The sequence below is a fragment of the Magnolia sinica genome, chromosome 3 (genome assembly GCF_029962835.1).
Source record: "Magnolia sinica isolate HGM2019 chromosome 3, MsV1, whole genome shotgun sequence".
Taxonomy (NCBI): domain Eukaryota; kingdom Viridiplantae; phylum Streptophyta; class Magnoliopsida; order Magnoliales; family Magnoliaceae; genus Magnolia; species Magnolia sinica.
In genome coordinates, this window is record NC_080575.1 from 14658993 (window position 1) to 14803171 (window position 144179).

The 144179-nt window shown below is 40.3% G+C and overlaps 4 protein-coding genes across 8 annotated transcripts; 2 read left to right on the forward strand and 2 right to left on the reverse strand.

Annotated features, from left to right (window-relative positions):
* Positions 1-23806: 23806 nt before the first annotated feature.
* LOC131239579 (UDP-glycosyltransferase 92A1-like) lies at positions 23807-25473 on the forward strand. The gene has a single exon (XM_058237348.1). It carries the CDS (start codon positions 23893-23895, stop codon positions 25333-25335), a length of 1443 nt encoding a protein of 480 aa, XP_058093331.1. The 5' UTR covers positions 23807-23892; the 3' UTR covers positions 25336-25473.
* An 18631-nt stretch (positions 25474-44104) lies between these two features.
* Positions 44105-94204, reverse strand: LOC131239581 (2-methoxy-6-polyprenyl-1,4-benzoquinol methylase, mitochondrial). 5 transcript variants are annotated; one of them, XM_058237353.1, is made up of 9 exons: positions 94113-94204; positions 69846-70014; positions 69157-69283; positions 68994-69055; positions 67446-67604; positions 67224-67368; positions 54813-54884; positions 49725-49833; positions 44105-44514 (listed from the first exon to the last, which is right to left on the reverse strand). In XM_058237353.1, exons 2-9 carry the CDS (start codon positions 69940-69942, stop codon positions 44413-44415), a joined length of 873 nt encoding a protein of 290 aa, XP_058093336.1. In that variant the 5' UTR covers positions 69943-70014; positions 94113-94204; the 3' UTR covers positions 44105-44412. The 5 variants fall into 5 exon arrangements, with proteins under 5 accessions (XP_058093336.1, XP_058093333.1, XP_058093335.1 ...); XM_058237350.1 differs by lacking the exon at positions 94113-94204 and adding an exon at positions 80333-80399 and having other exon boundaries at positions 69846-70010; XM_058237352.1 differs by lacking the exon at positions 94113-94204 and adding an exon at positions 80362-80395.
* LOC131239580 (transcription termination factor MTERF9, chloroplastic) lies at positions 78567-80399 on the reverse strand. Its single transcript, XM_058237349.1, has 2 exons — positions 80362-80399; positions 78567-80187 (listed from the first exon to the last, which is right to left on the reverse strand). Exon 2 carries the CDS (start codon positions 79863-79865, stop codon positions 78711-78713), a length of 1155 nt encoding a protein of 384 aa, XP_058093332.1. The 5' UTR covers positions 79866-80187; positions 80362-80399; the 3' UTR covers positions 78567-78710.
* A 42232-nt stretch (positions 94205-136436) lies between the features above and the next one.
* Positions 136437-137570, forward strand: LOC131239582 (uncharacterized). The gene is made up of 2 exons (XM_058237356.1): positions 136437-136670; positions 137120-137570. The coding sequence occupies exons 1-2, from the start codon at positions 136473-136475 to the stop codon at positions 137372-137374; spliced, it is 453 nt and encodes a 150-aa protein (XP_058093339.1). The 5' UTR covers positions 136437-136472; the 3' UTR covers positions 137375-137570.
* The last annotated feature ends 6609 nt before the right edge of the window (positions 137571-144179 follow it).

Genomic DNA, 144179 nt, shown 5'->3' on the forward strand with positions numbered 1-144179 from the left:
AAAATCGCTGGATAAAAGGTGGGGTCCACAGTCGTAAATTTCTCAATGCAGATTGCCTACTGGAAACGGATTGGCTATTGGGACGCGGATTGCGTCCAACCCCCGCCCGGACGGTAATCTGTCCGGGTAGGGCTCCATGGGGCCCACTGTGATGTAGGTGTTTTATCCACGCCGTTAACCATTTTCTTAAATAATTTTAAAATATTATCCTAAAAGTGAGGCAAGTACATGTCTTAAGTGGACCACAAAGTGGGGATTGAATGTCCGCCATTAAAAACTTTTTGGGAGTTCGGATCAAGCTGATATTTGTGTTTTCACTTCATCCAAGTCTACATGATCTTATTAATAGGTTGGATGGTAAAAAAAACATCACGGTGGCCCTTAGAAAGGTTTCAACGGTGGTGTCATTATCACGGCAGCTTCCGTTGGTGTGGTTCACTGGAGCTATGGACCTGTTTCATTTTTAAGATGATATATTGAAATGATCTAAGAAAGCAATGAATGGCATGGATAAGAGACTTACATCACTGTGGGTCCCATAGAGCTATATACAAACAGATTACCATCCGGGTAGGGTAGGACGCAATCCGCGTCCTTGGCTATTGACCCTGCCACTAGCCAATGGCTAGTGGTCGGGGCTTTATGGGCCACCATAATGTATGTGTTTCATCCATGTCGTCCGCCACGCATTCTTACTGATCATTTTTGGCATGAGACCAAAAATGAGGTTGATCCAAACCTCAAGTGGACTGCACAGTGTTGATTAAACGGCCACCATTATAAACTTCTTGGGGGCCACAAAGTTTTGGGTCAAGTCAGTATATATTTTCTCTTCGTCGAAGTCCGCATGACATAATCAACATGAAAAATAACCATTACAGTGGGTTCTAATAGGTTTTTAATGGTGGACATTCAATTACTACTGTTTCCCATGGTGTGGTACAACTAAGATTTAGATGCAACTCGTTTTTGGAATCAAGCCCTAAAATTATCTTTCAAAATGGATGGACGGTTTGGATAAAACATAAACATCATGGTGGGGTCCACATAAACCAACCACTAGCCACCTCGCTGGTGGCAGCGTCATGTCAGGGAGGGAGGTGGTTACTGGACAGTAGGGCTGAAAGTCGGGGGTTGGTTTGTGCTCAACCCTAACCCAACCCAAGATTCCTACTCAACCCTAACCCAACCCCAGTTTGGGAATTCTCAACCCAAGTGGGCTTGGTCAGGTTGATCAGGTGAATACATGCTAATATTTTTGTTATTACGTTAGTGTATTGTGTTTACAGTACACATCTTATTTTTTATAGCTACGATTTTATTTATTATATATATAGTTATTTATTGTAAAAAAAATGCTATGTTTTTAAACAAACAAGTTAAAATATAGGACAACTATTCATTTAAAAGTTGTGTTGTGTAGCATGCAAACCATTTGGGAGAGAGAAATATAGGGTATCTTGTTACCTTAGAGTTATAAAAATGACGTGGATCAATGAAACCCGACGACATTGGAATTTCATGTGCCTTCAACATAGACAATCAACACTCAATTATAATTTATAACTAACTTATATATCGATAGGTTCGAAATGGTTCGGGCAAACTTGAGACCTCAGCCCGAGCTCAACTCAAGTTTTATGAGGTTTGTGTTTGTATAGCCCAAGCCCAAGATTGAACCCGATACATCCTACCCGAGCCCAACCCAATATCCGATTGATCATGGGTCGGTCAGGTTGAACCCGCCCAACTTTTAGCCCTTCTAGACAGTGCTCTATGAGCGTGCGCCCCCCCCCCCCCCCCAAAGATATATGTGTTTTATCCACACCGTTCATCTACCTTTTCATATAATTTTTGGGCTCATGTCGTATTCAAATCTCAAGTGGATCACACTATAAGAAAACAATGGTAATTGATCGCCCACCATTAGGGGTGTACATCGAGTCGAACCTAGTCGAGCTGGCCTCAGCTCGACTCAGCTCAGCCACTAGCTGACCTCAGCCTGAACTCGGCTTGGCTCGGTCCTCGAGCTTAACTGGCCAACTCGGCTCGTTTCAGTCAATAGCTCGGGCCAGTTCGAGCCGAGTTCACAATTGTAGCATTTTCACAAACACTTGGACTGCACCTTCAAAATCTTATTGTATTTGAGACAGCAACAATGCTTTTACAGGTATTTTATCAAACACCTTCTAAGCAACATAAAAATCAAGAAAAAAAGGGTTTGGTTTCATATACATACCTTCCTTGCCGCCAGCCACACTTCTTTGACTCATTTCATCAAACACTTGGTGAGCAACATCAATATCAAAGTAACCGAGTCACTGAGCTGGTTCGATCTGAGTTCGATTCGAGCTGGGTTCGATCCAGCTCGACTTGGCTCGAACTCAGCTTCAAACCGAGTCGAATCAAGCTTTTTCTAGTGGAGCTAAGCGAGCTAATCGAGCTAGCTCGGTTCATGTACACCCCTACCCACTAGAGCTGGGCATTTCATACCCGAACCGGTGGATCAGACCCGATCTGACCCGATTTGAACAGAACCGATGGTCAGGATCGGTCAGGATCAGTCAGGATGATCCAGATTCGAATTTTTTTCAGGTCGAATCTGGATAGGCCCTGTTCCGAACCGACCCGATCCGGAATCCGATCCGATTGGATCCGATTCGGACTGACTTGATCCGAACCGTCTATATTTGAAATGGGTTTTGAAACAGGTTTCAGCTATTTACCTTTGTAGTGGTATGCAAGAAGCTTTTGCTTTCAACCATGTGATTAACTTGGGTGTGAAATGGAAGAACCGATCGTAGAGAAGCAGACGGAAACTGTCTCTGTGAACTTGTGTGGGTTAGAAAATGAGAGGGAGACAAGAGATAGTTCACCCATCAAACGATCATGGTTGCTGCACGTGGCATACAAAGGGGAGGAGGCCAGAAGAACAACTCAAATGTCGCACGTGTGACAGAGAAGCGAAGTAAGCAAAGAGTACCTGCTCAAGCTATTGCATCCTACCCTTGCCCGTCTCCGCCCCGAACGGGCAGTTTTGTGGGTGGGCCGACCATTATGTATCTGTTTATCCAAGCCGTCCATCCCTTTTCTCTTGTAATTTTAAGGCATGGATACAAAAATGAGGCAGATCCTACGATTAAGCTGACCACGACAAATAATAAGCTCGGTTGCATTAAACACATGAGGCATTAAATGACAGTTGCACTAAGCGCAAGAGTAATCTTTGGTGTGGTCCACTTAAGCGTTGAATGTGCCTCGTTTTTGCATTTAGGCCTTAAAATGATAACAGAAAAGGGATGGACGGCTTGGATAAACGGATGCATCATGATGGGCCCACCCGCAGATCTGCCTGTTCGTGCCAGAGATGGGCGGGGGTAGGACGCAATCCATGTCCCGAATCCATGCATTAAATGAGGGAACGGATTGGCTACACCCCTACACCAGCCCCATAGCTGGTGGTCGGTGCTATGTGGGACCCACCATGATGTTTGTGTTTCATCCATTCTGTTCATCCATTTTTACATATCATTTTAGGCTTTTGCACCAAAAATTAAAGGGATATAAATCTCATATTGACCACACCACATGAAAACAATAGTGATTGGATATCCACCATTAAAATCCTCCTAAGGCACACTATACTTTTTATTTGACATCCAATCTGTTGATTAGGTCATACAGGCCTAGATGAAGGGAAAAAATAAAAATCAGCCTGATCCAAAGCTTTTATGGCCCCCAAAATGTTTTTACTGGTCAACGTCATTCAACACTGTTTCCTGTAATGTGGTCCACCTGAGATTGGGATATAACTCATTTGTTGTCTCATATTGTAAAATTATCTTAAAAAATATATGTATGGCATGGATGAAACACACACATCATGGTGGGGCCCACAGAGCACCGACCACCAGCCATTGGCGGGTGTCGGGGGGAGTAGCTAATCCGTTTCCATTAAACGACGTACAGGTGAATTCTCATTATGAGATCTCTTCTGCAATTCCACCCGCCGTTTCTCTCTCCCCAACATCAGCCCTTTTTAGTTTTTACATTGCTTTTGAGAAAGGATTTCATCCTCTGGTAGTGTGATGGATGATGATATGCAGGCGCTTAAAAATTACTTAAATATTATATACGTGGCATACTATAAATCAAATTAAACCGTCCAAATTATGTCTCATATCTTAGATGCATTATGAACCAATAACTGTACTTATTTGATTACCTGACTTTTAGATTGGTTGGAATTTTATTGGACAATTAAAAATGAAAATATCCAATGGTTTTATTTTAAGAAGCAAGTGTCCATGAATCAGAGGTTATGATTGTTCAGCCAATCTTACTTTTGACATGTAACTTAGAAAAATTCGAGTCAATAGATGCCACGTGTACCATTTTCCAAGTGCATGCGTATCAAGTGTCATATGCAGCCAGAGCATTTCAAATAACTCTCATCTCTTTTTTCTTTTTCTTTTTTATTCTTTTCAAATGGTTATTCTCTTCCTTTTTCAGAATTGAGAGAATCTGAAAAAATCTTCAGAGATATGTATTCCCTTTTCTATTCGAAATTTATATTCTTTTGTAATGGAATTTTGCATTTCCTATTTTCAATTCCATCTCTGTTTACTGCTTTCAACTGTATCTCTGCATTTTCTCTTTCGTTGTAGAACTCTTTCTTCTTGGATTTGCAATATCCTTAGTAGTTTTTTTTTTTTTTTTTTCCTGCTTTTGTGAATTGAAATTCCAAATATTTTGTAGATTTCTAGAGGTTTCTGGAATTGTCGGTCATACGAGGAGAAAAATGACCTTTTCTTTTTAATTGGAGGATATAAACATTACTCCCAACCAGATGGAAAGATCAGATCTTGCACAAGTGTTATCAGTTGGCACATGTGATTCATGTGGAACAAAAAAAAAAAAAAACATATTGAAAATTCTCTGGTTTTTCTTTTTCAAACTTCTGGTTTGGAGTTAAGAAACCTTTTCTTCACGCATTGATCGCTTGTTACTTCTTTTGTCAATTTTCTCTTGAAATCTAGGTTAATCCGAACAATGCTCAATCTGATCCGACTCGGTTTTCCTGCCCGAGTCGGACTCGGATCGGATCAGGCCATGTATATTCCGGACCTATTCGAGTCAGGCGACCTGGACTCGGTCCCGGATCGGAACGAGTTCGGGTTAGCCCATCGAGATTTCAGATAGGATCGAGTTAGACCCAATCCGATCCGACTCGGTCCGATGCCCAGCTCTACTACCCACCAATAAAAACTTCCCAAAGCCATTGTTTTTTTGTTATCCAACCTGTTGATTAGGTTACACGGATTTGGATGAAGAGAAAACACAAATATCATATTCATCAAAAACTTTTGTGGTTCCTAAAAAGTTTTTAACGGTCGGCACTAAATCATCACTGTTTCTTTGACTGCGGTCCACATGAGATTTTGATCATCCTTATTTTTACTCTCATGCCCTAAAATGATACGAAAAAGTGGATGGATGGAGTGGATAAAACACATACATCATAGCGGGTCCCACAGAGTACCGTCCATGCGCAATAAGTGTCTGTGCCGGTCACTTGACACCAATGGGCCCACTTCTATGATACGATACTTCTATTCTTGTAGGAATTGAGGTTGGGTCCTCAGTCCGTACTAGTGGAGCCCACGCTTTAACGATCAGACGGTTGATCTGGTGGGTCCCACTAAAAACCCATTTCAGGGCCATGATCCGAAAAATGAAGTAGATTCAAATCTCAGGTGACCATAATACAGGAAACAGTGGTAATCAGCCATTGAAAACTTCTCCTGAGCCACAAAAGTTTTAGATCAAGCTGATATTTGTGTGGTCTCTTCATCAAGGTCTTTGTGACCTTATCAACGGGTTGGATGGCAAATAAACATTCCGGTGGCCCCCATGAGGTTTTTAATGATGGGATTCAATCACTACTGTTTCCTAATGGTCCACCAAAGATTTAGATCTACTTCATTTTTTGAATCATGCCCTAAAATGAGCTTTCAAAAATGATGTACGGTATAAATGTAAGGCCCATACATCACAGTGGGCCCCATATACTTCATTCAGTGGGCCCTGTTGTGGACAGTGAACGGACCCAATCTCAAAATCATTCTATCCATTCGATTGGTGGATTCTTTCATTGACCATTAACCGGCGGTAGAAAGCAGGCACATAAATGAACGATCTAGATCATCCGTGATGGCCTACCAGTACAGTATATTCTTGATCGAAGGGGTAGTTTGGATGCTGGAAAGCCAATTCAAAATTGGCATTTTGATGTCCTCATATTTTATTTTCTTTTTTCTTTTTAAAACACACCCACGTCACAGACATTCACACGCTTCTTTTTAAAAATCCCCCACCGGCCCTCACACTACATGGACACTCGGGGTTGAAATAAAGTCCAATCAGTGGGCCGAGGTTAGACCGGGCTAACCTAAGGGGCCGGTTTGGAGGGATTTGCGGGGTTTAAATCTCCTAATTGTTTGACACCATAAAGTAACTGGCGGTTTCAAATCCCTTAAACGGGGGGCTTGAAATTCATGAAAGCTTGGATTACATTTAAATTTTTTTCAAGAGTTGCATGTGTAACATGTGTGTCGCTAGATTATTAATCTATTGGACACATGACCCATTAATGATATCCCAAAATAATTAAATTATCAATTGCATCACTATAATTACTTTAATACAATGATCAGTGGCATCAAAACATTGTCCATGTAAATCAACGGTTAAAATTTGTTAATTAGTCATTCAGATGTGATCTTGTGCTTATAGCCATCCCAAACTTGGAATTTTATGGTTTTTGGACAAAGTATATATTTCAGCAGGCTTATTACAACTATTGTGTCAAATATTACATACGTTCACTTATTAGAGATATTAAAGTTGATTTAGTAATTAAATTCAAACATCATTAAATATACTATACTATGCATAGTTGCTTTCGAATTAAGGTTGATTATGAATCCAGGGTACCAAACACAGTAAAGAGGATTTCAAATCTAGGGAGTCTCAAATCCAGGGGATTCAGAATCCAGAGGGTTCCAAATCCATGCTCCCAAACGCGCCCTAAGGCTTAACTCGACCTGCATACCTAACCTGAGCTCATGACAGGACAAAATGGACAGGGCCGAGCCTAGCCCTGTAAGTTAGTAATTGGTTCAGCTTGAGCCTAACCTAAGCATGAACCTATTACAACAATCAGAAATTAAAATGGTCATTTAGAAGCTTAATTGCTACTAATAGTCATCTAAAAAATATTAATTGTTATTAATAGTCATAAAAGAGTTTGTCTGATTAGTCATAAATGCATGTAGTCAAATTTTAAAAAATAATAATTATTTACTTTTGCATTTGAAACAAACAAGTCCCTTGTTATGTGATGCAGGTGTGTGCTATGTGGCAGAAGCTTGTGGGCCCTACAATGATGTATATGTTTCATCCATGCCGTTCATTAATTTTGTTAGGTCATTTTTAGGCATGATCCCAAATTGATGGCAGATCAAAAGCTTAAGTGGTCCACAATGAGAATAATGACATCTACTATTGAACCCACTGTTTTTTTGTGTAGTCCACTTGAGCTTTCGACCTACCTCCTTTTGAACTCATACACTAACATGAATTGAAAAAATTATATGAGCCGTGTAGATATAACATATGCATTATGATGGGGCCTAAAAATTTTGACTCAGGAGGATGTCGAAATTTAGAGGCGAAAATTCCACCCATTGATGTGGGTGGGATTAGATAAGTCCTGCACATTATAGTCAAAGGTGGCATTGTGGTTGGTGAGCAGAGCCATGCTAAGGACAATGCCATCCTATCGAAACTTTTTAGGTAAACCAAACAGGCCTTAAAATTGTGGTTCAACGTATCACCCGGGTCTTGTCTATATTGGTGTAAGACAGGAACATCAAATCATCTCTCTCCTTAAAATTGTGGTCCAACATATCACCCGAGTCTTGTCTATAGTGGTGAAACACGGGAACATCAAATCATCTCTCTCTCTCTCTCTCTCCATCATAGCTGTCGTCTCATTGGGCTCACTGCAACAAAGAGAATAATGAACTAGTGCTCACGAAGAACACGTTCGTGTCCCTTGTGTTGTTAGAAAGTCTTCACCGCCTACGACCAGTCGTAGGGATTGCTTGACCGGTCGTAGGGGTCATCTCGACCGGTCGTAGTCCGCTCGACTCAAAGTCCAGGGAGCTCTATTCTTTGGTGTCCGGGATTCACGATCAGTCGCAGGGATTGCTCGACCGGTCGTAGGGGTCCTACGACCAATCATGGCCATCCTACGACTAGTCGTAATTACGCAGATTCGTTTCCGAATATGTGCGGATTGCGGATTTGAGTCCTTTCGCAACAAGGATGCGGAAGAGAGTTTCCTAAAACTATAAATAAGGGTCCCTAGGGCTATTTTAAAGGATGAAAAAGCTTTCTAAAGGGTTCTAGGGTTATCAAAGGGTGTAACAAGGGTGATATTCGAGGTTGTTCGAATCGGGTAAGTCCTTTCTCTTGTAATTTCTATTTCATAGTGGATTTCTGTCATTTTGTGTTGTGGTTTTTTCCCGCAAGAGTTTTCCACGTTAAAACTTTGTGTTCTTTTGTGATTGCTTAGTGCCATTGTATTGCTATCCTAAATCTAGATCTGTGTGGTTCCGCAACATAAATCCCCAACAAGTGGTATCAGAGCAATTGTTGAGGCACAGATCTGAATCTGCAGAATTAGTAATAATGAAAAATGACAAGTTTGATATTGAGAAGTACTCAGGCAAAAATAATTTTGAGTTATGGAAAGTTAAGATGATTAGCCTGTTAACCAAGTAAGGCGAGATTAAGACTCTTGAGGAGTGGAAATCTACCATGAAAGATGATGAATGAGAAAACCTTGATAGCAATGCTTTAGCCTCTATCCGTTTATGTCTCACGGATGAGGTTCTCTATAATGTTTTGAGGGAGAAAACTGCGGCTGGTTTGTGGGCGAAGTTAGAGAACATCTATGCAAAGAAGTCCTCTAAAAATCACCTACACTTGAAGCTACAGTGTTATTCCTTCAAGATGACAGAGGGTGGAGATCTAGAAGCCCATATCAGCAACTTTAATAAATTGATGTGCAAATTGCTGGATATGGAGGAAGCGGTCAAAGACGAGGAACAGGTATGTATATTGTTGAATTCTCTTCCTGCATCATAATAGTCTTTCAGGGACATGATGTGCACAACAAATAAAACCCTAAGTGTTGACACAGTAATCTCAGCCCTTCAAGGGAAGACTATGAGAAAGTTAAACGGTGACATGGGGGCATCTTCCGACGTACTGATTACGAGGGGCAGAGATTCTGAGCGAGGTACAAGGTCCTCAAGACCTAGATCCAAATCCAAGGGCAAGGGCAAAGGAAAATTAAAGTGTTAGAATTGTGGGTTGTCTACACATGAAGAAGGATTGTAGAAATCCTAAAACGAAGAAAGAAAATTCAACGACTTCTTCCAAGGAGGCCAATGTGGTCACATCTGATGAAGAATCAAGTGGTGGTGACGTTCTATCTGTTCCCATGATTGGTCACTTACACGACAATCATAAAGATGAGTGGATACTTGACACAGGAGCATCTTATCACATGACTCCTCATCGGAGTTGGTTTACCATTTACAAGGAATGTGATGGTGGACAGGTTTTTATGGGCAATGACAATGCCTGTAATGTTGTGGCTATTGGCACGGTGAGCATCAAGATGTTTGATGGGATGGAGCGTACCTTGACTGACGTCAGGCACGTTCCTAATATGAAGAAAAGTCTGATTTCTCTTGGTGCACTCGAGGCTATAGGGTACAAGTTCACTGGTATTGATGGTATCCTTAAAGTTTCAAAAGGGGCACTCGTGGTTATGAGAGCGCAAAGGCATGGAAACCTTTACAGGTTGATTGGGGGCACTTCGGCAGGTGGAACAGCAACAGCTATTGCAGATTGCACGTCTCTACGTATGTGGCATGCTCGTTTAGGCCACATGAGCGAGCGGAGCATGAAGGTACTTTCTGATCAGTGTTTGATTCCAGTTTTTAAAAATTCTGATTTAGATATATACAAGCATCGTATATATGGCAAACAATCTAGACTGTCTTTTAAATCTGGAAAACATGTTTGTAAGGGAGTGCTTGATTATGTGCACTCTGACGTATGGGGGCCATCGCCAGAAGTTTTCATTGGGGGGTCGTCATGGTTTGTTTCATTCATTGATGACTACTCCAGGAAAGTTTGGGTTTACTTCATGAAACGTAAATCCAAAGTTTTCACCATATTCAAGCAATGGAAGGCAATAGTGGAAAAATAGTCAGGGCGAAAAATAAAGATTTTAAGGACTGACAATGGTGGAGAATTTACTTCCACTGAGTTTAATGATTATTGCAATGATGAAGAGATCATCAAGCACAACACAGTGCGCCACATGCCCGAGCAAAATGGTGTGGTTGAGTGAATGAATCGAACTTTCCTGGAGAGGGCTAGATGCATGTTAAGTAAGGCTACGTTGGACAAGGACCTATGGACTGAGGCCGTTAACATGGCTTGCTATTTGGTGAACCGGTCTCCTTCAACGACAATTGAATGTAAAATCCCAGAGGAAGTATGGAGTGGTCAGAAAATCAAGTGATCAGAAAATCGACTACTCAGGTCTACGCATATTTGGTTGTAAAGCTTACTCTCATGTACCGTCAGTTGAGAGAAATAAGCTAGACCATAGAGCCAAAAAGTATATATTTGTTGGCTATGGCATTGGTATGAAAGGTTATAGGTTATTCGACAAGGTCACACGCAAGGTCATCACTAGCCGTGACATCAGATTCGATGAAAGCTCTTTATTTTGCAAGAATGATCAAAAGGAGTAAGAAGAACTAGAAATGGTGATTGTAAACGTCCAGATTGATACAGATGATACACAGGTAGAGACAGATGTGAAGACAGAGGTACAGGGTCAGGTGGAGCAGCCACCTGTGAGAAGGAATCCACCGCGTGATCGTAGGTTACTGGCAAGATATAAGGACGACTCTAATATTACATATGCCCTCATTACAGATGAGGGGGACCCGTCTACTATTCAGAAGGCTCTTGATGAGCCTGATGCAGAAAAGTGGAAGGCGTCTATGGATGATGAGATGGACTCGTTGCACAAAAATCACACATGGGAGCTGGTGGAGCTTCTTGTGGGCCGAAAAGCGATCGGATGCAAGTGGTTATTCAAAAGGAAACAGGATAGATACAAAGCAAGGTTGGTAGCGAAGGGTTATGCTTAGAGAGAAGGAATCGACTTCACAGAGATATTCGCGCCGGTGGTTAAGCAGGTATCTATCAGATTCGTGTTGGCACTGGTTGCCCAATACGATCTCGAGCTAGAACAGATGGATGTGAAGACTGCATTCCTGCATGAGGAATTGGAAGAGCAGATCTACATGAAGCAACCAGAGGACTACGAACTTAAATGGGTAGAGAAAAAGGTTTAAAGGTTAATGAGGTCGTTGTATGGCCTGAAACAGTCGCCTAGGCAGTGATATAAAAATTTGATTCTTTCATAGTGAGTCAGAAATTTACTCGGAGTGAATACGATCACTGTGTCTATTACAAGACACTGAGTGATGAAAAATTTATCATCCTAGTACTTTATATTGATGATATGTTGATCGCCTATCATGATATGTCTGAAATCAACATACTGAAGACTCAGTTATCAGGGACATTCAAGATGAAAGATCTGGGGGCTGCAAAGAGGGTTCTCGGCATAGATATTCATAGAGACAGGAAGAGGAGCAGGCTTTGATTATCACAGGCAGAATACCTTGAAAAGGTATTGATCAAGTATAGGATAAATGAGGCAAAGTCAGTAAGCGTTCCCCACGCAGCTCACTTCAAGCTTTCCTCAGAACAATGTCCTAAATCTAATGAGGAAAGCAGGTTATGTCTCATGTGCCCTATTCGAATGCGGTTGACAGTTTAATGTATGTCATGGTCTGTACGAGACCGGATATTTCACAGGCAGTTGGTGCTGTGAGCAAATACATGTCAAACCCGGGCAAGTAACATTAGGAGGCGGTGAAATGGCTACTTCGATACATTCGAGGTACAAAAGACTACGTCTTAACTTTTGAGAAAACAGGGACAAAGTTGGTAGGGTATGTGGATTCTGACTATGCAGGCAGTATAGATTCTAGGAAGTCTACTTCAGGATACTCATTTGTACTATCGGGTGGAGCAATCAGTTGGATGTCGAAGCTTCAGTCCGTGGTGGCTCTTTCCACGACCGAAGCAGAATATATGGCAATGACGGAAGCATTTAAAGAAAGTGTTTGGCTCAGAGGTATGATAAATCAATTGAGACTTCAGCAGGAGGCTGTGTCGGTTAACTGTGACAGCGAGAGCACTATCAATTTGGCTAAAAATTCTGTTTATCACTCATGTACTAAACACATTGATGTTCGTCACCACTTTATCCGACAGGTGCTCGAGGAAGGAGGCGTCACATTGGAAAAGATTCACACCAGCGTGAATCCAGTAGACATGCTCACCAAGGTCGTTCCTACAGAGAAGTTCAAGTTCTGTGCAACTTCTCTAGGCTTGGCATTGGCGTAAAAGAAGGACAGAGTATGCACGAGAAGAGTTGATTGAAGCTATGATGCGATGAAGAGATAAGAGGAGAGGTCAAGGTGCTACACGATTAAAAGTTGAAGACTTGGTGGAGATTGTTGTCAGAAAGTCTTCACCGCCTATGACCGGTCGTAGGGATTGCTCGACCGGTCGTAGGGGTCGTCTCGACCGGTCGTAACTCGCTCGACTCAAAGTCCAGGGAGCTCTCTTCTTTGGTGTCCGGGATTCACGACCAGTCGTAGGGATTGCTCGACCGGTCGTAGAGGTCCTACAACCAGTCGTGGCTATCCTACGACTAGTCGTAATTACACAGATTCGTTTTCGAATTTGTGTGGATTGGGGATTTGAGTCCTTTCACAACAAAGATGCGGAAGGGAGTTTCCTAAAACTATAAATAAGGGTCCCTAGGGCTATTCTAAGGATGAAAAGGCTTTCTAAAGGGTTCTAGGGTTATCAAAGGGTGTAACAAGGGTGAGATTCGAGGTTGTTTGGATTGGATAAGTCCTTTCTCTTGTAATTTCTATTTCATAGTGGATTTCTGTCGCTTTGTGCCGTGGTTTTTTTCCGCAAGGATTTTCCACATTAAAACTTTATGTTCTTCTGTGATTGCTTAGTGCCATTGTATTGCTATCCTAGATCTAGATCTGTGTGGTTCCGCAGCACAAATCCCCAACACCTTGATTATTTTGGACGTTATCTATCCACTGGTGGGACCCACCTTAGATTCATAGGGAATCGACGGCATAGTTGTAATCCCACCATTCTTATATGGGCCATCGCAATGATAAGAACGATGGTGGTTGAAGATAGAAATCATTGCTAAAATGGCATTAGTGAAAACAAAGGACGCATCTATCCGTTGGCTACATGATTTATCACTGTTGGATTGTGGGCCCCACCGAAGTCTTGTCTTTTCATCCCACCTACTTAAATGGTACTTATAGTCAAAGGTGGCACTGTGGTTGGTGAGGAGAGCCATGCTAATGTGACGTAGGCAAGAATTCTAAGAGTAAGATTATCAACAGAAAATCTGAGTTTTGTCTCGTGATCATGGCCCACAGGCGTGGTTTTTCATGTCATTAGCAATTTTCAAGATCAATGGCTAAACTTGCATTTGATTGCACCAAATATTAAGAATTTTTTTGATATTTGGTGCAACCAATCGTACCCTACACCATTGCTAAAAGTCATCATCATAGAATCTAGATCCGACATTAATGTTTTTAGGAGAAGCTTGACCTACAAATCAATGTGTGGGGCCTACTGTGATGCTTGAATGACATCGAATCTCTCTACCATGCGTGCTGCCCCTTATTCTCCTAGAATCTCAAGAGATCTACAACATGTAAAATCATGCTTAATTAAACCCACTAAAATCATGTGATATGGCCACTAGAGTTTTGGAATAGCCCTTTTTTTTTATTTTTTTCTTTTTTTCTTTTTTTCTTTTTCGGCTGTTTATTTATCCTTGTTGGATGCATCTTTAAAATGGATTTGATGGCATATAGAAAACATGTTGGACTCACATAATTTAGATGATTTTTTTAATGGTGGCCGTAAGGTTTGCTTTGGATTAGCTTATGAGGAAAAACTACTTAGGAGCCATTGAACCACTATGTCTAGGGGACTTAACATTTTGTGGAAGGGGCTAGAACTATTATAAAGCCAAAAAAGTTGACACATAACAGAAGCAAAAATTTAAATAAATAAATAAATCAAATCAAATTACATGAACTTCTATACATATAGAGCTAATAAAATCATAAAGACTCATCTCCGACGAAAGTCAAAAGAAGAGATTCGGCATGACACCTTTACTCATTCTATTCGCAATCGTTACAACCTTTTCATCTTAGAGTTCCTACTCTGTGTTAATGGAGTTTTTTTTTTTGGGGTGTGAAACTCTGTAAAACTTCCTAAAATATTTTATATTTATAAACTTATATTAATTATTAACCTTTTTTTCTTTTTTTTCCCCTCATAAGGAGATCTCTTTAGTTCAATCCTTGTGGAATGCTTAAACGGCAAGCAACGCTCGCGATATATTTGACTCATTTAAAACTTTAGCTAAGTTACAATACGGTAAAGCTAAGGTTATTTTCATGAATGGTTGGGATAAAAAGAAATCAAGTTAGAAAGTTTGATTTAAGAGTCTAGTATGCACTGTATCTTTTAACATCCATAATTTTGTGATCAACTATCATTTTGCATATATAATATGTTCTTGAAAAGTGATTAATGAATTCTATGTATCCTCGCAATCTGGATAGGTAGGGCCACGCTAATGAGCATGCAAATACCTACACCAAGAGTATACGAAAGACAAAGGGGCCATAGTAGTGGTCGGGGACCCTCCGAAGCTTAAGTCAAGTAAATGGACTTGTAATGAAGACAGAACTTTAACTAGGGTTTCTTGTGCTTACCTCCTTCAATAGTTGTGAGTGTATTTATAGGATGTATCATTTGGCTTTCGAGATGACGCATCTTGATGAAACATGCTGAATCCTCATAACCTGGTGGGATACGCTATATATGCCAAGAGGCTCTTATTTGAATGAGGATCTACCTCCTAAGATATCGTTGAGATAACCTTGGCTAGCCTGATCTTCGGGCGTGGTCTTGCGAGACATTTCCTCTCTTGACACGGGGCAGGATTCTCTCCGAAGATCCCGCTTCCTAGGCCGACCTCCATCAGGTTAGCTCTGCAAGTGAGTCATGCATCTAAGCTCTATCCTTGGGCCTCAGATCGGTGTTGGTCCTTCGAGGTCAGCTATTCTCACAATTGATGCGTTGATAGCTTAAGGAGTCCGTTTGGATAACTTTTAGTTAATGTTATCTTAAGATTCCCTATTTATGGTTGACCATACATCTTATATAACCGGTCATTTCGATTTTCCCATAACACTAACAATTAAATAGGCCATTTGAGAATGGCTAATAGCTATTTGAATTGAAATTAAATAATTATAAAAATAAATATTAATTGTTAAAATAAATTGTCTAATAAAAATAATCATTGAGCATTTCAAAGAATATAAATTTAAAAAAAAAAAAGAAGGAACTTTTTAAATATAGGGTTGAAAACTATAAATAGGCCTTGGCTTTATATCGAGCCCTACCCTAGTCCAATTAATAAATGGGCTTTACTTTTAGGCCCGAGCCAAACCTTGGGGCATATATGCCAACCCAAATCTAGCCCGAGCAAGCTGAATGGCCAACCTACTTAGACCAAAATTAATGTAATCAAATAACCCAAGCATTTATGAGAAAAAGAGGCATATAGAAGAGAAGTATAGCCATCCAAATTTACTTGATAAGTAAACAATCCTGATGTCTTTATATATGGGATGTTTAACTTGCCAATTGTTTACTACCGCCACTAGGACCTAGCTAGGGGCTCTATGGGGCCTCACCATGATGTATGTGTTTTATCCACATGATCCTTCCATTTTTACAAATTATTTTAGGGCACGAGCCAAAAGAAGAGGCAAATCAAAGGCTCAAGTGGACCACACCCAAGAAGCAGTGGTGACAATGATGCCCACCATTGAAACCTTCCTAAGGTCCACTGTGATGTTTATGAGCCATCCAACCTATTCATAAGGTCCCATAGACCTGGATGAAGGGAAAATATAAATATCAACTTCATTCAAAACTTCCAAAGCCCCGGAGAAATTTTCAAGAATGGGCATTTAATCCACACTGCTTTCAGTGGTGTGGTTCACTTGAGCCTTCAACCTTCCTCCTTTTTGGCTCATGCCCTAGAATGATGTCAAAATAGACAGACGATGTTGATAAAATCATATATCATGGTGGGCTCCACAGAGCCCTATCAGGACCTTCCATCTCTAGCTAAGTCCTAAACTTATCATAAAGGGGCCAATTTTATAAAGGATGGTCAAAATATTTGGCAATTCAACTAGACTCATTCAGTCCTGAACCGAGTCATGACTCACCCAGTTAGGGCTAAATTGGCCTTAACTCAGTCAGGAGTGACTCATGGTATTAAACTAGACTGTGATTGAGTGAGAGTGAATCATACCATAGATAGGATATGGTTAATGGAAAACAGAGCTTGGGTGATCTTACACCAGCAACTGGTGACCTCAAATGGGCCGTGACAAATGAGGTTAGTAGACAATTGATGTTAACCATCGATTGCCTTTGTTTCTTGTGGTATGGTCCACTTGTGATTTGAATCTGCTTCATTTTTGGGGTCATGCCCTAAAACGAGCTTTCAAAACATATGAATGGCGTGGATGTACCACAGTCAGCCCCATAATCAGGTTAGAGCATGGGATTAACATCTGTAATGCCCCGAAAATCGGTACCTGAGTACAAAGACTCCGATCGCGAGTTCTCGGATGTTAACTTAATGAGAATGCACGTATGTCCTCATTCATATTCAAATTCATTCCACACACAGATAATTAGAGTAGCGCAATTCGAATTAGCGGATCCAAAGCGAGGTAGAGATAACAATAGATTCAGAAATATAGGGCTAAGAGTTAAAAGTATAGTTCCAATTGTGATGATCGCCCAAAATGGGATTATACAAATCACAATCCACAATATACATACCTAATACGATCAAAGTGTAAAACCTTCAGTTTACACCCAATTCTCCAAAATATAATGACGCTGGCATAACCCGATAAGAGCCTACCTGTCTGAGGTCTCACTTACCTGCATCAATGATACACCTGGTTGGTTTTTTAAAACACCGTCCCAGGTGGGAGTGAGTAACTAACTTAGTGGTTCCATTAGTTCTAAGTTACATATGTTATCGACACAATCAGCGCAGTTAATGATAAACAAGAAATCAAACAATTCCTAAATACTCTTGCTAAATATGCATATGAAGATATGATATGATGCATGCCTTTCCAAACAACACTCCCTCACACGCGACTCCGACCACCTATTTCGCAAATGACAACACTTCCTCATCACGCGACAACCACGCCTGTTCGCCACATTCTAAGCTAATGCAATGCGGTGAATGATAATGTTAGCCGAGTAATTATTAAGTCTAATTCATCCAATATATTGGCAAAACTAGGATACCAACGTTATATCACGAGTCATTATCCGGATCACGTGTCTCGTTGCCGCACATAGCAACTTCTTACCAGTGTCCCTTGATCCAAATTTAGGTGTCACCCATTTATCATACAAATCAACAATTTTAAATGTACGATATGATAAATAAATGTATGAGGATCAACCCGGTATGAATCGTCACCCAATACCGGGTAAGATCACTCAGTTCCGAGGTGCAAGCTTGTCACATAAAACCAAAACATATAAAGAAAAAGGGCTCATCACCCAATTCCATTCACGCCCATGTCGTTTAAATGATACTATAGCACGCAAACATCGGCCGGGTAATTTGATGGGGGTCATTCAAACAATGGTTTATTACCTTCATCAGTGCTCACTGGTCACTATGGGGAGGCTCGTCACCCCAGCATGGGCCGACAGCTCGGACACAGTATCCCATACTGCCATACCCGGCTCATGAGTCTTAGTGGGATCGTATCGCACTAACAGTTATGAATGGACACATTCATTGGGAACGGGGTATCCTAAATTTTATTTAGTCGTGTCATACATTGTGAACATATATGATCAGTCGGCTAGTAGACTAATTTGATTGACCTGGGAGAACCACGACTCAACCGGCATTGAGTGCAAGCATCCCATGTAGTACAGCTACTGTCGGTTGTCCGTATCCAACCCGGGTCTATCAAACAAGCCTAGGGTGGCTGCCCTAACTTGGGCTTCCCTTTTAGTTCAGGCGGTTAGCCAACTGACCCAACATCGTAACAATCCTAAGTATCGCTATGGACTAACATTATATCACATAATTATAGTATAAATTTTACTACGCAACCACTTACGCATTTCATCAAATACATGAGCATCCATATGGTATTACATTCACTAAAGAATTAAATCAAACATGTGGGCATGTATAAAGTAATGCAATCACTTAGGCAATAAATCAAGCATGTGAACATTGACAAATCAACACATTCTACCACTTAGACATTTCATCGAACACTTGAGCATCCATATCCAACCAATAACGTATAATACAATTAAACATGAAATATGAACATGCTAGCTATTATAAATCATTCACCACAACAAATCATTAATTGAGACCGTCAAGGGTCGATAAATGGAAACCTAGGCATAATGGTCCGCACCTTATGACGTTTCGCCCAATTCACGGTGTTCATAAGGTTTGGGTGTTGGGAAAAAATCGTCAAGAACCTAAGTAAGCATGCAAGCTTGTAAGAATTGGAAGGAATTAAACATAAGACCTAAACCTACAAACATAACTCAATACTTACCTTCAATCGTTACTGAATTGACACAATTGGAGGACAATGTTGCTATAAAGGAGATGAGAGGGTGAATGTGTACAAACCCTCGTGCTTCCAAGCTCTCCCTCGCTCTTTCTCCTCTTTTCTCCTCTTTCTCTTCCCCCTTTCTCCTTTTTTCTCTTGTTGAAATTCATATGGAAGGATGGGGTGCCCAAATAAAGCCCTTATATAGTTCCAGATTTGGTGTAAATGGCCCCAAGAGCTAAGTTTTTACTAAACTAGCCCTATAGGATGATCTTTCTAACCTCTAGGGCCCACTATGAGGCGTACATATTGATATACACTGTAGGATAGTTAGTCTTAATGATAATATACGTATGGATATGATCGGCCCGCCATTTGGATGCGCCGATCGACAGATATGATTAGAAGTCTGTTCGATGGTCACCGATGGTCGATCGGGGCCGCGGTTATACGGATATGAGTAGGGAAATATCTTTACTCTACTTGTAATGTTTGGTCGTAAACCGACGGTCCGAATTTCTCAACTTTGCATAAGAGTGGACGACCCAATTCACTTAAGTTTCAGCTTCTTCCTTTAGGGTATTTATACTTCTCATGCACTTATCCCTTAGCTCAAGTTGAGCGGTTCTGGATACTACTCAGATCTGACTCCCACGATAGACATCAAGCCCAGTAAGACGGACATTATTATATAGTTTTGGAACTAGTTGCTCACTAACGAGCAATTTAGAGCTTGTTCGGAAAATTGGGACATTTCTGGAATGAATTAGGTATTGATATTTCTCGTGGGCAATTATTAGGATTTGGATTAACTATGTTCATAGTATGACCTATTTATAATTAGTAAAAGTGGAGATTTGGTCATAATTACTCTAAACTGTCGGTTTTATGCTAAAAGAGTAATTTGATTGATTTGGTTTATTAATTAAGATCTGACCCCTACTTGTCTCGGCTTTGGGTAGATCTTTATTTATTTACGGTTGTCTTGATTAGCCAGTGATAGGTCGGCTAGATTTGAGCCCTATGTGAACCAGTCCCGAGGTTAAACTCGATACTTAAGTGATCGGGCTAGATTTGTTAGCTTCTTATAGTTGATTAGTTAGATTAGTGTAGTTCTTTATTGGTACCACTTGCGTATAGGCTAACATCAAGTGTTAATAGTTAGTAAGTGACAATATAAGTTAAGTATAATAAAAAATTTCAAGGTTTTTTTTGAAAATCCAAAATAATGAAAATCCAAGACGTTACAACATCATTACTATACAACGATGGCATATATGAAAATATAGTAATAGAAAAAATTCTTTTCTCACGAAAAACACAATATTAAGTGAAGCTTGCATTTGGTGGACCATGAAATGGTAATCAATAAACTAGATTTCACAACTAATGCCAGTCCCTTGTCGAATGTCACGGATTAAAAAATATGGATATGGATACATTGCATGGATAAAACACATGCATCAATGTGGGGCCCACATGTATAGTGGATTTTGAAACCAGATGTTCGCTTTATGCAATCCACCTCCAAAACACCGGACGGTGGTATCATGCTTTAAGGACTTAGTCCAAGCGGCGGTTCTATGTGCCCAAGTGACACATGTGTTCTATCCATGCCGTTCATCCATTTTCTAATATCATTTTAAGCTATTAGCCCAAAAAATGAGGGAGATCCAAGGCTCAAGTGGACCACACCAAAGGAAGCAGTTGTAATGGTGATGCCAACCATTGAAACCTTTAAAGTTCTCAGGTCCACCGTAATCTCTAATTGCGATCCAACCTATTTACAAAGGTCATGTAGACTTGGACGAAGGCAAAACACAAATATTAACTTGATCAAAACTTTTAAAGCTTATAATAAGTTTTTAATGGTGAGCATTCAATCTCCATCCTGTGGTCCACTTAAGCTTTGTATCTGACTCTTGTTAGGCTTGTGACCTAAAATAATTTGTAAAAATGGATGGACAACATTGATAAAGCACATTTGTCAAGACCCTGCCTGGTTCCAGAAGCCGGGTCTTTCCTGGCATGAGGCAATCCACGTTCCAAAGCCAGGAAGTGGATTGGCTGGTGTACCACCCCCACCCACCTGGCTGGTGTGTTGGCATCATTGTGGTGGCATAATAAGAATCATGAGGTATGAATTATATTCAAACTGTCCGTCCACTTGGTGAGCTCATTATAAGGCTTGAGCCTAAAATTAAGACATACAAAAATTCAGTGAACCATACTGTAAAAAGCAGTGAGAGATTGACCGTCTATCATTGAAAGACTTTTGAGGTCACAGAAATTTTAGATCAATATGGTATTTGTTTTTCCTTTTCATCCATGTATGTGTGACCTTATATACAGATTGGATGGAAAATAAACATTATGATGGGCCCTATGAATTTATTAATGGTGAGAATCAAGTGGACTACACATATATTTTCTATCCAATCTATTCGTAACGTCACACAGATACGGATGAAAAGGAAAAACAAATATCAAGGTGATCCAAAACTTCTACAACCCCATCAAGGTTTTATCGGTATCTCCCATTGCTTTTTGCAGTGTAGTCCATTTGATCTTTGGGTCTTTCTTATTTTTAAGCTGAAGTCTTACAATTGACTCGCCAATGGACAGATGTTTTGGATATATAACATACGCCTCGTGATAGGACCACAGTAGTACTGCATGAAATGCTGGATCCGGTTTCAGCAAAGGATATCTTTAGTCCAGTCAGGGAAGCTGATGGGCTGATGTACCACACACCACCGATCTGGCTGGTGTGTTGATTTCATCAAATTATGTGGGTCCCATCATTAGGTATGAGTAATATACAAAACATCGATCCACTTGGTGAGGTCTTATTAAGGCTTGAACCGAAAAATAAGATAAATCCAAAAATCAAGTGGACCACACTGTAAAAAGAAGTGGGGTTTGAACACTTGTCATGGAAATCTTTTTAAGGTCACAAAAAATTTTAGATCAATATAATGCTTGTTTTTTCTCTTCATCCAAGGTATGTGTGACCTTATGAACTGGTTTGCCAATGTTTTAACGGTAAGAATTATTATCCTCTGTGATTTACTTGAACTTTAGAAATTACTAATTTTTGGGATGAAGATCTAAAATGATCTAGCCAAATGGTTGAAAGGTGTGTATATGATTAATACATCATCGTGGGTTCATGTAACTTTGATCTCCTTTAAACCGTTCGTACAACTTGAGATAGATCAGCGTCGGCGCTGGCCTTTCGGTACATGGCAATGCGCTTCCCAAAATATCATTTAAGTACTTCGATTATAGTACACCAGCAGAGGAAGATGGATGATACACGGGTCATGTACCTATTAAATGATTGGCAATTTATGGATGGCTAAAAATGAAAAAATCCACTGGTCCCATTTACAAGAAAACAAGTGTCGCACTAATTCCATTTGTTCAACGAATCTGATTTTTTAGTAGAAAGTTGGGCAATTAGTCGGTTTAATTCGAGCTAATATTTTCCAAGTGTATGATAGGTAAGTGCCCGCGTATCGAGTATCGGACGCAGCCAGAGTATCAAGTAACTCCGTGATTGCATGGGAAGCCGACCGTCCGTCGCACGTGAGATTCCCTTGGCACGACGGGCCAAAGCTCTATTAGACCCACCGTATTGTATGTGTTTTATCTAAATCTCTTATCCGTTTTTTCAACTCATTATAAAAAATGAGTCTAAATCTAAAACCTAAGTAGACCACACCACACAAAACAGTGAGGATTGAGTGAGGATTGAATGCTCACCGTTGAAAACTTCTTAAAGCCATAAAAGTTTCGGATCAAGCCTATATTTGGATGGCAAACAAAACAAACAATGGGCCTTATAAAGTTTTCAACAGTGGGTGTTCAATTCCCACTATTTTCTTTGCTATGGTCCAATTAGGCTTTGGATCTGTATCATTTTTGTGATCATACCTTAGAAATGAGCTGAAAAAAAAAAAAAAAGAATGGATAGGATGAATAAAACAAATATATCATGGTGGCTCCTTAGAGCTTGGCCACGTGGTGCCACTGTGCCACTCGTGTGATCGTATTAGGTGTTACCCGGTTAACACGTAAGTGTTGTTTTACCCTTACCGCGTGGGGCCTACCTTGATGAATATATTATATATCCTTTTTTTAATTTTTTTTATTTTTTTTTTGGACCAGTATAAGGACGTGATACCAGAAAAATAATAATAATAATAATAATCTAAATATCATGTGAACCATGTTATTGAAAAGGTTAATGACTATTAAAAAAAATTTGTGCGCCACGGAAGCTTTGCATCAAACTAATCTTTGTATTTTCTGTCTGTTTGACTTTATCAACAGGTTGGATGGAAAATAAACATAACGATGGGTCCTAAGAATGTTTTAATGGTGACCATTCAATCACCATTGTTTCCTATGGTGTGATTCACTTAAAGTTTGAATCTCCTTAATTTTTGGGCAAAAGTCCTAAATTGATCTGAAAAAACTGATGGACGGCGTAGATATACGGCAAATAATCAACCTGGCCTACGGTAAGGGTAACACATAATTCCATCGGGCGAGCTTGGTGTGTGAGTACATGAACATGGCCAACCTCACTGTATATGTTGTATATCCATGCCATCCATCCATTTTTTCATATCATTTTAAAGCATGGGTCAATAAATGAAGCACATCAAAATCTAAAGTCAACCACACCATAGGCAACAATGGTAATTAAACACCCACCGTTAAAAACTCCTCAAGGGCCCGCCGTAACGTTTATAAGCCATCCAACCTATTGTTATATCACACAGCACTCGCATTCTTCCATCCCAAAACACACACCGACTCTCCCTTTCTCATTCTTCCCAGCCCACACACACTCTCTCTGTGTGTGAAAATGAACGGAAGAGATCGCATAATCCTCTTCCCCTTCATGGCCCAGGGCCACCTCATCCCCTTCCTGGCGCTCGCTACACATCTAGAGCACCGAACTGGCTACACCATCACCATCGTAAACACCCCACTCAACATCAAAACCTTAAAATCATCTCTCCCTCCAACAACCACCATCCATCTCGTGTCCCTCCCTTTCAACGGCTCAGATCACAGTCTCCCTCCAAACTCAGAAAGCACAGATGCATTACCACACCACCTCCTCCCCCGCCTCTACCATTCCTCCCAAACTCTCCAACCCTCCTTCGAAAACCTCATCTCAACCCTCACTAACCAAGACGGCCACCCTCCTCTCTGCATCATCTCAGACATGTTCTTAGGATGGACGGTCCAGATCGCAAACAGACTCGGCATCTTCCATTCCATCTTCATCACCGGTGGGGCCCACGGTGCCTCAATCGATTTCACTCTCTATCTCGACCCCAATTCCCAACCCGACTCGGCAGAGTTTCAACTCCCGGGTTTTCCCGACTCGTTCCGAGTCCACCGATCCCAGCTCAAAATCGCCGACGACAGTTCCGATTCCGACTCGATGTTCCGATTCATCCATTTACAGTTCAATCTCTGCTTAAGCTCTGATGGGTTTTTGTTCAATACCGTCGAGGAGATGGAAAAGATCGGATTGGAGTATTTCAGAAAGAAAACGAATCGACCTGTTTGGGCGATTGGGCTTTTGAAGAACGAAGGCATTGCTAGAAAGGCAATCGACGTTTCTGCGGGTAGATGCATTTCATGGTTGGATTTCCACCGTCCGAATTCCGTTCTGTACGTATCGTTCGGCTCTCAGAACACCATCTCTGTTTCCCAGATGATGGAGCTGGCGATGGGCTTGGAATCGAGCGGAACGAAATTCATTTGGGTCGTCCGGGCTCCGCACGGATTCGACGTAGATGGAGAATTCAGGACGGAAGAATGGCTGCCGGAGGGGTTTGAGGAGAGGATTACGGAGAGAAAGCAGGGGATGTTGGTGAAGAGATGGGCGCCTCAGCTGGAGATTCTATCGCATGGATCGACGGGTGGGTTTCTCAGTCACTGTGGGTGGAATTCAACGGTGGAGAGCTTGAGAAGAGGCGTGCCGGTGATTGGGTGGCCGATGTCGGCAGAGCAGTTTTACAATGCGAAGATGATGGAGGAGTTGGGAGTTTGTGTTGTTGGGAGGGGTGAAGGTATGGAGATTGGAAGGAGTGAGGTGGTGAGGGTGATAGAGATGGTGATGGGAGGGAAGGAGAAAGGAGAAGAGATGAAGAGAAAAGGGTTGAAAGTGAAGGAGATGATAGAGGAAGCTGTTAGAGAAGATGGAGGATCCTTGGGGTCTTCTGTAAAAGCTCTTGGTGACTTTGTGATGGCTGCTGTGTCTTCGAAGAAGATGATTGGTGGAGATTTTTGACGAGAAATGATATTGAACGTTGATTTCAATGGTCCAGATTACCTCACATCTATCTGATGGAATCATGTGTAGCCCGTTTTAAGGATTTTTTTCATAGCTTTTAAAAATTAAAAATAAAATAAAATTTAAAGATACTTTATATAAGCTGATTGCACCCGGGTAGCTGATTACAACTGGGTTAGCTTGTTAGTACAGACACCCATGTCAGTACACACACTCCACGTTAGCCACCCCCGCTAGGGATCGATACCAACACCTCAAGTGTTGAAACGAGGCATCTGCACTCAGTCTGCCAGTTGAGGTACGGATCTGGGTGTACTTATCTTGGATTGTACTTAACGCAATAAATAAGTATTTTGAGAAACAATTATATATAGGAAATGGTACTATGAGGTAAGCTGTGTGGGCTGCACCGTGACGTGTGTCGATCATCAACACCATGTATTCATGGTCCCTTTTAGATTATGGGATATCCCAAAAATCAGTCGTATATGAAACTCAGGTGGGCCATACCATCTAAAACCATGTGAAACCTTACCTAAAACATATAAAAGCACTTGGTGCGGGCCACTTGAGTTTTGTATGTAGCTGAAACTTGTTACGACCCCTCATCCAAGTGAAACCATCCATAAAACATATGAATGCTCACACACAACTAGTTGAGCAGTCAAATTGGTCCATCTAGCTGTTTATTAAGTAACAAAATTATTTCTCTTTAATCATATATAATTCCTCTGGTAAAAGGCTACGTGACATCAAATTTGATATAGGTACAGTAGGAATAAGTATCATCGATTTAGCCCGTTCATCAAATAGGGCCCATTTATTAAATTTTATTGGAAAAAAGTTAGTAAATAATCCTCATCACTAAAACTATACATATGAGTTAAATCGGGACAGTTGAAATGGATTTCTAATAACTTAGTTTTCTTATAGAAAAATATTTTACTATTAATCTAAAAAAATAAAAAAAATCATGTTCTTCACACGCTTATGAGCAATCTCACTTGATTAATGGATTGGATTTTTTACTTGTACAGTGCATCACAAGAATACACCGCATGTGCACAATTTCTTTAATTATCCATGAAAACAAGTCTTTTATTCTTTCTTTCTTCTTTACTTAATGTTATAATATATATGTGTGTGTGTGTGTGTGTGTGTGTGTGTGTGTGTGTGTTACATCCACACCATCCATTTATTTTTCCAAGGTCTTTTTAGGGGATGAACTAAAAAATAAGACAGATTCAAATCTCAAGTGAACCACACTATATAAATCAGTGGGGATTCAATGCCTGCCATTGAAAATTTCTTAGGGACCATGGAAGTTTTGGATCAAGATGATGTTTGTGTTTTCCCTTCATCCATGTCTATGTGACATTATGAACAGGTTGGATGGAAAATAAACATCATAGTGGGCCCTAGGAATGTTTTAATGGTGAACATTCAATGTCCATTGTTTCTTGTGGTGTGGTCCACTTGAGATTCAGATCTACCTCATTTTTTTGGAATTTGTACTAAAATGATCCTAAAAAACCAACGGATAGCGTGGATATACAACACATACATCATAATGAGCCCATAGCTAGGGAAACACAATAGTGTTACTTGGGGTAATACTTAATCCGCAACAATTTTCTCGAAGGAACAATAGTTTGAGCATACACCCACCTTCATTTTTTGAAGGGGCCCACCATGATGTGTTCAGAGATCCACTCCGATCATTAGATGTATAATCCCTTATTGGACTCAGAAGCAAAAAAAAATTAAAAATTAAAAAATAAATTAAAATCATGCTAATTTATGATTAAGTGGGCCATATAAATTGAAACAGTTGGGAAAGATGTCTACCCTTGATTTTTATAGGGCCCATCTTGATTAGAATATAAAATCCAATCCAACCATTAGCTACCACACCAAATATTAGGCCTTGAACAAAAAAAAAAGAAGCCCATAAGTGAAGTGGGCTACCAAAGGAAAGAGTTTGAAGGGAGAGCTTTCTATCTACGCTTTTTTAATTACGTGGTTCACGTGAGCTAGGGATGGGGCTGGTATTTTTGCATTAGGTCTAACATGAAGTGACTCACCTAATGGTTGGGTAGATTTCATATTAACATTATTAGTGGTGCCCACCCAAGCAAGCAAATCCAATTTGTTAATTAAAATAACTTTCACATGAAAAAGTTTGGTAGCATTAACTACCCATTAAATGAAGAGAAAAGGGAGGAATATTTATAAAGAAAATGGGATTAATAAAGAAGTTGTACACATGTGATATATTCTCTTGATGCACCACATTTCTTAGAAATCCGGTTCATTTATTAGGTAGGGTCCATTGTAAGCATGTGAAGGAAAAAATATTATTTTTTCATGATCAATAGTATGATATCATCTACAAGAGAAGTGAACTGTTATAACTCTATTCCAATAATACAGATTCAAGTTACATATGTGACTCTAGTGGTGATAAGAATTTACTAATTTTTAGTATATAAAATTTCATTAGTGGGCCCTATTTAATGAATGAATTGGATCTATAACACATAATTCTCATCATATTTATGTAAGACTCAATGTCACATATCCTCACATATGATGCATTACATGGGGATAAAAAGAGAAATCTTTGACATTTAATGCACAGCTAGTTGGACCAATTTAAGTGGTCCAACTAGTTGTGTGTGAGCATTTCTCATATATATATATATATATATATATATATATATATATATATATATATATATATATCTTAGATTCTCATGCTTCAATCTTATTTAATCTACTTTAATATTCACCGTCCATCACGGGGCCAACCTTGTAATGTAGATTGGTTATTATGTCATGGATATTCCTTGGCCTTACCTTAATTCTCATCATAATGAATGAATGAATCGTTGATTGTGAATCCTTCAATGGGGTCATCCACCTAGTGAGGCCCACCTTTGATGTGGGTTGTCCAGCATGCGCAGACTAACTTGGATGTGGGTCATTCATCATGTGGGACCCAATTTAAAAGTGAGGCATCTAGTGGTTAGGGTTGGCCTTGAATGTTGGTCATTCATTATTAGGGGTTGACCTTCTATGTGAATTGTCCATGTGTAAGCCCCTCCTTATATAGGTCATCCATTGTGGGGGCACACCATTAATGTTATTATCCATCATGTGAAGCATGCCTTTTATGTTGGCCCCACCTTTGATGTGTACCACTGATCATGCGAGGGCCACCTTAGATATGGGTCATTCATCATTAGGGGGTAACCCATGATGTGAACCTACTTTGACTTGGGTCATCTATCCTCTAAGGTCCACCGTCAATGTCGAATTTCAATCTTATGATGCCCATAATAGATGTGGACCGCCCATCTTATGGGCCCATCCATCTTACAAAGCTCACCTTGGATGTAAACCAAGTGATCATTAGGAGTTTGACCTTTGATGTGAACCACCCATTTCATGGTGCCCATCCTGATGCGGGTCATCCATCATGTGGACCTACCATCAATGCTAAAGGTTCATCACGTACACTACACCTTTGATGTGGATCATCCGTCATGCAAAGGCTACCTTTGATGTGAACTCTCTTATACCATGGTTTTAAAAATAAAAAAAAACAAAAAGTTAAAAATAAAAATTCTTTTTACTTGTGGTTGTAAGTAATTTTAAGATACTACTTTTAAATGAGTGTCTATTGAAGTAATTAATTTTAAAAGATATATTTCTTTACGGCCTTAAAAAATAATAATAATAATAATAATAAATCAATAAATAATAAAAATAAACCATGCGGTGGCATATGACTTGATTTACGTAATCACCGCAATCTTGATGCCGGTACTTGTCGTTTGCATATCACATGTTTTGACGTATTCATATCAACTGTCAAAAGAGCCCTCACCTCTCTAGAGGCAGAAAGCCGATTGCTTCCGACATATCTGCGTGGGGATCATTATTATGTATCTGTTTATCCGCACCGTCCATCTCATTTCTAAGATCATTTTATTATATGAGCCCAAAAATGAGATAAATTATCTGCACCATCCATCCCATTTCTAAGATCATTTTATGGTATGAGCCCAAAAATTAGATAAATCCAACGCGCTAGTGAACCACACCAAATAGTAAACTTGGGTGGCATTAAATGCAAGAGTCATATTTGGTGTGGTCCACTATAGCGTTGGATCTGCCTATTTTTGAACCTATAACTTAACATGATATGAGGAAATGGATGGACGGCCTGGATAAACAGTATCACAGTGGCTTCCACATAGATATACCCGTGCCCGAGGCTGTGTAGGGCCCACAGGAACGTCAGGGTAGGAATCTAAAAATCAGGCATATGTGAGCCATACCACGTGAAACGGTAGGGATTGTACGCCTTGGGTTGACAGAAGTTTTGTATGAGGAGGATATGTGTTCCTACCATTTATTTGAGTGGTAATAACAATATAAACGGTTTGGATGCAATATCAACATCATGGTCAGCTCCAGAAAGGTTTCAACGGTGGATGTTTTCATTCCCACTGTTTTGTTTGTGGTGGCCCACCAGAGTTTTGGATCTTCCTGATTTTTAGAATCCCAACCTATTGTGATATTTAAAAACAGATGGACAGAATAGATTTGTCACGGACATTTCTGTGGGACCCACACAGCCCGGACAGAGTGCCTTTTCACCGGGTGACACCAAGCATTTTGGACCAATTGACTTTTTCGAACTTGGGAAAGAGTAGCCGTGAATTGTAATTAGTTTTACATTAACACGTCACCAACAGGACAATGAAGACTAGCCAGTTCCCACCCACCTCAAATGTCCTTTACTCCCACCCATTTTCCGACGAATTTGCACGTGCGATATGTTTATGCAGTGTAGGGCCCATTTTTATGTATGTATGTGCCATCCAATCCGTTCATTAAGCGTGCTCGCCCATGTTAGCTCTATATTCCACGATCCAGCCTCATCCCTGACTTAGACTAACCACACAAAAGGAAACAATGGTAAACGTTGAGAAAGAAGACAGAAGTGTACACAGTATGGAATTTTCCAAATGGATTGTGCTTCCACAGTGTTTTTTAAAAAAATTTATATATATATATATATATATATATATATATATGTGTGTGTGTGTGTGTGTGTGAGAGAGAGAGAGAGAGAGAGAGTAATGCTCACACACACCTAGTTGGACATTGCATTTTCGTCCAACTAGCCATGCATTTAATGAAAGCAATCCCACTTAATTAATGAAAGTTAATGCTTCCACCACATGCTAATCCCTCTTAATTACCTTAGGTGTTACTTGTAACAGGGGTGACTCCTTGAGCATGGGGCCCACCTTAAAGCATATATTGTATATCCATACCGTCCATTATTTTTTCACAGATCATTTTAGTGCATGATTTTAAAAATGAAGTAGATCCAAATATCAAGTGAACCACATTATAGGAAACAGTGGACGTTAAATGCCCACCATTAAAAGCTCCTAAGGCCCACTGTTATGTTTATTTGCCATCTAACCTATTGATAAGGTAACACAAATCTATATGAAGGCAAAACTCAAATATCAGCACAGGTAGGGTGGACCCCACGGCCAGGGAACACCAAGTTCCTTGTTACACGGGTTATACGCTAATCCTTTTCCTACTCAGATTGCGTAAAAACTAACATGTGTGGTTACATTCCCTGGAAACTTTTAAGTTCAACTAGTTGGACTAAACGTTATACCCATCATATGATAACTTAGAAAGTATGATGTTTATATCAAGTCCAGCCCTTTCAAAATTTTTGGCCCCATAATTTGGATCGTATTTTTAAATGATCATTAATATCTACACATCAAATGCCTCACACCCTTTAAAATAGTATTCAAACAGTGATAAATAGAAAATAAGTTCTGGCCCCATATTTGTGTTATCCTTTCATCCAGGTCTGTGTGACCTAATGAGCAGGGTGGATGGAAAATAAACATTATAGCTAGTAGGCCATATGAAGTTCTCAATGGTAAGTATTCAATCACCATTATTTCTTGCGGTGTAGTCCACTTGGGATTTTGATCTATCTCGATTTTGGGCACAAGCTCTACTACTGCCGTGATGTTTATATATCATCTATACTGTTTATGAGGTCCTTCCAACTTACGATGAATTGAAAATATAGAAATGTTAACCTAATCAAGTACTTCTATAGCCTTGTGAATGTTTCACTGTAAACATCCAATCCTTACCTTTTCTTATGTGACCCACTTGAGTTTTGGAGCTAACTCATCTTTTATTCATGTTCTAACTTATCTTAAAAAAATTGATAAAGGGCTTAGATTTATTACAAACATCATAGAAGGCCCACCTAGCTTTTGGAGGCAATTCCCAATTTCCAATAGAAAAGGAAAGAGATTATTAAATAAGGAGAGAGAAGCTATTAAATGAAGGGCCGGGGAAGAGGGAGGTTTGTTTTCAAATAAAATAGATAAGTGGACTTGTCATACATGTGCAATGTATTTATATGATAAACCACATGTGTAAGAAATCTGGTCCGTTAGTCAAGTAGGTTACTTTGTAAGTATGTAAATAATATAAAATGTTATTTTTTTGTAATCAATAGTAGGGTATTCTTTTACAAGAAATATGAGATGTTAGAAATTCATTCCATTTGTCCAAATTCAATTGACATGTGTGGATCTAATGATGGGATTTATTTATTAATTTTTTAAACATAAAATTTAATTAGTGAACTTTATTTGATGAACAAATTGGATCTATGACACATATTCTCATCATACTAATGTAATATTAGATGTCACATGTACATGTGAATAAAGAGAAGTATTTTTCATATTTAATTCACCGCTAACCAATTTGAATAGTCCAACTAGTTGTGTGTAAGCATTTCTCTTATATATATATATATATATATATATATATATATATATATATATATATATGGGAAAAGGTTCTATGCAGTCGAGCTCATGGGAACTTCCTATGAGGTCGAGCTGTGTAGGCCCCGCTGTGATGCATGTCTACCATCTACGCCATCAGTTAGATACACCATTCCATGGTGGGCTTGGGGCTTAAAAATCAGTCATATACAAAACTCAGGTGGGCCATACCATCTAAAATTATGTGAAGACATGCCTAAAACATATAAAAGCACTTGGTGGGGCCCACTTGAAATTTAGATGCATCTAAAACTTGGTCTGACCCCTCATCCAAGTGGGACACACATAATGGATGGGCTGAATTTGTGAACCACATCTCGATGGGCCCAAATTATGAATGTTTTAATGGAGGGTAACCCCTCTCAACTTTTGTATTTGGTGTGGCCCACACAAGTCGCGGATTGACTTGATTTTTAAGTCCCAGGCCCACAATGGAATGGTGCATTTGACTGATGGGGTAGATGGTCGACACTCATCACGATGGGGCCCACACAGCTAGACCTCGTGGGAAGTTCCCATGAGCTCGACGGCATAGAACATTTTCCTTATAGAGCTTGCTGTGGAGATAGGTCTCCGGTTAGTGAATCGAATGTCTCACCTGGTGATTCCAGATGCATTCAAGTCCGGTAACCATAGCCATTCAATGGGATCCGAAATACCAAGGAAGGTACTTGATCATATATATATATATATATATATATATATATATATATATATATATATATATATATATATATATATATATATATATATATGGATTGATTTGATTTTTAAGCCTGTGTCCCACCATGGAATAGTGCATTTGACTGATGGTATTGATGTTCGACACACATCACGGTGAGGCCCACACAGCTATATATATATATATATATATAGAGAGAGAGAGAGAGAGAGAGAGAGAGAGAGTCATGCTCCCCTGCGCACCTACGCACGTGCGCACCTTTGCACACGTGCCATGGGTGTCTAGTCTGAACGGTCCATGTGATGCGGAATCCCATAAAACCCCATGTGAAAAATTTTCACCCCGATCTAAAATTCCAGTGGGCCATAGCAAAGAGAAATACAAATCAGGGGAGGAAGTTGTTTTCATTTTTCATGGCCCATCAAAGTTTTAGATCAAAGTAAAACTTGGGCCTGGGGGGTTTCACGAAGTGCTACTTCACATGAACGGTTTAGATTTTGGATCCACATCACGTATGATGGGTTCTAAAAAAAGTTCATACGTAGTACTTACGAACTGGTTCGCAGGTGAGCGTTTCCGTGTGTCTATATATATATATATATATATATATATTAAATCATAGATTCTCATCCTTCATTCTTGTTCACTCCACCCTTAATATTCATCGTCCATCATGGGCCAACCTTTTTTATGTCGATCATTTATTATGTTGGACACACCTTGGCCTTACCTTAATTGTGAACCGTTGATTGTGTGGGGCTGCCTTCAATGGGGTCATCCACCTAGTGAGGTCTGCCTTTGATGTGAGTTGTCCATCCTGCATGGACTAACTTGGACATGGGTCATTGATCATGTGAGACCCAATTTCAAAGTGAGGCATATATTAGGTTGGGTCGGTCAGGAATGTGAGTCATTCATCATTAGGGGATGACCTTTGATGTGAATTGACCTCGTGTGGGCCTGACCTTTTATGGGCCATCTATTATAGGGCACACCATCAGTGTTATTATCCATTTTGCAAGGCCCACCCTCAATATGCACTGCTCATCATGTGGAGCACGCCTTTTATGTTGGCCCCACCATTAATGTGGATCGTTCATCATGTCAGGGCCACCTTGGATGTGGGTCATTCATCATTAGGGGCTGACCTATGATGTGAACCTACTTTCATGTGGGTCATCCATCATCTGAGGCCTACCTTCAATGTTCAATTTCAATCTTATGGAGCTCATATTTGATGTGAACTGTCCATCTTACACGCCTGCCTTCAGTGTGGGTCATCCATCAAACAGACCTCACCATGGATGTAGGCCAGTTCATCACTAGGAGTTTGACCTTTGATATATAAACCACCCATTTCGTGGTGCCCACCTTGATGTGGGTCATCCATCTTGTGGACCCACCATCAATGTTGATTGTTCATCACATTCAACCCACCTTTGATGTGGACCGTCTATCATAGAAGGCTACCTTTGATACAAACTCTGTCATATGATAGTAAAAAAAAAAAAGAAGTTAAAAATAAAAATTCTTTTTACTCGTGATTATAAGTAATTTTAAGATCCTAAGTTACGTATAAACGAGTGTTTATTAAAGTAATTAACTTTAAAAGATAATTTTTTTTACTGTCATTAAAATAAATAAATAAAAGTCATGCGTTGGCATCGAAATCAGGTATGTGAATAGCATATTACTAGATTTACGTAGTCACCACAATCTTGATGCCGGTATTTGTCGTTTGTATACCACATGTTTTGACGAGGTCATATCAACCGTCATAACATCCCTCAATTCTCCAGAGGCAGAAAGCCCGTTACCTCTGACCATATCTGCGTGGGGTCCATCATGATGTATCTGTTTATCCACATCATCCATCCCATTTCTAAGATCGTTTTATGGTATGGGCCCAAAAATGAGACAGATCCAATGCTCGAGTAAACCACGCCAAATAGTAAGCTTGAATTGCATTAAATGCAAGAGTCACATCTGGTGTGGTCCACTAGAGCGTTGGATCTGCCTATTTTTGGACCTACAACTTCACATGATATAAGGAAAGGGATGGACGGTCTGGATAAACAGATACATCACAGTGGGCCCCACATAGAAATACTTGTGCCCGAGGCTGTGTAGGGCCCACAGGATCGTCAGGATAGGAATCTAAAAATTCGGCATATGTGAGCCATACTACATGAAACGGTGGGGATCGCACATTTTGGGTTCACAGAAGTTTTGTATTAGGAGGATATTTGTTCCCACCGTTTATTTGAGTGGTAATAACCATATAAACGGTTTGGATGCCATATAAACATCATAGTCAGCTCCAGAAAGGTTTCAACGGTGGATGTTTCCATTCCCACTGTTTTGTTTGTGGTGGCCCAAGAAGGTATTGGATATTCTGATTTTTAGAATTCCATTCTATTGTGATATTTAAAAACAGATGGACAGAATAGATTTGTCACAGACATTTATGTGGGACCCACACAGCCAGGACAGAGTGCATTTTCATCATGTGATATCAAGCATTTTGGACCAATTGACTTTTTCGCACTTGACAAAGACTAGCCGTGAGTTCTTAGTTTTAAGTTAACACGTCACCAACAGGACAATGAAGACCTGCCACTCACCGCAAATGTCCTTTACTCCCGACCATTTTCCCACGAATATGCACGTGTGGTATGTTTATGCAGTGTAGGGCCCATTGTGATGTATGTGTGTGCCATCCAATCTGTTCATTAAGCTTGCCCACCAATTTTAGCCCTACATGCCAAGATCCAGTCCCATCCCTGACTTAGGAAAACCACAGAAAAGGAAACAATGGGGAACGTTGACGAAGAAGACAAAAGGGTACACAGTATGGAAGTTTCCGAAGGGTTCCAGTGGTTTTTTTTTTTTTTTTTTTTTTAAAAAAAAAAAAAAAAATTTAGGGACGCGGATTACTTACGACATTGCTAATAATGAGGTGGCTATTGGACGGTGCTATGAAGGCCCATAATGGCGCATGTGTTGTATCCCTGCCTTCCGGGTATTATTTTCATATCACTCCAAGGCATGAGAAAAAAATAAAGCACATGGATATCTTAAGCGGACTACACCAAAAGAAAATAGTGGTTATTGAATGCCCTGGAAAAAAGGACCGACCAATTAGAAAAGCTTGACATCCCGTCAAGAAGAGAGACAACATACCTGGATGAAAGGGATCCAACTGCTTGACTAAGGAGATAGTTTGGCATAACCCAGCTTGGCACGCCCAGGTTGGCAAGCCTCAGGTCGACGCATCCCTAGGTCGATATACTTTAAGTCAGCTCGAACTGCCTCCTATCGAGATCCGACCTCGCTCGCCCAAGATCCTAGCCGAAGATGTAGGAAGCCTATTGCAATACAGATTCGCTCGATATCTCAGCCGAGAATTTAGGGTGGTCAATACGACTCCTAATAGGCTTGTAATCTTACCACAAGATAACCTACTAAATAAGGAAACCTCTCCTACGCCACCACCTCTCCTAAACTATAAATAGTAGCACCTCTAATGGTGAAAGGTACACGCAATCTCTACCTTAAAACCCCGTGCTCGAATAGACCCAAATTTCCTATCTGACTTAAACATCGGAGGGTCCCCTGCAGTAGCTGGGGTCTCCTTTGTTCATCCCTTGTGTAGGTAAACGAAGGTCCATGGAAGGCTAATCAGATTTCTGCATCAACACCCACCATTAAAAACTTTCTAAGGCCCGCTATAATGTTTATTTTCCATCCAACTTATTGATTAGGTACCATGGACTCGATGAAGTGAAGGCATAAATATCAGCTTCATCCAAAACTTTTGTGGCTCCTAATAAGTTTTTAATACAGTATGTTCAATCATTACTGTTGCCTATCGTATGGTCCACATGAGGTTTGAATCTACTTACTTTTTTTTTGCTCATGCCCTAAATTAATTTAGAAAAATGAATGTATAACTTAAATAAAACATATATTATGGCGGGGGCCATAGAGCATGGACCAAAAAAGTGAATATGGAAGTTTTAGGCATGATTTTACATAGCTCAACTTTGGATTTCACATATAAGTCATGAGAAAGCCCACATAGCCTTTTCTATTTAACTAAAAGATTGGGCGACAGCTCGTCTAAGTGCCTAAAAAATGAGTAATTCAGTTAGAGGATATAACTTATGGTAATTACATTTGTTCAAACATGTGACCATTCCCCGTTCCAAAATATCCGAGAGAATCGAATAGATTTCTTTTTTAAATGGGCACATCTAATGTAGATGATGGTAGAGCATACGGAGGGAGTTTAATGTGGATAGTGGCACATGCAACATTTGTAACCATGGTCTTAAAACCTATGAAGCTCCGTGTGATGGTAGCATACTTAGCATTCATAGCTATGACTTTAAAATTATGCCAACTCAATACAATAGTCAAACCCACAGCCTTCATGAAAGGACCTAATGTTCTCAACTAGAGGTGTACACAAGTCGAACCGAGTCGAGCTGGGCATAGCTCGACTCAGCTCGGCCACTTGTTGACCCTAGCTTAAACTCGACTCGGCCACTTGCTGACCCTAGCTCAAACTCGGCTCAAATCGGTCCTCGAGCCTGACTGGCCGGCTTGGCTTGGTTTGATTAGCAACTCGGACCAGTTCAAGCCGAGTTCGAGCAAAGATTGAGTTGAGTTAGCCTGTGCAGCATTTTCACAAACACACGGACTACACATTCAAAATCTCACTGTACGTAAAACAAGAAAAAAAAGAGGTATTTATTTCACATACATACCTTCCTTGCCACCAGCCACACTTCGTTGAGTCATTTCAACATCATTTCATCAAACACTTGGTGAGCAACATCAATATCAAAGTAATCGAGTCACCAAACTAGTTCAATTCGAGTTGGGTTCGATCCGAGTGGAGTCGAGCTCGGGCAAGCTCAAACTCGGTTTGAAATTTTTTCGAGCTAAAAAAATCGGCTCGACTCGGCTCGAACTCAATTTCGAACCGAGTTGAATCGAGCTTTTTCAAGTCGAGTCCAGCGAGCTAACCGAGCTACTCAGTTTATGTACAACCCTATTCTCAACCAACAAGCTATGCGCCATGTGACTAGAATTACCATTTTATAATATTTATGGATCTTAACTATTTTAGGTATACTTAATAATTTAAAGTTATAATTATTAATTATATTATCAAGTGAGGTCATTTCTTTGAATCAACTCGATTAAGATGAATATTGAGTTGAGTCGAGGTTTCATGTTTTTAATCTAATCTTAATAGCATATGTTGACATTAACATATACCCTCATGTGGGTATTTGAAGATTGATGATGAAATATGTGTAGGTGTTGATTGCTTGATTGCATCGAATTATAGATAAGTTATTTAAATAAATAAATAAATAAAAATAAAAAGTGATTGGTATGTCTTTATCCACTTGACAAGCTGGATGTCTATAGAGTAGGGACAAGTCGTTTAACCTTTTCTATAGAGATAAGAAGTCCTAAGATCGTGGTATGTTGGACTAAATTATCTACAATTTTCAAAATTCTTAGGTATAAATAGATCTAATAAATCAAATATTAGATGCACCTTGTTTAGGCATAAACTTTACTTGAATCCACATAGCCCCTAAGTTAAGACTCGAGCCATTGTTTGGTAGCCCTCTAATCAACCTTTCTTTTATCTTTCTTCAAAAATTAAGATTTTACCAGATAATGCCTCTACCAACCAAAATGTAGGGAAGTGCTTTGTGAGCAATGAAATTACCATAATGTCAATCGTACACTTTTTACTTTACATAAATGGTAAAGTGAAGCTCCCGTGATATTTATATGATATCCAACTAGTCAAATAGACGCAATCTGCGGTGATGTTCAAAAGAGCAAAAAAATTGTTTGATCTAAACATAAGGTAAGAACAAACATATTTATATGATATCCAACTAGTCAAATAGACGCAATCTGCGGTGATGTTCAAAAGAGCAAAAAAATTGTTTGATCTAAACAGAAGGTAAAAACAAACACACACACACATGTCACTTAAAAACATTAAAATGCAACCCATTTTGTGATTGTATCATAGGGGGCGTTTGGCACATGGTATTAGATGGGATTAGGTGGGATGGAATTGCATTTGGTCCCTTGCCAATTGCACTCAATCTTTGGGAAGAATGGAAAAGGTTAGAATTAGATTAGATGGAATTGCATTGGGTGTCGTGCCAATTCCACTCAATGTTAGCAAGTTGTGTAGGTCCCACCATGATGTGTGGGCTATACCCACACCGTCCATCAATTTTTTGAGATCATTTTAGAGCATGGGCCAAAAAATCAGGTAGATCTAAAGCTCAAGTGGACCCCACCATAGAAAGCAACGGGGATTGAATACCTACCATTGAAAACTTCTTTGGGGCCACATAAGTTTTGGATCTGCCTCATTTTTAAGCTCATGCCATAAAATGAGTTTACAAAACAGATGAATGGTTTGGATATAACACATACATGTTATTCTCAATAGTTTCAAATGATGATGGGTATATCCATTCAATGTACCACCATATTACAAACATAGCATGGAATTAAGCTTATCCCATGGCAACGGGGACAATACCTGCCATATGTAATAATTATGTTTTTTTAATCCCATCCCACCTAATCCTTCCCAATACCATGCGCCAAAGGTTTTTTGTTAGTGTGATTATTATGGTTGGATGCAATGTTTAATATGCTGGTTATCTTACACAAGCCACATGGGATCCAAAATTTCACTCTATTACTTTTTAAAGAAAAACAAATACAAGAGTACTTTGATAACTTCCCTTCTCAAAAAGCACTACCTGTGGGGGAATTATTTAGTAAATTTAAGATTTATGAAAAAAATTCTCATAAAAATTCTTACACATTTTACTATTTTTATTTTTTTTTTATTTTGGTTTATTTTTGTTTTTGTTTATTTTTTTTTCTAATTTCTTATGAAAAAGTTATACCATATATGAACATAGGCATTAGATGGTAAATACTCTTGTGCTAAAAAAAATTCAAATGAAGTTTATTTTACTTAAATTGAAGCATCCCAACCGCAAAATTCATTTTAACACAAAATTCAGATAGATCATTCTTTTTTTTACACACGCACTCACACCGCAGTGGGGTTTCACCACAATGGGTACTCAAACCCATGACCTCGTGTTGAAACTCTTGTGAGTCTACCATCGAGGCAAGATTAAGGACCCCTCGTATTGATCTTATGATCCTTGATCTCGTCACCATTGACATTGTTTGTGGACTTTAGACCATCAACTATTTACTTTGTAATCATCCGTTAATCAGTGAGTTAATATATTAGTTTTGTATGAGCTTGTCTAGTGTCCATGTAGAGTTTGGGACACCATGTGGACGGTTTAAATTGAGCCATGTGTATTCAAAGTTATAATTCCAAGTGCACGTGCATGTAGGAGTTGTGGGACCCATTTCTACATCCATTCCCATAGTTGATATCTGATGGGGCGGTTATGAGTAGTCAATGGTTCAATTTCACCGAACAAATATCTTCACCATACATGGCCAATTATACTCTTACAATTATTCGGAGGGTTAAAATTTTAAACAATCTATAAATGGTATAAAAGAATTACAAAGAAAGTAGTAAGTGAAGCTAAACTTAAGATTGCGGTGATCTTTACAATAAATTGGGGACAAGAGCTGTCTACAAACTCGCAAAAATAAGAAAAATGAAGGGTTAAAATTTTAAACAATCTATAAATGGTTTTTTTTAAAAAATTATGAAGAAAGTAGGAAGTGAAGCTAAACTTAAGATTGCGGTGATCTTTACAATAAATTGGGGACGAGCTGTCTTCAAACTTGGCAAAATAAGAAAAATGAAGGGTAGGAGATTAGATAATATTAGATGTGCAATGAGATCAATGAAAGGTAGAGATGTTATTTTCAAAACTTGTTGAATGACAACCACTCTTGGAGCATAGGATTAATAAAAACCATAAACTCAAATGACGTTAGATATTATAGATATCTACGTAGGATTAGGACATCTGAAGTAAAAGAATGTTTGAGAAAGATGAAAACGAGACAGGATGATATACCAATATAGATGTAGAAGTCTATGGAAGATACTGGATTACTTTGGTTGAGAAAATTATTCAGTATGATTGTAAAATTGAAAAAGAAGAAGAAAAAAAAAGCCAAATAAATGGAGAAAAAAATATTGTGATACTTGTATAAGAATAAAAGAGATGTATAGAGTTGAACTAACTATAATAGGAATTAAAAAGAGATATATAGAGCTGAATTAACTTTAGTAGGAATTAAATTTAGGAGCTATACTATGAAACTTTGGGAGATGACGATTAAGCAAAGACTATGGCATGAGATGAATGTTTTGGAAAATCAGTTTGGTTTTATGCCTGAAAAGTCTACCCCTAAAGCTATCTACCTACTTGAACATTGATGGTGAAATATAGGGAGAGGGGGAAGGATCTCTACATGGTCTTTGTTGACTTATGGAAAGCATACAATAGGGTCCTCAAAGAGTCAATTTGATGAAAATGAGCTTCAAGATGGTATATTGACATAATTAAGGATATTTATAAGGGAACAATAATAAAAACAAGAACCACTAATGAAAAGACAAGTGAGTTCCCAATTTTTTTAAGCTTATACTGGGGGCATAAACACGGTTCATAAAGGGGTTCTTCAAAATATAAAGGATTTAAAATAGGTCAAATTTAAATGGTGTATATGAAGTGCAATGAGACTACCTTTTATGTTGATTATGGACAAGTTAACGAGCATTTGCAACAAGAGATCCCATGGTGTATGGTGTTTAGAGATGACATAGTTTTGATTGTCAAGATGTGGGAGGGCGTAAACATAGTTTATAAGGGGGTGCTTTAAAAAATAAAAGATTCAATAAAATAGGTCAAACTTAAGCATGGTATATGGAGTGCAATCTGCTTATACCTTTTTTGTTGATTATGGACAAATTAATGAGCATTTTCAAGAAGAGATCCCATGGTTTAGTGTTTGGAGACGACATATTTTTCATTGTCAAGATGTGGGAGGGTGTAAACGCAAAGTTTACGAAAGGGTGATTCAGAATATAAAGGATTTAAAATAGGTCAGCTTTTATAAACAAATATGTATATGGAATGCAATTTTATAACAATTGAAGTGAAAATGAAGATTTAGTTAAGATTGTAGACCAAGAAGTTTTCTAAAATGACCACTTTTGATACCTTGGATCAATAATTTATACGAGTGGAGAGAGAGATGGATGTCGCCCATAAAATTACATAGGTGGAAGATGTGGAAATGTGCCTTTAGAGTTTTAGGTGATCTTCGTATATAGGAGATATAAAACCAGCCACACTTTTATGGCATAGAATGTTCAAGTTAAGTAACAACATATTAACTTAAATGAAAATATTGTAATGAATGAGTGGCAAAACCAGGATAAAATTAGAAATGAATGAATTCGAGAAAACTAACACCAATGGCCAATAGGTTATAAGATTAAGTAGACAAAAATGATTTGATTACATGCAACAGAGACCAAGAGCCACATCGATTACAAGTGAATTGGTACAAGTCAAAGGCTCTAAAGTACAAAGAAAGGCCCAAAAGAACATAGAAAAAGATAGTACAAAAAGACTCAATGACCTATAGTCCAATTGAAGTTATGGCCTGCAACACAATTAAATGGTATTACAAGATTCATAAGCCAAAGGCTTTGCTGGGCCCACTGGACGACTTTGCAGGTCCCCGCAAGTACCTCGCTCTCACATTCTACCTTTCTTCACACAACTTACACAACGGCATCGTATTAGGGAGCCAGTGCAACAAAGGATTTGCTAGGCCCACTAGACAACTTTGTGGGTATACACAAGTACCCCACTGTCACATTCTGCCTTGTCGGGCCCACCAGATGACTTTGCGGGTTCATGCAAGTACCCCGCTCTCACATTCTGCCCTGCTTCACATAACTTGCACAATGGAGTCATATTAGGGGAGCCTGTGCAATGAAGGCATTCAAGGAACCCAGACACCCCGCTCTCACACTCTGCCTTTCTTCACACAGCATAACACAATAGCATTATATTAGGGAGCCAGTGCAACAAAGGCTTTGTCAGGAACCCGAATACCCCGCTCTCACACGCTACCTTTCTTCACGTCGCTTACCCAATGGCATCATATTAGGGAGCCCATGCAACATAGGCTTTGTGGGGCCTACCAAACTGACTTCGTGACACCCACTCCAAACATCTATTGTGCAGGTTCATGTTACAAAATCAAACCAAAGAAAAGGCAGATCTAAAACAGCAGTGGGCTGCAACACCGGAAAAGGGATGGGTCAGCCATGCATTCTAGGTGCCTGCCTCTCTCTCTCTCTCTCTCTCTCTCTCTCTCTCTCTCTCTCTCTCTCTCTGCATATAGCCGTGCCCTTTTCCTTCCTTTCTCATGGGTGAGGTTCGTCCTTGTAATCTAATTGTTGTTGCAGTGGCTACCACAGATTGGACCATTTGAGTTACATGTACGAAATCATTTTATAACATCCACCCGTATGGACCGTCACACTCTAGCACCTGTATGGACTGTTACACTACCATAGATAAGACGCCGCCACCATGAATGTGCCTTGGCACAATCAGGCAGTAAATTATCAAATGTGCCACCCTATACAAGATCAAATCAATTTAACTGTGGCCAACCCAATTAGCAGACCAGCCTGATTTTTGGTGCCAGATTATTTCATGGTCGGCCCACCAAATGGACACTTCAATGTCTGACATATTCACCAGGTTGGCACGTGCACTACGTGTAGAGGAATGCAGAACCATGGATAGGGTGAAGCTAGCAAATATCAAATATTAGAAGGCATGGAGATTGCAGTAATTCGCCTTTGATTGCCCCCGAAATTTCATCTACACATGAAAGAAAAATCAGATTTTGATAAACCTTGACAGCCCTTTTCCAGCGATCAATTACAAATCAAAATGGTAAGACTCATCTTTGAATGCATTTCCCAATACATAAAAGTGCGAAGTCCCGGCCCCTAAATCAGTTTGAACACTCCTAACCTCTGATTCTTGGACATTTGTTTGTTGAAATCAGACCATTGGATATTTTTACTTAGCCATCCAAAAAATGTCCACCAATTAAGTAACCGTAAAAATTCTGGTTTGGATTGTAAAATTTGGACAGTTTAATTTGACTAAGTAATTTCTAAGTGGTGCAAGAATACCAAAGTATTTATCACGCATATACCACAATCTGAAAACTCACCCAGTCAACCTGGTTGAGACTTAATTGGATTTTGAATAAATTCAATGAGAATCTTGTTTTTTTAAGGAAGAAGAAGAGCAGAAAATTGATATTTAGAAAGAGATGGGTCTTGCCTTGGGCTAGAACATCAGCTTCAACAAGGATAATGGCCCCTTCTCAAGGTTGAGAGAGGATTGCATTTCTCACCTAAAGTTTCAGTCCAGAATGGATGGCGACTACTCCACCCACGAGATTTTCATATTCAACCTTCTGAAATCCAGCATCTGCAATCAGTCTTGCAAATGCATCCTGTGTGAATAAAAGCCAAAAGAGCAAAGAAGAGATTAAAGACATCGAAAGAGAAACATAGACCCGGATCCATAAATTCTGAAAGGATACAAAACAGGGGAATGATCACATCTGTTTGAACTGTCTCGGGCATTTGAGATGAATAAGAGCAAACGATTAGAAGCACACCCTTATGTCAGGTTTAGATCCCGAAATCCTGTACGATCCATAGATCAGGTGGGCCACACCAAATGGAGCAATGTTGGGACACCCCAGATAGACACTTCCGGATGGAATGTGGGGTGCACTGTGTTGTGTACATGACTCCAACCCATTCATCAGGTAAGCCCTGCCAGGATGAAGAGAGGCCAAACGGCTAGCCATTCCAACATTCAGGTGGGCCACAACAAGTGAATATATAAGTTTTAAACGTGCTGTTGCCTGTGGTGTGTCCCACCTGGGCTTTGGGTTGAGTATGATTCTTGGGATATACAATGTGCATGAGGGTCCTCTCTGGGTCCATGATTTGGATTCCGCATACACATCGGGTGGGCCCCACATTTCTCAGGGTGTGTGGTGATTGCCATTCGTTCAAATGCATGTGATCGTTCTCTGTAAAAGTTATGTAATCAATGACCAAACTTTTCTTTTAGGAGCTATTTGGAGCTGTCAAGGAAAATATACTGTGATATAAACACCTGCTGACATCCAAAATGATTACAACCAAGTCGGCTTGAGCAACTTTAGGGATGAGGTGCTACCATCATCATCATCATCATCATCATCATCTATATATATATATATATATATATATATATATATGGGAAATGGTACTATGAGGTTGACCTCATAGGAACTTCCCATGAGGTCGAGCTGTGTGGGCCCCACCGTGATGTGTGTCGAACATCAACACCGTGCATTTGATGGGTCCTCTTTAGGTTATGGGACATCCCAAAAATTAGTCGAATATGGAACTCAGGTCGGCCATACCATCTAAAACCATGTGAAGACATGCCTAAAACATATAAAAGCACTTGGTGGTGCCCACTTGAGTTTTTGATGCAGCTGAAACTTGGTTTGGCCCCTCATCCAAGTGGGACACACACAATGGATGGGCTGGATTTGTGAACCACATCTCAGTGGGCCCAATAAATGATTATGAATATTTTAATGGTGTGGCCCACCAAAGTCATGGATTGACTTGATTTTTAAGCCTATGGCCCACCATGGAATGGTGCATCTGGCTGATGGGATAGATGTTCGACACAGATCACGATAGGGGCCACACAGCTTGACCTCATAGTACCACTTCCACACACACACGAATCCTGTTCCACCATGGCCCATGACAGCAGTTCTTGTAAATCACAATAGATAAAAACAACCTAGATGGACCCTAATTAATGTCAAAAGGACAGTCATGTCCTGAAACTTCCAAACAGGTCCTGAACCTTAGTTTCAGAAGGATAATCAGGACTTTAGGGTTGTATATCACCATACTGACAAACATAGTACACTCGTGTTTGGTGCCTCAAGGTAGGGAATTTCGAAAACTCACTCCTTGTAATGAACCCTTCATATCTATTCTACAGATATTGCTATAAATAAAGAGCTTTTATAAAATGCCACCCATATTGTGGCATATTTAGAGGGACCCACCCTCTTTAGTGAGGGTCGCATGAAACTTATGGAATATCTAAAGGGAACCACCCTCTTTAGCTAGGATCACACAAAACCTATGGCATATTTAGAGGAACCGCCCTCTTTAGTTAATATGAAACCACCCACATTGTATGGTGCTGCTTTATTTCACCACTATCATCCAAATTTACTAATGCCTATCCATTCCATCTTTTAAAAAGACAAAAATGCCCCAATGCACAAAAGTAATTATAATGCCCCCGAATCCCGGACCGGGACGATGAATGCATTGACCTAAACCATCGAAACTATGATCCAGATCATCCAGATTGTCGACTCTATGATCAAGAACAACTGAGCATCAATACTCTGATCCTAAACATCTAGGCCGTAAAAACAATGATCGAAACCTTCCAGACTGTCGATATGATGATCCAGACCACCCGAATTGTTGATACTGTGACCCATAAAATTAATATTAAGATCCGGACCATCCTGACCGTTGTTGTGATAGATACAGATCGTCCTGACCATTGGTATCATGACCCTGACCATCCAGAATGCTCCTATTACTATACAGACCATGAAGACCATCAATACTATGATTGAGACCATCTGGACTGCTAACAATATGGATGGTTTGGATAATTGCATCAAAAAATTTGAATTTCTAGATTGTAATATCAATATGATGATCCAGACCACCTGAATTGTTGATACTGAAATCCATACAATTGATATTAAGATCTGGACCATCCTGACCATCATTATGATTCAGATCATTCTGACCATTGGTATCATGGTCCTGACCATCCAGAATGCTGCTATTTTACTACCCAGACCATGAAGATGATCGATACTATGTTTCAGACTATCTAGACCACCAAAAATATGGATGGTTCAGATAATAGCATAAAAATTTTGGATGTTCTAGATTGTAATATCAATGGTCTGGGTAGTCTAGATCATAGTATCCATAGCTATAATGGTCTGGATCATAATATCGGTAATATAGATCATCTAGATCATGACATCCTGTTTGGATGGTCTAGATCATAAATTATCAATGGTATAAATGGTTTGGATCATAGTATTGAAGAGTTGGATGGTCCAAATCATAATGTCAACGTTAGCCTAGATCATATTATATACAATATGAATGCTGTACATCATAATATCCACAATTTGTATGGTCAAGATCAAAATATTGACAGTCTAGATTGTTTGGATCATATTAAGTCTAGATGGCCAGGGTCATATATCGACGATCCAGATGGTCTTGATCATACAATCCACAATCTAGATGGACTAGATCATATTATCAATGGTATGATGGTTTGGTGCATAATATCGGTAGTTTGGATGGTCTAGATCATAATATCAATGAGCTCAATGGTCCAAATCATCATACTGACAGTGTAGAGGGTATAGATCATAATATCAATGGCCTGGATGGTTTGGATCATCATATCGATGGTATATATGGTTTGGATCATAATGACGACAATCTGGATGGTATGGATCGTATTATCGACAATTTGGATGTTCTGGATAATAATATCTACCGCTTGGAGAATCTAGATCGCAATAACCAGTCTTCATGGTCTGGATCATCATATCGACGGTCTGAATGGTCGAGATATACTTATCTCGAGAGTTTAAGATAGTTTGGTTGGATCGTCTTAATCATAATATCAAGCGTCTGGATCCTCTAGATCATAATATTGATGATCTCAGTGTCTGGCTCAAAATATTTGACAGTTTGGATGGTCTAGATTATAATATCGACAGCCTAGATACTCTATCATATTATTGAATGTTTGGATGGTCTATACCACAATATCGACAGCCTAGATGCTCTGTACCATAATATCCACAATCTGAATGGTCTAGATCATAGTTTTGACAGTCCATATCATTAGTTTAGCTGGTCTAGATGGTCATGATGATAATATCGACAGTGTCGATGTTCCAGATCATAATATCTACAATCTGGATGGCCTATATCATAATAGTGACAGTCTAATGGTTTGGATCATAATATTGACGGTCCAGATTGCCTAGAGTATAATATCAACGTGTGGATAATAAAGTTGACGATTTGGATGGATTGAATCATAATATAAGTCTGTTGCTTTGGATGGTATTATCGACGGTTTGGATGTTCTGAACCATAGTATAGCAGTCTAGATGGTCTAGATCATAATATCCATAGTCTAGGTTGATGGACTACATGACCAAGTATGTAGAATGGCCTGGAGGCGCATTTTGTAATTTTCAATGTCTACGGGGACGTTTTAATCATTTTTGTGAAGAGAGGCTCTTTTGTAATTTAATAGGAAAGTGGATGGACATTAGTAAATTTGGATGGAAACTAGTGAAATAAATGGACACCCTAAAATGTGGGTGGTTTCTCGTAATCAAAACTAGATGGTTCCCTCTTGAGTATGACATTAGAGAAGAAAACAATGATGGACGGTGGAGATTTGTCTTTGAATATGAAGAAATTCCTATTCAGGGTGGCCCATCAAGAAGCAGGCTGAGGCCTAACTATCAGTCCTGCAGGTTGAGCTAAGCAAGGCCATCTTATATATCTGGTTTTTTACACAACTGTCACTCTAAACTAATCGACTCAATGTGTTTATCTGAATATAATTTCAAAAGGAGAGCTTGTTTAATATTTCAGAATGCCAAACCTGAATATAAATGTGGAATGGTCATTTTTTTAAAACCCTAATAATGTGAAATGGGTCATGCTTAGGACTATTAAGCACAAATTGTCTATGATATGGGCTGGGGATAGTAGGTTCAGGCCTTTTGACCTGCCAAGGCCTGCTTGTCCATGGCCCTAGTTCTGATTTCAGATTGGGCAGGCTCTTGTTAGATGTTAGTGGCATGTGGGTGGGCTTGTGTCCGCTACTATAATACATACAAACTAATCAATCTATGCATCTATTGTGTGTGGACATGTGTCTGCTCCAATAATACATACAAAATGATCAATCTAGGCAAGCAATAAGGGTCTGTTTGGAACTTGGGGTCAGGTAGTATAGAATTGAATTTGGTCTAATAAATTCCATCCAGCGTTTGGAAACAATAGGAATGATTGGATTAATCTAGGTATCATATCATCCTGTCCCAAGAGGAGATACTGCAGGATTTTTGGTGGATTTTGAAATCCACTACATATGTAGGCCCCACATTGATGCATGTGTTCTAACTATGCCGTCCATCCATATGCGCCCTTTACACGTGACAATTGAGTTGCATATGCATACAGGCAACTGGCATCAATTGTGACATCCGGTCCATTGATTATGATTCCATGGTCCACCAAATGCAGGTTTCACTTAATACAGTGTTTTTCTCAAATGAAGAATTTGATCCCAAATGTGGGATTGGACAGTCAAAATACCATGGTATTTCCAGACATAATAATTATGTTATAATGGTGTTAATTCTACCCAATGCAATTCAAAACCATTTAATCCTGCATTCCAAACAGGCCCTAAGTATGTTTCCTCCATGGGCATGTTTGTAGCATGTGCACATGTGTGCAAGTGAAGTGGATGGAAGATTTCGGAATAGACCTGGGATGGGAACCTGCGAATGCTCTCGACCAGGTACTGGTAAGAGTCCCGATCGCCTGCAACTATCTCCCCTATAGCTGGAATTACTGAGAATGAGTAGTAGTCATACCTGTTCCAGACAAAAGCACCATGCTAGGATTACAGCTGTAGTAGTCAATAGATAAAAACCACGGCTCACCATTTAACGTGGACACAACCTCAAGGCAATATCATACACTCTTGGAACGTGAACATGAGATATATAAATGTTATGCAAGTAACTGGGTTTTGCTAATGTCCTCACCTTCATGGGGACATTAACATCCCAAAACCTTTTTAATGACAAGTGAGACACAATCATCAATTTGAACCATTCACTTTGCATACAACGAGGGACAAGCCATGGTGCAAAAATCTCACCTATCGGACGATCCTAATCATCTCTGATCAATAGCATGGAAAATAGTCAATCAAGATTAAGCAGATAACCAAAATAGGTCTAATCATCATCTTGAATCATCTACCCGATAGATCCCACTTTGTATTTCTTTTCCTTATGATTCCGAAGTAGCACTTTGCTTTGATGATTATAGATGATTATAACCATGTGATCTATGGCTCGTAAGAAACAGACGATTGTAAACAATTGGCTTCATTCATAGTGTTAGGATCATCTGATCAGCATGATTCTTGCACCATGGATTGGTCCCAGTGGCACTATTGAATGAACAGTCCCAATTGATGATAGGGCACCCCATGTATCATTAAGACGGTTTGGGGAGGTTTCTAACGTCCCAATGAAGGTGCGGAAATTCGCAAAACCTTAAGTAAATAAGACAAGTACACAATAACTAAATAAACAATATAGGAGATACAAGAAATCAAGAGAAAAGATACATGCAGGTTTTTCCCAATTGTCCAACGTCGCAAAGCTCAGGACCACAATTTCTCCTACTAAAAGGTCAATACGTTGCTCAGCCAGGAAACTGCTTGAGCAGGATGGAACTTGAAACCAGGACTCCATTTTTAATACTGGTAACCGATGCACACACACAAAGGAGGATGCTATAGTAATTGGAAGGGGAGATTGATTCGGTCGATGTCATAGCCAATGGCTATGAAAATTTTCCTACGCCCCTGACAGGATATCGATGTATTTTTGTGCTTATAATTGCAATCTAGACCTCCAGCATGAGTTGCAAATGGGCTGCCTTAGCCATCATGGTGTCTGTTGCTCTGCATAAGCACAAGGATAGCAGCATTTAGAGTTGGACACAAACTGAGCTAGCTCGGTTTACTCGCTCGGCTCGGATAAGCTCGACTCGGCTCGACTTGAAAGCTGGTTCGGGCCAAGCTGAGCTGATTTTTTGAGCTCGAAAGAATTTCAAGCTGAGCTCGAGCTGGCCCCAGTTCAACTCAACTCGGCTCCAAGCTTGGCCTGAACTTGACTCGGCTCAGCTCAGCTTGACTTATAACTTTAATTATATATGACTCGGCTCAGCCTGGCTTGAGTTATAACTTTAAAATTATATATATATAGGAAAACGCTCACCTGCGAACTGGTTCGTACGTACTACATACGAACTTTTTTGAGAACCCATCATACGTGATGTGGATCCAAAATCTGAACCGTTCATGTGAAGCAGCACCTCGTGAAACCCCCCGGGACCAAGTTTTATTTTGATCTAAAAGTTTGATGGGCCATGAAAAATAAAAACAGTTTCCTCCCTTGATTTGCATTTCTCTTTGCTATGGCCCACCAAAATTTTAGATCAGGGTGAAAATTTATCGCAGGGGGTTTCATGGGATTCCGCATCACATGGACCGTTCAGATTAGACACCCATGACACGTGTGCAAAAGTGCGCACGTGCGTAGGTGCGCAGGGGAGCATGACTCTATATATATATATATATATAAAGAGTCCGCCCATATAAAAACTAAAAAGAAAATGCTCGACTTGAAAGCTTAAACTCGAACTCGGCTCAAGCTGACCCGAGCTACTGACCGAACCAAGACGAGCCAAGCCGAACTCGAGCTGGTATAGGCTGCTGGCCGAACTGAGCCGAAATGTGCCAGGCTTGACTCAGTTCAGCTCGTGTACAGCTCTAGCAGCATTGATCAATCGTATGCTGCAAAATAAGTTCTGCAACCCAGTTCGACACATCGCATTCACATCTTTCTTTCCTCTTTGGATTCCAGCAAGTATGATATTGTGGGTTTCGTGTTCCTGGTCATACCTGCACTGCTTGGTTATATTTACTCACATTGTTTGAATTCAGCTCCCGTAAGTAGGTATATTTGCAAACAGATTTTTGGATGCTGTTGATGGCATAGTTCAAACCCCAAAACTCAAGTCAAATCGACATTTCATCCAGGATGGGTCAACTCAAAGACTTTACTTGGGTTTTTTTGTTTTTTTTTTTGAGGTAACGACAATTTATTAAAAGGCGCACAAAATACGCGAAAGAATACAACTACTTGACTCAGTATTTAATAATTACAAATTAAAAATATTACACATACTAACAGATACCTAAAATAGTTCAGAATTAGTGTAAGTAATAGAAAATAGGAAAACTGTCACCAAATTATTAGTTGTAGTAGTTAAGAGCAATGTTGTCAAATCGCATAGAATCGCATAGCCATCAGCCTGGGCCCATAATCACATAGGTGATCGCTCAGGCTGCTAGCTTCTTCTTCTTCTTTTTGAATTTTTTTTTTTTTTTAAGGGGAAAATTCATTTAAAAATCTAAAAAATTAAGAAAAACTATGTCTAATTACTATGATGATTGGATTGGATTTTTTTACCTATTTCAATGTAGTTTGACTATTAGACCATCTAAAGTTAATGAAAAATGAAAAAAAAAATAAATAAATAAATATGAAAATATGAAAAAAATAATAATAATAAAATGAAAAAATGGTAAAAATTCTAAAAAATTAAGAAAAACTATGTCTAATTGCTATAAGTGATTGGATTGGATTTTTTTTTAAATCTATTTCATTGTAGTTTGACTACTAGACCATCTAATGTTAAGTATATAACAAAACAAATTTAAACAATTAACAAGTTACACTAAGAAAGAGGGAATTTAGAGAGAGGGAGGAAGTATGCCATTGCATAACTGAATGCGATGGCATAAACATATAAGTCATCACATAGTTATGGCACACAAAAGTCTGCCATCGCATACTCCCCAAATAGCATATGCTATCATGGCAGGCATATGCAATATGCATGGTCCACATATGCGATCACATAATCGAATATGCAATCGCATATGACAACAATGGTTAGCTTCTCCCCCTAGTTGATGGTCGTGGGTTCGGTTCTCTACCTCCTTTGTAAAAATTTTATTAATACAATAACACCGATTGGGTTTGAGTCACCCCGAGTCGCGTCGAGTCAAATGAGTGGTCAAGTTGACTTGTCGAGTCTTCCCAAGTCATGATCGAGTCAGACCAAGGGCCTAGTTTCCAGGGGATTTGGCCTGAAATCTCACCTTGTCGAGTTGACGCAACCAAGTTTTGAGTCGAGTCTGCGAGTTTTAGAACTATGGTTGATGGGAAGCAAGCAAAGCTGACAAATATTCACAGATGTGATACACTTGGCTTTTGGAAGCACTGTGCCAAGTGGAGACTGGAGAGAGCACTCTATGGTTCTAGGTTATTTTGGCATCTAACATTTGATCATGTGATCTGAGTATAATTGTTCACAAATATACTCATTCTTCCGGAAATAAATGGACCCACAGAAGGTCTCATGATGATTTTTGTGCACCATTTTTTAAGATATGTTTTGTACTGAATGGTGGATACAGAATCTTAGTGTCTATCCATCCCATTATTGAATTGGATACCATGGAATCCTATAAGCCCAGTTTATGAAGTTGTATTGTTTTTAAGGACTATTAGAACTGTTATCCAACCATAGGACCAATGTTGTCAAATGGCATAAGCGATCACATGCAGCCCAAGTGGGCAGTGCGCATATGCAATCGCATAGCCCTCAAAACTTTTTTTTCTTGGGGGGGGGGGGGGGGGGTTGAGGATCTAGGGAAAATGAAAGAAAGAAGAAGAAGAAGAAGAAGAAATAATTATGTAAAAATACTACAAGTGTAGGAAATTGTCTTTTATAGTTTTATTAACAATTTCATTTAAAAATAAAAAAATAAAAAAATTTAACGTCTATTAGACTATTAGACTATAACAAGTTAACTAACAAATATACAAATGAATGCATAGACTAAAAATGTGAAGGAAAAAAAAAAAACCAGCACAGTTAGGAGAGAATGAGAGTATTAGAGTGAAAGAAAGAGTAAGAGATGGTAAGAGAGTTAAGAGAGAGAGAATATTAGAGAGAAAGAGAGGTAATGGAAATTAAGAGAGAGAGAGAGAGGAAAATGGGGGGTGGAAGTGCCTATTTATAAGAAAAAAGGGAGAGAAGGAACAAAATAAAAAAAAGTTTGAACGGTCAGGTTATGCCCAACAGTACAAAAACCACATGCCACTGTAGCATATGTGATTCATGGTCTCCAAATGGCATATGTGATTGCACAGTCGCTTATGCGATCTCGCATATGACCACTTGCGGGACACACCATTTACAATGTGTTTCAGGTTGAGAAAAAGAAGCATATTACTGACATTAGCAATGATTTTCCCTTTTGGTGCACTACGCAGAGTTCTTGCCTGGTCTTTCATTTCTCCATCTGATGTTATCCAAACTCCACAACATTTGCTTGTAGTTGGAATCTGATTTGCATTTGGATTCCTTGTGGAAAGGACGATTCTAGCTCACTTACGCAATCGCCTAACAGGCTTGAAAACTGGAATGGGTATCTCACTGTTGTATTTTCCTCTTGCCATAGCATATCAACTCACTCCTAGCATCAACGGCAGGACGCTTTTTTTGTCCAAGTCACAGAAGCTCAACTTCAAATGGCTCATGGAACTTCTGCTTATTGTTTTAGAGAAATTTTACATGTGTGAGATGATTCCAGAATTTCAAAAGGATTCAGATGAACAAAAGAAAGCAAATATACATTTCATATAATAAACATGCAATTGTTGTTATATGCATCCAAGGATAAGCCATGACTACTCACAACTGTTTAACGACAGGGAGCTCCACATGACTCAGCTCAAGGCAAAGGAATCTTCCACCCCGTTTTAGTACCCTGTAGTAGACAGGAAAATATCAACCATGTTCAATAATAAAACACTGCAGTCTAGTAAATACGAACACATGATAAAGCATAGCCTATTTGCAGTTGAAGAATTAAAAAGGAGACAACTTTTTTCTAGATAAGAACAGAATTTTTTTATTTTTTTATTTTATTTTTTTTTAAGTCTGAGGAGTTTCATCTCGATTGATTAGTGGATCAAAAAATTACTTATTCTGCCACTTTCCATCACATGCCCTTGAGTAAGCCAAGGGAGATGCAACCCATCCACGTACATGGTTTATAAGGAGGAAACTAAGGTTTCAAAGAGACCGCTTATGGTACCCTACCATCCTACAATGTTCCATATGTCTTACTATATTGGAATCTTGCGACCTTGCCTTGTCCTGTGCATCTATATCTTATTCAATCCTTCTACTATTATATGGCCATCCACCAAAGACCCAATACCCATGCAAATCAAGTGGTGGACCCCCATATTTGGACCATTAGATTATCATCAACTACAATCAAAACCTTTTTAATAGTTAAACAAAAATTTAATGGTTGGAAACACTTGTTAAGCCTTTTAAAACCTTTTGAGTGTTGGCCACACAATGACCTCGTAAAGCAAACCAAAGAACGTATAATCAAGACCTTGAACCCTCACTCATCCTCAAGTCCAAGGATTAATCAAATCCATTGCATCCTCAAGTTGATCATAATCCACACATGATGAGCCTCCTGGTCTCGAGGCTTCACCTTGATCCACCAATGCAAGTGCCCAATAGGTCCGACACTAGGAGCTTGTATCCATGGCACACTCTCACTGTTATGTGGCACATCGAGTCATTATCATGCCCCATGGTGAAGACCTCTCATCCTGACTAGTGGTCAATCTCGTCACACAAGATGGTCACATCCATCATCAAAATAATGACAACAAACACGGGTTTGTCCTACAACCAGCTAGCTGTTCATGGTACAACAGGCTACTGAAATTCATGGAACACAACCCCCCCTTGGTCAATGACCGTTGTGTCCAGTCTCAAGTTCCCAAGGACGTCCAAAGGAATCCTTCTCCTTTAACTCACATTCATGCGTGCTTTAAGGCACCTCCACATTAACTGTGGCATGGCAATTTGTCCATGGTGTGCCGTAAAGGTAACAGTGGCAACCGTTACACGTTACGGGGTCATAACGGCCGTAACAATCATTATGGAAAAAAAAAAATAACCCGTAATTGCCGTTAACAGCATGTTACATCCCCTATAAAGGCCATAATAACCTTGTAATGGTCTATTATGGGGCATATACATGTTTTTCATACTTTTTAATCAACATTACGGGGCAGATATAGGTTTTTCGGGGTTTTTTCAATTTTATTTTATTTTTATTTTTTTAAAAAAAAAAAAGAGAGATTGTAACGACCGTTACAGGGCCGTAACAGCCGTTATGCCTCATATCATAAAGGTAACGATGGTGGCTGTTACAGCCACCATTACCATTACGGAACACCTTGAATTTGTCAATCTAGTTCCAATGACCATCATGATCTATGGCTAAGATCATCGCTATCACATCCGCATCACCAATGGAAAAAGCTCACATTGGTTTTCTAGGGCACAATTCAAACACTTAAGCCGGGTCAAGGTCAACCTAAACCCTGCCCACAAAGCAGCACATAGACTGAGACCTGCCCGGCTCGTGATGGGCCAAAATTGACAATTGTGAGCTAGCCCAAGATGTTTATGTCAAGCCGAGCACAAGGCCTTCTTAGATACAATATTACCTCTTCTATAATTTTAGATAGAGTTCTGGAAACTAGCTTATGCGCCTACATAAGTTTTGCACCATTTAAACATGGTGGTGACTTGTTAACCATGCACATGGCATAGCTGTACATCAATTCGAACCACTCAAATCGCTGATCCAACCATTGGATAGAGCATAACAAAAAAAAAAATATAGTGAGAAGATAAAATTGAAGTTCTGATTTTTAGTTTGAATTTGGACCGCCACTATTTACTTTTAACCATTAATTTGATAGCATTAATTTAATGGTTTGGATTCCTTGATAAGTGCCATTTTAGAGATATGCTCCATCAACAATGAGACCCACAATTAGGATGTCCTAAGAATTGTACACTACTGCCACATGTGACGAGGATGAGTCTCCATAATTTCAAAATGGTGCAAAACTAACATAAATGTAGAGCGGGGCATGTCCGACCCGATCCGACCAGATTCGAACCAAACCGACAGCTTAGATCGGTGCGGATCGAGTAGGGTCATTCAGATCCAACCGTTTTTCGGATTGTGGTCAATCCGAACCGAATGAATCTGATCCGGAGTGTAAATCAATACTTCTGCTTTTTCCTGTGGTATGGCCCACTTGAGCTTTGGATATGCATCAATTTTGGGTTCAACCACTAAAATGATCTCGAAAAACGAATGAACGGCGTGGATAAACCACATGCATTCACGGTGGGTCCCAACAGAGTTTACTCAGTACGATAAGGGCCACTGAGTTACGTGTTGTGCATGTCAACACAGTTACACAGGCAACGGCTATAGCTGTTGTACCCACTAAGTTACGTGCACAACACGTCAACACAGTTACACAAGCAACAGTTGTAGCTGCTGTACCCACTGAGTTACGTGCACAGCACGTCAACACGGGTAGGCGGGTAGCTACTGACAGGTTGAGTAGCAAGAGTCCCTACTATAGAGACGTCACCAAGTTCCATGGGCTCCACCGTGATGTATGTTTTGTGTCCACACCTTCCATCCATTTGGAGAGAGCATTTCAGGGTAATATCCAAAGAATGAATTAAATCCAAAGCTCCAGTGGACCCCATCATAGAAAGCAGTGGGGACAGTGATGCCCACCATTAAAAACTTAAGGCCACGAAAGTTTTAGATCAACCTGATATTTGTGTTTTCCCTTATTTGTCTTTTTTAACTTTCGAACTGGTTGGATTTCAAATAAACATTACGATGGGCCTTAGGATAGTTTCAACGGTGGGAATCACTCTCCCCAATGTTTTTTGTGGTGGGGTCCACTACAGCTTTTTATCTGCATCATTCTTTGGCTCATGCCCTAAAATGATATCTCAAAATGGATGGACAGTGTGGATACAACACATACATCGTAGTGGGGCCCACAAAACTTGGTGACGTCACTTCAGTAGCCCACTCTCAACTTGTCATTATCTAATCCGACGGGGGACAGGCAACAGCTAGCAGCTTAGTAGATACATGTCGTGCAAAGACGAGTGGAGACACCCCTCGAGCTCCGAATTGTACGAACGGCTCAAATAAGATAAAAATTACATGGGCCCCACAATGACGTATTTATTATATCCATGCCGTTTATCCATTTTTCGTGATCATTTTAAAGCATTTGAAAAAAAAATAAAAATGAATCATATCTAAAGCTCAAATGGACCACACCAAAAATAGCAACGAGGATAATGATTTTCAACATTAAAAAATTCGATTCGAATCGTACCCAACCCGATCCAACTCAGTTTTCCTAACCGAGTCAGACTTAGTTCGGGTCAGGTCAACCGTGCATCAGATTGGTTCGAGTCAGATGTCCCGGACTCAGTCCCGGATTGGATCAAGTTCGGGTCAGCCCACGTAGATTTCGGACCGAATTGAGTTGGACCCAATCTGATCCGACTCAGTCCGATGCCCAGCTCTACATAAATGTAAGGAGATTGGTAATTAATCACTATTCTATTACTATTTCCATTGTGTTCTCTATCAAGCATGCTCATTTCAACAAACCAGCATCCTATTTTCAATGTAAGAGTTACGAGAGATGATCGAGGCTACCTACACCATGAGAGATCTCAATGAGGCCATGAAGAAAATATAAGAGATGTGAGAGGTGAATGCCTACTTAGTCCAAGGAGATCACTGTCTAACTCGTCCAGATTCCAGGCACGTGCTGGGAAGGTGACTTGGGTGGATGGAAGAGGGGAGATTCAAGAGGAAGATCGTCTGATGTTTCAAGAGGTCATGGACGTCGGAAGGAGGTGCAAGAGATGATCTATATTGCCAAAGCAATTGGGGGAGAGGATGGGTGGAGGGTGATGAGCTGCATGCAGTGGAGGTGAAAGGTTAGTTGTTGGATTGTGGTGGGTTGGATGAAAGCACATTCAGCCTCAAGCCTCTTCGAGATCAGAGGTCCAAGTATCCCTTTGGCAATAGACAATTATCGATCAACCGTTGATCGTCGAGGCCCATCTTCAACGATGGTCTAATGGTGCATCTTCAAAGGTGGAAAAGATCAATCACTATTCGGATGGGAGAAGGCCTGGCATTGGATTTAGGAAATTCCTTCGAACTCTGGTTCTCGAAAATATTCGCAATCCTAGGTTCATGTATCGAAGAGACTCTGATGGTGGATTCAACTACAGAGGATGGGGCGGAGGTTAGGGGAGCAAGAGTCTTCCTCAAGAGGAAGAAAAGGATCATGGTGTCGGAGATGATTTCCTTTGCCGTTGGGGAGGAGAGGGTGATTGACAAAGTGGAGTCACTAGATCAGGAAAGCAGTAGCAGGGGGCAATAGAGGAGACGGGAGTGGCCGAAGTTCTAGTCACGGCTAGGGAGAAGGTGCTATGGTGGATATGGGAGCTCAATTCTCATACTCTTGCAAAGTACTGAGTGAGTGAAGGTAGGGGCACATGCCAACCTATGAGCGTCTCTCGTAAGGCAGTTGGCCTGCAAAAGATGGGGCTTCTGACCCGTGGACGAGATGATGGGCCGGTATTAATGGTGGTGTCAAGGGGCAACATAGACAACAATGAGACTGGTCCAAGAGGTTGTCAGGTTCAGATTCGATAGTGGGATTTTGGTGTCGGTTCGGGTGGCTAATTAGGAGGATCAAATGGCAAACAAAGAGGCTCGGAGGACGTGGTGCTTCATGTACCAAAGCTAGGGGGATGTAGCGGCTTAAGGACCACTACAAGAGGTTAGGTGTATGGCTAGCAGTTCTGACAGTGCTATCAATGGCTCAGATTGCCTGACGGTCGACACTTTTATTGATGACGTCAGCTTAGGAATTATGACGGCCGGCGGTGTCGGCACCTCGAGTCAGGAGCAAGAGGCCACCTGTCCAGCTAACGTCAGCATAACGATTTTGCCTTTTCCCTCAGTGGTGGAGAATGCGGCACCTAATATGATATACATGGACAATGAGGATTGTCAGCATGCTTCGAAGGAGAATCATGCGAGCTTTATGCTTGCACCGGTTCACGTGGATCTATTATTAGTGTTCCCATGTGCAAGACAACCAACCCAGCCTCGTCCCTTATTCCCGTTTCTTGTTCTTTAAAGAATTCCCTCCCGACTCCTTTGTTCTTATCTTCCTAATGCAGGACAATTAACCACTTACTCTAAAAGCTCAAACTGATAAAGCATGGCGAATTAATCCCTTAATCTCATAGCCCAGGCCCCAAATCCATGGGTTCCACCTCACACAAGCCACCCGCCTCACACAGGCCCCAAATCCATGGGTTTTACGGGCCGCCCACCCCAAGTGTGCCTTTGCATCCCACAAGCCACCCCACTTGAGCCTGATGTGAAAATGCCCCCGCATTACTTCCTCTCTAGAGGCTAATGGTTCTCCACAACAAAGTGCTGAGGGGAAGCTTTGACTTGGGCAGGATGGTGACGACGATAGCCTTCAAAGAAGAGTGCTAAAGGAGAATGACAAGGGGTCTCGCGCCCTGGTCAATGTTCAGCGGGTAGAGGATCCAGATCTATATGTTGAGTTTACAATAGAGGTTCTCAAAGATGAATAACGTCAAGAGGAGTTGATCGAGGTGATCCTGGATGTCAAGCTGCTTTCAAGTGGCTACCCGTGAAAATAGGGAGCTCATGCACTCCCCAACCAGGCGGAAGCTTTTCATTCTTTGGCGGACAATTTGGTCGCAATTCAAGCACCAATAGTGAAAGGGCGGAATTGATTAAAGGTGGTAATGCATCTAGTGGGAAAATTGGTGGGAGTCTCGTTCGGTGAGAAACTTGAAGATTACTAAGCTCTATTCCAATTCGTGAAAGTGCGGGGTACTTAACTCTCTCCATCAGTGACTCCAAGGAAAACACAAAAGTCTCCAAGAGGACACAGGGAGCTAGTGAGCTTGACTTCATATGCTAACTACAAAAATGATGATCCGGTAGATTGGCTAGGGAAAGCGAGTGGAAGATCAGTGCCCAAATGAGGATTCTAAGCTAGAATGAGGGGGGTCAGGGATGCCAACAAAAGAGGGAATAGGTTAAAGATACCAGTCAAATATGGAAGGTTCATCTTCTATCACTCCAGGAAACAAAGATGCAGGTTATCGACAATAGGCTAATGGACTCTTTTATGTGGTATTTCTAAAGACTACGTGCCCTTGAACTCATTCGGTTTGGCTGGAGTATTGGTGGTGGCCTGGGATACCAAGGCTTGGTCAAAAGAGGACTGGTGGGGGGTTCCTTTTCAATCTCAATGGTTTTGCGAGATGTTATTGATGAATTTCATTCGTGCTTCTTAGTGGTCCATGGTCCTTATATTATTTTTTGAAAGACGATCTATGGTCCGAATTTGGCAACAAGCAGGCAAGAATTTTGGTCTAAGCTTTCTTCAATCACGAGGTTCAACCTACCTAGGTGTATAGGCAGTCATTTTGATGTTATTAGATTTTTGTTTGAAAATTTTGGTAGAGGGGGTATCACCCAAAGCATGTGGGATTTTTCTGATTGGATGTCTACAAGAATTAATTGATCTTCCAATGACTAATAGGGAGTTTGCATGGACTAATGGTCGGGATCGCCCAATCTTATACATATTAGAACACTTCTTGATATCTGTTAACTGAAAGGCGAAATTCTCGATGGTATCTTCCGACTGGACTCCAGAGAACAACCTCTGCTTATTCCTCAATCCGATTGGATGTTGTAGTGGAGAGTCGGGGCCTAAAACATTTTAGGTTCGAGCTTGCATGGTTGGAAGCGGCGGGATTCTCGAATCAAATCTTGGAGTGGTTGAGATCTTTTGAGATGAAGGGACACGTTGCTTTCAAATTGGGATAGAAATTAAAACTAATTAAAGGCAACATTATGGGTTGGAAAAGGGAAGTGTTGTGTAGTAGGGAAAATGAGTTAGGGGACATTCTCTCGAAGATTGATTCTTTGGACTTAAAGGTGAAAGACCTAGAGCTTTCAGAAGATGAAAACTCGTTAGGATTAAGTTAGCACAAGATTATTCAAACCGACTAAAGGAGGGAGAGATTAAATGAAAATTAAAGTTCTATAACAACTTGGCCTAAGGAGGGGGACACAAATACGAAATTTTTCTATACCATTGCAAGTATGCAGGCGAGAAATAACAAGACCAGAAGTGTAATGGTGGATGGTAGAAGAGTTGAAGAGAAAGATCGGGTGTGCTCTGAAGCGGTCAATTATTATAAATCCCTTCTTTCTTATGATGGGTGGGAGAGACTCTAGACGACTTAGAATTTAAGTGTCTTTATTATATTGAGGCGGTCTTGTTGGAGAAGTTTTTGAAGGATGAAATAAATATGGCAATGGGTTCAATGGGGAGGGATAAGGTGCCAAGCTCGAATGGCTTCCCAATGGCCTTCTATCAAGACTTTTGAGAGTTGGTGAAGAGTGATGAGATTGAATTTATGGTGGAATTTCAAGAGGTGTAGACTATTGACAAAGCTAGGAGCTTCTTTCATCACTATCATCTCGAAGGTGTTTGGAGTGGAAAGTTTGAAGGCTTGTAGGCCGAGTAGCCTAGTTAGGGGGGGCACCCAAGATTCTTGCAAAAAGCATTGATGCTCAGGTTTAGTTCGGTCTTAGGCTCGGCCATATCCCAAAATCAAGGCGCCTTTATTGGAAGCAAGCACCTATTGTATAGTGCCTTGATAGCTCACAAGTGTATTGATTCCCGATACAAGGAAGGTGTAAAAGCATTAGCGTGAAAGCTAGACAACAAAAAGGCGTGTGATTACATTAATTGAAAAAAAATTGGATTATTTGATGGGCCGAATAGGTTACAGGGTGAAATGGAGGGGTTGGATGGGAGAGTGTATCTAGTTAGCCAAATCTTCACTTTTGGTCAACAGTTCCTCCAAAGGATTCTTCAACTCGTCAAGGGATATACATGAGAGGGACACTCTTTCTCCCCTTTTGTTTGTCGTCGTGGTGGAGGCTTTAGGTAGAATGCTAGCTGGAGGCCATGAGGCGGGCATCATTTACAGATTCAAGCTGAGTGTGATAAAGTGCTCCCATCTCCCAACTTCAGTTTGCTGATCATACTGTGCAATTCTATGAAGCAAGTGAATCTATGGTGAACAAGCTTTGAATGATCATTCTAATTTTAGAAGTGGTCTTGGGTTTAAAGATAAATATTGTTAAAAGTGAAAAGTTGGGGTGCATATGAAGGAGGAAGTCGAGCGGAATGCATCGATCTTCGGATGTCGGGTAGAGGTTTTCCCACTACCTATCTTGGGCTACCACTTTGTATTAGGAACCCGGTTCAACACTTGTTGGATATAGTAGTGGAGAAGTTTAAAAGGAAGCTTGCTAACTGGGAATTACAGTACCTTTCTTTGGGTGGTCATATCACCCTTACTGAAGCAGCATTGTCAAATCTCTCATTATGCTTCACATCCTTATTCAAGTGCCCAAAATCAATCTTGGAGAGGTTGGAAATGACGAAGCATAATTTCTTATGATGGGGAGCGGACGATAAAAAGAAGTTCCACTTTGTAGGGCTGAAGAGAGTTTTGTAGGCTATATGAGGAGGGAGGGGTTAGTATAAGGGACTTGGAAAAGATGAATTTAGCTATTTTGGGAAAATGGTTGTGGGTTTTCAAGATGGAGGAAGATGCTCATCGTCGTACAACTATAGCAGAAAAATACGGGTGACGAGAAGGGGGATGGGGGATGAAAGATTGTTCTCTCTATAGAGCCGCATAGATTTGGAAAAGGATATTTAAGATCAAGCATATAATTAGCACAAGATTGGCTTTGCTATCAAAATATGGAGACGGAATTTGCTTCTCGAAAGATGTATGGATTGGAGAATTCCCACTCTAATTTGTGTTTCCTAGGTTGGCCCCACCTTTCCTCGAGGAGGAATATCATGATATCCAGCTACTTCTCCTTCATTGGCAATAATGCGATTTGGTCTCCTCCATGCCATAGAAACTTGACGGAGGAAGAGGCAGAGGAATTTGTGAGGCTACTTGGGCGTCTTAATCATTGTTTGTCGATAAGGGAGGAAGGGGACAAAATGATTTGGCTAAAGGATAAATCTAGTCTTTTTTCAGTTTGATATTTCTATGATCTATTATAGCACTTGGAAGATGATAATTCAAGAGTGGTCACAGCTAAGGTGTGGCACTACGAAGCTCCCCTGAAATTTGTGGCTTTCATATGGCTAGTTGATAGAGGAAGTGTTCTCACTATAGACAACCTCCAAAGATGATCAATGATGTTGCCTAATATATGCATGATGTGTATGGTGGAAGCCAAAACGGTAGATCATCTCTTCATTCATTGGAATCATTGCTCCCTTGCTAGGCAAGTGTATGGTAGACTTTTCAGAATATTTAGCATGTCTTGGGTGATGCCTGGATCAGTGGGGGACCTATTCTTGATTTTGCATAGGGTGGGGCTAGGAAGAAATTTTAGTATTTTACAGTATGTAGAGATCGGTTCTTCTAGCCTCCTTATGGGCTATTTGGGGGAAAGAAACGGAAGATGCTTCCTTAATGAATCCCTCAAAGCAAAGGAGGTCTTCTTGAAGGTCATATCTCATTGCTTGAGTGGGTTTCTTGTATTAAATTTGTGGAAGATTGTAATATTTCTTTTTTTTTCTTCGTTTGTAATTTTTGTGTCATCTCAGCACTTCTTTAATAAAATCTCTTTTTACTCTTCAAAAAAAAAAAAAAAATCAACAGTGTATGTTGTCAGCTAGGGCTATCAGCGGGCCAAGTTCATGAGGTCGACGTTTGCCCGTGCCTAACCCACAAAGCAGAACCTAGGGCTAAGCCCTACCTGTGACCAAGGTGTTCCAAAACGGTAATGGTGGCCGTAACAGCCACCACTATTACCGTTATGATATGGGCAGCCCTTTTTTATTTTTTGAAAAAACTGTTACGGGACCGTTGCAGGCTGTTTTTTCTATAACAGCCGTTACGGCCGTTTCAACCCCATAACGCGTAACGATTATGACCGTTACCATTACGTAACCGATTTTGAATACCTCGCCTATGACAGGCCAAAATAGATAGGCTCGAGCCAAGCCTAAGATGTTTATGTTGGCCCTAGCACAAGCCCTTCTAAGATGTAAACTTTCATCTTCTCTAATTTTAGAGTTTTGGAAACTAGTCTATACTCCTATGTTAATTTTGCACCATTCAAAACATGGTGGTGGCTCTTCAACCATGCATATGGCATAGTTGTACAACAATCCAAAACCGTTCAAATCGTTGACCCAACTATAGATGGAGCATAATTGAAAAGTTGTAATGAGAATATAAAACTAACAATCTGATTTTCCCTTCGAATTTGGACCATCCACTATCTTACTTTTAATCATCCATTTTATATCCATTAATCTAATGGTTAGGATTCCTCAATAAGTGTAATTTTAGAGATATGTTCCATTGACAATGAGACCCACAATTTGGATGGTCTTGATAGTTTTACATCACTGCCACTGTGCCTCATGTGAGAAGGACGAATTCCCACTATTTTCAAAATGGTGCAAAACTAACATAGGACTCCGGCCCTTATCAACATTAACCTATCTGGAAAGGAGATTAGCGATTAATCTCAAAAAGATGGTGACTCAATGAGATCAATGGGCCCCTCATGTGAGGTGGCAGCACACATCTTAGAGATCCGAGCAAAAGCACACATGTAATAGATCCAGATCAATCATCAGGTAGTACCAAAATTTAGGGAAGAGCACCCATCAAGTGAGTCACACGTGTTGAATAGGGACTCTTGATGTAGTTTATTTACTTCCAAGCACTCATTTTTTTTTCTCATACAAGTTTGACCTGCTTGATCAGCCAACCGACATTATTGTTAGTCCATGGCATGTCCAAAATTTGTAGTACCAGATGAGTGGAATAGAACTCTGATCCATGAGCCTTCCACCCAGCTCTCTAATGTTGTTCTGTGGCTTCTAACCCCTTACATTAGGGTCCCCTCATTGAATCAGCATCTCAAAGCATCTTCATGGAGCTATGAATGCATGGATGCCTCCAGTGCTCTAAATATATGAAAGAGAAATGATCTAGCGGCTCGATGCATGCAAACCTTCCTATGCAGCTAGTTGCATTTGAGCTAGTTGGCATCCATATCATCTATCTGGGCCATCCATTAGGGTCAATCCACTCTTCTTCCAGTATTATGCAAATTTTGCATCAATCTGATTGTCCTAAACATCTGTGACTCAACACATCTTCTGCAAGTGACTTCATCCATTCATTTTTGCATGCCACTTACTTTAAGATTCGGTCATCAGATCAGTATGATTTTTCCAAGGCAGACTGTAAAGTGTGGACCGGACCTAATCAATGGTCTGGATGGATGATGTGGGGTACCAAATAGTTCAAATGCAACTATTGAGTATGGCAAATTTTCCATACACCTATCCCACTAGTCATTTCTCTACAAGAAGATTTAGTAGGCTGCATATATGGAAACCTTCCCTTCATAGTTGCATGTGAAATTGTTGGCATCTACAACACCCATATGGACCATCCATTGGGTCCAATCCACTCTTCTTCCGTTACCATGCAAAAATGCACAGCAATCCAATGGTCCTAAACATCTATATGACTGAACTTTAGATGTATAAACAATCTTGTAAATTTATTTTTGCATGCAAATGATTTGATGGTTTGGATTACCCAATCAGTATGATTTTTTCCAGGAAGCCTGCAAAGAGTGGACTAGACCTAATGCACAGTCCAAATAGATTATATAGGTTCTATTGAGTGCATATGCAACTAAGTGCATGGGAAGGTTTCACACGTTTAACCACTAGATCATTTCTTTATATATATCATATTGCGAAAATATCCTTATGCCCTAAATGGGCTGGGTTACGAGCTTTTATACACAGCCCAAGCCCGGCCTAATTTAACAAAATTAGGGGAGCCTGATATGCTAGCCCAAGCCCGGACAAGGAGGACCAGGCCCAAAAGACGGACGAGCCAGCATGGCCCATTGACAGCCCAGTTGTCAGCAGAACTTACCCATCTCAGATCATATAGATGAAGCAACAAGGGAATGCATAACCTGGCATGTCATAGAAGGGTGACTGACCTGTAAGCTTCTGCAAGGACTTTCTCTATGTGTGTAACATTCCTGATCCCAAAAGCAATCGTGTAACCATCCATCGAATCATCTCCAAAACTCAAAGCTTCTGCATCTCCCTCAACCCATATGAGGGCACGATCTTCGCCAAGCCCTACATATATCAAGAGATGAGAACATGACATAAAATATGCAAAGTAGCTGGAATCAAAAGTATTAACCCCATCCCACCTCTCTCTACAGCACGCTTTTTGCCGACATTCAACATATTTGGGTTGATGTCGCATACATATATCTGAGTGTCATTTTCAAAGTGATCAGCTACAAAATCTTGCATGGCTCTACGATTAACACTATTTATAGTTTCCAAGACTCGAAAAGCAATGTCGCCTGCAAAATTGCCCAAATTTCCATCTCAAAATTGCTAACATATAAAAATAATAGGCAGGAAAGAAATAAAATTATAGCAAAAATGTAGTTTCAAGAGTCATAAAGAAACACCCTCCAATATGTTGTATGGAAAAATGACTCACCGTGCTTAAATTTTTGAGGTTATATAACTTATATTCCCAATTGGATAAAGCTTGAAAGTTCTGTAAACATGCACTTCGGTATGATATTTACTTCTTTAGCTTTGAAAGCAGAACTCATTGTTGCATTCAAGATATTATTAAACTATTAATCCATGTGTCCTCCTCTTTAAATGTTTGTTTAAGCAAATATGTTTGAAAGGGTTCTTCTTTTTTAATCCTCGACCTTCTGTTAGTGCTTGAGTACATTAAATTCACTATTTCAAAATCACACTCATGTTCCTGGGCCAGGGAGAATACCAATTTAAGGGAGGACTTGTTTAGTTTTAGATGACTGCAGACAGTGCAGAAGCCTAGATCTAAGAGGTGAAATTTTTTGTTTGAAGTGACATGGTTTCATTAGCTTTCAAGATGCCTCGGGAGAAATTCTCAGTTCTCATAATTTCTCCTCATGCTTAAGCAAACTATGGCTTTGGTCCACAACTCATGATTGATGGAGCAGAAAATACTCCAAAAGAGTCAATCTTACATACTGTCAGTTATCAATTTTTTGTTAATATCAGTTATCAACTTCTAGCTCTTGATTGTAACAATGCTAAACATCAACGAAACAATTAAGGTAGTAATAGCCTTGGATCATTTTGTCGTGCTTCAAAGGCAAACAGAAATTATTCTATTTTGACTGATTAGCATAATTCAATTTAAAGATCTTTAAGTGACTTCTCGTTGTCTTATTCTTCCCATTTTCATGTCTTTCAATTTATCTACCTCAAGAAATAAACAAATCCTGATCCTTCAATGGCTCCTTACGTCCAGTCTGACAACACATGGAAAATGTTCTTACAAAGTGAAAGGCCATTGATCTTTTTCCTTGGGAGGGAAAAAAGAAGATGCACCACAAAACGTCCTATCAACACAGTCACAGACAGATATTACACTGGAAGGATACATTCAATCGATAATCATTCACAGTTCTTCCATCAAATCCAAAGGAACAAGTCACAAGAGTCATAAGACAGCATGCATTTCCAAGCAAGGTTTGACATATCATCCGATATTGGTACGTATTGCTCGTACATACCAGTATTGGCCTGTATCGGCCCAATATAACCCTACACAGGGGCGATACACCCCATATTGGAAGTGAACGATTTGATATACAAAAACCAATTTGCAAACCATGTTTCCAAGTCAACATTATGCATAAGCAAAAGTCAGTATACGTAATGACTGAATACAATAAGCTAACCTGTTCCACCAGCCACATCAAGATGCTTCATTCCTAGAAAAGGATGAAGATTGGAGACCAACCTGAAAAAGAAGTTAGTTGAGAAGAGATTCTGAATAGATGAAGTTGAAGCGAGTACGTAGCTCACTAGATAAATGTTCGGGTATAAAATAAAAGAACTAACCTGTCTTTCCATAACCTATGCAATCCAGCGCTCATTAAATCATTCATAAGATCATAGTTTGAAGCGACACTGCTGAAGACATTGCCAACCATTTTGCTCTTTTCTTCTTCATGTACTTCTTTAAAACCTGTGTGAAATTTGAATTAAGCATCATCCAACATAAAAGTGCAAGTAGGAAAGAAAGAAATTGATAGTACAAGAAAATAAATTTGCAAAGGAATAGCAGATATACAACTCCCATATATCTGAAGACATTGCCAACAATTTTGCTTTTCTTTTTCTTACAGGACAAGATGATTTGCATTTCAAGAAACATTCAAGGGAAATGGGACACCCAAGCAGCTGGATTGCATTTCAAGAAAATTGCAAGAACTTTTTTTTCCAAAACGATAAATATCGAGAAATTAATAAAAATGCATTTTTAATGAAATCCCTCCCTCCCTAAAAATTAAAAAATAAAAAATAAAAAAAAATAAAAAGAAAAAGCAAGTAATCCGTTTGCAGAAGTTCGCATTTCAAGAAACATCCAAGGGAGATGGGACATCCAAATGGATGCATTGCATTTCAAGCAGGAAATTTTGAAATTTATATGCATCTATAGAAATGTACTCTCTACAGCAAATGGAATATTAAAAGGGAGATTTTGACAAGAAGTCAGATGAGAGAGAAAAGGGCAGTGTTGGACATACCAAAGCTTGTGGCATGAGAATGGAGGAGAGAGCTCCAAGAGAACTTGGATGAGACCTGCTTCGTGAGATTTCGGGTGATCGCTCTAGACAACGCCATGACTGTTCTACTCAAACCACAATTGGGAATAGTGAGCTGTTCCCTTCTGATGCAACCATGGATTCCTTCTGCCTATAACAAGATGTAAATTTCCAATATATCTATGAGGTGATGCCCAGAGTTAGAGCATCAACGTCTCCACCTTCCAACATATATGACAAATTATAACAAGGCATGTTCATGACCTATAAAACTACATGTGCTGAGAATAAATAGCTAGGATCTTTTAAAGAATTTTAGAGCAAACACCATCTAAGGTGAGGCCCACCCATCAGGTCAACAGTCTAGATCAATGAACCATCATGGCAGACACATGGATTGATCTTTACCATCCCATTAGATTTGCCCCGCTTCTTGTTTTTCTTTCTTCTTTTCTTTTTTTTTCTTTTTTAAGGTATAGATTCGCCCCACTTGTTATGGGCCACTATGAAAATTTCATATTGATGGAAGGATTCTAAGATTCTAAACAGCAGCAGCTATTTTATAACCATTGCCATTGAATAGATGGTTATGGCTATCTGATTAAAGGGCTAACTCCTATGTTAGTTTTGTGCCATCTAAAAAAAATGGTGGTGACTCTCTGAACATACACACGGGGTAGTTGCCTGGCAATCCAATCCATCCAAATCGCTGAACTATGAAGGGAGCATAACTGAAAATTTGCATTAAGAAGATAATATTAACCACGCATTTCCCTTTGAATTTATACGACTCATTAATTTACTATTAACTATCTGCCTGATAGCCTTTAATTGGATGGTTAGGGTTGCTTGATCAGTGTGATTTTATATATATGCTCCATCCACAATGGGACCCACATTTCAAATGGACTGGGCAGCTAAAATTAATAAACGAGTTTGGGTTTTCCTACTGCCAGATGCTCTAATGGGAAGTGTTATAGTTGGATCCTGCTCAAACCCGGATGGATTCAATATTGGATCTCTCTATGGTACTGCTAATGGTATCGGTTTTCTTCAGAACCATCTCAACAACCTTTTGCGATGGTTCTCTCTGACTATTCAACGTAAGAAACTTTTAACCTGGAGAACCATGCAGTATCTTATGGCTTATGATTCATAGGCTGGTGAGTCCCTTTGGTTCACACCTTAATCAAAATTTCAGCTGATCCAAAACAAGCTATTAAAGTGGCCTCTAAAATCACATGCCATTTTTCCTAGGACTCTAAGATCAGAATAATACAAAGTTCCTTTATTGATTAAGACATTTCTCACATTTGAAAGTGAAGCTATAGAGGCAAGGATTGGCATGTGAATAATCACTTTCTAGACAATTTCACTTCATCAAATTTTGGTGGTTGATTGACCAGTGCGACCCACAGTCAATTAGATGGCAAGAAAACATCCATCTGTTTGACTTTGGGGTCCACAAGTCCAATCAGATACAATATATGACTTAGCATACAAGCTACATGGAGTTTTAGGTGGTTTTGTACATCTGTGTGCTCTACATACACCATATGGATGGATCTACAGTCTACACCCCCATATATAGTTGCCATGCAAAGAGTTTGATGGAGATTGGACTTCATTATTTGAAGTCTATTTTAGTATTTATTTTATTGCAAATTGAGCAAATGGAGATAATGCAGAAAGATTATTTTATTTAAGCCATTAGGCTTGGCTGATTTGGGTTTAAGTCAAACTTTATGGCTATGTAAGATCGTGCATATGGACCCTTTGGGCATGTTTTTTAATAAGTTTAATTGATTAAAGTTACTTTTAGTTTCCTTGCATAGGGTTCAAGCCTCAGAGAGTGATTCTTCTAGAATCTAGTGGTGTGGTGCCTCTAGATCCCTTTGTTGTGACTTGTTAGGGTTTCCTTGATGATATGATTTCACATATTGATCTTTATTTTCTCTATATACTAATGTTGGAATTAAGGATTTTATCAGAATTTGAGGATCGGAAGATGTGAAACTGAAGCACAAGTTGGTACTATGAACATCTTTTATTCTTATTCAACTTGTAGCCATAGCTCCATCAAGATCCCAACTGAAGTGGGAGATAAAGATATGCTAGCATATTAAAGGCCAGGACATGAATCTACCACTCCAATTTTCTTCTTCTTTGACATAACTTGAACCTTGTCAACCACTCAGCATAAGAGTCCAACTATTAATCACTAAGTAGCAGTGTTTTAAAACTAGGACCGGACTGGGCAGTCAGCCAGTTTGGACTGGAACCGATAGAATATCCATCCATAGTTGGCTTTGGGAACCGCTTTTGGAGTTGTGCCACCCAGTTTTGGCGGGTTTTGTGGTCCAACAACCGAATTATAGAGACTGGGCTGTTTTAATTGACTTATCAAGTCAACCATTTATATTAAAAAAATAAAATTAAAAAATTAAAAATTAAAGGTCAACTAAACTTGAACCCGAATCTCTAAGATGGCAGTCGTGAGTTTGAACCATTGCACTAGAGGCCAGTAGTTTTAATTCTTCAAATAATGAGCTATATTAACTATAAATATTTGCTACATGTGTCCTCATGTCCCAAAGCAGATAACATTTTTTTAATGCGGTAATTTTATTGATAGGCTGCAAGACAAAAAGCCAAGCAGAAAAGAATACAAAAAATAGCCCATCAAAGGAGAGAAACAACATCAAAGCCTAAACATGGATGAAACATCAGATATATTGACATATTTGCTCGCCAAAGCCCACTCTAAAACATCCTCTCTTTTTTAATTTCCAAACAACTTCCCACGGCACCTGTTTGTTGCGGAAACAATGGTGATTGCACTCCCCCCATATGTTCCAAAGGACAGGAAGTAGACTCAGCCACCAAGATGCTAACCTCTCCTTAGCGAGTGAGACACCATGCCACATCCAAAGCAAACTGAATACAGTTTGAGGCATCGCCCAGTCCCAACCAAACATCTTTAGAAAATATGACCACACATGGCTAGCAAAGGAGCAATGGATGAATAAATGGTCAATCGACTCTACCGCACTCTTGTACAAGAGTCACATGTTGGGGGGAACCATGGATCTCTTCTGGAGGTTATCAATGGTTAGAATACACTTCCTAACTACCAACCATACGAATGATGCTACCTTGGGAGGAGCAACGTAAAACCAAAAAGCATAGAACTCATGATTACCCGTGGTTGTTAGATTCCGAACCATCAAATATAAGGACTTGACCAACAATGAGCCTGAAGGAGAGCCTCTCCAAATCAAAGAATCTTTTAAGGCCAGAGAAGAATAGAATAGGTGAAGTTGTTCCAACAGTTTAGCACATTCCTTTGTCTCCTCCTCGGATACGTTCCTTCGACATGGAGGACACCAAACCCCACTCCCACCCATGTGTGAAAAGCAGCTAGCCACTGACAAATCCTTCGTAGGGGAAATAGTCGAACCAATGACGAAAAGTCCACCATTGAGGATATATCACCACACTAAACATTTTCCCAAAAATGTATCCTGTTTCCATCTCCAAGAGAGAAGGCTAAGCCCGATTTAAACATAAGAGCTACTGAAATGATGGATTTCCAGATTCCCCGAGTTCAATAATATGATGACTTCCTAATCTCCTAACCCCCCTCTTGAAAGCCATACTTGGATGCAATGACTTCCCTCCATAGCTTCCCTTCTTTAGAACCAAACCTCCAATGTCACTTCCCATGGACAACCACATTCATAGCCTCCAGCTCTAATGCATGAACATCCCTCATCCAACTGCTTGCACACACCCACTTGAGGAGGTGGAATTTGTGCATGTTTTTGGCCCCTTGTAATGCAAGGGCATTTTCACACTGGGCTCGAGTGGGGTTGTCTGTGGGTTGCAAGGGCACACTCAGGGCGGGTGACCCATGTGATTTGGGGCCCACAGGGGAGGTCTCGTGTTTGAGACTCCTTACCAGGGGTGATTAATGCGCATTTCACGCCAGGCTCGAGTGGGGTAGCCCATGAGATGCGGGGACACACTCGGGGTAGGCGGCCAATGTGATTTGGGGCCCACAAAGGAGGTTCGGTCGAGGTCCCAAACCCATTAGATGTGGGGCCTAGGCTATGACATAAAAGGATTAATTCGCCATACTCTAACAGTTCAAGCTTTTTTCAGTTCGAGCTTTTAGAGCAAGTGGTTAATTGTCCTGCATCACCTTGCCACAGGAAGTCCCTTCGCAACTTTTCTAATTGGTCTAAAACTGACTTTAGGCACTTAAACAGGGACATAAAATATATAGGGAGATTGGAAAGGGCCAATTTAATGAAAGTTATACTACCCACTAAAGATAGATGTCCACACTTCCACTTTAATAACTTCCTCTCAAATCTTTCGACCACCGTATTCCATAGTTGTTTAGGAGGTTTGCCCAAGCACAACAGTAATCCCAAGTAAGTGGGCAGGAAAGATTCGACCATGCACCCAAAAACCTCCGTATAGATGGGTGCCTCTTCTTTGGCTATATCGATACCTAACATCTCGTTTTTTCTAACAATTATGTTTAATCCTGAAACCTCTTCAAAGCACCCCAAAATCTTCCTCAAGTTGTCAACCATAGCTACATCAGCCTCAAAGATTAGTGAACTGTCATCTACAAATTGCAAATTGGATATTCTATCCCGATCATGAATGCCTCAAAAACCATATAAATGACCCACCTCCTGACCTTTGGCTAATATTCTACTCAAGGCTTTAGCTACCACAATGAACAAAAAGGAGGAGAGTGAATCCCGTTGCCTCAAACCCCATGAAGCTTGGAAGAAACCTTTTGGAGAACCATTAACTAGCACGGAAAAGCAAGCCAAAAAAACACATTCATGCATCCAACAAATCCATTTAGTCCTCAATCCCAATCTGCCCAACATATAATCTAAGAAGGCCCAATCCACATACTCGTATGCCTTTTCAATGTCCAATTTGCACACCACTCCTTACCTTCCTTGTGTCTCGAATCAATGCACTCATGGGCGAGCAAAGCGCTATCTAAAATCTGACTATCTACTATGAAGGCACCCTAATGATTCTCACCAAAAACCGAAGATACCACCAACCTGAATCTAGAAGCCAAAATCTTCACCAATTTCTTGTAGGGGCTGCCAATTATACTGATAGGAAGAAAATTTGTGAGTGCCTCTGCTCCTTTCTTTAGAATAATAGCTATAAATGAATCTCCCATCCCTTTGGACGGTCTCCCCTTATCATAAAACTCTTGGACAAATGCAATAATGTCTATCATGATTGTATACCAAAAGACTTGAAAGAAAGCCATCAGGAAGCCCAAAGCCTTATCTTTACCCAATGACTCACCAGCATTTTAGGGCCTGTTTGTTTTTCAATTTACATGGTAAATAGAGTGTAAATGGCTAGTTATTACTTTTTACACCCGTTTGAAAAAGGAAGATTTACACTATAGTTGGCCTTGAAAATCATGATGTAAAAACGTTGAAATTGGACAAAAATAGTGGTTGTAAAACTTGTGGGGCCCACCGTTATGCATGTGTTTGATCCATGCCATCCATTTGTTGCACATGCTAATTTTAGGGCATGAGCCAAAATATGAGGCAAATACAAAATTCAAGTGGACGGCCCCAAAGGAAACAGGGGGAATTGAATGCCTATCGTTGAAAGTTAAAATAAGTGTAGGGCCCATTGAGATGTGTACTTGTCATCCAACTTGTTCATAACATCACATGGATATGGATGAAGGGAAAACACAAATATCAGCTTGATCCAAAACTTTTGTGGCCTCAAAGAAGAATTGAATGGTAAGCATTCAATACCCACTGTTTCTTGCGGTGTGGTCCACTTGAGCTTTGGATCTGCCTCATTTTTGGGCTCATGCCCTAAAATGAGTGGGAAAAATGGATGGACGACGTGGATCAAACATATACATAACAGTGGGCCCCACAGATTTCGGTGGAAAAATGTCTCATTTCCTCCGCTCAAACATAAAAGCTTTCCAAATATGCTTCCTGTCACCATCAAGTCAACATCAAAAGGCTGTTGCCGACTGTAAATACAAAGGTAAATAATAATTACCTACTTACACCTTATTTACCTCGTAAATTGGAAAACAAACAGGCCCTTAATTTTATCTTCAAGAATCAGCTTTTTAAGAGACTCATATCCACGCCCAATATACGATCAAAAGGCAAATTATCCAATATAGGTCTTCTCCACCCTTTAGAAGATAGAAGCTTAGAATAGAACTGCACAATAGCCGAGCAAACTGAACCCTTTTCTTCTAATCTTTTACCATCAACTACAATACCACTTATCCGGTTGTTCCTTAACCTGTGCTAGCAATACCATGAAAAAAACTAGTGTTCTTGTCACCTTCTTGAAGCCATGTAGCCCTAGATCTCTGCTCCACGTAATCTCTTATTCGTTAAGGAGTTTAGAGAACTCCGCTGATAAAAACAATCTTCTGTTGTGGTTGTCTACATATAGGTCAGACCCTTTCTCCTTAATGTCTATATCAATTAACTCAGAAATAATGCTAACTGCCATAGCAGATCTATTGGACAAAGAACTCCTTCCAGCCATTTAACTACCCTTTGAGAAGTGTAAGTTTTTGAGATAAACAAAAAAATCAGCCATCCCTGAAACAAAGGACCGTCACCATTCACGAATCATGTCAGCAAAACCATCCACCTCCAGCCATACAAGCTCAAACCAGAAGGGCTTGGGTCCCCAAACAGATCTATGATCTGAAGCAAATCTAGGCAAGTCACGTCAAGACACCAACGGGTATCTGTCAACCCAATCAGTAGACAGCAAGAATCTTATCTAACCTGGCCATAACCGGCTGCTCCCTTCCATTGGTCCATGCAGAAAACATATTTAAGATCCAATCCATCTATTAGGTGGAAACCATTGGTCGCTGGCTAAAAATCAACCCAATCCAAATATCAAAGGCGCCAATGCATTCGAACAAAAGGCTCAGAATCCATTTGTTCAAAAAATCAGTCAATGAGTAGGCCTGTTTTTTGGTGAAGGGCAGTTACATGGGACCCATCTAATGTATGGTGGATCTCCTAGATGTAGGGCCCATGGCATGAGTGATGCAGACAAACTACCTTACACACACAAGTAGGCTTAGCAAAGGGCTAGACTTTTATGATGGTTCACCACCATTTTCGAAATCATGGTGACTTTCCCTCCTCACATGTGGCAGTCATGTAAGGCTATTCGGACCCATCTAATGTATGGTGGATCTCCTAGATGTATGGCCAATGGCATGAGTGGTGCAGACAAACTACCTTATACACACAAGTGGGCTTAACAAAGGGCTAGACTCTTATGATGGTTCACCACCATTTTGGAAATCATGGTGACTTTCCCTCCTCACATATGGCAGTCATGTAAGGCTATTCGAACCATCCTAATTATGGTTGGCATTGTGGATGAAGCATATATTTAAAAGCACACTAATCAAGTATTCTAACCATCCAATTGATAGATATCAAACAGACAAATAGAAATAAAATAGTATGTAGTTCCAATTCCAAAGGCAAAAACGGATGGTTACAATCATCTTCTCAGTGATTATTTTGGCTACACTCCATTGAAAATTGGTCAGCAATTTGAATTGCCTAGATTGTTGTACAACTATTGCATGTGTATGATTGAAGAGTCGCCCCCATTTAGTGGTAGTTGACTACTGTGGTGTCCAACCAATACAAGAGAAAGACATCGATGCTTTGGACAATGAAGGTGATACACATGCATCGAGAAATGTTCCACTTCTTTTTTTCTTTTCTTTTTTTTTTCTTTTGAAAGGTAACGAGAAACTGTACACATGATCAGAAGTAACTCAAATTAAACATTCCAAATCATAGGCCCTATTTAGATAGTTCATGAACCAAAAGTCATACCAATTAATTTTCCAACTAGATGATTGGTGGAAGGAAAAGTTGACGGTGTAAAGCAACCATTCAAAAAAAAAAAAAAAATTTGATGTAAAGCACCCAGGGTCTGAATTCATGAACACCCCTTAATCAGAGGATATAATCAAGGTATTAAAAAATGTTTGCCTAACTGCCACTACATCATGGTAACAGTGGTACCTGTTACGCAATACATGACTGGAACTCCCAATTGAAAAAGAAAGAAAAGATAAGATAGGATAAGATAAGGCCTGTAGCGGGGCTATAACAGCTGTTACAGGCCATTAACGGACTGATACGGGCCAATGCATGGCCGATACATTTTTCCTTCACAAAAAAAAAAAGGACCATTACAGTGCCGTAGCTGCCCATATTTGGCAAGCCATTGCAAAATACCATGGACATAATTGCTCAATCTATATGATTTTTACACATTGACGATAGTAGGTCCCACAATTTGTGAGTTTTAGTTTTGGTTAATGAATGCCACGTTTATAATTTATGAGCCTTGGTAGGAACTATCATACGCTCCTCCAAAGAAAACAGGTTGACCTGGTTGGACAAGCAGTTGGATTGGTTTGGACTGGACCGCCCACAAATACAAGCCGACATCAAGTCTGGATCTTAGAGTGATACTAAGAAGCAAGGATATCCTAGAGCTAGTTGGTTAAAGGTTTATCCCCTAGTAGGCAATAATCTTGGCAACAGAATGAACTCCCATGAAAATTTCTTCAAGAATGCAAATCAAACGGTAGAACTTTGGAAATGAAAGAAGAAAATTTGCCATATCAATAGTTTAAAATTTTGAACAGAAGTAAATGTGTATTCTCATTGTCATGATAAATAGAAAGTACAACAGACAACTCAATGAATTGCATAAAAAGAATGAGCCCCTATTAGGCATTAAACATCAAAAAGGAAATCCCTTGCGCAAGCCCAACTTTGAATCTTGGGCTAATCTCTTGATACTCTTCGTCTTGCTGTAAAATTCCATCAGACTCTTTGCGATGTCATTCTCATGGCATGTGATGAATGCTTTCTGGAACCGAGGCTTTGCCATCCTCATCGCTGTCACCATGGCAGGACCTTTGATCTGTGGCTGCAAACCCATTTCCTGAATCTTCCCAGCAAGGAGAAACCGTGGTCTCAATACCCCCTCCAAGTTGGCGTACAACAGGAACGGTTGATCTAGGACAATGCGGGCGGGTAGCTTCATGGTTCCCATGATATAAGTCATGTTCCTCTGAACTTTATGGATGGAAAGCGTGAGCACGTTGGGAGTGCGGGCGAACAGATGCATCACGTCATCGAATGAGAACCCAAACTTTTCAAAGTTGGCAACTTTCTCACGGATTGTCTCGAGGCGAGAGACAGCAATGAGGGAGACAACATATTTATACATCTTGGATTCCTTGGAGAGGCCAGTGGATTGAATGTAGGCAAGCTTCTCTTTGTTGAGGGATGAGCGGGGTATTATCATGGGGCGGGAATTAAGCATGAACCCCAATTCCAGTCTGTTGATGCCCATCTCTTCATAGAGGGCGACACAGGGTTTCATTCGGTTATCAACATCATAATTGAGGAGGGAGGGGTTGCGAATAATGGCCTTGCGGAGCATTTGTCGAGATTCAAACAATGTCTCAAGGAATTGAAGGCGGTGGTCGAGGCCTTTGTTAAGTCGGCAAGCTAGGAAACGGGGGCGGCAGGTTATGATCTTGATGAGGTCCGATCCGACAATTCCCAAGCTTTGTAGAATATTGAGCTTACCTTGGAGGAGGGGAAGGTTGACTCGAAGAAGGGAAGGCTGGCGAAGGAGGATTTTGGAGATCTCAATGTCATTGCAGCCGCATCTGCGGAAGATGTCGACAGTGTCTTTAGGAGCGTCATTACCTACTACTTTTTCTACTCCTGCTACTACTTCTAATGCTTTTGAGGAGAAGGTGGGGGAAGCAAGGGTGAAGGCTTTGCAAATAGAGGAGGGTATGAAAATGGAGTCGGATAGAGTAGGAACAATAAAGTGCAGAAAACGGAGAGCAGAGGCCTTTGCTATCATCTCTCTCTTCATTCCTCGGTACTAGGAAGTGTAGAGTATTTATCTCTACCCAATATACAGAGAAGAGAATGATTTGGTGCGACAAATTGAACAATGCTCACACGTGAGACGAAAGAATTTTTATTTTTTATTTTTAAAGAATTAGGTCATCTCAAACATAGAAGAATGGTGAGGATGTGAAAGATATAGAAAGAAGAAGACATGTCTGGGAGATGGATGATGGTGTTTGTATGGCTACCAACGGGCCCACCAAGCTGTCTCTTTCCACCACTTATACAAGGTTGCAGTTCTGATGGGTTGTAATGCTACTACAATAGAGCCTCAGTTATATCCCCTGTTCATAGTTTAAAAATCCAGAAAAAAAATTATCCAGCTCGTCCAAGCTGACTTCACTTAATCGAAAATGGATCAGCTCAGATGAAAACTCAAATTAGCAAGGCTCAAATCCATGTGTCAAGTCTTGGGGGAAAAAAAAAAACTCGCTTGAGTAGTCCAATCAAGTCATTACCTCTTGCTCCTCTTTCTTCTCACCTCTCTCCTCTGTCCAAAAAAAAAAAAAAATAGTGATGTAGCAGGCTTTTTCTTTTTGTTTTTTTTTTTTTGAAAGATAAAGGAACTTTTATTAAAAAGGCGCCGACCGAGATGGCGCCAAAAGCTTACAGCCCTATCAAGCACAAAGCAAGATACTATATTTCAAAAGCGCTATACAAGAAGCCCACTTGGCTACAAAGGATTTCAAACTACAGAGGACAAAACAATCATCCTACACGTGCACGCTCCACACGTACTGCTGACATAGAATATTCAGCCATTTCTCTATTGGATGTGGATTTGATGCAATCGCACCACATCCCACACATGCACACTCCACACGTGTGGACAAGAAAATGCCCAATTTCCTTGTTCCGCTTGTTCCTAATTTCATTTCTTTCATATTTCTATGTTAGGAAAATATCTCAATGCTAGGAAATAAATATTATCAGATTTTCATGTTTATGGGTTTTCTTATTTTATGGATCATGGCTAAGCAAGGAATTCTATTCTTGGATACCTTCAATCATGCTAGAGATTTTCTCAAGGAGGAAACCTTGTAAATTTATTATAAATAAGGCAATGGCCCTGTGAAATAAAACAAGTAGATATGTTCTTTGAGCAAATTCTCACGTTTCTCTACGACAGTGTGTTGGGAGAGGAGTGGTGATCTCTAATATAAGACTAGAGGATCGTTGACCTTGCTCACAGTCATTGCATCTTTTCTCGTGTGATTCAAATTTACAATCCATTACGTTGAACTTCTTTAAAATTAGTTTCTTTGATCTACTTGCATTATTTTGATATCAGAGCAAGTTTTGCTCTTAGGAGATTCTTTTCTTTTACTTTTCTCTTCTCTTCCAATCTTCTTTCCACAAATATTATCCTAATGTTCAAACCAAACCTACTCACATTTCCCAAAACCAGCCAATTATTTTAGCCCAACCACAAACCATATACAGCCTCCATCTCACCTAAATCACCACACCCTATTTCTATCCTAAATAGTACAAAGCCTTGCCCGTTGTTCAACCAGTAAACAGCCCATAATTTATCATACACCCAAACTTCCCAAAATATTCCCATTCCCTATATCCCAAAACAAAAACCCCACCTAAAACCATTCTCACATATTTTGTGTAGATCTGCTATCGTTCATATGAGCACCAAAAGAGGAACAACTTACAATTGTGGGATGCCTACTGAAGCTCTAGATGGGATTGTATGAACCTTACAACAAGTAGTTGACTTGATCACAAAACGGTTAAATGATCTGGAGGCTCACTTCACAACCAGAGCAGATACTCTGGAAGAATGGGTTTTTGTTCTTGAAGAAGCATGAAAGGAAATCAATCTGAACCATCAAACATTTATGGATTGCCTTGATGGAGACTTGGAATCAAGGTATCCCATATCGGTATCGGTTGGCGTAACAATGCCCTCCGATACCGATACCGATACGGATACGGAGGTGTAACGGCGAAATGGGGGCGTAACAGCCCGTAACGGTGCATTTTTTTTATTTTTTTTGCCAAAAAAATATGAAAAAATATGGATTAAATCCGGAATATTCTAAGCATTCCAAATATGCATTCATTTATAAATTGGAACATGTTTATGGTGGTGTAACAGTCCACTCTTTGGTGAGAAGTTGTATCAGACTGTCTGATGAATTTATGAACCAGATAACCTAAATTTGACTACAAAATTCATATATTTAATTTTCTAAATATCTAATTTATATACTTAACAATTTGATACCATTTCTCCCAATAGTTCTTTAAAAAAATGAAATTAAATTCAGATAGATGGCGTTGCCAATTTGGGGCTGACTTGGAGGACCAATCCATGCCCCAAATCAGCCTCAAATTCATACAATTTATTGGCATTATCCCACTTATGAATTGATGGACATTTATTGGATAGTGAATCATGAAAAAAATCAAAAGGCCCTATTTTAAAAAATAAGCGTCCACAAATTAACAATTAAAACTATTCAAACAATTTGATTTTGGCATTGTGAGTTAGCAACTACAGTCCATAATTTAATTGGTAAATTTTAAGTTAATACGTCTCGTGTACAAGTTTTTTAAGGGCCCGAATTAGGCAGGACTCGGATTGTGAAGTGTAGTACACCAGTGTCAAAGTTTTTTGGGCCCCACCCATGATGAATGTGTTATATCCACATTGTCCATCCATTTTGCCAAATAATTTTAGGGCATGAGCCCAAAAAGGAGGCAGACCCAAAGTTCAGGTGGACCGCACCATAAGAAACAACAATAATTAAACGTCCACCATTAAAAATTTATTGGGGGCTACAAAAGTTTTAGATCAAGCTGACATGTGTGTTTTCCCTTCATCCACGTTAGTGTGACCCAATTAACAGGTTAGATGGAAAATAAACATTACAGTACACCCTAAGAAATTTTTAATGGTGAGCATTCTATAACCACTGTTTCCTATGGCGTGGTCCACCTGAGATTTGGATCTTACTAATTTTTTGGATCATGACCTAAAATGATGTGGCAAAATGGACGGACGACATGGATAAAATACATACATCATGATGGGGCCCACGCGGCACATGGACCTTTTATTAACTCGTGCGAAAAAAGCGTGCTACGTAACTCGTACGCAGTCCGATTTCTTTTTCCGATACCAAATGAAAAAGGAGAGAGAGGGGGGGGGGGGGGGGGGGAAGATTAAGAAAAAGGCCCGCGGCAGGGCCGCAGCCGCAGCAATCCAAGAAGAAGAAGAAGAGGAAATAGAAGAAGAAGAAGAAGGAGAAGGAGGAGAAGAAGAAACAAAGAAAAAAAGATATGCTTTTTTTTCCTTTTTTTTTCTTTTTTTCTTTTTTTCCTATTTTCTTTAGGCCCGTAACAGCCGTTACGGTCACAGAATTGGGGGGTGCCCGTTTCGAACTCGTATTGTGTAACGGTGTCGGCCGTTACCGTTACGTATCGGCCAATACGGCTGTATCGTAACGGATATGGGACACCCTGCTTGGAATCTAGAAATGTTGACACAAGGCATCCTGCTCAAAATGGTGATTTCCACAAGGAGTATGAACCAAACTATGGGACTCAACAACATCAATATGCGTAGTCAAAAATAAGACAAGACCATCCCAATTATCCTGAAGGAGGCCAGAATGTTTGCATTGTAGATCCCGCCAAGCACGTCGAGATCGAGATTCTGGATTACTATAGTAATCTGGATCCCAATGTGTTCAATGGAGCGGTTGAACAAAATGGAGGCTCATTTCACAACCAAAGTGTATACTCTGGAAGAGTGGGCTTTTGTTATTGAAGAAGCAAGAAAGGAAATCAATCTAAACCATCAAACATTTATGGATTGCCTTGAGGAGACTTGGAATATGGAAATGTTGACCCAAGGTATCCTGCTCAAAATGGTGATTTCCACAAGGAGTATGAACCAAACTATATATCATAATTATCCTGAAGGAGGCTAGAATATTTGCACTGAAGATCCCGCCAAGCACATTAAGATCGAGATTCTAGATTACGATAGTAATATGGATCCTAATGTCTTCAATGGAGTGATATTTCCACTGATACGAAATGGAAGAAGCCATCAAGTTGCGTTTGTTGTCCTAAAACTTAAGGGCAAGGCCCAACACTGGTAGTACGCTATCGAAGAAGACTTGCAATGATGTGGCTTTCCTCCCGTAAGCAGTGGAAGGAAATGAAGGCAACATTGAAGTCAAGTTTTATACTGCTGGATTATGAGACGACTTCCTTCTGGGTGCTCTTCACACTACAACAAAGACAATTGACTGTGGAGGAATACACACAAAGTTATTATGAATTGATGATTCGTTGTTGCCTAATGGAGACGAGAAAACAACAAGTAACGCATTATTGCAATGGACTACGGTTCGATATTTAAAGAAAATTGGTGACCGTTCAGCTCAAAAAGTGTGGACAAAGTGTACCAATTGGCCTGAAAAGTGCAAAAGCAGAAGTCAGAGACAAGACGTAATAGCCCTCAAGCCAAGAGTCGTACATCCACTCACCCCACTGCTAGTAGCTCCATAGCATGGATTCATCCTAGGGATGAATGGAAGATGAATTGTATGGTGACCAATCATGCCTTTCGGCTTGACAAATGCACCTAGTATGTTCATGTGAGTGATGATGCAAATTCCATGTCCATTTATAAGCAAGCTCGTCATCGTGTACTTCGATAATATCCTCATCTATAGTCATTCACAAGAAGATCATGTAATCCATCTTTATTACATGATGAGAATATTACACCGAGAAACTCTAGATCAATTTGAAGAAGCATATTGTGTACCTTCATGAGTTTCAATGTGATCTTTCTAGGATTCATTGTTTCAGCAAAAGACATGAGGGTTGATCCTAAAAAGATAAAAGGCTATTCTCGAGTAGCCTATTCCCGCAAATATTCATGAGGTTCACAGTTTTCACGAGCTAGCGATGTTTTATCAAAGGTTTATCCAAAACTTTAGTTCCGTCATGGAGCCCATTACTGAATGTATGAAGGATGTTCCCATTTAAACAGACCAAAGTAGCAACCAGTGCTTTAAATAGCAGTGGCATATGGTGTAGTGTTCGGCCCTATGTAGCGTGTAGTGTAATTAGTGTAGCGTGTAGCGTAAGCTACGAAATACTTCTATTTTTAAAATTTTAAATTAGGAACAATGTGATAAATAGTAAGAAAAAACATATATGTGTGTGTGTGTGCCTAAAAGATTATTCATTTTTTCAAGTATAAGCATGTTCAAACAAGTTGTTAATTATAATTTATCAAAAGCCAATCCACATATATAGACCATATTTTAAATCGTTATCACATCAACAACTTTCAAACCAAACCACTTTAATTAATAATGTATTATTGAAACCACAAGTCACAAGTATGAAAAGAAATTAAAATCTCACAGGTTCAGAGTATTAAATATAAAATACAAAATACAAATATCATTTAATAAAAAAGAGTAAAGTGTACACTAAATACACACTACATACACTAGGCGTGCGCTGTCACACTACACACACTACAACCGTTGTAGCATACGCTACATGGAATTAACACTTTTTTATTACTCTAGGTAGCGTCGTAGCTACGCTGCGCTACGGGCGCTATTCAAAGCACTAGTGGCTGCAAAAGCATTTCAAGAAATCAAGTGAAAAATGACGGGAACTCCATTTCTCAGGATTCCTAATTTTGAGAAGGTATCCGAGGTTGCTTTTGGTGCATCTCATATAGGCATAAGAGGCATCCTCAGTCGGGAAGGACATCCAAAGGCCTTCTTCACTGAAAATTTCAACGAGGCATGAAAGAAGTATTCTACATGCGATGTAGAATTTTACACTGTCAAACAAACTTTGAAACATTGGCGTCATTACCATTCATCGGGAGCTTCTACTCTATTCTGATCACGAAGCATTGCATTATTTGAATTCTTTTAAGAAATTGAGCGCAAGGCACATTAACTGGAGTGCTTATGATATAGGACAATTAACCACTTGCTCTAAAAGCTCGAACTGTTAGAGTATAGCGAATTAATCTCTTTATCACATTGCCCAGGCCCCACGTCTCATGGGTTAGGCTCTCTGTCGAACCCCCCTCGTGGGCCCCAAATCACATGGGTACCGCCTCACACGAGCCACCCGAATCACACGGGTGGGGCCCGCATCTCACAAGCCACCTGCCTCACACAGGTCGCCCACCCCGAGTGTGCCCCTACATCTCACAGGCCACCCCACTCGAGCCCGGTGTGAAAATGCCCCCGCATTAATCACCCCCGGTGAGGAGTCTCGAACACGAGACCTCCCGCTCTGATACCAATTTGATATAGGACAATTAAACACTTGCTCTAAAAGCTCGAACTGTTAGAGTATGGCGAATTAATAATCCCTTTATCTCATTGCCCAGGCCCCACGTCTCATGGGTTAGGCTCTCTCTCGAACCCCCCTCGTGGGCCCCAAATCACATGGGTACCGCCTCATTCGAGCCACCCGAGTCACACGGGTGGGGCCCGCATCTCATGAGCCACCTGCGTCACACAAGCCGCCTACCCTGAGTGTGTCCCTGCATCTCACAGGCCACCCCACTCGAGCCCAATGTGAAAATGCCCCCGCATTAGCTTATATTCAAGAGTTCACAGTCAACCACAATGAGTCAGCGTAGAATATAAGGCAATAGATGCCCTCAATCAAAAATTGCATCTATCGTCTACCCTTCAATCTTCTTTGTTTTCAATCTTCTTTGTTGGGTCCGAGGAACATAAAAGAGACTATGCAACGGTTGATGAATTTGGGAAGGTATTTTCAACACTCTATCGGCTTAAGCACCACGATACAGCTTGCACAATGGGTATTTATTCTATGATATGAGGTTGTATCTTCCTAAAAGCTCCTTGGGAGAGCATTTGATACGAGAGCTTCATTTAGGTGCCTTAGTGGTCACTCTAGAATCAACGAAACAATAGCCCTCGCTGAGGATCGTTTCTATTGGCTGAGTTTGAAGAAGAATGTAAGAATCATCGTTTGATGGTGTCGAGTATGTAACTCTTCAAAAAGTGTTGAGTTTGTCAACCAAAGTAGCAAGCACAATACTTATCTCTATACTCCACTGTCGGTGTTAGATGCTCCACGGGAAGACATTAGCATAAATCAAGATTACCTAAGACTTGATGTGACTATGACTCTATTTACGTGGTAGTTGACGGGTTTTCTAACATGGCCCATTTTATCCCTTATAAGAAAACACTAGATGCCCTATACATCGCTAATGTTTTCTTTCAAAGAGGTTGTTCGTGTACATGGTATTCCAAAGACAATTATATATAATCATGACATTCAGTTTTTATTAGAAGCAACAACATTTTATTAAAAACGGACAAAGAATACAACCCTCGCCTAGAGTTGCCTAGCGAAGCCGTAACATGAACCTATTAGTGCACTGATTTGTGCACCTATTTTGCCAATCATGTGAATCTGCATGTCATGCAGTCAATTGAGCTCTTGGAAGCTGAAAAGCAAAGACACAAGAGAACATGGAGCACCAAGGAGTGAAGAACAGGTAAATGAGGTATCTTAGTGACCCTAACCTTAGACCCTAAACAACCAAACCTTTAAGTGATCATAACCTTAATAGGTAAACCTTATTTGACCATTCATAGCCTTAGGAACCTTAATTGGAACATGATGAATAAGGCTAGAATAGGTTCGAAGCTGCTGTGAAAACATACTGCCCAAAACAACAGTTTTCGTGTGGTTCTCAATCCCATCGAGCAGTCCTCCAGGGATCTTTGATGGCATCAAAGACCACTCAATGGCATCAAGTAATCATCTAAGATCTATCATGCAAGTTGTGCATTTTATTTGAGTTTCTTGATGGCATCAAGGTCTCATTCCATGGAATCGAAGACTACTTAATGGCATCGGGTAAAAGTGTGTAAATTGTCTAGCAATATTTCAGCTGGAAATTTGAGTTTCTCGATGCCATTGATAGAGCCGTTTTCTACTCTTTTTTTACTGTTGGAGCTCGAACTTTTTAGAAAGGACATTTAGTTCTTCCTTGAGATTATCACTCCAATGAGGATTCCAACCTCCACCTTGAAGATATACTTGAACTTCACCATTTTCTAGAGATTAGACCCAACCCTATTGGCAAATCTTTAGTCTAAATCCTCTAGAAGACCCATCTAGGTGAATCTCATAGGATTTCAACTATTCCATCAGTTGTAAAAGATTTGACCAACCTCCCATCATATTAGTCACCTCAATAAAGCATCGCATGCAAGGTGTTTGATCTTGGATCTAAAGCACTATCAAGCATCGGCATCAATGATCGAGGGAGCAAAAGGGGAGCAGATTCAAGCACGGGAGAGCATTGAAAAAGCAACCCAAGAAGACGCATCAAATGGGCTCAATCCGAAAAGTGAGTTGTTAATTAATAGGTCCATATTATCTTTCCTTGTGTAGGATTAAGGGAAAGAGTTTGTGACCCAAAGTCAAATAAGTTCTTGTGTAGGGCCGAATTCACCAGACACAAGTGCGTATATGTTAGTCTCCGTGAGAGCCTCCGACGGGAGTAAACGTAAGTCATGATTAAGACCGAGTTTGTTGGTTAGCTGATAGAAAACCAAGTCTCCGAGAGAGCCTCTGGCGAGAGTGTACATTAGGTCCTTATGTAGGGTTGTAAAGGTTAGAGGTGAACCTGTTGAAAAACATCTGATAGTGAATATCAGTATACTCAAGGAGAGCGCGTCCACCGAGAGTGGAGTAGGAAAACTGAACTACTATACATGCTTGTGTTTGCGATTGTGAATTGCATACATTTCTATTAATGCTTATGTGCATGATTAGTTGAATCATATGAATGCTTAAATTAGATTGTATGCTAGACACTTAACTTGTAATGTACACACAAGCTCACTATCGATTATAGATTAGTTGCTTCATTGGCATATCTATTGCAGTCTATGTGATCGGACCCACTTTGGCTTGGAAGTCTTAGGGCCTGTTTGATTTTCCGGCTCAAGTGTAATTACCATGTAAATGGGTAATAATTATTTACCTAGGTAATTTCCACATCATTTCCAATGAAGATATGACAACTTACCTTTTCAACACTTAAATCGAGAAATTTACAACATCAATGTGGGGCCCATTGTGATGTATGTTACTTATCCACATCGCTCATTTGTTATGCCAGCCAAATTTATTGCATGAGAAAAAAAAATGACACAGATCCAAAGGTCAAGTGGACCACACCACAAGAAACAACGGGAATCGAATGCCTACCATTAAAAACTTCTTGGGGCCCTTAAAAGTTTTGGATCAAACTGATATTTGTGTTTTCCCCTTATCCACCCCTGTGTGACCCTATGAATGGGTTACATGATGAAAAAACGTCAATGTGGGCGCAGAGAAGAAAATAACTTTCAATGGTGGACGAACTAAGGCCACTATTTCCTTTCGTGTGGGCCATTTAAGTGTTGGATCTGCCTCATTTTTTGGTTAATGCTCCAAAATGTTCTAATAAAATAGATGGACGGTGTGGATATATCATATACATTACGGTGGGGTCCACATATTTAAGTCAACACTTATTGTTTCGATTTTCGAAGTGGAATTACTCTCATATTTTCAAACAACATGAAAAAGTAATAATTACTTGTTTACCGTGATTTACATGCATCATGGAAAATCAAACAGGCCCTTAGTGTTAATTGCCTTCTTAATTTAATTTGGTATATTAGTTTAAGTTAAGCAATTGTGTTTTTAATTGGCATAAATTTTAATTAGTCATATCCATCCTCCCTTTAGGACTTAGCCATAATTTTCTAGGTTCATTAAGCTTCTGCATGCCGTAGTAAACAATCCACGCAATTTCATAACAGCCCAATTCAATACAACTCTTGACTTTATAGTTTGGGAGTTACTTTTGGAAAATATTATAGTCTAAGATGGAAACTAAATTGAAGTTCTCAAGTGCTTATCATCCACAAACAGATGGACAGACTAAGGCCGTCAACCTTCAGTCTTGAGAATTTGCTTTAATGTTTGGTTGGTAACCACATTAGTTCATGGGACATCGTGTGATCACAACATGAGTTTGCCTATAACAACTGTATGAATAGTTCTAAATATAGATATCGGTGGACGTAGCGGCCCATCCAAAAAACCGATAAGATAAGCATCACGTGTCAATATCGACCACATATCAGACAGTATTTTTTTAGTTCGAGTACCCATAGGTGGTGAAATTCCACCGGTGTAAGTGTGTGGGGGTGTGTGTGCGTGTGTAAAAAAAATTTAAAAAAAAAAATTAAAAAAGACAGTATTTTTTTAGCAAAAAAGAAAAAGAAAAAATATTAAAACATAGGAAATGAAATATCCAAGAATCTATTATTTTCCTATGTTTTGAACATGTATTCAATGGTTTATCAAACCAATCTTGGGTAAGAATGTTGTCTGACGGGATGACCTACTGTAAGTTGTGATGTTGGATCTCTTTGGTATAAATTGTTGATGCATGTCATAAATTAATATTTTTGACGTATGTCATTCATTATATGATATGATATGATATGATATTACAAATTTATCCCCCAAATTGATTTTTGAAATAAATAAATAAATGGTCGAAAATGCCTTTTTAAAAAAAACAAAATTACAGCTCACGAATGGAAGATTTATCTTCAAACAATACATATCTATGTTCAAAAAAAAAACAAAAAATGACTGTTCATTTCCCCAAATCAATTTTTGAAATAAAAAATAAAAAATAAAAGAACATGGAAATTGCCAAGAAGGGCAAAAATACTTTAAAAATAAAATTATAGCATATAAAATGTAGATCTATGTTCAAAGAGTTTAGATGTATGTACCAAATATATCATTCACCCAAAGAAATTTGACAAAAAAGGAAATAAGAAAAAATTCAAAAAATGCCTAAAATGTGGGAAAAAGGCATGAAATGCAAAATTAATTACAATCCAGCAACAAATGGTAGATCTACATATATATATACCTAGATCTATCATTCAATTCATTTCTCTAATTTATTTTGGAAAAAAAAAAAATTTTAATTAGAAAATGCCCAAAAAAATGGCCCGAAAATACAAAAAAAAAGAATGTTGTAAAAAATTTATTAAAGCAATGCATGTGTGAAATCTATATATCTATAGTAGTAACATTATCTTCATGCATCACTACAACAATGAGTTGAAAAAAGATTTTTTTTAATGAAATTTTCAAAAATTTACCAATGTAAATTGAAAAAATAATAAATAATAAATGCAAATATCGCCATATCAAACACAAATCAAGCATGATTTGATCGATTGGGGGTAATCATATTGATTTGACATGATTACAGCCACAATAAACAAAAAAAAAAGGTTTTTTTTTACTAATTTTTTGTTTTCCACAATTGGGCACCCAGCGTTGGTCCTTCAATTTGAGTCTAAAAAACTTGATTCAATCTTTGAAACATGTGTATATATGGAGGAAATAAGCATAAAACAATCTTTGAGCTAACGAAATTCAAAACAAGAAGGAAAAAGGGGGGGAAAGGTGAAAAATTGCAGCCGGTTGTGGCTTTTTATGCACATATCAGTCTGACCAACATGTACGACGTGTTGGCGCCATTACAGGTTGTATTGGCCGATACGGCATAGTTTTTTTAAGATGGACCAAAATGGATCGGTATCGCATATTGTACCGTGCTAATCTGAATACGATACGACCATATCATCGATATTTAAATCCATGGTTCTGTGAACCACACTACCGGACTCTCTGCTTTCAAAATTGTGACTAGTATGCAGCCTCAACAATTGATCGATTTAGTCCCACGTCTTATTGCAACTCGATTGAACTAGGATGCCGAAGGTTTTGCATAGTATATTAAGGAGATATATGAGGAAGTAACCAAACTTAGTATTTGGTAATGAAAATTACAAGGAGCATGCAAATGTTTGATGACGTTTTGCACAATTTAAAGAATGGGATAGGGTTGTGGAGCAACTCAAACCTGGGAGGTTTTCACCAAGTTCTCACACCAAGCCCCACTCCAACAAGGCAAATCCTTATTGTATTTTGAAGAAGCTAGGTGATAATGCATACGTGATCAAGCTTCCACCCAAGATGAAGATTAGCCACATTTTCAATGTGGAAGACCTTATAGTTTATCTTGGACATCATGAAAATGAGAGCATGGAAGAACGAGCTATCCAAATACCACAGATACCATGCCAAGTCGAAGAAATCATCAAAGATGAGTCAATGATCAGATAGTTTCCACACACCAATGAGGGTGTCAAAAGTTTATTGTCAAGTGGAAAGGCCAACCGAGATCCTACATCACGTAAATCTCATCAGACAATTTCAAGCACATTAACCAAAGCTCTATAAGGAGTACATGCCATTAACTCAATGGAGCTGAGTTTTTCCAAGCCAAGAGGAATTGATGCAATCGCTCCACATCCCACACGGCCACACCTGCACGCTCCACTTGTGTGCACAAGAAAAGACCCGATATCCTTTTTTAGTTTATTCCTAATTTCCTTTCATTCATATTTCTATATTAGGAAAATATCTCTATGCTAGGAAATAAGTATTATTAAATTTTCATGTTTGAAGGTTTTCTTATTTTGGAGATCTTGGCTAAAGAGGACATGCCATTAACTCAATGGAGCTGAGTTTTTCGAAGCCAAGAGGAATTGATGGAATCGCTCCACATCCACACCTCCATGCTCCACTTGTGTGCACAAGAAAAGACCCTATTTCCTTTTTTAGCTTATTCCTAATTTCCTTTCTTTCATATTTCTATATTAGGAAAATATCTCCATGCTAGCAAATAAGTATTATTAAACTTTGCATGTTTGAATGTTTTCTTATATTTGGAGATCTTGACCAACAAAGAATTTTATTTCTTTGAGCAAGTTCTCTTGTTTCTATACATGCGTGTGCGTGTGCATGTGGGGTTCTAGTTTTCCCAATCTAGGAGATTCATGGTGCATGGGCCATATATAGTGGAGCCCAAAGTATCATTGAATCATGACCATCAAAGGGTAGTCAATCCAAGATTGACTGTCCATAACACTATTGCCAAGCCTTTGATGCAAAACCACACTGGCCGTATGATCATAACAATCTGATCAATAGCACAAAAATGGACGATAAAGATTGAACAAAGACAAGGGAAGGTCCACTCATCATGATGGAACATCTGTTCAATAGGCTTGCCTAGGATTGTTATAGTTCTGCAGAAGCACTTGATTAGATGATGACACTAACCATCTGATCTACAGCTTGTAGAAAGATATGACTACAATGAAATGATCAGCATTCAAAGGATTCTGATCAACCGATCAGTGTTAGTTTTCATCAGGGCTTACCATTAGTGGTGGGGATGAATGGATGGTCTAGATTGATAATTGGGTGTCTCACATGTCCTTAACAGCCCACTTTTTGGTGGGAGCAGATTAGGTACAGCCCCAGCCTCACCCACAACAATGCGGCCCTTACCATGGGGCACACCTTGATGTGTGTGTGTTCTATATCCACGCCGTCCATCCATTTTGCCAAATCATTTTAGGGCATGAGCCCAAAACTAAAATGAAGCAGGTTCCATTCTCAGGTGGACCATAGCATGGGAAACAGTGGTGATTGACTATTAATGGGCCACAAAAGCTGTGGATAGAGCCTATATCTGTTTTTTCCCTTCATCCAGGTTTATGTGAACTTATCAATAGGTTGGTTGGCAAATAAACAATATTACAGTGGGCCCTAGGAAGTTTTTAATGGTGAGGCATTCAATCACCACTGTTTCCAGATAAAATGGGCCACATGAGATTTGGATCTTCTTCATTTTTGGACTCATGCCCTAAAATAACCTGATAAAACGGATGGATGGCGTGGATATAGAATACATACATCAAGGTGGGCCCCACAGGACCGCACCTAATCCGCTCCCCTTTTTGTTGATCCGGACAGTTGATCTGACAGGCCCGATTGTGGATCGATCGTGCCCCGAAAAATCTCTTCAGTGGGAAATTTTGTAGCATTACCCACTGTGGGGCCGACGAAATGGACGGCTTCGAACTGCCTCGTGGGCCCACAAATCAAAACCCCATATGCGGGGAGAGGAGAGAAGAGCAAAGGAAATAAATATAAATAAATAAACGTAAATAAATATAAATAAATAAAAAGTTATTTATACCTTTCCTTCTTCTTCTTCTTCTTCTTCGCCGAGAGAGAGGAGAGAGAGAGAGAGAGCGGTGGAGGAGTCGGGGTTAGGTTATTTCGAACTAAAACTTTTAATACTCCGGCTGAGTGTGATGTATGATACGCAGGCACTTAAAATTGATTAGAAATTGGATTCTTCGTATCGACTAATTTAAATTAACATTTTCAAATTATTCTTCCAACTTTATATGTATCTTGAACCAAAAAATTGTGCCGATTTGATTGTGCGAATATCGGATTGGTGGATATAATTGGACGGTTGAGAATGAACATATCCAATGGTCCTATTTCAACAGACGTCTCAGCAAATCAGGGATTTGGATTGTTAAACCATTTTCATTTCAGGGCTGTAGTTTCTTGATGTTGGGTTCAACGATTTGTACCGTTTAAATTAAGTGCATGTGTATCAACTGCGCAAAATATCAAATAACTCGTCTGGAAAGAGGGGGTGGATGAGTGGCCCACCTTAATTTATATGCTGTTTATCCACTCCATCCATCGGTTTTTCCAGCTCATTTTAGGGCATAATTCCAAATTTGAAACAGATCCAAATCTCATGTGGACCACACCACGGGAAACAGTAGTAACTTAGTATTAAAGACTTCTTGTGGGCCACAGACGTTTTGGATTCATTTGATATTTGTTTTTTCCATTCATCCCGTTATCAACATGTAAATAAAGATTACGGTGGGCCCAGGAAGTTTCTAATGGTGCTGAATTCCATAACCACTGTTTCATATGGTGTGGTTCACCTGAGATTTGGGAACGTGCCTTAAAATGATCATTAAAAACCGAATGGACGGCGTGGACATACAACGCATACTTCAAGGTGGAATTGCTCACCTAGTAATGGAAGTGGATACACCCATATTCATAGCTCAACTGATAGACTAAGTGGAGATGACTCGTTTCAACACTTGAGGTACTCGTTTCAACACTTGAGGTATTGGCATCCACCCGTTGTGGGGTGGCTAACATGGAGTGTGTGTACTGACATGGGTGTATACTAACAAGCTAACCCAAAAAAAAAAAAAAAAGTAATGGAAGTGGATTGACTGGGGTACCACATACGACTGACCTGAATGGTGTATCGATGTCACCAAGTTACATGGGTCCCATCTTGAGGTATGTGCTGTATCACAACTGTCCTTCCATTACAATGTGATACATAGCTCAAGTGGTAGACGGAGTGAAAGATACCTCGTTTCAACACCCAAGACTTGGTACCGACTGCCTAGTGGGGGTGGCTAACAGTGAAGTGTGAACTGAAAGTGGGTGTACTAACAAGCCAAGGAGAGGAAAAAAAAAAACCATCCTTCCATTTAGCTAACTCCTAATAAAGCTTTGAGCCAAAACATAAGACATATCAAGGGATCAAGTGGACCACACTGCAGAAAGCAGTGGGGGATTGAACGTCTACTGTTGAAACCCCTGGGGGTCACAAAAGTTTTGGATAATATGATATTTAATAAATAAATAAAAAATTAGTTTTCCTCTTTCTCCATGTGTGTGGCCTCATGAGCAAATTTGATGGAAAATAAACGTTATGATAGGTTCTGCTTATGTTTTAGTAATAAGAATCATTGTCTCCACTCTTACTTTTAGTGTGTTCCACTTACGGTGTGTTTGATTTTCCAAATCTTTGGTAAATATATTGTAATTGGGTAATAATTATTTCACATGATAATTACCGCATTGTTAGTGATGCTCATATTGATGCTTATATGAGGCATACTTTTTTAGCTCTAAAATCCAGGATACTGCCATATATATGTGGGGTCCACCATGATGTTTGTGGCTTATCCATACCGTCCAACCTTTGTGCCAACTGAATTTAGAGCTTGACTAGAAAAATAAAGTTGATACAAAGCTCAAGCCAACCATACCACAGGATTTAGAGAATTGAATATTTACCAATAAAATTTTACCAAGGCCACTTTCATTTGGCGTGGGCCGCTTGAGTGTTGGATCAGAATCATTTATAAGCTCATGTCCCAAAATGTTACCTAAAATGGATGGATGGCGTAGATATATCATATATATCATGGTGGGGCCACAAATTAAAACTAGTCATATTGACCCAATTTTCGAAATAGAAATACAAGTGCATTTTCAAACAGGGTGGAGTAGTAATTAGTAATTCACAACACGCTTATGTGAGACATACTAAAAATAGCAATGGTGTATATGTCTTATCCATGCTGACCATCTTTCTTCTTCTTCTTTTTTCCAGTTCATTTTAGGGCATGAAAGTTTGATTCGAAACTCCTATCACCCCCAAGAAGATATCACCTTGTACATGCTTCAATTATGAGCTTATGCCTTATAATGAGCTTTAAAACAGATGGACGGTGTGGATAAGACACATACATAATTTGTGGATCCCATTGCGGACCGACCACATATCTAGAATTTTACTAACCAATCATTCCTAACCATCCAACAGTGAAGTGGTCCAAATTCAGAAGGGGAATTCAGATTAGTGTCATCTTCTGTCTTATATTTTGGTTATGCTCCATCCACCATTGGTTTAGTTATTTTGATGGTTTAGATAGCTTAAAAACAACGCTAACCACCAATTTTTGAACTAACGTGTGTTGTAAGACTCTTAAAGTCTTCACTGTTTTGGGGTTGCTCGACCGGTCGAGAGGCTGGCTCGACTAGTCGAGGGTCCGCTTGACTAGTCGAGGGTCCACTCGCCTGGTCAAGCACCACTCAACTCAAAGTCCAGTGTACTACTTATTTGAATGTCTAGGGCACTTGACCGGTCGAGGAGATGGCTTGACCGATTGAGGGGGTCCCTCGACCAATCGAGGCCTTGGCTCGACGAGTCGAGGTTACGCAGATTCTTGCGCAGATTTGGTGCGGATTGTGTAAATTTGAGGCGGTTTCGTAAGGGTATGAAAGAGAAGTTGCCTAAACTATAAATAGGGGTCCCTAGGGCTATTATAAGGTATTCTAAGGCTTCTTAAAGGTATTCTAAAGGGTTCTAGGATTATCAGAGGGTGTAGCAGGGGTGAGATTCGAGGTTGTTCAAATCGGGTAAGTCCTCTCTCTTTATAATTTATGCTTTCATAGTGAATTTCTGTCGCTTTGTGTCATGGTTTTTTTTCGAAAGGGTTTTCCACGTTAAATCTTTTTGTTCTCTTGTGTGTGCTTGGTGTCATTGGATTGTTATCCTAGATCTAGATCTGTGTGATTCCGCAGACCAAATCCCAACAAGTGGTATCAGAGAAATCGTTGGGGCACAGATCTGAATCTGAGGGATTAGTAATAATGGCGAGCACTAAGTATGATATTGAGAAGTACTCAGGGAAAAATAATTTTGAGTTGTGGAGATCAAGATGATGAGTTCCTTAATCAAGCAAGGCGAAGATGGTGCTCTTGAGGAGCGGAAGTCTACTATGACTGATGATAATTAGAATAATCTTGATAAGAAGGCCTTATCATCGATCCGTTTATGTCTTACAGATGAGGTTCTCTACAACATCATGAGGGAGAAAACTATGGATAAGTTATGGGCGAAGTTAGAGGATGTCTATGCGAAAAAATCCTCAGAAAATCGCCTACACTTGAAGCGGCAATGGTATAACTTCAAGATGGTAGAATGTGGAGATCTTGAGGCTTACATCAGCAACTTTAATAAATTGATTTGCAAATTGCTGGATATGGAAGAAGTGATAAAGGATGAAAAACAAGCATGTATGTTGTTGAATTCTCTTCCGGTATCTTATGAGTCATTCAAAGACATAATGTGCTACACGAATAAAACTCTAAGTATCGACATCGTTATCTCAGCCCCTTCAAGGGAAGGTTATGAGAAAGCTTAACGTTGACATGTGGATATCTTCTGATGCACTGATTACAAAGGGTAGGATTTCTGAACAAGGTACAGGTTCTTTAGGTTCTAGATCTAAATCCAAGGGAAAGGACAAGGGAAAGGTAAAGTGGTGGAACTATGGGATGGAAGGACATGTGAAGAAGGATTTTACAAATCATAAATCTAATAGAGAAGATTTCGAGGCTTCATACAGGGAAGCTAATACTGCCACGTCAAATGGATAGAGTGGATACGATGGTAATGTTTTATCTATGTCTACGATTAGACGACCATACGATGATCGTAAGGACGAGTGGATGCTAGACACAGGAGCATCTCTTCACATGACTCCTCGTCGGAGTTGGTTCACCAGCTATAGGGAGTGCGATGGTGGACAGGTATTTATGGGTAATGACATTGCCTGTAATGTTGTGCCTGTTGGTTCAGTGCGCATCAAGATGGTTGATGGGGTGGAGCGTACCTTGACTGATGTCAGGCACATTCCTGATTTGAAGAAGAGTCTGATTTCTCTTGGTATACTCGAGGCAATAGGCTGCAAGTATATCGGCGAGGTACATGGACGACTCCAATATCGCAGGGGATTCATCTTCTATTCAAATGGCTATAGGTGAGACAGGTACTAAGAAGTGGAAGGTGACTATGGGCGATGTGATGGACTCGTTGTACCAGACCGACATATAGGAGCTGGTGGAGCTTCTGATGGGGCGGAAAACGGTTGGATGCAAGTGGATCTTTATGAGGATATAGCATAGATATAGAGCGAGGTTGGTGGCAAAGGGTTATGCTTAGAAAGAAGGGATCGGCTTCTTAGAGATATTCGCGCCGACGATATAGTAGGTGTATATTAAATCCATGATTGGTGTTGGTTGGCCAATACAATCTTGAGCTAGAAGGATCGATGTGGAGTCTGCACTTCTGCAAGAAAAATTGGAAGAGCAGATCTACATGAAGCAACCAAAACAGTTTGAAGTTAAAGGGGCTGAGATAAAAAGATTTGCAGGAGGTCGTGCTACGACCTGTCGCCTAGGTAGTGGTTTGATTCTTTCATGGTGGGTCAGGTATTGTATATTGATGACACGTAGATCGCCAATTATGACATGTCTGAAATCAATGTACTAAAGACTTGTTAAGTGGGACATTTAGGATGAAGGATTGTGGGCTACAAAGATGGTTCTCAACATTGAGACTAAAGGAGGAGTAGGCTTTGGTTATCTCAGATAGAATACCTTGGGTAGGTATTAATCAAGTATGTGATGGACTAGGCAAAGCCGAAGAGCGTCCCCTACGCGTCTCTCCTCAAGTTTTCCTGAGAACATGTCCCAAAACAGATGAGAAAAAGTAGGATATCTCATGAGCCTTATTTGAATGCGGTTGGCGATAGATGCCGTGGTGTAGATTAGACTAGTTCTTTCATAGGTTATCGGTGTTGTGAGAAAATACTCCGACAAACAATATTGGGTAGCGATGAGATGGTAAGAAGACTACGTCTTTCCTTTTGAGAAGACAGGAGCAAAGGTGGTTGGGCACGTGAATTTTGATTCGGCAGACATGCTCACCTAGAACGTTCCTGAAGAGAAGTTCAAGTTCTATGCAACTTCTCTAGGCCTGGCGATGGCAGAAAAAGAAGGACGGAGTGTGCGAAGAAGCTATGATGCAGAGATAAGAGAAGAGGGCAGCAAGATACATGATTGAAGATTGAAGACTTTGCGGAGATTGTTATCAGACTTTTAAAGTCTTCAATGTTTTGGGGCTGCTCGACGGGTCGAGAGGTTGGCTCGACTGGTTGAGGGTTCACTCGACCGGTCGAGGGGGTCCCTCAACCAGTCGAGGTTACGCAGATTCTTGCATGGATTTGGTGCGAACTGCGTAAATTTGAGGTGGTTTTACAAGGGTGCAAAAGGGAAGTTGCCTAAACTACAATAGAGGTCCCTAGGGCTATTTTAAGGTATTCTAAGGCTTTCTAAAGATATTTTAAAAGGTTCTATGTAATGTCCCGGATTTTTGCCAACCTGGAGTTAGACGTCCTTAGGCAATGGGTCGATCATAACACTTTAGTGACTTCTCATAACTCAATCCCAAAGTTTAAAATTCCTTTTCAACCCATTTCCTTCACAAATCTCACCTTTCACCACATTATTCTTCACATTTTTCTAAGTATTTTCATAATAGACGCTAATCCTAACATTTAAATGATGGAGAACAATACTTAAACCTAAATTTACTATAATAGTAAATATATAAATAAAAAATAGGTTTTGGGCCATTAGTCTTATGGAATCTGACAAAAATAAATAAGTGATTTTGATAGAGCAACCTAGTCAATCATAATTGGGCGACACGTAGTTAAGTACTAAACTAAACAATCAATGGATTTGTCTTGAACCACTTTCTATACAAATTACAAGACTCAAAACCATTAAAATTACTAACTCAACATTACTTAAAAACCTATGAGCAATCTCAAAACCCAATTGCTCACAGGAGCACATTGGAACTCCGTATTAGACCTGTACCGCGTGTCGAAAGTTCAATGACCGCAAAACTATAAGGTTATGACCACCTTACTGGGCTTGACAACCACCACAGGAATTGAGCTTACATAGCAACTAGAATCGCGCAACTTGAGCTCGGAGCGAAGTGTGTGGGAAACGCGAATATATTTAGTAAATGAACTCAGATTTGAGTGATTTGGGCCATTCGCTTGCGGGCCAAATTTAAGGTTTCAGACCGTCAAATTCTAACCCAACTACACCCTTGGATCAAGGAAATTTTCCTACACAGGTCAGTGTACTTGTGGCCCTGATTGAGCGACGATAGCCGTTGAACTGAAACTGATCCTCCACGGTCGATCCACAAATCTGATCGGACCGAAATCTTAACCCGGCCTAGATCCATTGTCAAGAAACTTACCCTACGCCGTAGGTGAGTAATGGACCTCCAGATGGGCCCCGTTTATTAGAAACAGACTCCCTCTAGCTATAACCTAAGTATACCATGGCCCTGGGGCCATTTGAATCAATTCTGGGCCTATATAAGACCCTTAACCCACCCCTTCTCTCTCACATACGAATTTGCTCCAAACTCTAGGAGAGAGAAGAGGGAAAAGAGGAGAAAAGTGTGAGGAGAGAAGAGAAAGAGTGGGAGATTGTTGCTGGGATTCTCTCCCACAACTCCACGCCTCGATTCACCCTTCCACATCGCTTCACGATCATCTCCAACTTCGATTGGGGTAAGGAATCATAACCATAATCTCGTTTTAAGAATTCAAGTAGAAGAATCAGCAAAATAGCTAACCTCTTTCGTGATTTAGGTAGTCGTTGTGCTGTAAACAAGGACGTAGGGTTCGAACCGAGTTCATAATTGGCGTACCGGCAAAAGGTGCGGACTATAAATGTTTAGGTTATGGTTTTTAAGGCTTTCAATGTCAGTTAATGATTTATGTCTGACTTGCTTGTTGCTATATGATCTTAGTTACGACATTTTCAATATATCATATATGTGTAAACTAGGTTGTATACAAAATGCATTCCATGTGTTTGTTGAAATGTTTGAATGAATATGAAATCACGATTTGAGCTTGCTATGACTATTAACCTAGGATTCATGTTTATTGTATGTGTGACAATCTCCTTGTGACAGGACTTATCATAATGTATACTGTAACTAATTTAGTCTATGTATAATACAAAATGCATTTCATGTGTTTGTTGAAATGTTTGAATGAATATGAAATCACGATTTGAGCTTGCTATGACTATTAACCTATGATTCATGTTTATTGTATGTGTGACAATCTCCTTGTGACAGGACTTATCATAATGTATACTGTAACTAATTTAGTCTATGTATAATACAAAATGCATTCCATGTGTTTGTTGAAATATTTGACTGAACATGAAATGGTGAATTGTGCTTGTCATGATTTCATGATATCTAATCAAGGTCCATGTTTGTTATTTGTGTTATAGCCTATGTTGTATAGGAAATTGTTATAGTTCACATCATAACTAATTTAGTCTATGTATTTGGTAATTTGTAGGCTAAGTGTTTGATAAAATGTCTGAATGAGATATTGTTTGATGAATTGTATTTGATAAGGGTGTTGAGATAGAATTCTCAATTACCTTATCTACATGTATAATTTTCTTCACGTAATCTTAATTTCAACTATGCAATTTATGGATGAATTTAAATGTTCAGTAGCATGTTCAATATGACGATAAAATGCTCAAATGAGTGTTGTACTTGGATTGTTTGTTAAATGCCTATATGATTATCACATGTCTCCACATGCTGCATTTGAGTATGGTTGGGATTACTATGTAGTCCAGGCAATTGGTAACAATTCCTATTTAAGTGGCTGAATTAGTCTCACCACATTTGATGCGTTCAGTAAATTTGAGACGTACGATGATTGTTAACAGTGGTACCATGTTGATTAATTCAGCGTACACTCGTACCAGTCGAACTTGTCTAATAAATGGATGGGCCTATTGTATGTTTACCATGTATGAACGCCACTGCTTGAATCTAAGGTACCACTTACCAATGTAAAAGCCCGTTTTAACTATGGTACAATGATCCGCTAAGACTCATGAGTTGGCCATAGTGGTATGAGACACCGTGGTCGAGTTGTCGGCTTACGCTGGGGTAACGAGCCTCCCCGTAGTGACCAGTGAGCAACCCCAAAAACTCGTGAGCTGAATACAGTGGTATGAGACACTGTATTCGAGCTGTCGCCCTACCCCAGCACAACCTGGCTGTGGTCCCTAGTCGGGTTGGTAACGAGCCTTTGAAAATAGACTGCCAGTTGGTAGGGCATTGATGGTGTGACCTCAAGTACAGAATAAGCCTACGCTGATGATGACGAGCCTCTCGTAACGACATGGAGTGTAAGCTATCGAACTTGCCTATCGTATGTGATTAACTAGGATTGACGACCCTAGATGGATCATTGTTTGGGTAAATGATATAAAGGGAGGTATCTTAGCTTCCCAAACCTGCTGTATGAATAGGTTTAATTAAGAACTTGGCTAACACGACATGTACCACATTACATGTGCCTTTGGCGATGGAGTTGAGCACAGCGGGAGTGTTGCATGCACAACCATGAGATAATGTCGCTGAGGGAGTGCAGGCGAGGGCATACATCATTATAGCATGTCATCCCTGCATTAACAAGAGTACTTAGGACATGATTATTGTACTGCTTGACTGAATTGATAACATGTTAACCTTTACTTTATAGTTCCACTAAATTAGCTACTCATTCTCACCTGGGACGGTGTTTTAAACACCACCCAGACTCTGGTTTAAATGCAGGTGATGGCGAGGTCTATACAGCAGAGTTGGACTTCGTAGGCGAGGAGGAAGAGTTCTCCTACGTTCAACTATTGGGTGGATCTATATAGATCTCATACCAATGCGCAGGGACTACTGAGATACTTGTTTAGTTGAACACACGTAATGTCTTAGAAAAATCCGTACAAGGACCCAGGTACCACCTCAGACAGAAATCACTCAGGACCAAAACCTATAGAAATTAGGTTAATATTAGCAAGTGCTAAACTAAAGTACTTGTGAAATTAGCACTAATCACTTTAAATATGATCTGCAAGATCTAAACCATACAGTATCATTGACGTTATATACCCTAAAATCTAGAATCCATCCTTAAACCCGATTGCTCTCGGGAGCACACCGAAACTTCGTATCGGACCTGGACCGCACGTCGAAAGTTCGATAATCGTAAAACTATATAGTTATGACCGCATTACTGGACTTGACAACCCCCTCAGAAATCAAGTCTCAATTATGTCTAGAAATACACAACTTGAGCCCAGAGCAAAGTGTGTGAGAAATGTGAATATCTTTAGAAATGAAATTCGAATTTAAGTAATTTAAGTCGTGTCGCTTGCGGGCCAAATATAAGGATTCAGACCGTCAGATTCAGACCCAAATACACCCTCGGATCAGGAGAAATGTCCCACATGTTGATGTACTTGTGGCTCTAATCGAGTGACCGTGACCGTTAAACTGAAACTAGTCCGCCACGGCTGATCTGCAAACCCGATCGGAACAAAAACTCAGCCTGACCTAGATCTATGGTCAGGGAGCTTAAGTCCAACCACATGTGGAAAAAGGGCCACCAGAAGTGCTCCGTTGGGCTGAAACAGACGCCCTTTGGATATAACCTAAGTATACCTTGGCCCTGGGGTCATTTCCATCAGTCTTGGGCCTATATAAGGACCTTAAACACTCTCTCATATTCCATACGAATTCTAAAACCCTAAGAAAGAGAGTAGAGAAAAAGGAAAGGAAAAAGAGAGGAAGTGAGAGTAAGAGTTGAAGATTCTTCCTGGGATTCGATCCCGCTATTCCACCAACTCAACCACCATTCCTGTATCTCTATACAGGCGATTCCAATTTCGTTCTTAGGTAAAAAAAATCAACCCTAATCTGTTTTAGGGTTTCAGATAGTGTAAGTTATGAAATAGCTAACTTAATTCATGCTATAGGTTACCAATCCATCGTTGACAAAGGCTAAGTGTCTAAAACAAACCCGTTACGTGTTTACCGGCGTAAGGTGCAGACTATAAATGTTTAGGTTATGGTTTTCAAGGCTTTCAATGTCAGTTAATGATTCATGACTGACTTGAATTGCTATCACATGCTTAGACACGATGTTTTCTGCACTTTACACATATATATGAACTATGTTGAATATAGTGTATTCTTGTGTTTGTTGAAATGTCTGAATGAATATGAAATTATGATTAGTATCTGTTATGATGAATGTTTGGTAATACATGATAGTTGTATGTGTTGCAACTCCTATGTGAAAGGATTTGCCCTAATACGTGTTATCACCAACATACATCCTGTATGTTGGAATATGTAGTCTAATGTTTGTAGAAATGTCTGAATGACCAAGTGTGTAGTAAATTGTACTTTGTATGGGCGTTGAGATGAGATTCTCAACTACTTTAATGATGTGTATGATTTCCTCCATGTAACTTATATTCTTTGTCTATTTTACTTAGAGACTGTATATGTGTGAATTCATGTTTAAGTTAAAATCCCTCAAATGTTCACATGCTTGTATGAATAGAATTGTTGATCCATTACTATTTTGATTATCTTATATGATTATCTGTTATAATTGAATGTGTTTGGGACTACGGAATAGTCCAGGCAATCGGTAACAGATCTCGATTTGGTGGCCGAGGTTGTTTTCGCCCCACAGGACGTATTCGATGAGTCCGAGTCGTACTTCATTTGTCGACAGTGGTTAGGCCACACGGATTGCTCGGGCACTTCATGTCGATCAACTCAACGTGCGCTCGTACTAGTCGAGCTCGTCAAGTAACCCGATTGACCCGATGTATATTCACCATGTATGGACGTTACTGCTTGAATCTAAGGTACCAAATTCACTAGTAAAAACCCCTTTAACCTTAGTACCTCAATCCGCCAAGATTCATGAGCCGGGCATGGTGGTATGGGACACCGTGGTCGAGCTGTCGGCCTACGCTGGTGTAACATCCTCGATTTTCACTGTTTTGGATTTTCAAAAATTCTTGAATTTTTTTTTATTTAATTAACTTATAACATCACTTAATGATCATTAGCACTCAATGATAGTTTATACAAGAGTGTACCAATAAAGAACCGCACTAGTCCGATTAATCAGCCGTAGAAAGCCAATGAATCCGCCCAATCACTTGAACATCAGGTGTAGTGTAACGTCCCACCCAACCAGAACAGTGTCCTGGGGCGTCCACGTAGGATTTGTCATAGGACTGTTCATTTAAGACACTCATAGTGAGGTATCCCAAATAAATTAGACCAAGATTAACTCAATTGAATAGACCAGAATAGCCTTGATAGAACCTGGTACAGGCCTCCAAGTCAGATGACCGTTTACACTTAGCGACAGCCCGTGCGGGCTATACCGTGACACAGGAAGGTCAGAAAATTATAAAAATTCAAGAGAGCATAGATCTCACTGGGCTTGGGAACCATCGCGGACCACGGACCCAGTGGACACCCAGAAATGGAATCTGGCACTTGCCAGATGTGCCCCACCAATGCCAAAATTAAAATCTGGCACGTGTAAATAAAACTGAAATGTAAGACATTTCAGCCGTCAGATTTCTTCATAATTTACGATGAGGGTGTAATGTATTTTTCTACACCCGCCCACAAAATCTGGGTCCCGATCGTGGCACGGTGACCATTGATCGCGAATCAGACCCGTGCGACCAAACCCCATATCTGATCATCCCCAAATTTTTCATGGCCCTTCATCGGGCCATGGAGCACCTATCCTATAAGTTTCATGGTCAGAGGGCCACCGAAACTACCCCGGTTATCCAAACAAGCTCTAGACCGCTCGTTGGTGGACCACTAGTTCCAAAACTATAGAATAATGTCCGTCTCATTGGGCTTGATGTCCATCGCGGGAATCGGACCTGGGTATGGTCCAGAACCGGTCAACTTGAGCTGAAGGACGAGTGCATGAGAAGTGCAAATACCCTAAAGGAAGGAGTTGGAACTTAAGTGAATTGAGTCGTCCACTCTTATGCAAAGTTGAGGATTTCGGACCGTCGGTTTGCGACCAAACTTTATCCATGGAGTAGGGATATTTCTCTGCTCATATCCGTATAACCGCGACCCTGATCGATTATCGGTGACCGTTGAATAGACTTTTCATCATATCTGTCGATCGACGCATCCAAATGGCGGGCCGATCATATCCATACGTAGATCCTCATTAGGGCTAACTATCCTACGGTGTATATTGACTTGTACACCCCATAGTGGGCCCTAGAGGCTAGAAAGACCATCTCATAGGTCTAATATAGTGAAAACCCATCCCATAGGGCCATTTACACTAAACCTGACACTATATAAAGGCCTCATTTGGGGCACCCCTCTCCCCATACGAATTTGCCCTAGGGAAAGGAAAGAGAGAAGAGAGAAAAGAGAGAAGGGGAGGAGAGGAAGAGGAGAAAGGAGGAGAAAGAGAGAGGAAGAAGAAAGGAAAGGGGTGTGTGGTAGGAGGTAAGGCCCAAGGAAGCTTGGGGCCTTAGAGAAATATCTTTCCTTTCCCATATGCACAACTACAAGCCACTTCTATCCGAGTGGAGAGGTAAGCACCTATCATTTTTGGTAATCTTTGGGTTTGAGTTAGAAAATGCATGAAATCCTAACATGCACGTGCATTGTCTTAGGATTCCGGCCGATCAACATCGAGTTTGGCGCTTCTAGGTCGTTTTCCAAGATCTCAACGATCCATAGGTGCGGACTATTATCCTTAGGTGGCCTAACACCAATTATAGTTGGAGTTCAATGATTTTGTTTGCTTGGTGTGTTGTATGGAAGAATCTAGAAAAATCTAGGAATGACATATTGTTGGAATTGTATGAATTGCATGTTTATTTCTCTTTGATGTTAATCTTGCCTCTCTCATAATCTAGTGTATGGATGGTTACATGCTCATGTATGGTTGATTTCTTCTTCTCATATGTGTTGCTTCATCTTGTGTATGATTTATTGCTCTTGTACATATGATTTCTCAACATGGAGGAAGTGTTAACTTCCTCACTAACCCACACCACACACCTACACTTTATTCATGATATTAATAGTTGCTTGCTAGAGAAATTTGAGTTGTATGTTAAGTAACATGAGAATATGGTGTTGAATATATTTGATGTTACATTGGTAGTTGGATGCTATGAGTCATTATTCCTACCCTTGGGTTGGTCAGGAACATGAGGAGAGCGAAGGTGGTTCCGTTGGTAGGACCACCTTGAGGCTAAACCCATGGGTTTGGACGAGTATGTGTGGGCGGCAGTAGTCAGGCTACATAGGTCACTTGTACCCGATGTCGTTCCGCCATATACTTGCCTGAGCTCGTGCGGTTTAGTCCACTGGCTGACCCACCTAGTTGTTAACCTTGTTTGCTCACATATGTATGGAAATTGAAACACCCCACCACCGTTGTAGCCCGTCAATACCGGATGGAATATTGATCCACAGTCTCATGAGCCGGGCATGGTGGAATGGGACACTATGTCCTAGCTGTCGGCCTATGCTGGGGTGATGCGCCTTCCCGTAGTGACCGCGAGCGACCCCATATTCAGCACCCCCATGTGCTTGAAGTCGGGGATGGGAGAAACCCGACGGGGTCAAGGATCATGGGGTCTCGGCCTCACACATTGGGGGGTCTTGGCCTCGCAACTAGTTCAGGGCATTTGATACGTGGGGTGTATCAGATTCTCAAATCTGCTGGATGAATGGACTTAACTAAGAATCCGGTTAACAATATCATTGCATGGCATTAGCTAGGTTGGCGACTCGGCAGTCGAGGTCGCATTGAGGGAGTGTTGGCATTGGCGATCGTTAGATGTTGTCGCACGAGGGAGCGTTGTGGTGAGGGCATACATCATATCATCTTGCATGCATGCACATTAACAAGACTAGATAGATGTTTATGATTGATTGCTTTTCATTAAATTCTTATTACAATTGATGCTTGTTGCAACTTATGGCTAATAGCACCCACTGAGTAGATCACTCACTCCCACTCTGGGACGGTGTTTTAAAACACCAACCAGACCCGTTCATAGATGCAGGTAATACAGATTTCATGGAGCCTGGCGATGCGAATCTCGAGGAGGAGGACGAGTTCCCTTACTTCCAGTTGATGAGCAGGACCCCGTCGGATCAGTAAATGGGTCATTGGATCGCTGCGCAGAGGGCTCAGTTTTATTCCTTTTTGACATATTATTCTTTTGTGATTTTATTGGGTGACACCATGTGTGACCCTTTATATTTTTCTTGGTCTTGTATATGTGTGTGTGTATATATATATGTGTGCTAGTTCTCTTTCATTTCAGTCGGCAGGTGCATTTGTGCTTCATGTTCCAGGAACTCCAAGCTGCGCATTTAAACATAGATTAATCGCATATTAATGAAAACCGATTACAAGTGACCCCGGGATCTCGGGAGTCAAGCGTATGCACGACCCCCGATTTTCAGGATGTTACAGCTGGGGTGACGAGCCTCCCCGTAGTGTCCAGTGAGCAACACAGCCTCGTGAGCTGAATACGGTAGTATGGGACACTGTATTCGAGCTGTCGGCCTACACTGATAAGGTGACGAGCCATTTGTAGTGACCTCAAGCGTACCCTAAGACTGTGTAGAGGCGATGAACCTTTCCATAGCAACAAGAGTACAAACTAGGCCTACACTGATAAGGTGACGAGCCCTTTGTAGCGAACTAGAACCGTAACATCGTATGAGATTTACTGAGATTGACGACCCTAAAATGGATCATTGTTTGGGAATTGATATAAGGGAGGTACCTTAGCTTCCCAATCCTGCTGTATGAAAAGGACTAATAAGAACTTGGTAATCATGCTCATGCACCGCACTGCATGTGTCGTTTGGCGTTGGGTAGAGCACTGAAGAAGTGACTAATATGCGCGACCGTTAGATGAAGATCGCAGTGGGAATGCAGGCGAGGGCATGCATCATTTATACATACCATTCTTGCATTAATCAGAGTACTTAGGGATGTTTGATTGTATTGTTTTATCATTACTGCTTGAATGAATTGAGAACATGTTAACCTTTACTTTATTATTTCACTGAGTTGATCACTCACTCCCACGTTATGGGACGGTATTTTTAAACACCAATCAGACTCTGTCTTAGTTGCAGATGGAGACCCGACAGGCGAGGCAGAGCCAGATTTCGAAGACGAAGAAGATGCTTTCTCGTATATGCAGTATTCAGGTGGGTTCATATAAACCGTTCTGATCGACGGGGCTTCAGGGTTACACTTGTAGAGGACTCTCACATTTTTGACATTTTGTAACTTAAAACAGTATTTGTAATATTTCACCTGAGAGGTATTTATACTTTGGAGATGTACCATGACTTATATGTTTTGTATCCATCTATTACAGTCTTCCGCTTGCATAATTTAACTGTCTTTGAAGTATGATATGTTGTTTTGGTATGATCTCGCTCATGTTTAATGCACTAATATGGACAACATTAATCATCATTTTATATGTTGCATTAGTGATGCGTTGGAACTCGGGAGTTGGAATCTACTTGACCTCCGATTTTTAAGGCGTTACAACACATTTACTTCCCGCATTTATATGGTTAGAAACAACACATGTATATATTTAGCCTACTTTCATACTTATACTCTGAAATTTGTGAAACGTTTTCATAATTAAATACATATATTTCAGTCTTCCGCTAGCCAAATTACATTAACTTTGGAGTATGATATGTTGTTTTAGTATAATCTCACTCATGTTTACTGCATTGCTAATGGACGACATCTAAACATTATTATCCATGTTGCATAAGTGATGCGTTGGAACTCGAGAGTAGAGCTTTGCTCGACCCTCAAATTTCAAGGCGTTACATTATAGGATTATCAAAGGGTGTAGCAAGGGTGAGATTCGAGGTTGTTCGAATCAAGTAAGTCCTCTCTCTTTGTAATTTATGCTTTCATAGTGGATTTCTATCGCTTTGTGCCATGGTTTTTTTCTGAAAAGGTTTTCCATGTTAAATCTTTGTGTTCTCTTGTATGTGCTTGGTGTCATTAGATTGCTATCTTAGATCTAGATCTATGTGATTCCGCAGACCAAATCCCAACAACATGAACTCCTAAATTGAACTTTGGTACTTGGTAGTGTGATGGTTGATACGTCGGCACCAAGAAATTGTAGATTAAAGAACAAAAATTACCAAATCCAACCATCCAAGCCAAGAGACCTTATTTGGATTAATCATCAATGTATAGGAGTGAAAATTTTATCTAGAATGTATGGCCTAAAAATAGACAGGTTAAACAATCCACATCTGATCAATGGCTTTACAAAATTTTACTAATTCGGAATGATGACTGGTCTACTGTGAATCTGGAAATTTGGACAATTCAATTTGAGTTAGTGTATGCTGTGCTATACCTGCATATCAACCATCAGTCCTTATCAGAGCATAAAACAACTCTCCTTTTCTTTTTCCCTTTAGGGCATGTTTGGCGTGCATCACCCGGAACAGGTTAGGTGTGCTCCAGCCTCATCCAAGATAGTGTAAGGTGTATATTCGTGTTGTCCATATATTTTTCTATGTCGTTTTAGAGTATGAGTCCAAAAATCCAAAAAACCCAAATCTCAAATGTACAAAACTACTCTGAGAAATCTATAAGATGGACCTTATTGATCAACGGTCTGGATCTCCCTAAGAGTTGAATAATGTGATCGGGTGTACCAGTGGACCCCAAATCTCAGGTGTACCATGTTACATGAAACAATATTAATTAGACACCCTACCATTAAAAACTTCATGTGGCCCACTTTAATGTTTGCATAACGTTTATTTGTCATCCAATCCATTGATAACTTCACATAAACTTAGATGAAGGTAAACAAAAAAAAAAAAACAAAAAACAAATATTAACTTGATCCAAAACCTTCGTGGACCATTAATGGTCAATTACCACTCTTTCCTATATTATGGTCTACTTGAGAATTATATCTATTTTATTTTTGGACTCGTATACTAAAATGAGCTAACAAAGTGGATGAATAGCATGAATATATAATTCATATATCAAGGTGGGCCATGCCTAATTTGCTCCCTCCATCATTATGTTGTAGTCATAAAAATAAATTGTTTATCTTTATCACCTTGGCGCTTAGTATGCTATCCTTGTAAGGTACTTAGCAAAGTAACACTATTTTCTAATACTTTGTTATAACTGAAATTGTTGACACTGTGGCAATAGCTTGGAATCCGACTATTTTGATAAGAAATTAATCCTTCCCAATGGAGCCACATCAAGAAAGGGAACCCAAGTGAGATCAAACGGTCAGTAGGGTGCAACACCTCGTTTTAACCAAAGAGCCCAAAAATGAAGTTTACCCAAAATTCAGGTGGTCACACCATGGGAAACATTTGTGATGGTGATGCCTATTGTAGTTGCTTGTGGGGCCCACCATAGTATGCATATTATATCTAAACCATTTTGTTTAATGCGTCCTACCAAGATGAGGGGGTGTTCTAATAATCAGGGTATTCCAAATCTACCATGAGCCTCACCACGTGATTTTAGATCGGCATTATTTACATTTTTACCTCTTTTTTTTTTGCCATTATCTAATTTATTGGATCATCGAAGGATATGGGATTTCATCATGCAAATTTGTCGCAGACATCTCACTCTGAAACGAGAATGAAGCTTGTCGCATATGCCTCACCCAAAAACAAGAGTGAACTACTCTTTGAACTCTAGTTAGGCTTCGATGAAGCAATATCTAAGCAACTTAAAAAGTTTGAAAATCAATAATTTGTTATTAAATTTATTTTTTTTTATGTTTCAAAAATTGACAAGGACTTAACAAATCAGTAGATCAACCCTTATACATGTTTAATTTCATGTTTGAGGTGCAACATTGTGAGTAATTTGGGAGAAATTTTGAAATTTTTTCAAATCAGATTACTTACATTCAAATTTCAAAATTATAGTATATATAATTGTTGAGGTATAAAAATGAAGAACCAAGAATAAAATAGAAACAGAAACTAGAAGAAGAAGCATGAGAAGAAAGTGAGGAAAAGAACGAAAATCATACTATTTGCGCGGACCGACGCAAACCCTAGTGATTGTGCGGGATCGCGCAAATGGTCTGGATGGCTGCGCTCACTTGCATAGAAGATAATTAGTTGAAATGGTTCAGACGGCTGAAATTTGATGGAAAGTGGGCCCCATGGCATAAAGATCGAGGGTTCGCATGTGTGGAAGCCTATAAATACCCCACTCCTCCTCTCATTTGCACACATTGAAGATTCTTAAGAAGATCAGAGCTCCAAAGGAGAAGAGAAAGTCTGAAGGTATCAGGAGGAGAAGGGAGAGAGAAAAAAGAGGAAGCTTTGTGCAGGGCCGCGCAATAGTATGGTGTTGTGCGGGCCCATGCAACACCATGCCGTTGCGTGGAGGTGAATGCTCAAGAGTTGGGATGCTGTCGAAATCTTTGGATGAAATGCAATTTTCGATCTTCATTTTGTACATGAACATGAGCTCAAAAAAGAGAGATCATATGATCAAATTCGCACAACATTCCTCTCAATGAGATATCAAATCACAAGCCGAAATGCTGCTGGATTTGATATCCAGATTTGACATTTAAACTCTTTCAATTCTTGTATTTATGAATACACTATCTTAAAATCAAGGGAAATCAAAAGATGTAAATGAACTCAGTATGAATAAATATGATAATTGTTCTTTATATATTTTCTCTGTTATGATTAAATAAGACAATCTCCCAAACCAAATGCTTTTGTTTCTTGTCGAAATAAAATGGCGACTTTGCTGGAGAATTCTGTCTTATTTAAGATTAACTTGGAGAAAATTTCGAGAACTTTATCGAAGTTTGGCATCTTGCTGACGCCAAAATGGCGACTCTCAATGGGAACATCCTCCCCTTCATCTATAAGATAGAATATTTTACTATTTAAATACTAATCTTTCTTTTATATTCTTATATGAAGGAATCTGAAGAAAACAAAACTTCAAATTACAATCAATGGCAAGTGTAATGAAGAAAACAAACTTCTACTTCACGGCGACCGGGTTTGTAATAGAGCATGCAACGAACCAGCTTATAAATCACAAAGCCTAGCTTATTACAAACAAGAATGACAAGCCCCAAGTTATGGCCGGAGTCATATCTGCTCCACCATTGGCACAAGAGAATGATAATGATTGGATTGTCGTAGCATCTCGAAGAACAAAGGCCCGAAATACAGTAACTGCCAAGATGAATTTATCTCCACGTAAGATCAGGGGATCGGTAACACGGCATGTGGCTAAAAACAATCTTGAACTCGCTCCTCCGGCCTTGTATCCAGGGAGATCTCTTCCTTCTCTAACATCACATGACTTCCTGACACTACCTGTTATGAAGACTCGATGGACAAGAAAAGAGAAAGGCAAAGCACTGGTGAATAATGCGGTTTTTGTCTCACCTCAAGATACGCCTTGGCAGGAAATTTCGCAGTCAGCCGAATTCTACAGAAGTACAGGCAAATCAAACGAAGCTCCTCTTTCGATAAGTCCCGTTATATCGTTATATTCCCAGTCCACTCCAACGACAGCTTCATCACAGAGCAACGAAGTCGCTGTGCATATGGCAGGAATCAGTCAAGGTCCCCCACTGAATGTTGATGAACCTATGGCTGAGATGGCTGAAGCTCAAAGAATCTTGATGGATGTCGAAGCCTTCGAGAAGCTTTGGCCACTCTCGCTCATAACGTGGCTCAAGCAATGGTCCCGCCAGTAATGGCCACTATGAACGAACAAGAGCGACAACGTAAAAGTTCATTGCCACAGAGAGTAGGATCACACGGGTTTGCTCCTGTTGCTAGAGCAATAACACAGGAGGAGATGCGACAGATGGTAACGGATGTTGTCAGAGAGCGTGAATATACTTGGAGGTTCCGATACAGAACACCGTATCCAAGAGAGGTAGAAGATTTTCTATTTTTAGCAAACTTCAAGCAACCCGATTTTCAGAAATTTAATGGAGATGGGTCTCCAAAAGAATATCTCATATACTTCATCACCACTATGGGAAACTTTTCTACTGTTTCACAATATTGTTACTATTGTTCAATGTTTCCTTGACTGGCAAAGCATTTCGATGATATTCTAATCTGGCACCGGAATCAATAAGAACTTGGGAACAGATGCAAGACGCATTTATATCCAACTTCTTCTCATCAGAGCGTGACGTTAGTGTTGTAAAATTGGCCACTGTCATACAAAGAGCAAACGAACATTTAGAGAAATTCATTGATAGGTGGAAGACTTTGGGGGCTTCATGCAGGCAGTTGCCAGAAAAGACGGAACAAGTGAACATGTGTTTGAATTCTATGGAACCGGGAATTGCTTTCAGGCTTACAAGTGTTAATATAAAAAATTTTCAAGATCTCGCAACAAAAGTTCATGCATTGGAACTGATGTCCAGGAAAATGCCGACATTTCAGATTAGAACAGAAAGAAGAGGATCAAATGGATTAATGGTGAATACAACTAATCAAGAAAAGAAAAGGAAAACTTTTTACAATAAGCAATAAACAAGGAAGAGAGAAGATTTGGGTCGGTATAAAAATCAAGTAAATGACAAGCGAACGCAATCGTACGACTACCATAAAGAATATGATTTTGAAAAAGAAAATGTCATACCAATGATGGAATAGTTATTGGCTGCCGGGACCATTCAATTACCACAGCCCAGGCATCCAGAAGAAGTCGAAATGACTAAAGATAAGAGATATTGTCGTTATCATCGTTATGTGGGACACCCAACGGAAAATTATTTTATAATAAAGGATATGCTGCAAAGGATGATAAAACAATGAGAGATAGTAATGAAAAAGAATGGGAAGGGAGACAAGAAAGTAACTGTGAACGCAACATTTGCAAGAGATCCTTTGAAAAGCTGAGAAGATAAAGGGAAGACCATTGCGGCAAGAGAATGGCTAGCTGCGATATGTTCCATAAAAAACTCTCCTTATAATTCACGACTTGTTGGATCATCTTCTGAAGAAGCCAGTAATGACTTATCTTCTATTCGCTAAAGAGAAGATGAACCAATTAGAGAATTCATCAGTCGATGGAGAACCCTGAGGGCACCAAGCTTACGGTTGGTGAAAGAAAAAAGAGAACGAATCAAACTTTCCACAAGATGCATAAGACCAGATATTGCAATGAGTCTTATTGGTTTGAATATATGCACCTTTCAGGACCTAATAGAAGAGGCGGGCAATATAGAAGAGATCATTGCAAAAATAGAGTCTTATAAAAGTGAGATATTTCGAAATCTTAAAAGAACTTCAATCAGTATCACGGAAGAAGAAAGAAAGACGAAGAATCAACAAGATGAACAAAGAAAATTTGACAAAAGGGACACGAATAAATATATATTCAAGAAAATAAAGAGAGAATTCGGACAGTCTGAGGATTACAGGGGGTATTCGTTCGAAGAAGATGATATCTTTCTATGTTAAATAAATTGTTGGCACCAGACAAGATCAAGTTGCCATGGCCAAAACGTCCAAAAGAGATGAAGAAAATAGGTGAAAGTGATTATTGTTATTATCATTGTCTCCTTGGATATCGAATTGAGAATTGCTTCAATTTAAAGAAGATATTACAAGGAATGATCGATAGTGGCAAAATAATCATAAGGAAAGCATATGATGTAAGAGAGGAGATAAGAGCACACAAGCTTGATGGAAGCGATTTTTCATATCTTCGTAATTGGGATGCAAGGCTATAAGACAAATATATTCACGAAACTGGGAGCAATTCTAATCTCGGATAGTCCATGCGTAATGATAAGGCATTAATATATTTGTCGAAATTCACTACATCAAGATATATTGCCTCTGAAGATCACTGTGATTTTGATTACGAAGATTATCAGTACAATGCTTCCTAATCAAAAGGAGGCAAGACAAGTAGAAAGAGATGAAATAACTTCAAAAGGTGAAGCCATGTATTCGTCCCCGAACATGAATGAATAAAAAGGCATACTTCCAAGCATATCAAGTTCAAACATATTATCGTCAAGCACCGACGATTGTTACTGGATTTATAAAAACTACCATTGCCATCGCCATATCGCTGACACGAAGATTATTCTATTATCAAAGTTTATCGAAATTGATATTATTGCCAAGTTGATGTTCCATTTTGACCAAATTTTATAATATCATCAAAAACAGCAGGGGCGATATATTAATTATCGATTTGTTATCTTCAGCGAAGCTTATACGGTCAACCATATATATAAATACCATAACAGTGATGACAATTTATCATTTACGGCGTCATAGCCAAATATGCATCAAGGGTGGGTCCCATAAAGGCCCACCATCATATATATATATATATATATATATATATATATATATATATATATATATATATATATATATATATATATATATATATTAGTTAGGCAACAGTGAGAAGCTAGTGACCCTAAAAAGTTCGTATAGGCCATCACATGCATACCCATGCGGGCAGCGGATGGAGCCGGCGACTAAAAGCCTTAAGCGGCCAAAAGTCCACAATGACCAGTCATGCGTGAGACCAATGCTGTCTATATAGCTTCCGACAGCGTCACGGGGAAGGAAGAAAATGTCATCCCGTGAATGGGTCTGACCTTGTTGACAAAGAAAAAGCGAGCAGTAATGTGTGCTCGTTGGCCATTGTCCATGATAGATCAACCATGCATAAGACCCCCCAGATCCCTGGTTTAATTTCAGTAGTAACTCATGAGGAAGGGTTTTTAACCTACTCATTGACGGGCTAGTGGCCTTGGATTTGGTACCCTAAGGTACCTTGCGTGCCCCGTGAACTCTAAGAGTTGCTGCGGCCAACCCTGTGCATAAATCTCACCAAGTTCACTGCCCCGGTAGCTTCACTGGGCCCCTCTGATGGATCATGGTTTGTGAACTCCCCAGCCGCGATAAGTCCAGCGAACTCATGAGAGTTACGGTGACCATTCATGTAAGACCTGACTCCAACATGAGTCTAAGAAACTGTGCTTGCTCCACTACTCATGAGCTTAAAATGTGTGTGTAAGTGTCGAGTCCAGTTAAGTCTAGTTAAGTTAAGTCCAATTAAGTCAAGTCAAGTCATACATAGTCAAAGTATGTTAAGTCAAAAGTATATTAGCTCGAGCTTAAACTATGTGTAGCATTAAAATGCTACAAATACATTGATATTGCGAATGTGTATGTTCGTCTGTTCTATTCAAAATATGCTCAATTGTGCAATTGCTTAATATAATAATATAGATTATGAAAATTTCATGGTTAGATTAAACAAACAACAAAATACACATCTTCTGAAACAGGTTCAGATTATAACAATATCAAGTTTGACCAGAATGTTTGTTACTTCCTATTCTAAAGTCAAAATGTTACAAGATCAATTACGAGCCTTCAATGATGATATGTTCATCTTTCTGAAGAAGATGAGTCTTCAATTATGTTTCAGTCTCTCGCCTTTCTGATGACAAAGGAGGGTTATCTTGTAAAATCTGCAAGGGTGAAAGAGGATAGAATTGCAAGGAACTATCACTATCCGGAAACTCAGGAGTATTTTTTAAAGGAGGGCCAAAAGCTATCCATCCTTCAAGAGTATCGGCAAGCTTCACTCTAGAAATAGTATCTTCTGAAGAAATCTTTATGCAAAAGTTAGCCTAGAGAGGGGGCATGATCTGCTTCTTCAAAATAGTCATTGCCTTGATCTTTCTGATAATCATTTAGGTGAGGAGGAAGAATCCATATGACGTAATTAACTGAGCAACAATGTACCACTAAGTAATGCTAGTGAACCCACCAACACATCTAGTAGTAAGAAGCGCTAAACAGATAATTATAGCCAGGAATTATGAAATGCAATCCGGTATGAACGTTCAAGAGCTACTTCCATATCAGAGCTCAATTATATGGCCCAATTCTATAACTTCTCATTTCTCTAGTAACAATATCGCAAGTCTCCAGTACAGTTTGATCAAATCCAAACTGGCGAGCAAACCTACTGAGATAGTATGGTTCATGCCAGAATATGCTACCTTCCCTCGAAGGAAGAGTACTAGATCTAATGGAAACAAGAAATGAATGCTCGCCAAATGAGATGAAATTATCATCAACAATTGTTATGTCTTCGAGAGAGTTAGTAAATGAAAATTGATGAAAGTCGATAGGATCATTGCTTTCTATCTTTCTAGTGACCCAGCCATTCGACTTCTTGATCATCTTTCTTAGTTGGTAATGTTGAAGAGGAAGACGATTAGGGTTTGAATACACTCTTCCAGAATCAGCAAATGTCTAGGAGAAAATACACTCCTAGCCAGCTTATAAAGAAATGTCATGAAGCACAAACAGGAAAAGGTTCAGAGGAAGATTCTTTAAGCTTAGAGATGACATCCCCAAAGGCACGATACAGAGAGCACAAAACTGGAGGAGCTAGTGAATATTTTTGGCCTCCGCCATTGCACCCACAACCACGAAGAAAGATGGCCCGATGATATCTATCTATTTAGAGTTCAGAAATATTACCAAGCTTAACCAGTAAGCTAGAAAAGCGGCTAGCTTGCAGGAAGAACTGTATTCCGTGCGATTCTTGATGTTCTTGCGAATGGTCTTGAGTTCTTGATGGTTATGGCATGCAAAACTGTCAAGGTAAAAATAAAGTTAGTGAGACAAGATCATACAAGATCAGAATTTTAAAAATAAAAGATAGGAAGAAGAAAATATACCGCAGCTTTCGAGAAAAATGAGCTAGCCATTCAAGAGAAGTGATGAGATCGGGCTGAGGGAAATTAGCCAGCGCATTGAAAAGTTCAAGTGTGGAATTTGAAATTCCAGATTTGTTGTCCCCCATGAAAGCTAGAGCGAATTCTCCATTAGAAGGTACATATGCATTAAAAATGTTACCCATGATGGGAAGATGAGCTATGCAAAGAAGGTCCCATAAGGTAATACTCATTTCGCCCGAAGGAAGATAGAATGAATTGGTTATTGGAGACCAATGATTGAGGAAGCCTCGGAAGATAGCCGCATCTGCATGAAAATGTTCTGACATATCTATGATTGCATCAAAAAGGTTAATCTGTTCCAAGATAACGGTGCGTTTTCAACCAACGGCTCGAGCCCAAGCACTATATAAATTACGAAGAGACAGAATACCTGTTGCTGAAAAATTTTCTGTATTTCAAGATAGTCTTTTAAAGAAGAAGAGTTACTGAGCAGTGTCGAAATGATGAGTAGGGAAAGGTTATTGAGGATTGCAGCATGGACGCAGAAATCTCATTTTATGAATCCTACCAGCTCTTTAGCAGGGTCCATTTTCTTCCAGATATCCTGTCAAAATTCTTGGTTCCTTCATGACCCAATTATCCACGAAACAAAGACATTTTGTCGATCAAATGGTTCACTATGTAAGATAGACCAGTGACGTTGCAGATTAATGGGAATGATGGTTGGTTCATTGCCAGAAGAGTTATGAAGTTCCAAAGTTTTTTCATTGATCTCTACATAATTCCAAGAATGCTGGAGAAACTGTCTAAATCCCGACGGAGAGAGGAAGAGGCCTTTGAGTGATGCATGTTTATGAATTAAGAGTTATCATAATGGAAATAAAAGTAAAGATTCAAGGGCTGAAGATTGTTTGTGCGCAGGTGTGCAGTATGGGATGATTGCGTGGTATTGCACAAGCAAGGGAAGGATTTAAGACTTGGAAAATTTTGAAAAAATACTTTTTGCATAGAGGAGAAGATTACGCAAGAACGCGCAAAGGATATTCGTTGTGCGGTAATGCTCAGAGGCAAGGTTCGACAGAATGCAAGGTATATGTTACGCGGAGATCACGCGCAAAGGCAAGCTGTTGCACAGAAAAATAATGAAGAGACAAGATTTCCACCAAAAGTTAAAGGAATGAAGACAAAGAAGTGGCCTCGGTATTTATAAGGAGGTCGAACCCGATAAGTAGGACCTGATTTAATTATCCCTTTGCGCGGACTCATGCAATGACGTTTGCAAAAAAAGATTTGATCCTGTTTCTTTATCCAGGGAGGGATAAACAAAAGGGATCAAGGGGACATCTATTGAGGCATAAAAATGAAGAGCCAATAATAAAATAGAAAGGGAAACTAGAAGAAGCATGAGAAGAAAGTGAGGAAAAGAACAAAATTCATATTATTTGCGCAGACCCGGGCAAACCCTAGTGATTGCGCGGGACCGCGCAAATGGTCTGGACGGTTATGCGCACCTGCACAAAAGACAATTAGTCAAAATGGTTCAGAGGACTGAGATTTGATGGAAGGTGGGCCCCATGGCACAAAGATCGAGGGTTCACACGTGTGGAAGCTTATAAATACTCCACTCCCCCTCTCATTTGCACACATTGAAGATTTTGAAGAAGATCAGAGCTCTAGATAAGAAGGGAATTTGAAAGTATTAGGAGGAGAATGGAGAAAGAATAGAGAGGAGACTTTGTGCAAGGCCGTGCAGCCAGCAGCATGGTGTTGCGCAGGCAATACTCAAGAGTTGGGATGCTGTCAAAATCTTTGGATGAAAAGCAATTTTCGATCTTCCTTTTGTACAAGAACATGAGCTCAAGAATGAGAGATCGGATGATCAGATCCGCACAACATTCCTCTCAATGAGATGATCAAATCACAAGTCGAAATGCTGCTGGATTTGATATCCAGATTTGACATTTAAACTCTTTTAATTCTTGTATTTCCGAATATACTATCTTAGAATAAAGGAAAATCAAACGATGTAAATGAACTCAGTATGAATAAATATGATAATTATTCTTTACACATTTTCTCTGTTATGATTAAATAAGACAATCTCCCAAACCAAATGCTTTTGTTTCTTGTCGAAACAGTGATGATCATTTCATCAAATACTCTTATGGAGAACATGAAGAACTAATGGATATCAAAATCAAAGCTCAAACTCTATAAATTTTTATGCAAAACATGAATAACCAACAAATTTATAACTATTTGAAACCGATTTAACATAATTTCAACAAAAAAGGATCAGAATTTAAAAATGCTCATTGGATCGAACATGTTGAATATATCGGCACTACCTATGCATTTTGTATCGCATAGGTGGGAGACCAGATATATCAGCTGATATTAGTGTTGTACACGAACTGATTTAGCTCGGTTAGCTCGCTCGACTTGACTTGAAAAATCTTGATTCAAAACTGAGTTCGAACTGAGTCGAGCTATTTTTTGAGCTCGGAAAATTTTCGAACCGAGTTCGAGCTTAGCCGAGCTCGACTCGCCTCGGATCGAACCCTAACTCGAATCGAACTTGGATCGAACCAGTTCGGTGACTTGTTTTATAAGGCCCATATCCTAGTCCGTACTATTCCTAAGACTCCCGCGATCCTCCTCATCAAATTTCGACGACTCGCGACCTGTAATCGGCGTTTGCGCGCGACCTTTAGTCACATCTTGTATATTTGAGACTCGACCCGAGACTTTTACCCTTGCGACTGCACCTTCACCGTGGTTCCAACGCTGTGTCTTGCACACCAATGCGATACCCAGGCCAAGAGTTGTGGGCCCGCGTTTATTTCAAGAAAATGCTGCGCGTTGTAAATCTCGAGAAAAAAATCTTTATCGTCCATCACATCAATTAATCAATTACAGCCCATCACTCACCCATACCTCTCTTTTCACCAAGTCAAATGAACCCATACCTAGCCATTCTTTTCTTACTAACAAGTCAATAAGCACCATACCCTTTATGTCATCTCTCCTTACAACACCACTCCTCTCTCTCTCTCTCATTTCTCACTCCACTCCAAGCTACCAAAGAGAGGAAACATCTAAGTAATTCCTAAGGAGAGGAGTAGCTAGGTGTGGCCCACTCTGTACCACCCAATCTCTCATCCTAGCCATCCAACCTTCATCAATTTCCATCAAAGGGAGAGCTTAGGGGCTTAACATTCCAAGGATCCAAGAAGGAGCGAAATCGGTGGGTGTTCATAGCACTAGGTCATGATTTTGATTTAGGGCTCACAAGATTTGTAACCCATCTTGTTGTATGTGTTGTATATGGCCCACCTAGGGGAGCTCCCCCGCCTCATCGTTCTCTCTTCCTCTCTCTCTCTCTATCTTTCCTAGATTTGATGGCCCACCATCGATGGATATATGTGATATCCACGCTGTCCACAAGTGGGACAGCCTCACTGGACCACCCAGGGCCGCCCTGCTGTATGTTTTTGGGTTGGCTTGGATGGGGAGAAAGACCCAAATATCAACTTGGTCGGATGGTGGGCCACGCATGTGTGGACCCACCTGATGCAGGTGTTTTATCTTGGCCGTCCTTCTTGGACGGACCCCAGATGAAGGGAAATAACAAATATAAGCTTGATATTCTAGTGGGCCACACACGTGTGGACCCACCGATGTATCTGTTATGTCCGCACCGTCTAGATAGGCTGGACAGTGGGACCTGCTTGATGTATGGGTCCATCCACATCGTCCAGCCGGACTGGACGTGGGACTCACTTGGATGGATGTATCCACACCATCCATGTGGACGGTGGGACCTACCCCACACGTAGGGCCTACCTTGATGAGAAGCAGATTGGCTGGAGTACCTCACATCAGCATATAACTGCTATTAGCGTCAGCAAGTTCTGTGGGTCTGAGATCATGAGGTATGTGTTATATACCAGACCATCCGTCCATGTACGAGCCTAACAATGGACCCTAGGGAAAGTCATAATGCGGGTCATTTAACTAACATATTACTTGCAATGTGGCTAACCCATTGCATGCATGTCGGATATCCCACGTCCTCCGTTTGTGGGATATGGGGCCCGGATTTTCAATATCAGTTTGATTCGTAATAAGCATAACCAAAGACACAACCCACAAACAATAACCAAAAACTCTATCACATTTTCACTATGATCAAAAACTTTACAAGTACAATGAGCATAAAGGGAAATACAATGATGATGAATAAAAACTCCAAAATGATCTGCCACGCGCCCAAGCCTCAGCGCTGCTGCGATCCAATGTCACCTGCACGCAACGGTCGTGCATAAGCTTATAGAAAGCTTAGAGGGTGGTGAAAGTGTATGCTCAAGGTGGTAATGCAGTTTGCAGTATAAGAGTAATGCGGAACATGCTGATGAATGCCAAGAATAACATTAGTCATACCAAGGCCATGCGGTGCAAAGAATGATATCGGCCATACCAAGGACATGCAATGCGAAATGCAACTCAAGCATACAAATTCTCATCTAAGTCCACATATCGATACAGCTCAAAATCTGAAATATCACCGGGGTCTAGTAAACTCCAAGCCAGATTGCCGCCCCATCGCACGCAATAAGGTGAGTGGAAAAGAACTCACTATCAGCCTGCCAATATCAGGCTCGGCTCATCAATAGCGGACCCATTCCTCGAGCCGGTCAGACTCAGCCTAGCTTTGCCCCCTCCTCTTGGGCGGGTAAGGCCGCACCCCCTTCTAACCGACCACGACACAGTGGAAAGCGCAACCATCTGGTAATCGGCACTCGGCGCTCATGCACCCACTCGGTCTAGACGTTGGAGCAACCTCTTGGTACCATAAGGGTTTAGGGACTTTCATCTAGGGATATCTATAGCACCCCATGTAGAATAATATTTCTGGTATCCAATCCTGCCAACCACGACACGTCTGTGGAGGCTACGACCCTGATGTCGTTAGGGCGTACAGTAACCATATCACACAATGCGAATGCATGAATCACACTATCCAGTCATACAGCAATCCTGCGTGTATCGTGCGCTCATGTAGGGCAACACCCCCTATCTGGGAGCCCCTAAACAATCTGCCCGAGGGCATATGCGAGATCAGTTATTTCTCATATCAAGCATGCGTATGATGCATATGATCATGAATCATGGAACTAAACATGTTATATAGGATGGATGATGTTCATAACGAAGATGGGCCTAGACGACCTACACATAACACGTACGAGCCTAACAATGGACCCTAGGGAAAGTCATAATGCGGGCATTTAACTAACACTGTACTTGCAATGTGGACGTCAAACCACCATTGCTTCCAAGGTATAGCCCGACGTAAACATCATTACATAAACCATGTTGGGATCGTACATTGCAATGGACCTTAGGTACATCCCATTAGGCCTTAAATACATCAAATGGGCCATATCATATGGGCCTTATATTCATCAAGTGGACCGCATCAATGGGCCCTTTGTACATTGCAATGGGCCATAATCCCTTGGGTCTTGAATACATCGAATGGGCCTAATCTCATGGGTCTTATGTGTAACAAATGGGCCACACCAATGGGGCCCAAATGTACATCAAATGGGCTTCAACCCATAGGCCCCAGTACATCTTAATGGGCCTTAACCCATGGGCCATAAATACATCTAATGGGCCTTACAACATGCCAAGGTGGGGTCCACTTGGACTATGGATTTGGCCCATTCTCTAAGCCCATGCCATAAAATAACCTTTTTAAAATGGATGGACAGATTGGATGCAGCACCTGCCTCATGTTGGGGGGGTCCACATGAAGGCCAACCATCACATATTTTATATAATATAATATATATTTTATATATAGTATATACAATATTATATATAAAATATAATATTATATATATAAATATACACACACACACACACACACGCACACATACACACCCACCATCCCTGGACGGTGGGGATAGAACACAAACATCACAGTGGGCTCCACCGTCTGCCTGGACGGTGGCAATAAAACACATATATCACTGTGGGCTCCATGTGGGGCCCACCATAATGTTGATACGCCATCCAACCCGTTGATAAGGTCACGTAGACCTAGATGAAGGGTAAAAACAAATTTCACCCTGATCCAAAACTTCTGTGGACCTAAAAAGGGTTTCAAGGGTAGAGTTCAATTCACACTGTTTCCTATGATGTGGGCCACCTGAGTCTTGGATGGACCTGAAATTTGGAGGGTGGTCCACTGCCCTTAGGGCCCACCATATGAATGGATTGGATGACAAATAAACATCAAGGTGGGGCCCACGGCTACAGCCGTGGGTGGCTGTCCGTCCGCCCGTCCGCCCGGGCGCTGGTGCGCAGGTGGGGCCCACGTCTGAGAATCCACTCTGTCCCATGGCCCTCCATGGCTCAAGACAAGCAAAACAAGCCCAATATTGGGCCTGTTTCGGTGTATAGAAACAACAGGGGATATTTCTACGGTAAACCCGCTGTTTGCCATGTTATGACCCGCCTGAAAGTCTGATTGGTCCCATCTTTCCGCTCAACGCCTAAAACGAGCTTGGGAAAGGAATGGACGGCGTGGATTTAATACATACATCAAGGTGGGGCCTACATGAGTGGGCCACCCAAAGGCTTGGAACCAAGCTAACATTTGTGTTTTCCAACAAACGTCCAGCGTCCAGGGACGCTGGATGGTCTGGCCGTGCAAGATGGGCCTGCTCAGGTGGGCCACCAATGATGGATGGTGTGGGTACAGTACATATAAGGTGGGCCCCACCCATAGATGATTTAGAAAATTTACTTACTTCATGGTGGGGTCCATTCAAGTAGGCCACACAACCTCATTATCATCACACATAAAAAAAGAAATAGAGAGGGAGAGAGAGGGATAGAGAGTGGGACACGCGTGATGGAGGGACCCCGGCACTATGGGCCCTCCCTTCAATGATCTACAACATAAATTAAGTGGCCATTACATGTGAGCCCATTAAATCGAAATCCAACGATGGAGATCCATTCTTCACTAAGATAGACAGCCTAGATGACCCTAGATATGCAAGGAAAATAAACATCATGATGGGATCCATGGAGAATGGCCCCATCATGGAATGATCATGATGATCCAAGTGGGCCATCGGCCACATCTTAGGGTCCAAAGTGAGATCCAAACCATTGATCGGTTGGCCTCACTTGGCCCATCTTAAAAAAAATTTAAAACTACTCTATCAAAGCACCCACCGCTTGATCTTCTTGCTCCCTTGACTTCCTTAGCTCCTTGTGCTTCTCTTTGACGGAGGAAGATGAGAAATGGATGGCTAGGATGAGAGATCTAGGGATGGAAAGGTGGGCCTCACATATGCATTTTTCTCTCCATGGAAGGGCTTGGACGTGAGGAGTTCTTGGGTTGCTTGGATTGTAATTTGAAAATGAAGGAGAGAGAGAGTTGTAAAGAGAGATGGGTGATGTGTGATGGAGTGATGGATGGGAGAGAGAGGGATGGGTGTGTAAGAGACTTTTTGACTTTAGGAGTTTTTGGTGTAAGAAAGGTATGGGCTTGTAAGATCTTTTTGACTTTTGGGGCTTGCTTGGGAAAGGGTGAAAGGTGATGTGTACTTGACATGTACTTGATATGATGGGATTGATGGATTGATGTGACATCTTGTAGAGATTCTCTCGGGTTTTACAACGCGCGGCATTTTCCTCGCACCGAACGCTGGCCCACATCTCCTGGCCAGAGCATCGCATCAGCGCGCGAGTCGCGGCATCGGAACCGCGGCGACGGCGCGGTCGCTATGGTAAAGGTCTTGGGTTGAGTCGACTCGGGTTGACGGCATGAGAATCAAGGTCGCGCGCAAATACCGGTTAAGGGTCGAAGGTTGTCGAAATTCGACCGGAAAGACCGCGGAAGTCTAAGGAACGGTACGGTCTAGGATACGGGGCTTACAAACTTGTACCCTCGCGACTACGCCGTTACCGTGGTTCCAACATCGTGTCTTGCACACCAATGCGATACCCAGGCTAGGAGTTGTGGGCCCGCGTTTATTTCAAGAAAACACTGCGCGTTGCAAATCTCGAGAAAAAAATCTTTATCGTCCATCGCATCAATCAATCAATTACAGCCCATCACTCACCCATACCTCTCTTTTCACCAAGTCAAATGAACCCATACTTAGCCATTCCTTTCTTACTAACAAGTCAACGAGCACCATACCCTCCATGTCATCTCTCCTTACAATACCACTCCTCTCTCTCTCTCTCTCATTTCTCACTCCATTCCAAGTTACCAAAGAGAGGAAACGCCCAAGTAATTCCTAAGGAGAGGAGAAGCTAGGTGTGGCCCACTCTGTACCACCCAATCTCTCATCCTAGCCATCCAACCTTCATCAATTTCCATCAAAGGGAGAGCTTAGGAGCTTAACATTCCAAGGATCCAAGAAGGAGCGAAATCGGTGGGTGTTCATAGCACTAGGTCATGATTTTGATTTAGGGCTCACATGATTTGTAACCCATCTTGTTGCATGTGTTGTATATGGCCCACCTAGGGGAGCTCGTAGTGGCGGAGCTCCCCCACCTCATCGTTCTCTCTTCCTCTCTCTCTCTCTCTCTTTCCTAGATTTGATGGCCCACCATCGATGGATATATGTGATATCCACGCTGTCCACAAGTGGGACAGCCTTGCTGGACCACCTAGGGCCACCCTGCTATATGTTTTTGGGTTGGCTTGGATGGGGAGAAAGACCCAAATATCAACTTAGTCGGATGGTGGGACACGCATGTGTGGACCAACCTGATGCAGGTGTTTTATCTTGGTCGTCCTTCTTGGACGGACCCCAGATGAAGGGAAATAACAAATATCAGCTTGATATTCTAGTGGGCCACACACGTGTGGACCCACCGATGTATCTGTTATGTCTGCACCGTCTAGATAGGCTGGACGGTGGGACCTGCTTGATGTATGGGTCCATCCACACCGTCCAGCTGGATTGGACGTGGGACCCACTTGGATGGATGTATCCACACCGTCCATGTGGACGGTGGGACCTACCCCACATGTAGGGCCTACCTTGATGAGAAGCAGATTGGCTGGAGTACCTCACACCAGCATATAACTGTTGTTAGCGTCAGCAAGTTCTGTGGGTCTGAGATCATGAGGCATGTGTTATATACCAAACCGTCCGTCCATTTTTTTTGGGTGTGGGACCCACCCCACACGTGCTGCACATGTGGAGGTGGGGCCCACTTTAATGTATGTATTCTTTATCCACACCGTCCATATTCGGATGGTACCATGTGGGCCAAACATTGATGTATGTGCTGGATATCCCAGCCGTCCTCCGTTTGTGGGACGTGGGGCCCTGATGTAAGTGTTTTATCACCACCGTCCAGCAATGGACGGTGGGATCCACACCATGATATATATATGTTTCATTTGACCCGTCCGTTTGATGGGACCCACCTGCCGTGGAAAGTAGATTGGTCGGTGTACCTTCAGCTGCTGTATAGCTGATATACTGACGTTAGCAGATTTGTGGGTCTCGCATGATGTATGTGTTACATCCAAACAGTCCATTTGTGGACGCCACAAATCACATATCTGCTGTATTGACGACAACAGGTTGTGGGTCTGATCATAAGGTTGAGTTATATCCAACCGTCCATCCACGCTGCTAGAGAGGCAGCGCATCCACACGTGTGGAGCCTGCCTTGATGTATATGTTTCATCCCTGCCGTCCATTTGGTGGGTCCCACCTTGATTGTATGAGTTATATCCCCACTGTCCATCTCTGGATGGTGCTATGGGACACGCCATGATGTATGTATTATATATCTATGTCGTTCATTTGATGAGGCCCAATGTGATATAATTGCGGCCCATTTGGAGCGTGCAAGGCCCACCTTAATGTGATGAATTTATGGCCCATTATGTTGCATACGAGACCCATATGATGAGGCCAGATGTGTTGTATATGAGGTTCATATGATGAGGCCCGATGTAATGTACATGTGGCCCATGTGATGAGGCCCAATGTGATGTATATATGGCTTATAAGATGAGGCCCATTATGATGTATGAGAGACCCATTTTGTAAGGCCCATTATGATTGTATGAGGCCCATTGTGATTGTATGTGACCCATTATGATTGTATGGGGCCCATTGAAATTGTATGTGGCCCATTGTGACTGTATAAGGCCCATTGAGATTGTATGTGGCCCATTGTAATTGTATGAGCCCATTGAGATTGAATGTGGCCCATTGTGATTGTATGAGGCTCGTTATGATTGTATGTGACCCATTGTGATTGTATGAGGCCTGTCGTGATATGTGAGGCCCATATAATGAGGCCTAGTATGATGCATGTGAGGCCTATGTGATGAGGCCCATTGTGATGTATGAGACCCTTGTGTAAGGCCATGGGCCCACTATATGTTTGGCTCTATGTGGGCCACTCCTTGGGAGCAATGTTGGTTGAATGTCCACACTGATGAGTAATGACGGTTAAATGTCCACATTGTGGCATTCCCTTAGGCCTCATTAGGCCCATTCTTGATATGAGTAGGCCATTTAGGCCCATCCTTGACACGAGGAGAGTACATCATCATCATATAACATACTTAGTATAGCTTCATGATTCATGCCCATACGCATCATATGTATGCTTGATATGAGGAGTGATTGATCATAACACATGCCATTGGACGAATTACTATGAGACTTCTTGTGAAGCGAAGTTGTTCCACATGAGTGCGTGGTACGCGTAGGTTTGATGCATGATTGGGTAGTATGACTCATGCATCTCGCATTTTGTGATACGACCACCGTACGCCCTAGCGATATCAGGGTCATAGCCTCCATAGGCGTATCGTGGATGACCAGATGGGACACCGAAAATCTTTTTCTATATGGGATGCCATAAATATCCATGGGTGAAAGTCCTTAAACCCTCTTGGTACCAGAGGACGCTCCAACATCGAGACCGAGTGGAAAACAAGAGCGCCCAGATGCCGAATACTAGTAGGCGGCGCTCCCACTGATCGTGGTCGGTTGGAAGGGGGTGTGGCCTTACCCGCCCGAGGGTAGGGGGCATACCTAAGCTGAGTTTGACCAACTCGTAAATGGGTTTGCTATCGACGTGCCAGGTAGATATTGGCTGACTACTGCCAGGCGAATAGTAAGGTCTCGTCCACTTGCATGGTTGCGCGTCCAGTGGGTGGCGATCTGGCGTAGAGTGTATTAGACTCCGGTGATGATCTCAGAGATGTATGGTACTGATATGTGGACTTATTGAGAAGGAGTTATATACTCAGCATTTTACTCATTCATTCATTTATTCATTATTCACTCTGTCTAGTGGTGTGCAACTAATTGTAATGTGTACATTCGTAATTGCCAGGATTTCGATCGAGACGCGCGACTAACCTGAGATCAGGAGTCTACCACATTGAGTTTGGCTATCCAAATTTAGGTATGAGATTAGTTTGGATAGAAGTCTTTTATAATGGACCCCATAGCTTGCGATACTACGTATTATCATCCCGACTTCACACTCTAGTTTGGTCATTTTATTCGCACAGTATATTGCATTACATCCGCAGCGTATGACATTTTGGTTTGCTATGCTTTTGCATTTATATAGCCTAGATGAGGTTGACGGTATTCGTGGACTTGTCAGGATTTAGATATTGCATTGTATCCTTAGTATATGATATTTGGATTACTATGTCTCCGCATTGCATAGCTGATTTACATTGCTTCTTCAGTATATGATATTGGTTTATTATGTTTTTGGAACGCATGGCCTAGATAAGGCTGATGATATTTATGGACTTACTAGCATGCTTCTACATTGCTCTGATATTGCATACTTGACACTTACCTTACATACACACTTACATCATCTTCTAAGCTTTTTATAAGCTTATATACGATAGATGCGTGCAGGCGGTGTTAGGTTGCAACAGTGTTGAGCTTAGAGCATGCAGCTATCTTCTGGAGCTTTGATTTTCGATATATGTATTTCCCTTTTCAATACTGTATTCAACTGTTTATATTAGTGGATATGTGATGATGATGTTGTCTTTGTGATTTGAGTAAACTTATAGTCATGCTTCTTACGAGATAAATGTACGTTGGAAAATCTTCCTTGTAGGATTCCAGGTTCGGAATCTGACGTATGGGCACTGGAAGCCGAGAATGGAGTACTACGGAGGTTGTCGATATCGGATTCAGCGATCGAAAATTCTGTGAGCTCGGTTTCTGAGTTTGGGACGTGACATATTTACTTTGATATTGATGTTGCTCACCATGTGTTTGACGAAATGACTCAACGAAGTGTTGGTTGGTGGTAAGGAAGGTATGTAATGAAACAAATATATTTTTTTTCTTGATTTTGATGTTGCCTATAAGGTACGCACAAGGTGTTTGATGAAATACCTGTAAAACCACTGCTGCCACTTTACATATAGTGAGATTTTGAAGGTGCAGTACATGTGTTTGTGGAAATGTTGCACAGACGAACTCGGCTCGATCTTGGCTCGAATTGGCCCGAGCTATTGACCGAACCGAGCCGAGTTGGCCAGTCAGGGTCGAGGACTGAGCCAAGCTGAGTTCGAGCCAGGGTCAGCTAGTGCCAAGCTCCACACGGATTGACTCGTGTACACCTCTAGCTGATATTGTTAATATTTAAAACATCGGTTCCCAAATGGCTAAACTGTGCTGGGACACAACCAAATCTGATTGCTGCTCGCCCACTGTTAGAAAGAGAATGAACTGAACCTAATGAACGGTCTAAACATGCTACGCTGATGCCAACAATTCCAAATACAACTAGGTGCATGGGAAGTTAACCTCATTAGATCATTTCTCTACATACCTACACACATACATACACCTTGGGCTAGCGGAACCCGCTCAGTCTCATCCTCAAGCACTACATACACAATACAACCCATTCTGCTTTAGGTGGGCCTTTGTGAAGGCATTCATCTAAAGTGGGCTTTTGTGAGGGAATTCATCGGGCGACTGAGATTAACCCATGCCTGACCCATTTAAATTCCACCCTTGAATGGTCTGGATCATGCCCACAAGCTCAGTGATTTAGTCCAAGGCTCCCCCCAACTATTTAAGGCCATGAGGACTAAATTAGTAGGGTTGAGGATTGTGGAACCGCAACTATTATGAATTAAGGGCATGTTTGATTTTCAAAACATCCGGTAAATTACCGCAAATGAGTAATAATTATTTTCTTGACTAATTACGGTGGTGATACAATGCTTGATTTGATGGTGGCTTTTTTAAGAGCTAAGACTGATGACACCGTCAAATATATGTGGGGCACACGAGATATATGTGGCTTATCCACACCGTCCCCCCGTTATCCCAGCTGAAACTAGGGCATGACTAAAAAGATAAGGCAGATCCAAAGCTTAAGTAGACCGCACCACATGATTTAGGGAATCAAACACCTACCTTTAAAAACTTCTTGGGGCCACTGTTTCCTTTGACATGGGCCTTCTGAGTGTTGGATCTGCTTCATTTTTTGGCTCATGCTTCAAAATGTTATGCTAAAACAGATGAACAGTCGTGATACATCATATATGTCACGCTGGGGCTCACAAATTTAAACCAATTCTTTTGGACCGGTTTTCCAAATAGAAATACATGTGAAATTTCAAACGGGTGGGAGAGTTCTAATTACCTGATTGGATCCTTGAATTGGCCAACTTAAGATTGGTTAATCCATGCATTTTAGACTTTCTTCGCTAATCCAAGGACATGTTTGGACGCACATTTAAAATTAGATATTGATATTAAAATATTATTTTAAATTAAATCTCAGTTCATGTCGTGCATTTTGATATACATATGGAAAACAACATGGCCTATCAAACGCTAGACAACGGAAGCTAAAAAGCCTACTTACTAAAGGACGACAAAATTGCGAGAAACCCTCTTTTGTGAGAGTTGCATCCAAACAGACAGTAAAATGCAGGTACCAAACAGGAATATTGACCAATAGGAGGATTGCAGTAGTTAGGTATGCTGAGCTCATATGCGTGTGCAAGACAGCTCATGTACCTAACACATATCTGCAAGCATGCCACATATGGGAGAGATCCAATCCATTCATCGAAGGGCAATCACCATAGAGATGCCCGAGGTCTGTCCATTAATCAGGCGGCCGTAGTTTACAAAATAAATGTACGGCTGTGAAAATCTTGGCTGAAATTCTCTATCATATCCATCTGTTGTGTCACCTGTTGATTGGATTTAGGCAAAAACATCTTTAAAAAAAAACCAAGGATCCACCTGATGTATGGCTGGATTTTGCACACACGTGTGGGCTTAGCAAAGCTTTGGATTACATATGCACATCAACACTAGTCCCCTGAGCCCTAGCCCTAATTGGGCTAAAAAAGGCCTTGGCCATGGCCATGGCCCTAAGCCTAGCCCTAGCCCTAGCCCTACGGGGTGGGTCCAGCCCTATTCTCTTATATAACATTGACCCATTTGATAATTGGACTATACCAATGATCTGGGTCAGGCCATTAGCCATTGGCCTTTGCTCTACCTGTTCCAAACACCAGACCTAGATTTCAACCTCAGATCCAGCCCTTAGGCCAAGTTCAGGGTCTGAGCCTTGTCCACACATGAATATGAAAATCTAAATTTAAAGAATGTGCTGTTATGGCAGCATATCTCATTTGTGGCATCTGATGAACTGTTGTGGATCTTAGGTGGGCCATTGAAATTAATTCGATGGTGTGAAAGTTAGAAGTTTGATTGAATTAAACTAATTCTAATTTGAACTAATGAGTGAATTTAAGGATTGAATTGGTGGGTCCACATGTGCCTAATTTCGAATCTTTGAAAATGGATATAAAACTGCTAACTAAGATATGGGGAATTTCAATTCTTTTATTGGGAGGGAAGTTGGCAAGATTTAGAGCTTATGGATGTGTGGACCTAATCGGCGAGCACCGGAAAGTCTAAAAGGTTACGCTGAGAGTAAGTGGTTGAGTGGACCACTAAAATAAAGAAATTAAGGGCCACAATTGAGGGGGTTTAAGGGCCTAAGTTTATTTGGGTGGGGACAAAGAGGAAATTTCTTCTAACAAAAGACTTCCTTTGTAATTCAAGTTTCCATGGTGATAACTTGGAGCAATACAAGTTATATTGCTCCTACTTGCATTGGACACTTCGGATGATCCAAGTCATCGAATTGAGTCGAACAGCCATTTCACGTGTTATCATGCAAACATGGTGTATGGGAGGGACGTGACGAGGCCGATCACTGTCCTCCTCATAGAATAAGTATTCCAAATCCACGAAACTCTCTAGACTCCTCATAAAGCTTTCACAAATCCATGAGGGATAAAAGTAGAAATATTTTATAATAAATTCGAAATAATTTGATTGATGATAAAAAATGAAATTCAACCTTTTAAATAGTGAGCTCAAACTTAGGACAGAGTTTTAGATTGACTCCAACTCAAACACCCTAAAAATGTGATTTGCTATATATAGTAAACTTACTATTTATAGATAATGTTTATTCCTAATAGACTTCATGGTTTTTTGCCAAAAATAGTAAGTGTCCAATTTGGGCCAACCACATTATTCTCCTAGCTTTTCTAAGCCCTCTTCATGTTGGGCATGACTTCTACGACCCAAAGGATCAAAAGTTATACTTGAAATAAAAGTTACTATTTACAGTATAAATGAAAATAAATGGGACTTTTGATCCTTGATATGATGGAAGCTCACAAATCTGTTATGAGCAACCCGGCATAGCAGGGTTAGTTGGCTTAAGTAGGTTCTCCTACTCAAAATTATACATAATATTTCAAAAAACTCATCCCAACTTGTGAGATATGATTGTTTTAAGGTTTTGATGGTCTGGATCAATTCTACCTCTGATCAGGCCACCTTTGATCTATCTTTGCCATGAAAGTGTCTGTGACCTGCTCTACATCAAAACACCATATTTTGATCAATGGCCTTAAACAAGGATGGTCAAATCATTGCAATTTGTATAAGATAGCTATAAAAATTTGTTATGCAATGAAAGGTTCAAATGAATCAATTCAATAGCCCAAGTGAACCAATGCACCTGGGAGCTTTATAACTTACATTGCTCAAATGGTTTCGCCACAAGGTAGTGCAAACAACGGTTGTGGGCCCACAATGGTGTGCTGATGAAATCCACTTTAACTATCATACACACTCTCTAATGCTTACCCCTGGGCCTAAAAAAGAGGACAATCTATTACTCCGGTGGGCCACACAAGCAAGGAAGGGACAATGGGCCAAATGAATAAGACTCCGGTGGGCCACACAAGCAAGGAAGGGACAATGGGCCAAATGAATAAGAGAGATTTTGAATAAGAGGCAAAGGCCATCTACTCAAATAAGCTCTTGATGAAAATATCTCTAAGTATATGCTGCTAAATGACTTCTGAATTTCAAATGCACTCTAATAAGCTCAAGTCCAAGCAGCTATATATCCATGTTTCCTAACTTTATTGAATAATCCCAAAAATACACTCTTTTATATGATCCCATAGCAACAAGAAGATTTCTACGTTAGTTTTTAAAATAATGGGAGTGACTCTTCAACCATAAGCACCTAGTTGCAAGGCAAGTGAGACTGTCCAAATGGCCAAGCCAACTATGGAAGGAGAATAACAAAAAAATGGCAACGAGAAGATCCAGACCATCTGATTTTCCTTTCCAATATGGACCACTCACTAGTTTACTTTTAACCAACCTTTTAATTTCCTTTAATTGGATGGTTAGGATTCCTTCATCATTCTCACATAACTCCATCCACTAAGGGACCCACAATTTAGATGGTCTGGATAGCAATTCACAAGCAATAGATGAGGAAATGAGTCCCCCATTTTTTAATCCCCCGTAATTTCATTTTCCTTTTTTATTTCTCCCATTTTTTTATTTGCTTTTTCCTTCTTATTTTCCCATTTTGGCAAAAGTTGCCCCACAGCCTCTTCCAAAACCCAAGATCTCTCTCTCTCTCTCTCTCCCAAAAAAATAAAAATAAATAAAAAAAATCACCACCACCTATAAGTCATTTCATGGTCCTCCATCCCATCAAATATACAAATACCAATAAACCCCAAAAACCCCAACAAAAGAATATCACCACCACAAAACCCCTCATTCCACCACACTTTCTGAGCTACCAAGACATGTCTACTGCTCTTGGGCCACTCTCTCTCCTCCTGCTTTTGATCTCTGCGTTTACCACCATCAATGGAGCATCCTCTTCTCCTGTAAGTCTCCCCAAAACACTATCCTGACATCTTCTCCATCCATTTCCCAATGTGGGTATTTCTCATTTGGCCATTTTATCACCACCCATGAGGGAGATTCTTCAAATGTAGTCGCCAGATTGAGATATTTTGGTTTTTCAAGACGTTGGGGCTTTTTTTTTTTTAGTCCTTTTCGTAAGTGGGTATTTGTTATTTGGTCCCTGTTGTCGCTATAGTGTAAAAAATATTTTTGATTTCTCCTACAATTTTTTATTTTTTATTTTTGCTATTTACTCCTTCTTCTATCTGGGTATTTGTTATTTGGTCCTTTTATCACTCCCCATGAGAGGTATTCTTCCATGTAGTATACAAAATTGAAATATCTTGGTTCTTTTTTTTGCTATTTAGGCCTTTCATCATGACCATGTATTTGGGGAATTCTTCTCATGTGGATTGTTGAATGTGGGCAGGGTGTGGTGGTCAATGGATCGGACCTGATGGTGCCGTTGATCGAGCCAGGGACCGGATCGATGGTGCTGAATGAGACGCGTAGGCGGCTCGGTAGCTTCCAGATATGTGCTCTTTGTACTTGCTGTGGAGGGCCTAAGGGTCTTTGCTTGCCTTCTCCTTGTTGCTATGCTATCAATTGCAATATACCCAATCGACCATTTGGGTTTTGTTCTTTCACACCAAAGACCTGCAATTGCTTTGGCTGCCATCTCTAACTTCTCTTCTTATTACATGTAAGCCCCTCTCATTATTTCTTTTTGCCATTTCTTCCTCTTTTTTTTTTTTTTTTTTTGATAGTGGGTGTGATTCTGTTGGGAGTGTGAATGAAAAGGAATATCTGTTTTGGTCTAATTGTTTATTCTTATAATCTCAGTCATTACATAGACTTGCATTGTTATTATTATTATTATTTTTATGTGGGTGGAACACTATATACATGAGGCTTTTATTACAATTTTGCATAGTCCATAGGGGGTTTTCTGTAAATGTTTTTTATTTTTTAATTGGGGATTTTCATTGGTGGAGTTAATGGTAGGTTAGATTAAGAGATGTGCTTTGTTTTTAATAATAGTATCATATCATGTGATGATAAGATTACTTTGTTGGGTTATATAATTATGAGCCTGACAATGTGTGCCATCCTTGTGGACTAAGTCATGTAAAAGTGGGGCCCATTATTCAGTCATCAATACCATTGATTTAATGGGTCTAGTGGATGGGCCAAGCCCCAAAAATCTCTTGATGAAATGGAGCCTTCAAAAAAGTAAGAACACTCTAGATCGACTCGGCCAAATATTCGATGGCTTGGATCTTTTGGTGAAGGGGGATTTTAAGTGCAATGCCCATCCACATTGGGGTTGATATGATAAACGGTCTGGATTGCCAAACTAGTGGAAGTCCATTTTAGATTGGGTAGAGTGCTACTTGTAGCCCCACTTCTAAGGAAAGGTATCTAGATGTGTTTGAACATTGCTAGTGCGGTTTGATGGGGTGAAAGGAGAGAAGTGTTGTTATCAATGCTTATTGGCCGTCCCAACCTAAATATTTAGGTGGGTGGGTGTTGGGTGGAGCATTAAAGATCAACCACAGGCTACAATAATGTTGTAGGGTTGTGACTCTCTCTCTCTCTCTTCCTGTTTTTTAAGTAGGAATTGCCCTTGACATTGTGAATGCATGAGTGTTTATTTATTTATTATAAATAACATCAGATAGGGGGGGTTCTTGTAACCGGAGGTTTGAAGGGGCCACCACAATGTCTGTGTGAAATCCACTCCGTTCATCAGTTTCGTCAGCTCATGTTAGGGTGAGAGCCCAAAAATGAGGCTGATCAAAGACTAAAGGGGGCTACTCCACAATAAACAGTGGAGATTGAATGCCTGCTGTTGAAAACTTCTTGGGGCCCACAGAAATATTTGTTTCCCCATCTTCCTGGTTGGAATCACCTGATGAATGGGTTGGATGGCACGGAAATATCATGGTTAGCCCTGGGACAATGGTGGGTGTTTTTATCCCTACTGTTTCCTGTGGTGTGGCCTACTTGATTCCTTGATCTGCGTCATTTTAGGTTCTCATCCTAATATGAGCCGGCCAAAGTGATGGCAGAGTGGATTTCACACGCTGACATTGTGGTGGGCCCCACAGAGCTTTGGGTTACATAGGACTCCGTGTAACATGGGTCACCAGAAAATCAGTGCCCTTTTTTTTATATGCCCAAGGTGGGTACATTTAAAGCAATCCAGACCGTCCAAATAGTGGGCTCTGTCCCGGTGGATTAAAAATCAAACTTGTTTGGGTTTTAACTACCCATTTGGTGGCACCGATTGGATGGTTAGGATTGTTCAATCAGTGTAGCATTCTAGGCCCAGGATGGGCCCTATATTTAGATGGTCTGGATTGAATTCGTGGATTTCACAGGAACAGTTTGGTGAATGTAAAGTGAAAAAATTCAATACCATGAGATTGCTTGCTGACTCTATGGCTATGATTGGATAAACATGGTGAACCCTTGGCAAGCTCTAGGTTAGGGTATGGCGTGCACAGATAAATGTAAGTCAATCCAGACCATTCAAATTGCCGGTTCCATTGCAATGGATCATTGACCAAAATTTTGTAGCGATACTGCAATCGTATCGCACAGCTAATCGTTTATAGTTTTGACCAGCCATTGGATGGCTAGGATTGTTCAATCAGTGTAGCTTTTAGGCTATGCTCTGCCCACAATGGGTCCTGTGATTTAGATGGTCTAGATTGAATTGCTGGACGGTATGAGTACCGTTTGTTGAATGCAAACTGATTTAATACCATGAGAGAAATTGTATATCATTTATGTGGGAGGGACCCTGACCGCAGGGCCTGCCTGGATGTATGCATTGTATCAACTTCCATCCGTTTTCCTAGTTTATTTTAGGACGTGGTCTCAAAAATAATGCAAATACAAATTTTAAGTAGACCACACCTCTAGAAGCAGGCATTGAAAAACCTTTTATGGGCCACAGAAATCTTGGATCAAGTTGATATTTGTTTGTTTCCTTTCATTGAGGTTTGTATGACCTGGATGATAAATGGAAGTTTTTAATGGTGGGTGTTCAATGACTACTGTTTCATGTTGTATGGTCCACCTTAAATTTATATTGCATCATTTCTGGGATCATACCCTAAAATAAGTTGGCAAAACAAATGAATGGCATCGATATACAATGTGTACATCGAGGCTGGCCTAATGGTTAGGGCCTGTTTGGGATCGTTGATTTGGAACCCCCGGATTTGAAATCCTCCTATTGTGTTTGGCACCCTGGATTAGGAATCAACTTTAATCCAAAAGTAATCATGCATTGTATATTTATGGGAGTTTGAATTTGATTACTAAATCAATTGTAATAGCTCTAATTAGTGACATATGTAGTGTTTGACACAATGGTCATAATAAGCCTGCTAAAATATTTGTTTTGCCCAAAAATGATGAAATTTCCAGTCTCGGATGGGCCACAGGCAAAAGATCATGTCCGAGTGACTAACCAATGATTCTAATCGTTGATTTACATGGACAATGTTTGGACAATGCTGATCATCATATTAAAGTAATTAATGGTGATGTTATTGATAATCTAATTGTTTATCATTAGTGGGCCATGTGCCCAATAGAATAATAGTACGGTGACACACATGTTACACATGCTACTATTGAAATGATTTTATGTGTAATTCAAGCTCAGAATTTGATGCCCCCAGTTACTTTATGCTGCCCGGGGATTTGACTCAAATCCCTCCAAATCCATGGTGCCAAACGACCCCTCAGGGTCCCACTACATTGTTGGCCTCGGTTGCTCTCAAAAAATTTGGGTTAGAATTTAATATTATAATTTTATAAATTGGGTTAGAATTTAATAATATAATTTTATTCTGATTTTATTTTACCACATTCTTTAGCATTTTTTTTTTTCTTATTGAAAATGATGAAAATACCCTCTGTATTTTAAACGAGAAAATACTCTTCTACAAAAATGATGGAAATACCTTCAAATGTGAGCCCTTCATCAGGTGGATCAACCTTCAAATTGACTAGGGTCCTTACTCTTGATCTGGTGGCAGACTCTCAGGAGTTTCAACACCGGGTCAGGGGTCAAGGGTTCGAGTACCAATAGGTGGTGAAATTCCACTAGCGTGAGTGTGTTTGGGGGTGTGTGCGTGTGCGTGTGTACTAGTAAAGTGGGCCTGATGGTATCTAAAAGAAATGGACGGTTGTAACTGGTTATGGGTGCTTTTGTCATATTTAAAGATAAGACCAGCAACCGTGACTTCAATGGGAAGGCGGTAACATAATGACTTGAATAGAAAGGTGGTAACATAAAGATAGTATAAAGAATGTAGTTGCTTAAATCTGACCCCAAATGTTTGGACATGATTGCCACCGTCGGAACCTACATGGGGTCCACCATAATGTTTGTAAGAAATCCACCCGTCCATCTGTTTTACAACCAAAATTAGGCTGATCCAGAACTCAAGTGGGCCACACCATAGGAAACAGTGGGGAGGGAAATGTCTACTGTTGAAACCTTTCTAGGCAGCTACGTGGGGTCCACCATAATGTTTGTGAGAAATCCACCCATCCATCTGCTTTACAACTAAAATGAGGCAGATCCAGAACTCAAGTGGGCCACACAACAGGAAACAGTGGGGAGGGAAATGTCCATGGTTGAAACTTTTATGGGTAGCTATGTGGGGTCCACCATGATATTTGTGAGAAATCCACCTATCCATCTATTTTACGACCAAAATGAGGCAGATCGAAAACTCAAGTGGGCCACACGATAGGAAACAGAGGTGAGGGAAATGTCTACAGTTGGAACTTTTCTAGGTAGCTATGTGGGGCTCACCATGATGTTTGTGAGAAATCCACCCGTCCATCTATTTTATGACCAAAATGAGGTAGATCTAGAACTTAAGTGAGCCACATGACAGAAACAGTGGGGAGGAAAATGTCTACGGTTGAAACTTTTGTAGGTAGCTACGTGGGGTCCACCATGATGTTTGTGAGATAGCCACCCATCCATCTATTTTATGACCAAAATGAGGTAGATCTAGAACTTGAATGGGCCACGAGATAGGAAACAATGGTGAGGGAAATGTCTATGGTTGAAATTTTTGTACGTAGCTACGTGGGGACCGGTCCACCGTGATGTTTGTGAGAAATCCACCCGTCCATCTGTTTTGGGACCAAAATGAGGCGGATCTAGAACTCTCAGTGGGCCACACGACAGGAAACAGTGGGGAGAAAAATGCCTACGGTTGGAACCTTTCTAAGTAATTAAGCCATAAAAAGGGGAAAAATCCCCAGTAATTAGCTGCTGAATCTATGGCTATGATTGGATGAACATGGTGGGCCAGTGCAAGTAGACGGTGTGATGCAAGTACCAACCCCTTTAGCTTGTCTTGTTGTTGGGTCTTTCATGGAAAATGTCCTGTGGGGGAGACTTTTGAGGAATCTCATTGACTTTTCTTTGGATGTATGTCATTCCTTCCATGTGCATGGTGGGGACTACTGTAAGCATGTGACTGATTTTATATCTAGGAGGATTTGGACGTTTTGGGGTATTTTTCTTGGATATTCTAAAATATATGATTTCTACTGGCCATTTTTAGAGGCTGTTAGGGAATGTGGGCCCCCTGTGGCCCACTTAACATCGACGGTGAAAAACACAGCCACGTAAGCACATGCATTGTAGGTGGCACAATTTGGTTATTACAAAATGAAGGATTTCAGTACAGATGCTTTGAAAATTTGGTTGCGAGTTCATCCTGATTTCATTTAATTTTATATAGGTTGCTTTTATTTTCTACAGAATAAAAATGGGAGCGGATTTGGTCAGGTCGGTTGGGATGTGATGTGGCACCATTTCATTGGCTTATAAATATCTGTCAGAAAGGGCCCACCAACTTTCAAAAGATTATCAGGTTGAGTACATACTCACCGTGTCTGACAGGGACGCGGATTGGGTACTACCTGCACCGTCCATGGCTAGGAATGATATGAGCTGTAAGAGGAATTCATGATGTATAGGTTTTATCCACCATTTTTCCGTATCATTTTGCCATATAAGCTCAAAAATGAGGTAGATCCAATTAGAGCTGGGGCATCGAGTCAAGTCCGACCTAGTCACAAGTACTAAGTCGGGTCGAGTTAGCGCTGAGTTGGGTCAGATGCGACTGGTATCCATAAGCTGGAATCACAACTCAAAACCTAGGTGCATTTGCCAGAATTGCAGCGGCATCTCATACATGAAACGCCAAATCTAGTTTTTGTGTGTGTGTGTGTGTGTGTGTGACAGTAATAAGTCGGATTTCGGGTGGAGCCAGATCCAATTACTGGGTGACCCGAACTCAACTCAGTTTTAGTTTGGATTGGACAAAGTTTAGTCATTCGGATTGAATCACCCACTCGGTTCGGATTGAGTTGGGTTTGAATGAGTCGGATGAGTTGAGCCTGCGAGTCAAGCCGTTCTGTGCCCAACTCTAGATCCAATGCTCAAGAGGGAAACACTAGATGAAGTAGCGGTGATAATGACATTCATTGTTGAAACATTCCTAGGGCCCACCATGATAGTCTGTCCAATGTATTCATAAAGTCAAGTAGACATGGATGGTAGGAAAACACAAATATCAGCCCGATCCAAAACTTATGTCACCCCAAAAAGTTTTCAACTGTGGGTGTTTAATCCCCACTGTGTGGTCCACTTGTTCTATGGATCTACCTCAATTTTGAGCTTCAACCTAAAATGGTATGGAAAAATGGATGGATGGTGCGAATAAAACCCACAAATCATGGTGGCCCTGTACGTTACTAGCTAGGGAGGGTTGGGATAGCCGGCCCGAAATATGAACTGTTTCGAGCCGGGCCGTCGGGCCGGCACTATTAAAGCTACAATTTTACAGGCCCGAGCCCGGCCCATTAACACACATCAGTAGGCCGTGGCTGTGGGGCCCACCTTGATATATGTGCCTTTCATCAAATCCGTCCATCCGTCTTGAAATATCATTTGAGGCATGTTGCAAAAAAAAAAATGAAGCAGATCCAAATCTTAGGGGAACCACACCACAAGACAGAGATGATTGAATACCCACCATTAAAAGCATGTTGGGTCCACCGGAATGTTTATTTTCCATCCAAAATGTTGATAAGGTCACAAAGACCTGGACGAAGGAACCACACAAATACAATCTTGATCCAAACATTTCGTGGCCTACGAGCTTTTTAATGGTCATTCACCACTACTTCATGTGGTGTGGCCCACCTGAAATTTGGATCTGATTTTTTGGATGGTACGCTAAAAAGATCTTTCAAAACGGATGAACGTAGTGGATTTAGGAAACACAATTTATTGTGGGCCCCACAGTCAGGGATACACCGAAGCCACTACACCTGTTACGGGGAACCTGCTATTTCCCGGCCTCGCTAAATTCGCTTCCAAAAACTATAAATCTTTCCCAACCTCACTCTAGTTACGTGTCAGCCCATGCACATGC

What these genes read in the sequence shown, in the direction of transcription:
- LOC131239582 (XM_058237356.1), top strand. Translation starts at nt 136,473, where the DNA reads ATGGTCCTCCATCCCATCAAATATACAAATACCAATAAACCCCAAAAA. An exon ending in ATGGAGCATCCTCTTCTCCT is followed by an intron (nt 136,671 to 137,119) that starts GTAAGTCTCCCC and finishes GAATGTGGGCAG; the next exon opens with GGTGTGGTGGTCAATGGATC.
- LOC131239581 (XM_058237353.1), bottom strand. Translation starts at nt 69,942, where the DNA reads ATGGCGTTGTCTAGAGCGATCACCCGAAATCTCACGAAGCAGGTCTCA. An exon ending in GTCCTTGCAGAAGCTTACAG is followed by an intron (nt 54,885 to 67,223) that starts GTCAGTCACCCT and finishes TGTCTACTACAG; the next exon opens with GGTACTAAAACGGGGTGGAA. An exon ending in CTCCCTGTCGTTAAACAGTT is followed by an intron (nt 49,834 to 54,812) that starts GTGAGTAGTCAT and finishes TGTCTGGAACAG; the next exon opens with GTATGACTACTACTCATTCT.
- LOC131239580 (XM_058237349.1), bottom strand. Translation starts at nt 79,865, where the DNA reads ATGAAGAGAGAGATGATAGCAAAGGCCTCTGCTCTCCGTTTTCTGCAC.
- LOC131239579 (XM_058237348.1), top strand. Translation starts at nt 23,893, where the DNA reads ATGAACGGAAGAGATCGCATAATCCTCTTCCCCTTCATGGCCCAGGGC.